This window comes from Arvicanthis niloticus, chromosome 20 (genome assembly GCF_011762505.2).
Source record: "Arvicanthis niloticus isolate mArvNil1 chromosome 20, mArvNil1.pat.X, whole genome shotgun sequence".
Classification (NCBI taxonomy): Eukaryota; Metazoa; Chordata; class Mammalia; order Rodentia; family Muridae; genus Arvicanthis; species Arvicanthis niloticus.
Genome location: NC_047677.1, coordinates 33469693 through 33613871, shown reverse-complemented (window position 1 = coordinate 33613871; position 144179 = coordinate 33469693). Strand labels below are relative to the sequence as shown.

The window sequence follows — 144179 nt, the reverse complement described above, 5'->3', positions numbered from 1 at the left end:
GGTTCTACAATCTCTGCAAATAGAGCCACCAACTGGGGACCAAGTATTCAAGCACACAAGCCTATGAGGGACATTTCTCATCGAAATCATATAATGGGTATTCCAGATCTCTTGAAAAAGTTTGTTTTCTTCAGATAACTATTAGAGAAGCAGTTCTCAACCTGGCTCGTGTCCCCTTTGGCAAACATCAATCTTCAGAAATGTTTACGTTACAATTTATAACAGTAGTAGACGTACAGTTATGAAGTAGCAACAAAAATAATTTTATGGTTGGAGGGGGTCACCACAGCATGAGGAGCATTAAAGGGTCACAGCGTGAGGAAGGTTGAGAAGCACTGCCCTACAGAAGCTACTGGATCATATGATGGCTCTGATGTGTAAATTTCTGAGGAACTTGCACGGCATTTTCATAGTATCTGTTAATAACAGAACAGTATATCTGCAGCAACAGTATGCAAAACTCTTTCCCCTCATATCTTCAATGACATTTCATTTGTCTTCCATCTTTTCTAGTCTGATTTAATCAGGAAGAAATAATATCTCTTGCTGTTTAATTGGATTCAAACTCTAATGGCTAATAGTGAGTATTTGAACCTAGCAATTCTTAATTCCATGCATTTCTCAGAGTTTGGGAATGTTTTTTCATGGGGATTTACCTGTTTAGCCTCCAAACAGGCAACTGACGTCATCTACTTTGGATGATAGTTAACTAAAATCTTGATTTTGTAATTTCACTATAGAATATTCTGAACTGAAGTTAGATCATTTCAATCCCCAGATAAGTTAGCCTGCAAAATAATACAACCAGAAAAAAAAAAAATAAGATTCTGTTCAAATGAATAGAACCAATTTTCCTCCATATGTATCCCACCGTTTGCTTTAGCTCTGATTTTTCTGATCAGTTGCTAGCTGAGCCTGTTATGGTACATTATGGAGACCTTTTAAATCTGTTGCTTCTAACACTGGGCATTTCCCTGACTATAGAAAAATCAGGAAAAGGATGATTTATCATCACTGAACCTTGTTATTGTAGTTTCCATTCACGGTTATTAAACTGACTCAGGAGTTATAGGTCAAATTCAGACATTAAAGAGAAACTGCCCCATGATTGATTACTATAAAAGAATGCAAATTGAATGTGCATGTCACTGTGTCCCCCTGCAGTTGATTTTTCAGATGAAGAGCTAATTCAAAGTCACCAAATTAAGACCCAATTCGATATTTGCAATCACGACAGCACTCCGTCTTCTTTAGATGCCTAGTGATTTGGATGAAAATGTAAAAATGCATTGTCTACACCCTCTGCTCCCTAGAATTCCCCCAGCCCCATCTCCATCACCCCCCCGCCCCCGAAAAGTATTAACGGATGACTATTCTACAAACACTCAAAAGGCACGTAGATCTTCAGAAGGGAAAAGAAATCAGAAGTATTTTAACAGCATTACTCAAAATGACAGAATTTGACAAATTGACCATAGATATCAATAAAACGTTACCACAGAGCAGTAAATAAACACATTAAGTCTGTGAGTGACTGGAAGTCACATGAATAACTTCTAGTCTCTAGAGTCCTTTCTGGTGAGCAGAAAAAAAAAATAGTCTTTCGTCAAATGTATCTCCATCTCTATAGAGTTCTATGTGAGGCTTCAGAGAGCAAGCAACATACTGAGGAAAGTGGGCTAATTGAGCCCTATTTATATTGAGTCATATTCATATAATAAACTTCGTGGAATTTGAAAGTGTTCCAGGGCATATGAGATCTCTAGCAATTTATGAGACTTCTTCCCTAAGTTCACTTTTCTCAATAAGTCATATAATATAGGGATTATTAATAGTAAAAAAAAAATGTATTGACATCACTCACATACGTACAGAACTAACACCAGCATGGTGGCAGCATCTTGCATTACATACACGGGTGTGTGCTCATTATCCATGTTAGATGGCAGCTGCCAGATAATTACCTATGAAGAGCATGATAGAGCCCCCTCAAGACCCGGGGAAGCATTGATGTAATTGGCTTATTTATACTAAGGTAAACTTGGCAACTATGAGAGCCTAGCTACTTGGCATCCACTCTGATGAGAGAGCTAGTTGCCATATATTTTGAAAGAAAAAAAAAGTTAAATACATGTGTCCTTTCTGGGAAAACACTCACTGAATAAAGCACAGACCAGATGGTTTTCTGTGTGTTCTGTGTGCTTACCTGTGCAGCTCTCCCTTAAGAACAGTCACATTTCTTGGTCACATTGTTTCTGTAACCAGATTTGACCGCTGTCCATTGTTCACCTACAATACACTAATCTCGCACCTGCAGCTGTAGCAGCACAGCCTTACTGCTTTGGCTCCAGCCTCCAAACATGGCTCTGATTTTTCAAGCCAGCCTTCCTCCAACCGTAACAATAATCTGCCTTCCACCCTAACCGCCATTGTCTCCGTACTCCCAGAAGCCTGGATGACTTCAGAAGTGCCTCTCCATACACTGCTGAACCTGTTTTACTGGACTCCATAGCAAGTGTTGTGTAGACCCCCTCAGCAGGCCTTCCATGTCAATTCCAGTGATATTTCTCTCTGTGTAGGCATCTCTACAAGCCATTCATAGGCAACTCAGAGATCAAAACCCAAATGAGCTTATGTTGGTAACCTCTGCAGCATGCAAGAGGCAAGCCACCTTTCTTATAACCTTGTGTCATGATTTAGGTACTGGGTGACTTGCATAGAGAAATAATAGCTTCTCTTTTCTAATTGAGTCTCCATTAGCAAGTTGTCCACCCGAGACTGTATAGATCAAGATAATCGTGGTCACTCTATCCTACTACGGCGGTCTCCAAATTACATAAGTACAGTCCACTGGATGACCCTTTTAAGAAGTTTGGCTATGAAAAGAAAACAAACAGAATTGCTTGGTTAGTGAGCTGGATCTAGGAAAAGCTCTACATCTTATGGGCAAGACTTGGAGGGAGTATGAGAGAATTCAGAGACAGAAAGGGGGTGGAGGGTGGTGTGGGGTAGACTCCTTCCTACTGGGTAGAAGCTAGACTGTCAGAACGGGGTGGAGTTAGCCAAAGGAGATTCATGAACTTTTATAAAAGCATTAACATTTTTGACCTTGGGTGCAATCTACATTTTCATGGAAAATAATTTTAAGTGAATGCTCACTTGAGATATAGCACACCATACAAAGATGGTTTACAGGCAAGGGGGTTGGCGAATATTTAAGCACGCACTGAGTGTTCCTCAACTGACAGACACCACATCAAAGTATCCTTACATCCAATGTTGGATTTGACTGCCACCATAGCAAATTTACACTGCGTTTCTAACCATGGGTGTTATATGGATTCAATGTAGCGTGAGAGGCTCGGCGCTCATAGAAACGGGTTGTTGTGTTGCGTTGTTTCAACTTATTTTGCAATAACATCCCCAGTGCCGTTTAGAGGAACTGAAGAGATGTGTTTACATGGTGACTGCCTCCAGAATCGCTCTCTCTGTGGAAGCTCCCACGAGGCTTGGGAGTCGCTGTTCTGAAATCGCACTAAAGCAAATGATTCAGTAAGTTCAGTCCTTCCACTGTGTGATTAACAACGACACAGAACATTACACACAGAGCCTCGCACTGCAGTATGCCCAGAACCAGGCACCAAAGTCTTCCCCCAACCCCAACAATCAGGGGCTAGAAATGCCCTGCTGTTCTGGGGAAGACCAGGGTGGGCAGGATCAGGTGTAATAAACACACGTTCCCATCTTGATGTGTACAAAGCAAAACGGGCCAAGAAATACATGCCTGGAATGAAGTACTGCAGGCTGCAGGTAAGAACAGTGTTACTTCTGAGGTGATGCCTTCTTTGAGATTTCTATCTGGAACTATACACATTCTTATTCAAAAGAGCGTTTTCAGGATGGAAATGTTTCAACAAAAGGTTAGAGTTCAGGCGTCACCCATGGTGTCAGAGCAAATAAATTCAAGAACTTAAAATGGACAACAGAACACAAGAGAGCATGCTCGATGTACACCATAAAGATGGCTGAAAAGAATCCATCTGAGCATGCTCAACTTTCATCCGCGTGCACGTTAGCTGAAATGGAAAGGCCACTTAGAAGGAATGCTAAAACAGGTTTTTGCTTCTAAAGCTGCCCATCACTCTTAACAGCTACAGGGGATTCCAAGTAGCCCTTTGGCGCATTAGTTGAGAACCAAGTTCTGACTGAAGTTTTCATTCCTCAGATAATCTTTCATCCTTTTTTAGAATATATTTGAGGGGATGGCGGGATGGCTCAACCGTTAAGAGGGCTTGCAGTTCTTGCAGCAGACCTGGGTTCGGTTCCCAGCACCCAGGTGGGGTGGCTCACAACAACCTGAACTGCGATTCCAGGGTCTTATGTCCTCTTCTGGCCTCCATAGGTACCTGAATGCATGTGTTACATATTCAGAGAGGCATACATATATGTGTATTTTTTAAACATAATTTTTGAAAAAAAATATGTTTGAAAAATACTCTCCCCTATTAGACCTATACCATGGAACAGAACACATGGCTGACACTGCTCCAGTGGCCAAGCATCTGAAACTAGACAGCCATAGACCAAGGGGAAAACCAAACACTTTAGTTTTAGTAAAGGAACATAATAATAAAATGACTTCGACTGGCATTCTACTATACTCACAGATCAGGGGTTCACACAGCCACCATGAAAGACACTTCCTTCCGTAGTAGGGTCCCAGGCTGACATGGGAATGTGAATAGGTGCTTCCATTCTGAACCAAGATGGTTTCTTCAACTGACCACTCACTATGGAGAAATTAGTTTTCTCCAAGGGAGTCTCATTGGGTGTTCAAACCACATGTAAGAACAGGACCCATTCCCAGAAGAAGATGGCCAACATGGAAGGAATTCAATGGCATTTTGGATGGTTTGTTTGTTTGTTTGTTTGTTTGTTTATAAACTCATATTACTTCCCTTGGGCTTTTTTGTTTTAGACCTTAGTAGTCCTTTATTTGCACATTATGGCTTCCAGTTATGTGTTTTATGGTGTGTGTGTGTGTGTGTGTGTGTGTGTGTGTGTGTGTGTGTCTTATGCTCTTTGTTTTTTTCTTCTTCTTCTAGTTAATTTTTTTTTTGTTTTATCTTATTTCTATTTTTTTAATTTGCCTGTTTTTTCCCCCCTTAGGAGAGAGAAAGAAAGTGTAGAGGTGGTAGACAGGCAGAAGGATCTGGGTGGAGAGAGGATAGTGGAAATTGAGATCAAAATATATTGCATGAAAGAAACTTTTATTTTTAATTTAAGGAGAAAACTATTATGCTCTATGTTAATATTTTCCATGTTAAATGCCTCCAGAGTCTTTATAGGTTGATAGGATTATGTGTGCTTATGGACACAGTGTAAATATGGATCCATATGTGTGTGTGTGTGTGTGTGTGTGTGTGTGTGTGTACCAAAGCACAACTGGAAACGGCATTCCATAGGAACTTAAAAGTGCTAATGATTGTTAAATTTCCAGGAATTTCGTGAGTCAATGTTTTAGAATTTAAAAAAAATAAAGCACATTCATCATTCCTAAGTTTAAGAAAGTACTCTCCCTAACGATCCAGGAATTCATTGTATATCTTTCACTCAGTGATCACAAGTATTCATAATTGCAAAATCAGAGCTCAATGTGATTAGTTAAACATAAGCATGTGCTTACATCTGGGAATGTAGCAAAACAGATTTTGTCTTGGGAAGAAAATCGATGACATGGTCCATATTGTTCAGAGAAGAGTAGAAATTTAAAATGTAAGACAGTCTACAGGCTGCCGGGTAGTGGTGGCCCATGCCTTTAATCCCAGCACTTGGGAGGCAGAGGCAGGTGGATTTCTGAGTTTGAGGCCAGCGTGGTCTACAGAGTGAGTTCCGGAACAGCCAGGGCTACACAGAGAAACCCTGTCTCATAAAAACAAAAAAACAAAAAACAAAAAAACAAAAAACAAAAACAAAACAAAACAAAACAAACAAAACAAAAAAGAAAACAAAACAAAAAAAGACAGTTTAAAGGCAAGGAAACCTTCCTGAAATGCATAGTGTCTCATCAAAATAACTCTCCTTGTATGCAATCTGTCCAATCAAACATCCTAGATTCTCCCCTTGTCATGAACAGCAAATTCTGAATTAAAAAAAGTAGTCACAGTTCAAGCCTCCTCACACAATCTACCCCAGTACTTGGCCCATGGTCTGGACACCTTGAAAGACAAACAAACATTGAGAACATAGGACCAGCCAGAGGACAGAGGTGTTCCCATGGACAATCACTGGAAAGTATTCTAAAATCAGAATACGATGTGTGTGTGTGCATTTTGCTTTGACTCATAGAGATGAAATTACAGCCACATTTTATTATTCTCTTCCGCATACACAGATTATTGAGGTAGTGTATCTACCTCACGACCATAAATAACCATAAATGAAGCAAGACAGATTCATAGCTGACATAAATTCTCTCTGTATTACTGCTTCTCTGGACATTGCTGCCCTAGCTTTTGGTCTTTGTAACCAACACACACACACACAGAGAGAGAGAGAGAGAGAGAGAGAGAGAGAGAGAGAGAGAGAGAGAGAGAGAGCACACACAAGCAATCATAACCATAAACTAAGTGGGTACATACTTGCAATAGACAGATGTTACAATATACGCTAACTGATGAAGACATCACGCTGGTATTATACATTACATCATAAAGAAGGCTCCTGAAGTAATTTATGTCTCTTTTATTCAACATTCAGTACTTATATTAACTCCTTCCTTCTTTCCTTTCTTTCATGCTTTGGAAGGTTCTTCTTAATCTCCATGCTGTGGGATTCATATTTTTTCTTTTTTAGGGCTGATTTTACCCCCTTGGAATTGGACCAAGAGTCCCAATTTTTAACTGTATTTTTAAACACGTGCTCAGCAGCAATGAGGCAGAATGGAAAAAGGATAATGGGAACCACATTACCCAAAGAAAACAAGTAGAGAAGACCGATTCACAGATCTATGCAGGCAGCTATTTGGCCTCATTAAAAATTGAATCATCCTTTACATTAAAATATAATATCGCTCTTAAAGTCCTCTTGTCTGAGCATAGAGAGGAAGAGTATGCAAATGGACACCTTTTATAACTGATTTAAAAAAAAACAAAAAACAAAAACAGGTATGGAAACATCCATCTCCAGGACATCTGCAAGCTTAAGCGATTTTTCGGGTCACGGGAAAGATCCAGGAACCCAGCGCAGAGACTCTGAACTTCCCCTGCAATGTTTGGAAAACTCAGCCAGAGTTAGCAAAACCTGGAAAGAAAACAGGCCTTGATACTCTGCCCAGCTTTTCTTTGGCTCACATTAATGATGATTCACAGCAAGACCACATGGTTTTTCTATGTCTCAGCTCCTTCCTTTTCTAAGAACTCATGTTTCTAGAAGCCTCTACCCCCTCTCTTGGACACTGGGGAATGCAACGAGAAAATAGAAAAATGCAGATTGAGGGCCTTGATGGAAATGTGGGGGAATACTTCTTCTTCGACTCTTTTCAAGTGAAGTTGGAGAAAGTCAATCAATCATAGAGTTGAGTGGTGAATTCTTAAGCTCGTGAAAACTAATTTTTTTTTTTTTTTTTTTTTTTTTTTTTTGCCGAGTTAGCTCACTTGTAGAATAGTTTATGCACAGCGGAATTGTGGATGCCATACATAAACCCTTGCTGAGACGCTGGGCCACAGTGAAGGACGGAGGGGATGGCACTTGTTTGCATTCTCAGAGAGAAATGGGTTTTGAACCAGCATTAATGGGACGTCTTAGAAAAGCAAAGAGGCAATTTTCACTAAGACTTAGCTACTGAAGATGAATTGCCCAGGCGTTACATTCAGATGAAGGACAGAAGCATTAGCGGAAGTCCGGAAGTCCGGTTTTGATGACGTCACAGAGTGACCTCACTGTGGTGTGATTTTCAGCTCAGTAGCACTGTGGCAGGGAGTGACTGGTTGACAGAAGCTTCACAGACTGCTTCTCTGTGAACCTCACGGGATGGAGAGCAAGTAGCTTTGTGTGACTCTTCATGATTCAGCTCAAAGGGCCACCCAGCTGTTAGTATCATTGCCTAAATTACCTGTCCTGCTCAAAATTTACAATGCAACCCCCCCTACCCACAAAGTAGCTACTAATGTCCCCTAGCTCCTAATTACCCTTGACTTGTTGAAAGCAGCCCAAAAAGCTAACAGACATTCTCTCAGGGACTCCAAGGATGAAGAAGTGAAATCCCAGCACTGAGTGCAGAAAAAACGAGGGAGGGAGAAGAAAGAGGAGCAGAAAGAGGAGGAAGAGGAAGGAGGAGAAGGAGAAGGAAGAAGAGGAAGAAGAGAAAGAAGAGGAAGAAGAGGAGAAGGAAGAAGGAGGAAAAAGGAGGAAGAGGAGGAGGAGAAGGAAGAAAACAAGTAAGCTTTCATTACAGCTGTTACCTGGTCAACAAACCATCTCAAAAATCTACAAATGGAATTTCCAGCCCAACCTCCCACCGTTACCGAAATTCCACCATACAAGCCAGCTTGTATCTGAACTGCCCAATCCCACTCCTTTCATGTTAACAGGATGGGGGCGGGGAGGATGACAAACGTGCATAGGTTATGTCAAGCACTTAGATTTTTGTCAGAGTTAAGGCTCATGAAAATTAATTATCCCTGCCAGACCTTTCCAATCCCAGTGAAATCATTTATTTATGTAACTGATAGTGTCGGTCTTCAGCTAAGAGCTCCGGACTGCACTGAAGGAGATTTGCTCCTGGTGACAAATGCCAAGTAGGGTGTGTTTATTCATCTTTTTTTTCCAGGGCTTTGAGAGCATTTGCTTTTTAAAATATTGTAAGAAGACAACAGTATGTTAAGCAAACTCACGGACAGAGACCAGAAAGGCTAGAGCCAGATGTGACCTATGATTTGTTCGTAAACATGATCTTAAGATAACACATTGTATTCTGTACGTTTTATAGGTGAGACTTTCCACAGAGTGAAGAAGCCCTTTCCTAGTTTATCCTTGTGCGTGCGTGCGTGCGTGAGTGTGTGCATGCATTAGATCTCCTCCTCCCTTGCTCTCCGCTTTATTTTTCAGGCCGAGTAGCTCACTGATTACACATGACTAGCTCACCAGAAAACCCCAGGGAACTTCCTGTCTCCATTTTCCACTATAGGGATGTGCCTCAACTTCCAGCCTTTAGTGCTGTGGGGTGGAGTTGGGGGGTGGGGGAGGACCTGAACTCAATTCTTGATGCTCCTATAGCAAGCACTTTATCAACTGAGCCTTTCCTCCACCTCTCGGAGCTTTTCACGGGGTAAACATTTTTCGCATCAAATTTCTACAAAATCATCTTTAAAATACAGTAGCAAACATATTTGCCCGTTTTCTTGCTCCATAAGCACTTTCTATTATTATTTCTATTATTGTCTGCACTGTCTTAATATGTCCGTCCACAGCAATAACTGTCCCTTCTGGTGTGGGTATTCCTACCAACTGAGAAGCACAAGAATACCCCTGACACAGTTCACAGCGGTAACCTCTATGAGCTATTTCTTAGTGTGCGTTATTTAAAAGTTTCCTTATCTTAATTCTATTTTTTTCTGCCCCTACAAAACACTGTTTACTCATTAATTATTTGCTTGATTTATACGAAATGTATTCAGTGGCCAAAACACTTCTGGGTTGTGCATAAAATTTAAACTAAAACCCAGCAGCTAAAAATTCCCCCTTAAACTATAATGGAATTACCAAGTTAATGGAGCGGTGTAATCAAGCCAGAACCAATAAATATAATGTGGCCCAAAATAGGCCATGAGAAGAAATGTCAATAGATATTGACAATTCTCCACATGAAAGAATGGTATTCATTACATTGATGCTCATGATGGTGTGGCTTCATTATTTTTACAGTCCAGTTACAGGGAGTGTCTCAGAGCCACACAGTCTCAAGCCTACTGAAAATAAAAGACATAAACAGCATTCCACCTTCCAAAACCACACTGTCCTGGGTGTTTTAAAAAAAAAAAAAAAATAGCACACATTAAAGTTCTCCAGAGGGGTTAGTCCATCAAAGTGAGCAGACACCCACTAACGCACAGTGTGAAAAGTGAGCCTTTAAAAGCTCAGTAGAAAACACAGGAGTTTGGAAGAAAGAAGCCAAGTTATAAATATACTACAGGGGACACTGTGAATCTCTCTCTCTCTCTCTCTCTCTCTCTCTCTCTCTCTCTCTCTCTCTCTTTTATTCTTCAGAGGGAAAATATTTAAACTCACGGAAGGCTGTTTTTATGGATGTAAGCACACGGTCCTTTGGAGGACATGTAGCTTTTAACTTCTTCTAGAAGCTTCTTAGAATATCCACTTGTATGAAAGGCGCTGGATGCCAGATTCTGGATTTAAGAATGGAGGTGCCTCTGGAGGAGATAGAAGGATGGTCCTTTGTTATAAATGTACCATGCTAGGTTCTCCTCTGATCCCCAAACAGGATGAAGAGAGATAGTAGGTGATAGAGGCTACACACTGGCCACATCATCTTTTGGATGCTACCACCAATCTTCTTGTTGTTCATGGATGAAAAGACCTACAAATATAGATATAAATTAGATATAGACATAGATATTATATGAGAACTCATATTGTTTGATCTATCTTTACTAACAACATTAAAACCATTCTAACTTTCCTCTCCAAATTTTTGGCGATGAAGTCAGTACTTAAAAACAGTATTTGGGCTACCAAGAAACAAGGTTTTTAAGGGAAGATATAAATTAATCACGGTTAGTAAGTTGTTTCAGAAGATGTGAATATGAATGGTTTCTACCTAATTGAACCTCTTTCAATATTTCCCCCCTTCGAAACTATAGCAAAAAAAAAAAATTGTTAAAATGGAAAGACAGACACTCGGGAGTTCATCACACTGTTTTCCGTGCTGTTTTGCAACTTTGAAAAATTCTACTCCAAGGAAAAATAACAGTGCATGTTAATTACAGAAAATTTGCAAAGTGCAAATAAGAAAAAAGAAATAACTGAGAGGTGGTGTTTTAGGCAACATTTCTGTGACTCTCAGATTATAATATACACAAACACATATATAATATCATTTTACATACAGAAACAATGCACTCATCTGCCTTACACTGCACTACTCTCTCAATTTATTGTAAACAATTTTTAAGCATCTTTCTTTGCAACCACGTTTCATTTTATGAATCTAAGTTGATTTTCTATGCCATGCTCTGATTACTGACATTAGCTGTCACTTTCCCTACAACTAATAAGAATTGTACACTAAAATTTATAGGTCATATTTTTAAATAACATAACTATGCCTTCAAGATACATTTGAGGAAATAAAATTTCCAGGTCAAAGACTAGGGAACTTATTTTTTTTTTCTAGGCAGTTTCTCATAGGAAGATGCAGAAATGATATTAATTCTCGTGTCGACTAAAGATGATCACCAATATCTACCACCAGCACCCCCCTTGTGAGGCTACCAGTCTTGCAAGCACATTATGACTTAGATTTCTTTCACCATTAGTAACATTGTTAGTATTTCGAGATGCTTCATGTGAATCGTCAACTTCACAGAATCAAGAATCACCGGAGAGACTGGCCTCAGGGAACACCTTGATTATTTTCATTATAGCAGGAAGTCCCGCCTACTGTGGGTGGAACTATTTCCTGTCTCGAAACCAGAACTGGAAGCACATAGGTGGACAAGGGGACCTGAGTGTCAAGCAGCATCATGCATCGGTCTCTGCTTCTGTATTCTGTGTTCCATGCATCCAGCAGCTTTAAGACCCTGCCTACTTTGACCTACCATCATGAAGGACTGTAACTTGAACTACGAGGAAAACAAAACAAAACCTTCTATCTTTAAGTTGCCAGAGTATTTTTATTTTATCACAGAAATGAGAAAAATCAAAGATACCTTTCATGATCAGTTTGTAAAACATTTCTTCTGGGATGCCCCCACTTCTTTTCTAACTGGGAAGAGACATCTGTTTTTCTAATGACCTTGTATTTATCTCCGTAATTCCATCTGTTAGGTGTTTTAATTTCTTCATTCTGGGATATGATTTTTACAGTCATCCTCATCATACTAACAAACCCTTGCAGGTGTCTGAGCTGTTCTGTTACTGTAAGAGACACCATGGCCTAGGCAATGTACAAAAGGAAATAAAAGGGGCTTGCTTACAGTTTCAGAGGGCCAATGTGAATCCCAAAAATGAGACTAGAAAGACCACCAACCCAAAACATCATGGGCAAATTCATTAAAGCATGCAATAAATCAAAGTTTTTAAATCTATGTACACAGACTGTCTCCCCCTAAGGTGGAGTTTGAGAGGTCTGCATTGGATGGATCAGGAAGACAGATAAAAGCTCAGGGGTACGGGGTTTCCAAGTGGGTAATTTTGAGAGCAAGCAGGCGGTGTTGCAGGAGCAGAACAGAAACATAACAAGTTAGTCCTGTTCAGGCTCCTGAAGCAAAGACGTGGTTGGAAGGTGGACATAGTCAGATGGTCATCGCAGCAGGCTGTCATAACCAGGTAGTCATAGGTGGTCTTACAACCTTTTGAAACCAAGGTAGGTTTATAAATGGTAATAAACAACTTTTTAGGTGCAGGCCATGACTGCCATTCCTAGAAACAGGCAGCACAGAACCATTTATAGTTAAGGTTACAGGTGGGGCATAGTCCGATCCTTGAGAAACAGAGATTTTGACAGCAAATGAACCTAGTTTGTCTTTCCTATAAAATAGCTTCTAGGCCTAAGGTAGAAGCAAGCTGGTTCTTCACTAGTCCATGACCATCATGGCAGGAAGGTTGACTGCAGGCAGGCAGGCATGGTGCTGGAGCACTAGCTGAGAACTCACATCTCATCAGATAGATAGATAGATAGATAGATAGATAGATAGATAGATAGATAGACAGATAGACAGATAGATCATAGATCTGATCAGATAGATAAATAGATAAATAAATAGATAGATAGATAGATAGATAGATAGATAGATAGATAGATAGACAGACAGACAGACAGACAGATAGATAGACAGACAGACAGACATATAGATAGATTGTAGTGGGTTGGTCTGCTGCTGCTATATATTCAAATGCTAAATTCTGTATCGCAAACCTGATTGCTCCGAGACTAGCAGATCCTCACATACACCAGCTTTTGTTGTGTAAGCCTTGCTCTCCACCCCCAAGTTATCCTCCACTGTTTAATAAAGCTCTAGTACCTTAAAGCACTAGAGCTGAGCAGATATCAGTCCTGGATGTTATTTTGTCTACTTCCCTGTCAATTACCCTGAGATATCACTTGCCGTGTCCCACCTGGGCCCCTCCTATTCCATCAGGCTAGCCTTCATGGCCATGTGCTCATGATCCAGCTACTGAATGCTAACTTCCTTCTTCCTCTTCTCCTCCATCTTATTCCCATGGTCCCTGCCTGAGACCCAAAGCCTGGGACTTCCAGCCCCGCCTACCTCTCTTCTGCTCAGCTTTAGACTGTAGGCATCTTTATTATCCAATTAACCAATCAGGGAAAACTTGTGGGAGGGGTAAGGTTTACACAACAAAAGCTAGTATATGTGAGGGTCTGCTCATCTTGGAGTAACCAGGTTTGGGATACAGAATTTAGCATTTGAATATACAGCAGCAGCAGGCCAACCTAGTATGATAGATAGATAGATAGATAGATAGATAGATAGATAGATAGATAGATAGATGATAGACAGATAGACCAAGCTAGCAATACTAGGTCTAGCACTGACACTTGAAACCTCCAAGCATACTTCCAGTGACATACAAGGCCACACCCCCCAATCATTCTTAAACAGTCCATCAACCAGGAAGAAAACCAAATATTCAAATGTATAAGCCTATGGGGCAGGCATGGGAGATCTTTCCATCTTCTAATAACATCTTCAGTCTCTTTCTTCAATGCCTTAAAGTTTTTATCACACAAGTCTTTCACTTGCTTGGCTACCCCAAGATATTTTATATTATTTGAGTTTAGGGTGAAAGGTGTTTCCCTGATTTCTGTCTCAGTCCATATGTCATTTGTGTATGGGAGACGTAGTGACTTTTAATGAGGTATTTTTTACACCCAGCTACTTTGCTGAAAGTGTTTATTAGCTGTAAGAGTTTCCCAATGGAGTATTTACGGTCACGATATTATCATATCGTCTGCAAATAATGACACTTAAACTTCTTCCTTACAAACTGTACTCCTTCATTCTACTTCGGCAGTCTTTCTGCTTTAGTTAACATTTTAAGTACTAATTTGAATAGATATGGAGAGAATGGACAACCTTGTCTTGTTCCCCAGTTTAGTGGGATTGATATATATATATATATATATATATATATATATATATATATATATGTGTGTGTGTGTGTGTGTGTGTGTGTGTGTGTGTGTGCAACAGGACACGTGTGCCCACACACACACATGCCGGCACACACCCTTGCTTGCACTTGGGGTGAATCAGGCCTTAGCTCATAAAACTCCCAGGAGCTCAAAGGTAGAGGGGCTGAATCAGGTGTGCTTCCCTGCAACAACAAGTTCAAGCCACATGCAATCACTGAGAACTCGTTAACAAGAAACCCTATGGCACGTGCATATAGTGTCATATTAAAGTCACTCCAGTGCTGCCTAACTTAGATAACTTAGTGCTACCTAACTTAGTGTTAACTTAGATACTATTATTGTGTGCACACGTAGCTGGTTATCAGAGGCTGATCTTAAAGGGCTTCCTCAGTTATTCTCCAACTTAGCGTTCTTTTAGACAGACTTTCTTACTGAACCTGGAGCTCACTCACCAATTTGGCTCAACTCCGAGGGACTGTCCTGTCCCTGCCGACCCATCATGGGAATTACAGATGTCCACCAGAGCCCTTGGCTGTACACATGGGTGCTGGGATCTGGATTTATGTTATCCCACTTGCGTGGCGAACCCTTATCCACTGTACTGTTTCCCTTGTCTCATGACTGTTTAATCATAAAAAAAATTGAAACATTTGTACATTTTTCAAAGGCACGGAGATTGGATTTAAAAAATTGCATACATACAAAACATCCCTAACACTCAATTTAACAGATGGAGGCCCTCCAGTATGATCATGTGTGGATAATAGTATATTTCAGTACATGCTTTTAATTACACATCGAAAACATGACTAACAATAGGTGCTTTTAAAAAAAACGAATATCAAGTTAAATATTAGTAGAACATCTGAATACTGCTTGCAGACTATTGCTCTGAGACACAATACGGTGTATTGTAACATGGGCTCTTAATTTGATAGTCTTGAGTTTAAATTCCATCACCTCTGCTAAATAGCTCTGTAATGCTGGGTAAATAATTAACTCCTTTAAGCCCCAGTGATCACATCTGTTGTGAGGTTTAAGGAAGATAGCGCACAAAAAGCAGTTAGCCAGAATGTTGGTTATGATAACAAAAATGATAAGCTTTATTTGATTGATAGTCTTTTTCCTCCCAGGCTTACACTATCTGACTGAGAACTGCGGCATGCCTGAATTCCCCCAGCCCCAAACTCCTGATTCCCTGCAGCCCATTCTCGTTTTCTTACAAAAACTGCATTAGTCATCAGACGGTGAATACAGTTTCCCATTTTTAAACGCTGCTCTTCATGAATCTTAACTTCTCAGGTACCCACAAAACGCCTTTCCAAAATAGTAATTAGTGATTGACTTCCATCTTGAGTTTGCAAGAGGCTTACAAACTCACAGAAGAGGAATTTCTGGGAGGACAGAGGTTCTTTTCTTACTTTTCTCTTCTTTCTTTTTTTTGGGGGGGGGGGTGGTGTTGGTTTTTTTTTTGGGGGGGGTGGATATTGCTGATCAAGAATTTTTGACTATGTCACCTAGCCACTAGACCATGTGACTTTTACTAGATATTTGTATAGGCCTGTAATCCTGGCTGCTGAGAAAACTGAGACAGGAAGGTTAAGTGTTCAAAGACTGCCTGGTCAACAAAGCAAGTTCAAGGTCAAGGGTGGCCTGGGAAAATTAAGGAAATACCGTGCTCCACATTGTCACCTACATGGTTTCAGTTGTCTCCAGTTGAGAAGGACATGTCTTTGACTGGTATTTCATTTCTACCACTCTTTATAGCAGCATCACTGAGCACCCATCCATGGGCATTGAGTGAAAATTGAGCTTTAACTATCCCTGAATCTGTTGCCTGCCTGTGGATCCCATTCTCCTAACTGGGCTGCCTTGTCTGGCCTCAGTGGGAGAGGATGAGCCTAGTTCTGCAGTGACTTAATGTGCCAGGGTTGGGGAGGGGATACTCAGTAGTGGCCTCCCTCTTCTCAGAGAAGAAGGGGACAAGAGAGAGGGTGAAGGATTATGTGAGAGGGGGACAAAAGTGACTGTGGTTGGAATGTAAAGTTAATAATATATAAATTAATGGAAAAAACTAGCCTAAATATTGATTTTTCTCAGTTTTTACCACAGTTCAGAAAGATGAAGATCACATGTGGTCTCAGCAATCTTCCAACTAATAATTGGGGTGATTTCAGAACAAAGCAGAACCTACCAGAATATCTTCACCCCACACATCAAGCCCCTACGGCAGAAATGTTGCCAAAGATCAGGATGGTCCCAGGTCAACTTTCTACTGAATTCCAACACCATTCCCTTCTGCCACCCAGCTTTTCTTCATTTATTTTTCTTCCAATCTTCAACTTTTGTTTTTTCTTCGCAGTCTAAATTTATATTTGGTCTAGCATAATGAATTATTTAAAGATTTTTCTAAAAAAAAAAATGCTGCATGAAAATGAAGAATTTTTTTTTCTTACGGTCACTTAACTGGTTAAAAATATCACGTGGTCGAAATTACTAGACTATATTGTATCCAAGCCATTCCTGGATCCTGGTACCCACAGGGAAGCATTGTGGAAGGGCATGATGTGGTCCCCGTCAAGTCGTAAGTTGGAAATGGCTGTCAGTCATCCACTGGCTATAGTCCTGGCTTGGGAAGCATCAGCCCCATCTCATTTATGGATCTGGCCTCTCTGTGCACAGAGACAACCACTGTCATCCTAATTAGAGATTCCCATTGTTGTCAAATAACATGGAAAATGATACCATGAGCCATAAGAGGGTTGAAATCTTCCAAAAGATGCACAAAAACATCTTTACCACCTGCAGTGCTGATGAGCTGGCCGCCTTGAAGGCATTTAAAAAGGCAAATCTCATCAGCAAAGTGTAGGAGGAGCAAGAGGAAAAGGAAGAGGAGGAGCTAGAGAGGGCAAAGATGTAGGAGGATGAAAAGCCACACAGGTATGGAGAGCAGTCCTGGGTAACAACTAATATTTAGGTTAGCTAATTGGGAAACACCTCTGATTGTATGAGCATATTGTTATTGAGCATTACCAAACATAGAAAGCCTTTGATTAATCTTTAAGCATTAGAGTCTCATTTCCCTACCAGGCCCGTGTGGGTGGCGGAATGGTCTGGGCAATGCCCAGCCTTGCGGAGACAGCGTGGAAGATTGGCAGAGCCATCTCCCACACTGGTGTCTCGTGGGTGGCAGGACTGGTGTTTCTGGCTGGCCGTTTCTAGCTGTGTCGCGCACATGGCCTCTGGCCGAGGAACATGGGGACAGAGCTAGGCAGGGACACAGGAGCTTAGATAGTCAAGCTGACTAGCGGCCATTTTAAATATATCCCACTACAGCAAAGGGCCCACACAAGTGTTAAATAAAATTAATATGTGAAGTCTGCTCTCATATTAAGACTGGGAATAAGCCTACCTGCAAGAATAGTTCCTATTGATTAATTATATTTCTCATCTCTACTCTTCAAATATTTATTGGAACATACAGCAGACAGTGGAAGTGATCACAGTTTCAGCCCCAGACTTGAGTATATGGAATAAACTATACACAGTAAGGTCTAAGGAGGCATCAGAAGGGTTTTCATATTTCCACTGTGTAAACCCCAGTTTGGCAATCCTCCATAAGAACTCATACTTTGAGCTAAAAAAGAAATTTCCATCTTCAAAGATCTCCCAGCAAAGACTCACTCCCAGTAGGTGTTGGGCTCTACCATCCCAAACTTTTATTATTACTGTAGACTAGGGTTGCTAACCTTACAATAGAAAGGTGCTAGATGAGTTAGTATTTATTATTTAAAAAAAAAAAAAAAAGTGCCAGAGGAGGTAGAGAAAAGAGGAGAGAGGCCTAGAAGATGTGATGGATGGGTCCAGATAAACAGTCCATGGACCCATCTCTGCGCTGGGATGAGGTGAGGCAGTGGGGAGGCCTCTCTCAGAATCCCGGGAGCTCATTCCCAGTCCATCTGCCTGTCCCATTTGTACCCATGAGACACCAGGTCAGTTTGCCCACGTCCTGGGAGATTCAGCACCCTCGTCTGCTCTGGTGATCCTGGTGAGCAGCTGAGCCGCTAAGGTGACTTTACTTTCCCAGATTCATAAATGTGTGTGCACACCAGAAATGTTCAATAACAGTCACACTGTGCATCTGCTGCAGGGAACAGCTCAGGCAATGGACGTTTGGGGAAATTATATGGTAATAGAATTTTCGGAGATGAAGCTTCCTTAGAGATTATCTGGTGGTTTTCGAAACTTTTTAAAGCTCAAAATCCTTCCTTGCAGAATTTGCATGAAAGCTATTATGTAAAACAGATAAAACAAGAACATATATATATATATATATATATATATATATATATATATATATATATGTTTTTATGAGAGGTCCCATAAAAAGGGGACAATGCCTGTTCAGTCAAGGTACTCACTGGATTCCCAAGGTGACAGCAGCTCAGAAAATGTATTTGAAGAGCAGAAGAGTCTCCTGCTATTAATTAAATGGCACACGGTCACTTTTAGATAGTTTTAGAAACAGGGAAAGTAATGAAAATGGTTTTGCTTTATTTTTATTTTTAACTATGTGTATATATGCCTGTCTGTATGGCTATGTGCAAGCAAGTGCAATGTCTGCAGAGGTCAGAAGAGGACATCTGATCCCTTGGACCAGGAGTTACAAGGATGTTGTGAGGCAGTGGAAGTAGGTTCTAGGTACTGAACTTGGGACCTCTGCAAGAGCAGCAGGTGGTCCTACAGGCTGAGCCATCTCTCCAGCCCCTGGAACAACTGGTCATATGTAGCGTGATAATTTAAAACCATCTTTAACTGTGTCAATATTTATGAAGAAAGTCAAGAAGGGCTGGGCTATCTGCAGGAAGGAGCCAACATTCTTAGGTCTTAACTAGTAAAGGTTGCCCACACTTAGAGCTGTAACTATGGACAGACTGAGGGATGGGCTGTTGTCTTCAGTATCTTTGTTATAAGAACCCTATCATTGCTAACCTGTTGTCCAGCAGGGAGGGACCTGAGAGAATGCTCTGACCTTATTCATGACCCTTCATTAACCAATTGTCTGGACTCTCATTGGCCAATTCCAACCACAAGGCAGAGGAATGGCAGTCCCATATTTTGGGGCCTAGAGAGTTACACCTCTAGTATACAAGCCCATTGGACAAGGCTAGAGTGGGTACAAGAGGCAAGGGGGATATGTCCACACTCCACAAAAGGCAGGACCCAGTGGCAACCCTTGAGGGCACAGCTTCCTGACAGCAAAGGAGGTAGGGACTGCTGGACTTAGGGTGGCTAGGGAGGGGTGACAAATGAAGAACAACCCTTTCAATAAATGGAGCAGAAAAAAAGAGGAACACCTTAAAGAATCAATGTTTTAAATATCCCAGGGGCAGGAAAAGATCATGATTCCTGATTTAGACAAAAAGACTGAATATTTATCTGAGGATCAGAAGAACTCAGGCACAAAGGGAGAATGAAGGTGAGCAGATTAACCCCAACCTGGGAAAGTTGATCATTTTAAAGAGATGAGTTGTCTATGGGACCTCATCACCATATCCACCCTTAGATATAGAAAGTCACCCTGCCCTTAAAATGTATACCACTACAAGGTAACTTTCTGCATTAGTCACCTTATTTTTATGGTGATGTCATATGTACCTGACAGAACAACTTACTAAGGATGGTCTATTTCAGATCACAGTTTCAAGGGGCTCTGTTACCATGGCTCAGAGGGCATAGCTATAAAGAGCTAATCAGATGGTGGCAGACAGGGAGACAGGGAGACAGGGTAAAGGGAACACTGGCCCTTAGCTGGTATTCTTTATCTTTTTCTTTGTTTTATCTAGACCCTCAGCCCAAGGGATGATACCTCTCACATTCAGGTAGGTTTTCCTCACTCAGTTAACCAGAAACACCCTCATACATACCTACACACTAGAAAGTATGCCTCACGGGTCTCCTAAGTGACCTAGACCTAGTCAAGCTGATAACGTAGGTTAACTATCATAGGTCGCCTCTTTCCAGCTTATCACCCAAACACAACACTCAAAGGCATATTTTACTCCGAGCCCCCAAAAGGGTCCTGATGTCTCCTAATAAAAATTGTATATTCAGGGTGAGTCCCAGTAATCTTGAGGGTTCTAATATTGTTCAAAATTACCATTTTGGAGACCCCTTCGAGACTTTAGTCAAGCTGTTGGATTCAAAGCCTTTAAAAAAAAAAGTCAAGTAACAATCGACATGATTCCAATAAGCAAAGGCACAGAGTAGACATTCCATCCAAAAGGAACAGCATAGGAAGGAGGGCCATATCTCGCCATGTGCCCCAAATGCCCATCATGGATAGGAAGCATCAAGTCATGGGGGCTACATCTGGCACACATGACACGTGGCACTGTCATGTAAATTCCAAGTGACTTAGTCTGTTCTCCCTCTGAGATCTAGCTCTATTCATTTCACAGAGATGTCCACAGCACATTGTCTGTGTTCTTGGACTTGACATATCTTAAGGTTTCCATCACACCTTAGACTTCTGCTTGACAGCTTCACACACTGACTCCCCGTGAGGGTCTGATGCTATCATTCACTGCCTGGGATTTGCAGGCATCCTATAAATCTTAATGGATGAACCCATGACTCCAAAAACATGTGTATTATCAGTACCTACAAAATCACCACCATGCATAATGCCAAGGTCTACTACCAGCTCAAACAGTAGCTGGGTTTCCTTGGCCCACAGCCACAGCAGGCTCTGAGTGCCTGGGAAAACAAACCTTGGAAAACACTTCCCTGGGCATCTCTTTAGGAGCAAAGTGCTTGTCACAAGGGAAGGTATTTTAAAGATATTAATATTTCATATTCTGAAGCAAGGGATGGGTGGGGTGTGGCACGTTCCTATTGACCTAGTGCAAAGCACTTTGCTTCTCTGTAATGGTGTTAATCTCTTCTTGGTCCACACCTTTCTTCCTTGCCAAAAATCTGCTTATTTAAATCCTCAGACTTAATTAGGAGCTTTTGGCTCTTAATTTTCAAGAGTAAATATGGCTCCAAGCGACCACCAATGACTATTTCAGAGCCTGAGCTGCTCTGAAACTTTTTCCCACCAAAGTACCTTGCCTTACAACACCAAATCCAGCCTTCCAAAAAAGTCTCAAGACAAAGATACATTGCAGACAAATTATTTTCTGTAACATACCATGAATGGCCTTCAGTCCAGATCGGAGAAGATTGCAGAGGCCAGTTCTAGAAGCCTATGGCAGACAGAGGACATGGTCAGGTTCAGTCCAGGTAACAGTGCTTCTTCTCTGTTGACAGTTCATTAGATCAGTTGTTTTTACTGTTGCTGTGACCCCAATACCTGATTCTAGCAAGTTAAGAAAGGAATTACATACTTTAGCTCATGATTCCAGAGAGGTCAGGCCAGGGGACTTCCTTCTGTGTGCTTGGACTGTATATCACAGCAGAAGGAACATGGGCACCTATGGGGATCACAGATGATCAAGATTGACAGTGCTCATTAGATTTTATTATTTATTGATTGGTCATTTAGTCAGTTGGTTGGTTGGTTGGTTGTCATTGCCCAAGCATGTTTTACCAGACTAAGATCTCAAGTCTCCACCAGGAAGCTGTCTACTTAAGACACTTAGGTGAAATAAGAGGAGCTCTGAGGGTTAGCTAGAGGTAGTGAAAACTTTAAATATGTTTCATAGTTGTTTGACTATTCTCTACTGGTTAGTCTTCACTGCTGACTTATTACAGTTGAGAACTGTCTGGAAAGAATGAACCTCAACTGAAGACTTGCCCAGATCAGACTGACCTGTGTGTGGTCTTGTCTGTGCAGAATTGTCTTGGTGGATGCTTGATATGGGAGAGCCCAGCCCACTGTGGGTGGCACCATCCCCCAGCAGGTGGTTCTGAGATGTATAAGTCAGAAGAAAGCAGACGCCAGAGAGAAGGCCAGCGAGTCCCTCCGTGTTCTTTGCTTCAGTTCCTGCCCTGATTCACCTTGGCGATGAGCTGTAAACTAACAGTGTAAACCAAATGAACACTTCCCTCCCTTACCTTGCTTTGTTCAGAGAGTTTTTTTTTTTATCATAGCAACATAATGCAAACTAGAATGTTTTCTTTCCTAAAAACTAAAAAGATGAGTAAAGGAAATGACTTACCAATTAAATAGCTTTGTATGTATTTTCCTTTTTATATCAAACAGGCTTGCGTTAGTTCAAAGGCTTGCTACAGCGTGATGAAGAAATTCAAGCTCCAGAATTCTGAATCCTCTCACTACCTTTAAAGGATGAATGTGAATGTTTTGGCCCCATCCTATAAAGGATTTCGCTAGTATCAATTGATCAATTGAAAACCTCGGGAATGACAGTGTTTGGATGCCTAAGACACTGTGAGTCTCAATTGTGCCATTATTTCGTCTATTGTTGAAGAACCTGACTTCAACAGGACCCAGGGAGAACAGACTCATAAAGAGTGACGTGGAAATGTTTAGCCTTTATAAAAGGAAACCTTGGGGTCTCAAAATGTTTTTGGTCACTTGTTGATCTGCAAAACCATCAATGTTCATCAAATTACCCTCTTCTTGTGCCCCTGCGTGGTTTTCTGGGGTTTCCAAGCATACCCTTTCTTCAACAGGCAACCTATACTCGAATTAGAAAACTTCTGAAAATACCCCTCACCACAGATATGGAGACTGGAGGGCTTTCATTACAGCAAGAGTCTAACTCAATGATCAACCATCATTGGTTGATCAAAACTATCCCACATTTAATAAACATGCCAAAAGTCAGAGAACCCTACAAAATAATATAAATGACTGTAAACTCCAAGGTCAATATTCTCCTTTCCTGTTTAGTACTAAAACAACATTGTAAAGTCGAGATGCGGCAAGCTGCAGGCTTCACGTAGAGGCCTGTAAGTTCAAGAGAGGCCTGAGCGGGAAGCCTTAGGTGAGCCAGCCTGGTGCAATATCTTCCTCACTGGCCTGTCTCTCTCCACAAAAAGTGGGATGCTAATGTCAGCCTACCCTTCTGCCAGTTAAAGAAACCTTTGGGCTAATGGGTTTTCAACACCATTATATACGGGGGGGGGGGCACATTCTGCCCCATAAAATTAAATGACTGCCTCCAAATTCACTTCTCTATAAATTATAACATTGAATGCGTTAAGGTAACATTTGGAATTTCATGTTTCCTGAGGTACCACGCCCGTCAATAAGTCTATCTTTAGGGCAGTGTTCCATCTACTTCTGGGGTCCAAAGTTAGAAATAAAGCTGTAAAATTGCCAAAAGGGAGGGCAAAAACCAGCTAAGGGGCAGCTAAATCCGTCCCATTGTCGGAGGAAACCACAAACCACTCTTAGGAGAAATAAATGTGTTTGCAGTTTAGCAAGCACTAAATTGCAAGAATGTGAGCCATTCCAACTTCACAGAAGGTGGCTCGCTCATTCCATTTCTTTGGAGTTAAGATCAAAAGGGGGGAAAAAAAGAGAGAAAAAATATTAAACCCTTTAATGAGTTTGGAAGTTGGTGATTCATATTAAGTCTAGCAATAACTATGAATTGATTTTATTTTCACTAATTGGACACATTCTAAAATCCTTTTAAAATGGGGTTAAAAGTCATAGCAATGTTGTTGAGTTCATACTTTGTGCTGAGAAATCAACTGGTCCCTGGAAGAGTAAAAATTCCAAGGAAAAGAGACATTACAACCTGCTTAAAGAGACGGAGCGTATGTGAACTAAAATAGAGAGGATTCTTGAATACAGGTGGGCTATATACCAGGATTGTGGTTGTTTAAACTGTGAAAACACTTGAGGGCGAGACGTGGTTATAAAGCTAAGTAAAGCAACATGTTAAATTTCCTCTGAACAGCAACGGGAAAGAAGCATACTGATTTGGTGAACCGGTAGCTTTGCACAGCGTGAATCCAGCCAGGAAAAGTTTAATGCGAACACCAGCTCTATGAACACTAGGAGGTGCCAAGATTCCCCGAACACTTCTAATGCAATAATCTGTCCAATGTCTTTGAAAAGCTTCGAGGCCATTAATGGTTGTGATTTTACTTTATGCCTGGGGGAAGTGACCCGGGAGTGTCTGGATTTGACAGTAAACATCCTTAGTAGCAGCCTTCAAGCAGGTAAATGTAGGGCAAACCCCACAGCCAAAGGAAGCATTAAGTAACCAAGATGCGAATATGTAGGGTCAGGCTTGTAGCACAGCGGTTATGGGTGTTTGCCCAGCACTCAGACGACCCTAGATTCAATCTGTACATGCATAAAGTGGGTACAGTGCCCTTGGTGTCTTGGGAGGTGGGGGTAGGAGGGTCAGCAGTTCAAGGTCATCTTCAGCCTGGGCTGCAAACCTCGTGTGTATGGAGGCTCTTCATTCTCCCAGTATAGTACCTTGTTTCCAGGCTTTTTATTACGGAAATTTCACTTGCGAGAGGAGACAGTGTAGTAACCCCACCTCTTCCACAATTTTAAGTCACAAGTCCATCCATCCGCTTCCCTCGGTTTTTTGGAGTAAGTTGCGTATTGTCACTTCCATCACTAGGTAAACATGCACCTCTAAAATTAGAGTCAGTTTTTCCTACTAAAGACCACAATGCCATGATCAAGCTTTTAAACCTTACAAACATTGCTTAAGATCAACCATTAAGGGCCAAAGCCCCAAATCGTTTATCGTCTCCCCTTTAGAGTTTGCCTTCTGTGTCAACACCAGAATTGCTACTTAAGTAAAATTCTCAGTTTCCACTGTAATTCGAGCAGCAGGTGGCCTCACGGTCCCGTGAGTGGGCGGGGCCTGAGCTCCGGTTAGGCGTCGCTGCCTCCCACACCCGTTGCCTTGACGATGAGAGCTGCTTCCTCTAAAGAAAACATGGCAGGGTCGTCCACAGTATTGACCTCCTGGGGGATGGCTACCCCCGGGGTGACGCCACCAGGCAGCACGGCTGACTCTGAGGTATGCGCCCCTTTCTGGGCAGTCCTTTCCTGGGTCCTCCGCTTTTACCAAGGTCACTCAAGGTCAAGTTCAGAGTAACTGGGGACTCAACGGGTAATGGCCTGCAAGCTGCTCTTTTGAGCAGGGGTCCCCAGGACCCCTGAAGCTCATCATAAACCCTGTGAGCTTACTCTGGAAAGTTCCATGCTCACACAGCCTTACAAATATGCAAATCTTCAACTGGAAGAAAAAAAAAAGCAATCTCTGATCTTAAAGGGGACCAGTCCCGTTTTTCAAATGCCACTGATTGACTGTGAAGATCAACAACTGATCAAAGGGTGTTAAAGATTGCTGGCTATCTGAGTGAGTCAGGCTTAGTTTCTGTTGTTTCCTGGCCCTGTCCCAGCAGACAAGACCAAACACCCTGAGAGTCTGTTCTCTGCCTCTGCCCTCCTGGCTGTTACTAAATTTGCCCCTGGTACTCCAGGAATCTCTTGGATAGCACAAGGTCACCTTAAGACCCCCTCCTAGTACCAGCTATTAATGGGTGGGGGCCATTAAGTCATTTTGCCCCGAGACTTAATGCTTGAAAGTTTATTATTATTGTACTTTTACTTATTTGCGGTTGGGTGGACTAAAGTCCCTGTACTGGTGATCAGTGTGGAGGTCAGAGGACCACTTGATGTGGGTCCCAGTGATGAAGGTCCGGTGTTCAGCTTCGGCAGAAGGTGCCACACTCCTTGCTAAGATTTTAACCATGAGTGCATCAGCTAAGGCATCTAATTTTGTTTAATGTTTAAATCTCCTCACTGAGTCTACCAAGTACTGTTTGTAGGATGTTATTTTTCTTTCCTTCCTTTTTTAAAGACTCCAAAGAGTGAATAATGAAGTGTTAATTAACATGGCTTTGTTCAGCCTCCATATTAGTCTAAACAACAACAGTCTTTGTGGAGAAGATAAGTGTTCACTGCAGACTCAGCAGTCAGGAAGCACAAAGCCAATAATTTCATGCCTTCCTCTCCAACAAGCGAGCAAGCCAGTCCCACCCCACCCCCTCCAGGTCCCCCAGTACTGCAGGCAGACCGCTAAGCGCTAAGCCTGCGGGCTCTCCCATGAGCCTTTCTAAATAAAATTAGCATACATTAAATGCACATTTTAACATGATAAACTGGATGCTAAGCTCATTCCTCCCTTGTGATCACTAATGTAAGTTAACATAATTTTTAAACCAGCATAGGAAACTTTCCAATTAAATTCCGTATCGTTTAAACATACACAAAATCTTCTATGACTATATGTCTCCTTGTGCTCACACACTAACTTACCAGTGGATGTAATGCCCTTTCTAAGAACATTTAGTGATTTGAGGCTAAATGAATCAGTATTTGAGAGAGAGAGAGAGAGAGAGAGAGAGAGAGAGAGAGAGAGAGAGAGAGAGCCCTTAAAAAAAGACTGAGTTAATATGCATAACATGTACACATACATAAATCTATATTTCAATTTTTATTAGCTCAATCTTTTTATTAGTAAGAAACTGAAGAAATCCAGTTGTTCCCAGGCTTACTTAACCAACAATGGCAGTTAATATTCAAAGGTGCGTTCTCCATTTTCCAGCCCTGTAAAACCGAGTCTTTCTAGAACGCAGCAAGATGGTCCACCATCAGGACCGCCCTTCTGGGCTGTCTAGGGTCTTTGAGGTTGGCAGGAAAACATGACAAAAGACCCTTGTAGGCCAAGTGCCAGGGCCAATGCAGGGAAAAGCCCTTGGGTCAGATTCCTTGCAGAGCTGACCCCCTTAATAGGGATCTACTTTAGGGTTTCTTTTCTGGTAAATTCTGCATTTAAATTGATTCAACCAGATGACCAGCTAGTCACTTGAGGCATGCAAGAATGAACTATTTATTTTCCAGCCAAGTCTATCAGAAATAAAGCACATGCTTTAATCACTGTGCTTCCGCATGTGTTGGTGATGGGCAACATGGAGAATAAAAATGGCTGCCCTATTCACATAGTAGGTCCTCAAGCACATTGCATTAGCACATTGTTATCATAGGCAGTCTGCCGTGTGCCATACAAGGCGGTCACCAGAAACTGGGGTCTACGCTGAGATACCCTGAGCAGAGGGCATAGGGTGCAGAACTAGGAAAGCAGACTGTGTGGGGACATCCCACGAGCTCTGCTTGCTAGTATCTGAACTATGAAGTCCGGTTTCTTCAATAATATTGAACAAAAATACCTAAACTTTCAGCCTTTATTTATGTGAATGTGCAAGGACAAAAGGGAAAAAATAGCAAAAATTGAAACTAAAGGATAGCTATTGTAGACCTATGTGAAAATAGCTTATAAGTAAATATCCAGTTCAAATTCTGCAGCCTCCTGGCCAGTTCATTCATAAATAGTATCCTCAAAAGATGCTAATTCTTAAAAGAGTTGTGGCTTAGCTCACAGGAGAGAACTACAGGGAATGAAAATGTTTCTGACCGGATCACTGCTGCTGAGTATGAATCATAGCATGTCCCCAACAGGGGACGTGAACCTGGTCCCTCTGGTAAATCACCGGAATGCAGACATTATCTTACAGGAAAAGATGCCGAAGTTTGTCTTAGAGATTGTCAGTGTGTCTGGTGGGAACCTGCAGGCAGATTTATCTACAGTCTGATGGTCCTCTAGAACGTTAGAGGTGGTCCTCCCAAACTCCCTGTTGGGCTCCACTTAAATAGCAAACCTTCAAGTTTCTGCGTTTTCAATATCATCCAAGAAACTTCCTCATGACTGAAGTATCATCCTTCCGTGTGGATGAACCGCTGTACGATACAGGTCAATCTGGGCAGACTCTGCGATAGTGTAAAAAACAAAAAAAGGTAACATAAATAGACCTCAAATGTCACCATCTGTATTAGCGTGCGGATGCAGGGACACAGCCTGGCCCGTTTTTTTCCTGTGCTTAGAGCGACAGACCCCTTGAAGCCATCCTGTTCTCCCTCTGCCCTCTTCTCAGGTGAAACCAACTCACTTTCAGTCTTCTGATATTAAGAAATTTAGGCTCTAAGAGCAAGTCTTTAAGAAGTCCAAATTCTTACGTATCGGTGGGGGAGGCTCTTGCATATGCCAAGGGGCACATGCGGAGGTCAGAGGGCAACACTGGGGTGTCTGTACCTTCCTTCCACCGTGAGCACCAAGGATCAAACGCTAGTTATCAAGCTTGTGCTACAAGCAACTGACCCACTGAGCCATCTCACAGACCCAATATATATTCAATAATATATAATAATAATATTATATTACATATATATAATATATGCTATATATAATTATATATGCATGTGTATGTATATGTATATGTATATGTATTGTATATGTATGTATATATATTTTTGTGTATATGTATGTATATATATAATTTGAAATGAGTAATATATATATATATATATATATATATATATATATATATATAATTTGAAACGAGTATTCTTTCTGCTGAGTATAGCAGCCTGTCTCCTATTATCACACACAGAACAGGTAGGGATAATATGAGTGGACTTGCCATTGAAGCAGGATAGCGCTTTTCTATGTATATGCAAAATTACACATCTTAGATTGCTATTCTTTTCCACTGACTAGTCTGTGTGTGTGTGTGTGTGTGTGTGTGTGTGTGTGTGTGTACACATATGTGAAAGCCAAGAGGTCCACATCGTATGTCCTCCTCAAGTCACTTACCCCCTTAATTTGTGAGACAGGGCCTCTTCTTACTGGGATGTGAACCTCACAGATTCCCCAAGACTAGTGGTTCTCAACCTTCCTAAAGCTATGACTCTTTAAGACAGCTCCTCATGTTGCGGTGACCTCCAACCGTAAAGTTACATTCTTTGCTACTTCCTAAGTGCAATTTCGCTACTGTTATGAATCATAATGTAAAGATCCCGGAGACAGAGCACTGGGGCAGGGGTCGCGACCCACAGGTTGAGAAGTGCTGCTTTAGACTCTCTGGCCATGGCGTTCCAGGGACCTGCCTGTCTCAGCCGCTGGAGCACTGGGATTACTAATGCCCACCCTGGCTTTTCATGTGAGTTCCAGGGATCTGAACTCAGGCCCCGGTGATCTCATGGCAGGCAGTGTATCCACTGAGCCATCCTCCCCAGACTGAGGAGTCTACCCATTCTTTATCAGTGTTACACCATTTACATATGGAACTTTTGCATCTAATTTGGGAAGGCCCCGCCCACCATCCCCACTCCTTCCAAGTGTCTGTAGTCCCTCCTAAGAATTTAAAAGTTATCTTGTATAGTTCTGGGAGAATCCCACCGGAGTTCAGAGTTGTCTTTGCTTTACATTTATGATGTGAGAGGAATTTATTCCTTGAGTCTGAAGGAGGTTCTGCTACGTATCCTTTATCAATTCTTATCCCTCAAGTTCTGACCGAGTTTTAGAATTTTGCTACAATTCTTATGCCTTTATTATACTCAGAACAAAGCACAATTCAATAACTCTGGACATTTCCATTTATAATTAGTTTCTCGAATGGAGAAAAGAACCCGGCTTTGTGTATTTATGTAATGTATAACCATCTTACCCCGTTTCCTAGCTGAGCGGTAGTACAATGTCAGCCTTCTTAAGGACACTATGATGTCATCTTCAAATAAAGGGCCTTTTGTTCCTTTGTGTCTAATGCTTAAGCCGAATATTTCATTTTCTTATCTTCTTACCATAATGGAGAAGAATGAGTCTGATGTTGAATTACAGGAAAGTTGCTTGTCTGGATCACATTTCCAGCTCTTGGTTCGACAGCGCTGACGACTGTCCCCGTGTTCCCTATGATGGTGGCTGTTAGTTTTGGCAAATAGTCTCTGGCCTGGCTTTGTTTTCTTTCTCCATTTACTTTTACCAAGTGCTTTGCTGCTGAGTCTAGAAGGTACCTGGTCAGCGTTTATGTAACAGTCGCCAACTCGATGTTGAATTTGACCTAAAGTTGACATTTCCATCATGGGTTCTGTCTGGGAGATGGCCCCTCATCGTGCTTTATCATAGTGAGATCCACGCTTGCAAGATTGATCTTTAACTAGTTCTTTAACTAGACAGTCCTAGTTCGTTAGAGCTTTGGGTTTCTCTATTCTCTTTATTCTTCTTTGGGCTCTTCCATGTAGATGCGCACACCACAAAAACTGAACTCTTAAAAGCCTAAAATTCTTAACCTAGGTTTTGATTGACCTGGGTTTTGACCAAGTGTAATACCAGATGGACATGTTGACTTTACAAAAGGTAGAATCCAGTTTGGGGTCCCGTTTGGTCAGATACATTTTCTCCTCTATCCTCACTAAATATTTTTCCCATTAATTTCTGTATTTGTTCACTTTACATTCCAGTCGCAGCCCCTCCTTCTCCCAAGCCCCCACCATGTCACACAGCCCATCCCCACTCCCTTCGCCTGTGAGAAAGAAAGATTCTCGCCCCGCCCCCCCCCAACCCGGGGTACCAACCCATCCTGACACTTCAAGTCACTGTAGGACTAGGAACATCTTTTCTCACTGAGGCCAGACAAGGCAGCCTAGTTAGGTGAACAAGATCCACAGGCAGGCAACGGAGTCAGGGTCAGCCCCCCACTCCAGTTGTTGGGGGACCCACATAAAGGCCAAGCTGCACATCTGGTACATATATGCACGGGGCCTAGGTCCAACCCATGTCTGTTCTTTGGTTGGTGGTTCAGTCTCTGGGAGACCACAAGCGTCCCCACTAAGTTTTGACAATTTATATTTTTCTAGGAAATCTTCCACCTCCTTATATTTTTTAATGTTTTGCCACCTGCTGTGGCAAACATCGACTTCCTTTATTATTGAATCATACTTGAAGGAAAGTTGCCTTTCTACCTATATTTTTAAATAGCTAACTCTTCATTTTATTTGTCTTTCTTTCCTTTAGTTAGTTAAGTTCTTTTACAAACAACTGGCTCTCTAGCCTTGTGGGAAGGTCATGTTGAGGAGGGTTAGGCCTTACCAAGCTCAGCATCTAAGAGGTACCAGCCAGTACCTTAGGGATGCAGACAGGTGATGCTTCTGTGGACCACGCTGATAGAACCCAAGTGGGTGCAGGATATGCTGGAATGGATCAAATGTTCAAGTAAAAACAGCAACAATATTCCTGACCTTTCTTTGGCCTAAGACTTCCTTATGGTTTAACACAACGCTGCTCCTCAGTTCAAAATCCAACATCTGTAGACAAGCTCTTGTTCCTTCTGACTGGGAAAGCCCTCGTTCCTCATCCAACAGATCTGTTATCTTTCCTTTAATGAGGCTCTTTAGACACTCTCCTATATGAAGCACCATTAACAATGGGTGCAGAGTTGCAAATGCAGGGTGTTTAAGTGACACCGAGGAGAAATCAGACACAAGGTTGTCTGGTAACTAACCGGAGGCTTAACAGGTTGACATTGGAAGGGATGCTCAGCTCCAGCAGGTGGTGGGAAGATGTGAGTTAGCAGTGCGGTGTAGCCGTGGAGCTTCCAAGCTGGAGACACACGAAACAGAGAGCTGGCTATACAGATCGGAATGTATGCACTGAAAGATGGGCGGGCAAGTTCAGCCTGTTTATGAATTGCTGTGCTATCTTCCAGCTGGCTATACAGATCGGAATGTATGCACTGAAAGATCAAAGGTTTTCAATCACCTAATACTCTTTCTAGTGCAAAGCAGCAAATAAATTTTACAATATATATTATATGTGTATGTGTATATATATGTATATATAATAGAACACATATGTACATGTATATATGATTATGTATATAAGAAAAAAGGGGAGGAGGACTCATTTAATGTAGGTCCAGAAATATAAGCATTTGTATAAATGGTGCTGTTACTAACACTAAAACTAATTAGAGGGGCAAACTCTGCTGAAAGATGATATCTTAAACCCACACATTTTAGTAAAAACAGTGGCTCTGGTGTCAGGCATCATTGCTTCAACTCTGACTATCAAAGGGTTGATATGACTAGGTTCACTTTATACCTATATGACTTTATATCTATATAAACCTCATACAGCTCTATGTGACCCAATTTTTTTTCTATTCTGAATTTTTCTAACCAAGTAAATGGATCTGTATGTCTGTCCTTTCATTTTCCGTGTACCTCTCTCTCTTCTCTTTCTCTCTTTCTCCCGCTCACTCACTCTCTCACTCTGTCTTGCTCTCTCTCACTCTCTCTTGCTCTCTCACTCTGACTCATCATGGCCATGATGTCCGATGAGTACCCAAACTTAGCAAATGATTTTTTAAAAAAATCTGAATCTAAATTTAAAATCAAACGAGTTGGCTTGGGTCATAAAATTAATCAACAACCAAACCATCACCTTGACTGCAGTTCTTCTAAATTCCCAGTTCCTCAACTCTCTCCCAGTCAAGAACACCATCGTGGAATGGAGATGAAACTCAACAGTCCCTCTGTAACCCATGCTGACTCAGCAGGGCTTGCAAGATTCCAATCAGAAGGGAAAACAGGAGGAGAGTGTAAAATAATTATCAGTATAAGAACGAGTAGACTTTAGTCCTAATACAGGAAGCCTATGGCCAAAATATATTTAAGCAAACATAACACCATGTGTCTGACTGAAATACTATCCTCCACCCACACCCATCGATTTGATTGAGCTTCGAAGTATCTGAGAGCCCAGCAGGTGCAAAGTATATCATAGCAGGTGTGAAAATATCAGATTCAAGCAATCATATGAACTAGATAGGTTTAACTTATTCATTTTTAATAGCGCAGCCTCGGTGTAACAATCTAATATGAAGCTATGGCAATGGTGTTAGCTTTGGGATTCTCCATAAGGAAGCAGTGGTGCTGATGCTGTAGTCCAGTGGGTAAGGCGCTTGGGTAATGGGTGGGAAAGCCTGGATTTATCTCCAGCACCACATGAGCTGGCTATGGTGGTGCTTTCTTGGAATCCCAGCATCATCGGGAGATAGAAACCAGAGGACCAGAGGTTCAAAGTGATCCTCTGCCTTACAGCAAGCTCCAGGATATCTTGAGAGACCTGTGGGGGAGTTGGGGGTGGGTGGGGGAAGGGACATATGATAATTGCAGAGTAGCCTGGTTATTAGCTACAGTGAGCATCTCCTCGTTCTTACTTATCGGATGCCATCATGTAAACAGATCAATCCCCGTTTGGTGAATGACATTCACCTGCGGTCCTCAAAATCCCCATAAGCTTCGATCTGTGTGCAACTGCCATCGTCTCCTGGCTGTATCTCGGCCTCCTCTTCCGTCTTGATTCACAACCCTTCTCTTCCTACTGTGAACTGGGACAGCCTTGTCCGTTAACCGACATCTTTAAACTTGACTTTTCTGACCCCTGCCATCTCTAATTAGTTTCTAAATATTTATACCTTGCTCTGCACAACCCACCGCCATCTCTTCTGCAAAAGGCCTGGAACCACCTGCTTTGGAAACTCCAGCTCTGCATCAAAACTGTGTTTTAAGACTTTTGTTTCCTTTACTCCCCTCCCCCACTTCCTGTCATCACCCATTTCCTCTGCGTCTGCCACAGGTTCCAATCATGTCTAACCATTTTCCTCCTCAGAAATCCCTTGCATCCCCATCTTCTGTATTGGTGAGAGAAAACCCAAGAGCTCACCATTCCGCCACTGGCACGGGTCTGAAATGTCCACGATCCCACATATAGTTGTTCTAGTTTGTAAGCATGTGTAAAGTATATATTGTCTCCTTAAACTCGGGCCCTCCCACAATAGCCTGCAGTGTGCTTGGCCCACCTGACATCATCCCATCCCTGGCACCTGTCCTGCACACCGCTGGGAATCTTTAGCGCAGTGTCCTGGTTTTGCAGGTCCTGAAGGGTCCGTTCACCGACCCCCCTTTTCTGTGAAGTTCAGCCATGTTCCTGTCCTCTTTGCTTAGAGGCTGAACGTCCCACTTAGGACAGCTTATGTTCATTTTTTTTCTTTGAAATATTCCTTCCAGCTGTCTGAGAATTGAAGCCACACTGGCAATGTGTTCTGATGAACTCCACCCCGACCCCTGTCCCCACCATGCTTGGCTCATGTTTTGCTTGTCTGTGGTTCCTTTTCCTGACTCGACATTGAACTCCTTGGAGTGAGCAAGCCTCTCCTCACTTCCCCTCTCTTGAGCCTTCAGTTCAACCAGGAATATGTAGAATTTATATAAGTAACGTGTAGTGAAAGGGTTAAAAATTTTCAAAAACTCCTAGCAGACTGAACAGAACCAAGAATGCAGGTCAGCTTGGTCATGAGCTCTGTGTTTCAGGAACTTGGCTGACCACAAGATAAATGGTTGATTACGAATAGGCTCTTAGAGAATAGCCTATACAAAATGTTTCCCATGACTGTTCCTTGGACCCTGTCACAAACTGAATAATGGGCTGGGACTTTCCGACAGGTACTCTCCAATAACCCCCCTTCACTCCCCCTGGGTTGTGGTTTCCCCCCTTGGGTTATGGGTTTTGCCTTTAAATTCTCTCTGTCTCCAAAGCCTCCGGGTCAAACCCCACTGCCCCTGCGTGGGTCATGGGTCTTGACCTCAACATGTTGATCGAAATATACCTCTTGCTGATTGCATCAAGTTCGGTGTCTTGTGAGTTACTGGGTGGCTGTGAATGCCTGAGGTTTGGGTGAGGTCCTCCCTTCGTGGGGGCCTTACAGTAGGAATAGACAGTCAGTGTTTGCTGAATTGTAAAGCAGCCTCAGATCTGCATATACCTTTGGATAGGCTGTCTAGCCATATAACCATGTGACTTTCCAGGGGTGAGCCACTAACACATAAGAAGAGGAAAGAAAAAAAAAAAAGACAAAGGTTTTTATATCCTTGGGGTCAGTACGCAAAACATGTGGTTCAGATAACTCGTTCTTCTTTGATTTGCTTTAATAGAAAAATATTGAATTCCAGGAGAATGAAAGGATTCTGTCTCTGGAGATACTCTCCGCTGACCAGATCGTTGACCTGCTGGGAGAAGAGGACGTAAATGGAATTCAAGAGTAAGTTACTCCAGAGCCTCAGTCAGGCTCTAGTCCTTCATTGCTAAGTGACCACAGTGCATTACTTATACATATTAAGCTTTTAATTCAAACTGTGTGCCATTACAGTATGTACTAAAATATGTCAAGTCTTGGGAACACACACACACACACACACACACACACACAAATGCAAGAGTAATTGACTCTGTACAGCTCAGGAACCTTTGCTGGTGATTAACATGCACTGGAAACCTATCTGTTAATATTGGCCAAGAGCCACCTGTATCTACCCAGTGCCCGCGTCTCTTGTATGCACGAAACTGTCAATATGTCAAATAATCTAAAGGGCCTCCTTCCCTAACATGAACTATATTAGTATAAGATGGTAAATATGTCACTAGCACTGTTAAGTAGGTTATTGTCTTCATTTGAGTTACTGTTGCTTGCTGTGATCAAATATCGTGACCAAAGCAATTTGGGAGGACGAGGTTTATTCAGCTTATACCTACTGTTCATCACTCAAGTAAGTCAGGACAGAAACTCAAACAGGGCAGGAACCCGGAGGTGAGAGCTGATTCAGCAGCCTTGGGGAGGTGCTGCTGACTGGCTTGCACCTCACGACTTGCTCAGCTTGCTTTCTTATAAAGCCCAGGGCCATCAGCCCCCAGGCTGGCCCCACCCACAATAAGCTTGGCCCTCCCCATTGATCATTAATTAAGACTATTCCCTATTGGCTTGACTGCAGCCTGATCTTACGGAGGCGATTTCTACATCGAAGTTCCCTCCTCTCAGATGACTCTAGCTTGTGTCAAGTTGACATAAAACTAGCCAGCACAGTTATGATTTTGAAAATTCTGCAAACTAGCCATTTACCAATAATATTTATCAAAAAAAATATGCTATTCTCTAGACACTTACAGCGTGTGTTGTTTTAAATGTAGGTAAGATGGAATTTGTCACAGTAATTCTATTGTTGCTCTCTCTTGGGTATGCGGTACTAGGGCATGTCATTTACGTAGAATATTAGCCAGATAGGTCCATCAACATGATTTCCTTAACAATGTCTCTTAGCTGCTAGAAAGGTGTCTCGGTGGCTGAGAGCATGTAATGGTCTTGTAGAGGGGCCATGTTCTATTCCCTGTACCCACGTTGGGAAGTTTGCCTATAACTCTAGCTCCAGAGAACACAAAACTCTTTCCGGCCCTGTGGGCACCCAACCCATTTGCACACAACCTTCCAGACACACACACACACACACACCATTTAAAGAAGATGTTTTAGTCATCTTCCATTTTTAAAGTCATCCCACCTTAAAGTGGAAACCCACTTGGCTGTGGAGAGTAACCCTGGGTTGGTGCGATTCGAGAACCTGGGCCAGAATTCTGGTCTTTGAAAGCCAATATGCAGGACATAGCAAGGTGTCACAGACCATAACGAACACATAGAAAATGACTCAGTGATGGCCACAGACAGACTTTACAAGTGCTGTGGCACTGAAGTTATCTCCTCCTGAGAAAGAGCTGTGGCATCCCTCCCTGATGGCAGGGGAATCTGAGAAGAGAAAGCTCATCAAGAGAAGCAAGTAACACTGACAGAGTTTTCCCAAGATGCACTTCTCCTCCAACGCTTGCAGACTCTTCTGGGAAAAGATAGCAGTGACTGGGCACAACTGTCTGCTGTCTGCAGCTTCCTGAGAGTTGGTCAGAGAACTAAAATTCTCACCAGTTTTAAATGATGCCTTGTAACACTTTCAACACTTTTACAAAATAAATATTTACTGGGAATTCTGATTCTTAGGTTAGGGATTATTAAACACACACACACACACACACACACACACACACACACACACACAAAACCCGTACACACACAGGTAACAAATAAATACAAAACAATTTTAAAAGTTGATTTCAAGTAACTACTCACGATATTAATAATACACGTTGCAATTTTACGTGCAATGTATCTCCCTCTTGAAGGCCACGATATTAAAGTGGTCTTTGTCATGCACAGCAATACTCAATACTGAGTGAGAATAAATCAAGGCAAGTGACAGATATTTAATCCAGCGTCCAATTTACTTGTAATGAATAGTAAGTAAAATGTCAACATTAAAAAATGCCAAGCATCTATTATTTAATAGTAATAATATTAAAATAAAATGTTAGATCTTTTTTTTTTAGAACCGTGTGTTTTTACCACATTGTAACTTATGCTGTGGTTATGGATCCTATCTTACAAAAAAACAAAAACTAAAAAGCCATCTTTTTTCAGTTATTGACTGTGTTTTGTTGTGACATATCCAAATTCAGAAATACTTTTGAGCATCGAGGGTACATGTGGAACAAGGCACATGGCACAGCCAGTGTCACAGCAGTTGATAGAGGACAGGACAAAGCAGCTCGTTCAGTGACAGAAGCATAGGCTCACCAGTTCACAGTCAGTCTGGCTTTCAAAACACTCCAGAACAGCCAGCGCCACCTGGCCAGATACCACCCTAAAGACACAAAACACAACAAAACACAACATAAAACTTAGCCATGTACGAAATATGTGCAACAGTTGTGTTAAAAGCAGGTGGATATGGCCAGTGATCCGAATTTAGAGATCACACAAAGGGATGTCAAATTTTAGGACTGTGCTACTTGGGAGTCATTTTTTTTAAATTTTTTCATGTTTTTAAATAAAATTTCTGTAACAATAATCTACATGTGTTTGCAATCATTTTCAATTTAAAACAGAATTATTGTAAGTGATAGCTATATATTTTTCAAAAAGACAGTAGTATAATTTAATTATCCTCTCCCGGGTGACCAAAATAGTCCAAGATTATGCAGTTTGAAAAGCTATAAACCTCCTTAAATAAATTACAACAAAATCACCATATTTCCCTATACTTCACAATTATGAGTTTTTTTTCTCTATACCAACAGGCAACCCAAGAGACTTGAGGGATTATTCAAAATACATTTTGAAATAGACTTCACATGGCTGGTGTTCTTCTCATGATTTCTAACTGCTATCAATATTTTATTTATATGTAACTCAGCAATACTCTTGAAATAGATTTCACATGTCTGGTGTTCTTATCATGACTTCTAACTGCTATCAATATTTTATTTATATGTAACTCAGCAATACTTACAAATCCATTCCAAAGTTTCATTAAAAAAAAAAAAAAAAAAAAAAAAAAACCCACGGGCTGGAGAGATGGCTCAGCTGTTAAGAGCACTGCCTGCTCTTCCAAAGGTCCTGAGTTCAATTCCCAGCACCCACATGGTAACTCACAACCATCTCTAATGGGAAGAAGACAGACAGTGTACTCACATAAAATAAATAAATAAATCCTTTTTAAAAACCACACAAAAAAACAAAAACCAGAGGCGTTTGCAAAAATATCTCAGCAGCTAAGAACACCAGCTACTCTTTCAGAGGCCCCAGGTTCGATTCCCAGCCACCACATGGTGGGTAACAACCATCTGTAAGTCCAGTTCCCGGGGATGGGAATCAAATGTCATCCTCTGGTCTCCTTGGGTACCACACATACAGGTGGCACCCAGACAAACATGCAAGCCAAACACTCACATGCATAGAATAAAAATTAAAAAGAATTTTAAAAATCTTTTTAAATGAGAGAGGCTAGATAAAATTAACTTTATAAACAGAAAGTAACACTGAGCCTTGGTTTTGTTTTTGGACTGTTTTTGGAAACCAAGTCTTACTCCGTCACCCAGGCTGGCCTCAAGTTCAAGGGAACATCCCTGCCTCTGCTTCTCAAGTGCCACACTTTGGGTTATGCACCACCACACCAGGTCTACCAAGATGCCCTCAAGGTTACAGCAGCCAGACTGCTCTGAGCTGCAAAACGGGTCTGCAGATCGAGCTCCTGTGATGTTGCACTTCAGAAGAGAAAGGTGTTCAAAGTTCCAAAGCTTGAAGGAATGAATGACAAAGTAGTTTTGCTGACACTCCTGTTGCGCCAAAGCAGATGGTTACACTGCCTCTGGCCACCTCAGTTCCACTGAGCTCCTTTCCCTTCCTGTGCATCAGCCTACACTGCCGGTAACTCTCTCTCCCTCCTGTCTCTCTGACTCCATCCTCCCTCATGACCAAACCGGCCAGCTGAACCCAGAGGACCCGAGTTCCAGCTGCAGCCGTAGCTGGCTCTGCATCACTCTCTGTATCTCCTCCTTTGGAGTGAAATGACTTTGCAAGAATATAACAGTCAACACTAAACCCTGAGGATCAACCAAGGGCAGGAATTCAGGTACTAGGAAATGGGAAGGAAGGAGGGAGGGAAGGAGGAAGGGAGGGAGGGAGGGACAGACAAACGGACAAACGACAGATGGAGGGTGGGGGGGATAAGGGACACTATGGGTCAAAGCTGGAATGGTGGGAGGTCAGAGAGTAGTCACTTAAATAAACTCAGAAACATCACCTTTGAGTTCATTCAAACGTACGCACTAAAAAATAAAAAATAAAATAAAACCAGAAAGCAAGGAACACGACCAGGTATTTGGGTCAGATATTTACTTAAGAACACACAGATTGCAGACGGCAGATGAAGAGAAGATAGTCAGGAGGGAAAATCGACAGAAGCAAGAAGAAACGTTAACCAAAAGTCATGATTAAAGACTGAATCGATTCCACAAGGCAGGAGATTAAAGAGCTGGTAAGATATGTACATAAAGGAACTGTTGGAGCTTAAAGAAGACGCTAGGCACAAAGAAGGAAGCTAATGTGGAATCTGCTTCGCCAAAAATGAAGTCAGTGGCAAGATAAATGCAGGGAAATTCGCAGCAACGAATACGTCTTAATGCAAGGGGAGGATATTGGATTACACAAGCAACACAAGGAACAAGAAGAGAATTATGCTTCATGTAATACATCCTCAGGTCTTCCCGTTTCTGCAGGATGAAGCTTCAGACAGCTCTTTATGTCCAGGATAAAGTGACGCAGGAAGGACAGTGAACAGGCAGGTCTTGTGCATTTCCCTGTCCGGGCGGGACAGCAGCTGTCTGGGGGAACAGACAAGTCATCAGAACCTGGTTTGTTGAAAGAGAAGGATTTCAGAACCAGATTCTAGCAGAGATTGCTCAGGACATTTTTATATAAAGAACTCAAAAGCTAGGGTGTGTCCTGCAGTTTAATTGAAAAAAAAAAATCGACCGATTGCCTCAGGCAAGATTAATCAATTCATTATGCATCTAACATAACAAAATCAGGCAAGATTAATCGATTCATTGACGACGCATCTCACATAACAATAAGAAAACCGCCAAAGAGGAATTGTGATCTAAAATAAAATAAATCCCTGTCAGTAAGCACAAGACTCATTTGAAATTAAAATTAAAGGCAAACGGGATAATTATAAACTAGAACAACTATTCTAGAACATTCTGGTAAAAATAAGTATGTGCATGGGGGGGGGAATAACCCAATTTCTTTTTGTCACGAAAATAAAACTGAATTTCAGAATGCTCTGTAAACACTGTACCCAAAATATGAAAGGTCAATAGTCCTTGTTACACACACACACACACACACACACACACACACACACACACACACGTTCTTAGAAAATCATTTGTCAAAGCAACCGGTAGGAATAGAGAAGATGCCTATTGTACCCAGGGCTTACCCTACACTGGGATGAGGAGCACCATGTTAAAGTCATGGCGACTCCCTGTGACTCCAGCACTTGGAGGCAGACAGCAGATCCCAGGGCAAGCTGGCAAGTTGTCCTCTGGCCTCCACACACATGCATATAAATATACACGCTAAACATTCTTAAATGGATGTGAATACATAATTACTGCATGTAAGTATACACATAAATATGCATAAATATAGGCCTATATTATATATAATGTCCCCATCACACTCAATTTTGAAGTCAAACTGCCTTCTAATTTTCCTGATGTGGGAGATTTTAGATAAGGACCACAAGATAATGGCCAGTAACAATCAAAGCTACTCGTGAATTCTTTTTTGATTGTCGTACAAAGGATGACAAGCTACCTCATCCTCGTGAATTAATAAAATTGTCGGATACCTACAGCAAAGCCCTCCTCTTAGGCCAGTTTTGTAGGCTGAATGCATCATGTAGCATGGTGGGAAGGGGAGGGAGACGAAATCTTTGCTTAAAATCATCAGACTTCATGTAGGGTTTGTGGTTTCCCAGATGGGGCTGCACCTGTGTGTAATGTGTGTAATGTGTGACTAATCAGAAACGCTTCTACAAGAGCACCCAGGGTTCAGTCCACTGAGGCTGTTCCTCCTTCCCTGCTCCTTCAAGGCTTCATTGCATCCTCCGGTGTCTCTCTTTCTTCGATCGACCCTACGTAACTCAGATTACCAGCACTTGATAAAAACATTGATTTGTTACACACGTTTAAAAAAACTATATTAACTTCAAAACTTGTTTCAGTTTTCATGCTTTGAATACTGTGAAGGACAAAGGCTTCCCCTTTTGAAAAATGGTGGGGTCAGTTTGCCCCAGGTTCCATCACCCAGCTTATTCCAAGAAACCACAAGCAAGCAACAAGGAAAACCAACTAAGCTGAAGGCCCTAGCCTTGAGCTTTGGAGATGATCCCCCATGAGTAGCACAGATCATCTGGACATGACAGAAATGGTTTGAGGGAGATGCACACAGCTACAGGTCTTAGAAGGAAGGGAAGACAAGGGAAACTTCTTAGAGGGAGAAAAAAAAGCCCTACATGCATGACAGAAAGCCCCAGTGGCAGTGTAGGACAGGGATGTGCAGAATTGGAGCATTCATATTTGTTTATGCTACAATAAAGTGAGTTTATATTTTTTTTCTTCTTTCACCTCACTAACCAAAACAGCAATAAGTGTTCAAAGACTTGACAGAAAGTAACTCCATACAGGAAATGCCCATAAGTTTGTTATCAGAACACAGGAAGTACCAAGTAGTCTGTATCACGGACACAGGAAGCAGCTAATAGTTTGCGCCATAGCCAGGTCTCCACATCCATTTCATTCCCCACAACAGTTGTCCACAGACATCAACTAAGTTCACTCAAAGATGACTAAGCCGTGAGGAGTACACATGCCGAGACGGCACATCCGTAACATACAGACAGAGAAGGGATAGGACAAAGCCCCCACCAGAAAGACATGACCAGGAACACACAGAAAATACAGGCAAATGTTGTGCCCACGGGTTTTTAAAACCGCAACAAGAGCACAAAACAGACTTACAAAAGTGAAAGGAAGAGATCATGAAGAAGAAAAATTTGTAAATGTCAAAAAAAAAAAAATGTATACAAAGAAAGATCTTACAACAGCTCAGGAAAGGACCATGTGTTGAACACATCCAGAGAGAGAAGAAGTAATGAGAAATAATCTCAAAGAAAGTATGTTAGAAAAAAAAAAGTAAGTGCAGCTAACATAAAACAATCAAGATCGTGGGGCTCTGTGGAGGGAGAACAGAAATGGGGGCTGGGAGCATCTCTAGGACACACCAGAGACTGGGATAGGGGGAGGCCCCAGGGGGTCGACTCTACCTGAGACTCCTAGCAGTGGGAGCTATGGAACCTGAACTGGCCACCTCCTGCAGCCAGTTAGGACTCCCAGAGGAGGGAAAAAGGACACCAACCCACCCACAAAACATTTCAACCCAAAATGGATCCAGCCTACAAGATGTCCAGGGACAAAGATGGAGCAGAGACAGAAGAAAAGGCCGACCAAATTGATTTGACTGCCTCAAATTGAGGCCCATCCCATGGGCAAGCACCAATCCCTGACACTGTTAGTGATATTCTGTCCTGCAGTGACTTGGTGTTTAGGAGGTTGGGTAGTGTGTTGGGGGGTGACACTCAGAGGATAAGGGGAGAGAGGAAAGGGGAGGATCTGTGTGAGGGGGTACTGGAAGTAGAGGAGATGATATTGGGATATAAAGTGGATAAATAAATTAATTAAAATATAAAACTTAGTTCACAGAAGATAGATAGATAGATAGATAGATAGATAGATAGATAGATGATAGATAGGTAGATAGATAGATAGATAAGCAGATAGACAGACAGACACACCTTGTTTTCTTTACAGAAAGAAAAGGACAGAATACTTAACAGTCTGTTTTCAGAAATGGAATGAATTTAATCAGTAGATTGATTTATAGAGAGATTTTGGCTAGAGATAAGGCTGGGTTGGTAAGGAAAGTATCTGTTGTCGGTGGGGGGGGGTGGCGGGGGGAGGGAGGCTCCTCTGAGCCCCACCTGTCTCTAATCCCAGCCATAACAACTGGACTGAGCCTGGGGCAGCAGGAGCTCAAGATCAACTGCTTGACAGCCTGTATGAGATGCTGAATTCCAGGCAGAAAAAAATGCTAGGTGTTAAAGGTATGAGAAGTGGAGACAGAGAAAAAGGAGAAAGGGTGGGGGCGGGAGAGAGAGAGAGAGAAAGAGAGAGAGAGAGAGAGAGAGAGAGAGAGAGAGAGAGAGAGATCCATCCCATTCTTTTCCTTTCTCTCCTCTCTCCCTCTCATCTTTGAGGCTCTGATATGACCGAGTACTTTAAGACGAGAAGCACTCTAGAGCTTTCATTAAAATACTTGCTTTTCAAACTTCTGGAAACTGTCCACTATTCAGTCTCGTTTAATAGCTGCATTTTTTTTTCCTTTTTTGTTACAGAAAAATGGCAGTGTTTCTGAATTTTAAAAATCTCCAGACTTCCCTGCGCGACGCCATTCTCTTGGATTACTATGTGTCTGGGTTCTGCTGGGCCAAGGACATGAACTTTTCCATCGACCAGTACTCAAAATTTATGACGTTGCTGGACATGTTGCTTCATAATCTTCAAAGTAAGTGTGATCCCTCGATGTCATTTTAAGGGGAGGAAATGTATTGTGTGTCAGTTAATATTCAAAAGCCAAGATGCTTGTTTGATTGTAATTCCTTTAATAAGGACTGAGGGTTGGTTTCCTACACTCAGCAGGGGCCGCTCATTTCTCATTGAATGGTAAATCCTCAAAGAATTTTTAGTGACACTAAGGTTCTCTTTGTTGATTCGCCAAAGATATTCTAATTAACACCCCCCACCCCCCACCGCACCACAGATATCTGAGGATGCTCTGATATTTTGGACAAGTTCTGGATATCTGGGACTACTTTGAAATCCGAATAAATCAATCTCTCTTTAAAGCGGAATACTATGTAGTTAGAAAAAGGGAAAATAAGTTTCTACATGCTGTGTGCTTATTACTGGAGTAAAAGAACAGGAAGCACTAGGCACTTTTTGTTTATAAAAAAAAAAATAAAAACCTGAATGCATTTTTATTTATATGCATTCAGGAAGGCAGAAAAAATACAGAAAAGAAAATCAGAATTATCTCTGGAGCCAGACACACTTGGGAGCAGAGAGAGAACATGAAAGTCTAAGACAAACCTAACACGCAGCAAGAATAGGTTTGAGAAATAAAATTAAAAAAAAAAAAAAATCTCCTGAGGAGGATGTGGAAAAGGCAGTGTGAGCATCAGGGGCTGGAGGAAGCCTTTTTCAGGCCAGATCTGCATATAAAACAAACCTTGACTACGTCACCCATATGAGAACTAAAGCGTCAAAGGACGTTTGATGTGGTCGACTCAAGCTTTGCAACTTCTGGGCAGAGTATTCATAGTCTGAAGAGAGCAGAAGAAGGTAAACATTTTTCCCCAAGAGCTTCACAATCCAAATTTGAGTGAATATTTCCGTTTTACACCTTCCCACACGTCCCCTTGGCCTCCAGATGGCCCTCAGTTGAGCTTCACACGGTCGGTATCAGTTCCAACCTGGACTTCTGACTCTCTAAGAGGCTTTGACAAGCTAAGGCACGAGAGGGCAAAAATATAAATGCCAAATGAGGGAAAAGCAAACATTCATTTTATTTTTTTTTCCTCTGGTAAGAAAACATCTTCTTTGATATAATTAGACTGTGAACGAAGAGTAGATAGAGCTTCAGTCAGTTTCAAGGAGGTGGCGTGTGTTCACAGTTAAACCAGGGGACCATGGGGTCCTGACCACAAAGTTATCATGGCTCCAGCCGAGGAGCATGGCCCTCCTTCATGGTTGTAAAGTGGCCCAGCCCACCTAAAACCCACTTTGGAACAGCTGGAGTTCTGACCTAATCCTTGTCCGATGTCTGTGTTACATGTGTATAAGCCAATCTGCAGAAAACCCACCTCAAATCTAAACAGATCATCTCAAAGATATAAAGGCCAGTTCTAAGACTTATTTTATTTTATTTTATTTTGGTTTTTTGAGACAGGGTTTCTCTGTATAGCCCTGGCTGTCCTGGAACTTACTCTGTAGACCACCAGGCTGGCCTCGAACTCAGAAATCCACCTGCCTCTGCCTCCCAAGTGCTGGGATTAAAGGCATGTGCCACCACTGCCTGGCTGATACTTATCTTAAGACCATGTTTTTGTGGATTGTACTCACTGAAGGCAGAAAATATTCCTGGGGGGGGGGAGGGGGGGAAGAGACCATGTCTGTTCACCAGGCTCAGACTTCATCCTTGTCAGCATTTCTTGAACAATAGATGACAGCAAATAATTTATATGTTATTATTCAGAGAGATGTGAGTCAGGGTGAGAGACAGGGAGTTAATTCCTGAAGGTGACCTGAGGTCCTCTTCAGCAAACCAGAGTCTCTCCCTTTGATGCCACATCAGACATAGCAGGTAGGAGTCAGAAAGCTAGAGCAAGCAGCCAAGGTAATAAGCTAGAACCTGGCCTGCAGGAAATGCTAAACAAGGGAACATGTGATGGACGAGAAATGATGCAGGCCAGGAAGAGCACATATGTAGTGGAGCAGAAATGGGTACACAAAATCAAAAGTTCCTATGTAAAGGGCTAGACGTGGCTACGCACAGCACAGGGCACATAGGTAAAGGGCCAGCCATGGGTACGTGCTAAGAAGGACACGTATGAGGAAAGCCAGAAAGCACCACACACCATGAACCGCACGTGTGAAACAAGCATGAAGCTGGTTCTCAGTAGAAATGCTACATGCCCAACAGATGGAAAAGCGGAACACCTTGGAAACGGCACGTTCAGAGGAAGATACAAACTGGTACACGCTGAAGTGGTACAGGAAGCATCCCCTCGAAAGAGCCCCCGAGTAGACCAGCTGTCCAAGGCTTTCCAGTGCACTTGCTATTTTTTCTGCCACGATAGCACAGTTATCTTCATCTTGGATGAAGAAGTTTAAAAATAAAATCTAAAGCTAGCAAGTGCCCCTTTACCTGATCACGCCCCACGTTGTCTGGAGTATCCTTCCTTACCCAGGTTTCCCAGAATGCATTTGGCTTAGTCCCTCTCAGTCTGGTCACTTCCTTGTGGGACCTCAGCCTGATCCGTGAAAGGATAACACCTGTAATTTTCAAAGCAATCACCTCAAGAAGGCAAGAGGAGCCATGAAACAGTTCTAGAGGGTCAGCCAATGGCTGACCCAAACAACCGCCTTACAACTAGATGCATTCCAGGTTTGATAACGACAGTTGCATCCAGCACCCAGATCAATCATCTAAATTCCCTCTTCCTCGGCATGTTGAACTAATGAGTTTGATATTTTACTTATGATGGCTTGTTCTCATCCCATCTCAACCGTATCCAATTTTCCTTCCTAAATCCCCTCCAACCTTGGGGTGTTTAGGGTTTATCGTGAGTAGAGAAATATACAGTTGAACTTTGTATTACCTGAGATAGTAAACAAACAAACAAACAAACAAAAAAAAAAAAAAAAAAAAAAAAAAACCCATGCCCTGCAGTTCTGTGTGGCTCACATGCCAATCATGAGCTGTAAGAGGGTCTGACTGCAGAAGGATTACCTCTCATCATTTATGGGTCGCTTTGTTTCCAGGGCCCACCCCGCCCCCCAGCACCAGGTCCATTTACTGCAGTGCTCAGTGGGGTTCAATTGCTTTACACTTTTTTCTAACTTCTATAGATAGACGAAAAGTTGAACTAAATAAATCGTAAGCTAGTGTTTGCCTGTCATGTCTTTCTAAAAAGTGTATCAGTGTTTTTTTTGAGAGCCGGCACTTGTTGAATGTACATTCCAGAGAAAGGGGAGGGGGCAGGGGAGGTGTCTGACTCAGCTACTCTAGACGTGGCTGAAGCAACCCAGTACATAGTCTCACAATTCATCTCTATCTCCAACCTTGTCCTCCAACATTCCATTCTAGTGCAGGAAGAAGGGTGTTTATCGATAGTTTCCTAAGAGATCTTCAACCCTGGGCTGCAACTTTCACAAATAATCTCCTCAGGCACCTCAGCCTGGCACCGCCCGCTGAGAGTGATCTCTCTTGACATTCAGCCCGTACACATTTTCCCAAGACCTTTCAACCCTGCCTCTGGCCACCACTGTTTCATGTGTGCTGGGGTCCAGGAATTGCCTCACATACTAAACAAACACCGATCTCTGTCAAGACAATCATAGTTTATTGAGCATACGCCTCAGGACTGGTGAACCATGGTCCAGATTTGAGGACTGAACCATGACCCCGAGTTAAGATCCTACAGTGTTTTTAAGCCCAAAATCCACAAACATCTGTGCCAAGTTATTTCACCAATCGGGATTTAGGGATAGGGGATTTCCTTAGGAACATGTCTTTGTTGTACAGTTACCCTGTTCCCATTGGTTGGGGTGATCAACTGTGGCAGGGGACTTGCCTTGTCTAGTATTCATGTCTTCACTTGTCTGCCAGGATGGGATTTGTCTAACATTCATGACTTAACTTGCCAACCAGAATGCCAGTTTCCCACGTACATGTCTCTTTCTGTCAAATAGGATGACAGTTCCCAGGGAGGTCTTGGGAACTTAAACTTTACTAGGCCATTACTTAAAATGGAAATTTTATTTTAAATAGTTTCTTATATTGGTACAGGTCTCTCTCATGTTAGGGTCTGTTACAGGGGCAGCATATACCATAAAAACTTATACGCAGATGCAGGGAGTGCTGTTGGGTGGTTGATTCGGGTCCAAGCTTATTGTGGGTCACTATACAAAACAGTTCTACTGACTTCTATCATGGCTGGTTTTCAGGTCCACAGAACATAACAGCTATGTAATCAATCTTGGAATTTGAAAGTTTTCTAGTAACAACAGAAACATGAGAAAGTTTCCTTATAATGGCAGTAGCTAGCCAGGCAACAGTTACCTAGGCCCTAACATTCCATCTAGGCCTAATTTTTAACCTAGGCCTTAACAGTGTGCATGCCTACCAACCCATGACAGAAAAGACACTCTGGATGTTCCAGTTGCCAGCATCCATTCTCCAAGGTGGGAAGCAAGAAGGGATACAGATTACAGATGATATTCTACCTGCCACAAGGACAAAAACCAAACACACCCCACCAATCCAAACAAATTGTACACATTGATATTTTCACCAAAGGCACCATAGAGTTAAGTCTGAGGTTATTAATATTTATGTCTGTTTCCAGCTGAAAAAGTGTCATGGAGAAGAGCCTGTGCAGTCCTGTTGTTTGGCTGTGTGCACATGTGTCTGGCTGTTGTGTATTTGTACTTTTCTGAGAATCTTCTGAGACCACCAAGCTGCTCATTGCGGGTCATGGTGAGGAAGTTGTATCATTTCCCTCCAGGCCTGACAGTCTCACCAATGCCTGTTTTACAAACAGGTTCCGGGGCTTTGAAGTCTGTAATGGTGGCGATATTTTTATACAAAAATTTCTATTCTCAATATAAATATTTAAAGAGTTTGCCAGATGGCTCAACAGGCATCTGCCATCAAGGCTGTGACCCAAGTGCAGTCCTTGGAAACCCACAGGTAGAAGGAGAGAACCAATTCAATGAAATTTTACTTTATCCTGTGCCCAGTGTTCACACACACACACACACACACACACACACACACACACACACCACAAAATAAATAAAATGCAAAAATAATTATATAGAGTTTGAAAACATCCATATGTTTTCTTCCTATCAAAAATCTTCAGGCCAAGTTTTCACATGATAACATCCAGTTATAGCCCAGAAAAAAAAGGGGGTTCCTCTTATTGACCTTCTCTCCTGAGTTCAGCACGGACTTCCACAGGGTCTGAACCCATGATCTGGGTCCCCTAGCCACCTATGACAGCCAGCTTTTCTCTAAGTCTTTTATAGCCTTCTCTGTCCCTTAAAAATTTGTTTTAAAATGTTCCTTTCCATGTAGAAGTGGTATTTGGATAGCTATTCATGGTTTCTCTTTTTAAAATGGAAATGAACTGTCCAGACAACCATATGTATATACAGTCACAGTGACAAGTCCAACCACTGATGACTCATTCAAAAAAAGAAAGAAAAACAATGATTAATTTGTTGTAAAGAAACAAGAGGTTTACCTTTTCTCTCCACAAAGGCTGGACAAGGTTAAACTGGGGAGCACTTAGGTCCTCGTGGACTACTGTACCCCGACAAGAGCTACTGGGATAATGGGAAGTCTCCCTTCTGGTTTTTCACTCAGCACTGCACATGTCCTTAGAGGACAGCATTAAGTGGCTCGGGGAAGTGATGGCAGAAATCGGACCAAACCATTCTCGGAGGAATGAGAATTTCCATGTCTTCGACGTCAAGGAAGCCAATGCCATCATCGATTACTTAAAAATCAGGTAGGACTTGGATTCATCCCATGAATCTACCGGCCTGTGTCTACTAGACGACCTCCATAAAAGACAACTTAGATGGTAGTAATCCAGACGGCTATAGAATCTCTGCAGTTACGACTCAATAAGCAAAGGACACACAGGGTCGGGAGATGGCACATCGAGTAAAGGTGCTTGCCACCAAGCCCTGATGACCAGAGTCCCATCCCTGGGAACTGCATAGTCGAGGGAGAGAATCAACGAACCCCTCCAAGCTGTTCCTTGACATGTATAAAGGCACAGAAGCATCCACACACTTACATGAACACAAAGTTGATGTTTAGAAAGGAGAGAATACTCAACTTCTCTATCTAGCAAATGAAAGTGGGGACCTGAACATTTCTCTCCCTCTGCCTTCTTAAAGACGATTCCTGGATGACACCATGGTCACATCTGGCCTGTAATCACCACTGGATGGTCAGGGTCTACAGATCCCTGAGTCTGTACCTGACAGCATTTTATTAACAGAATTGAATATAGTTATAATGGATCTATATTTTAGGTGGCTGGTTTTTATCCAATGAGACACATTTACATTTTAAAGAGTAACATTCATTTCCACTTAAAAGTTGATTTTACATGATTCATCTTTGCAACCCAAGAGTTACCGCAGAGGCCCGTAATCCCAGCTAGGGGAGGCTAAGGTATTATGATATCAGTTCAATAAGCAAATTAGTGAGACCTCATCTCAACAGTATTTGCAAAGAGGGTTCGGGATGTAGCTCCTTCGGTTCACAGGGTATTTGACCCTACCAAGCCTAAGGCTGTATGCTCAATTCCCAGTATGGAAAAAAGGAAAAGAAGAGATTCTCATATTTCATCAAATTTGTTAAACACCCTAAGATATTTTGAAATAATGGCCAGTTTAACTCATTAAAAAGTCATACTTTCTACTTAGAATATGATGGTTTATGGCATGGCAGGATTTTTAGATCACCACTACTGAAGCAAAACATCCGTCCCATTTTTTTGCCTGTTGGTTGTAGTATGCATGTGTGTTTGCTTACACAGGAGCACATGTGTGCGAGGGTGCACATGTGTGCAGATGTGTCTGGAGGCTCAGGTTGGGCTCAGAAATCTTCCCCAATTGTTCCCCTCTTCATTTACGGAGACTGGTTTTCTCCCTTGGATCCAGAGCTCTCTGATTCCCGGTATTCAACTAGCCAGCGTGGCCCCAGGGAAACCCTGTCTCCACCTCCTGAGCAGTGGGCTATGTGTCCGTCCACCATGTCCATCCAGCATTTATATGGGTCCTGGGGAACAGTATGTCACTCCTCATGCATGTGGACCAAGTACTGAGCCATCTCCCAGCCTGAAATCTGTCTGTATAGAGCTTATCCCAAAGCGTGTGTGTGTGTGTGTGTGTGTGTGTGTGTGTGTGTGTGTGTGTGTGATGCCTCTCTCCAAAGAGACTTCGAAAATACCAGAGTAGATGAAAAGTCACCTCCGACTAACTACATCTCTCTGCACAGTCTTCCTGTTCTCTCTCTCTCTCTCTCTCTCTCTCTCTCTCTCTCTCTCTCTCTCTGTCTCTCTCTCTCTCTCTCTCTCTCTCCCTTTCTCTTCAACTGGGTCTCTATTTCCCAATATTACCTTTAGCATCCTTCAACACAGAGGCCCAACCAACATCCTACAGAGCTTCAAGATTAGTGTGGCAAAGATCTGAGTGTCACCTGGAAACTTTATAAACGTTATCGTGTTTAATATAATAACGCTTATATACTTATTTCCAGTGAAGCTTAGCAATGGCCTATAACACAGTACTTTCCATAAGGCAGCATTTAATATAGTGTGATTTTATTTTATTTTTTTTAGTACAAAGCATGTCTCCTTAATGTGCTAGTCTCACTGAAAGGCATAGAAATTTCCACATCTTTTAGAACAAGACAAGTTCCTCCGATAGGGAGAGAGAGGAAGAAATTGATAGGAAGCTGCCCTCAGGGCTGGGTATAGATGACGGCTTTGTGGTAAAAGGCTTGCTGCAGAAGCCTGAGGACCTGAGTTCTAATCCTTAAATGCACAAAAAAGTCAGGTGTGCCTAGAAGACTAGGCCAGACACATAGGGAGATAGCAGGTGGTGATGGGAGAATCTCTAGAAGCTTCTGGGCAGCCAGGCTAGCCTATGCAGCATTGAACAAGAAAGAACATGTCCCAAACAAGATGAAAAGCAAAAGTGAAGACCAACACCTAAAGAACAACCACACTGGCAGTCCTCTCACCTCTAACACTCACCATGGATTGCACGCACCTGAATTTGCTCTCACACACACATACACACACACACACATACACAGACATATGCACACACATTCACACATGAACACACATGTATACATATATGTACACGTGAATGCACACACATGTGCACATTGATACACACACTCACACACATGTACACTCACACATGCACAAAGGCATGTATACGCATGTACAGACACAGTGTTATATACACATGTACACACATGCACACACATGCACAGGCACACTCACACATACACATATGTAAACAGACACACACATACAATGTATACACACACAAACATGAACACACATATGCACGCACACTCACACATGCACACACATGTATACAAACTTGCGCACTCACACGCACACATATGCTATGTACATACTTGTAAGAATCTGTGCACTGAAGCCCTTCTGCCACTTAGGGTTTGAGATTCCCTGGACAGGGTAAGTTGACCATGCATATTTACACAGGCTTCCTTCTTCATCTGCACATGCTGTCTGTCTGGCAGGGTACATTTTTACAGCTGAACCCTAAGCTCAGCATCAAAGCTCCCACAAATGCCATGATGACCCTTTCCTGACAGTGTGGGACAAGCTGCCTTCCTCGTCTCAACTCATCACCCCCCCCACCACCACCAGGCAACGTTCCTCAGCGCACATCTACACAGCTCCACGTGCCCAATCTTAGATCTCGTAATGAAAAGACTATTTAACGGGATTAGTCAAATACAGAAAATCCAAATGTAATACTGCTAAATCTCCACATTGTGATCTATGCATTTAAATATAGTTATTACACAAAAGATAAAGCATCAGCTATTAGGGTATCTGGAATCGATAATGGAGTTGCATGAACCAGCGTGAGTCTTTCCAGAGCTGTTAAGAATCCCTCATGGGTCCACAAATAGAAATTTAGTAGGAGTGAAATTACACAACATGTTCAATTCAACGATTATTAAGTTTTATAAATATGCTGATGACTAAACTGTCAAAAGTATGTGTGCTTCAGTTCAGTCTGATTCTCCGTTCATCAAACCACTGAAGGCCATACTCAACTTAAGGGGAGGAGTTGTTTCCACCACGGCCGGTGACATGTGCATCACATGACCGCTCTCCTGGAGCGATGTGAACAAATGCCTGTTCACCCCAGAGAACATAGAGACAAAAGAAATAGTTCTGCCCAAGTCTAGCTTAGTGAAATAATGCGTTTATTAGAATTTCGTACAGAAGCAGGAATGACTCAAAGGTAGCTGAGTCACCCCCACTCCCACCACCATCATGGGTGACAACTGTGAAAGCCACATCCTCGGAGATCCCTGCACACAGTGACAGTGTTACCAGCGACTCTCTTCAGCGGCTGCTTACCGCTTATCCAGCCTTGGAGTGGAACCTCAGAATATTGTTATTTTCCGGACTTCTTGAGCCCTGGTTTCAGGATCTCCTTGGCCTTGAATGACTTATTGTCAACTCAAGTCCTATAAAACCCTCCTTCTAGGAGGGAATGCTGCATATAGGAAGAAACAGCCACACAATGGTGTGAAACTTACCCTGTCAGTAATTCACATTTCTTCAGATACTCTCCCTTTAGTCTAAATGATACATGTTTAACCTGTGCTCTGAAAATACTGCTCCCAAAATCTCTTCTCTCTTCTCCACATGACTGTGGGTACTACTTCTATCTGCTTAGACAATCTAAACAAGATCTCTCTCTCTCTCTCTCTCTCTCTCTCTCTCTCTCTCTCTCTCTCTCTCACACACACACACACACACACACACACACTGCTATCTGCTTATGCAATCTAATTAACTATGTGTAATATATTATACGTGCAATTAGAAATGCAAATGTTTACCCTTTATTCATTGAGTGTTCTTCCCCCCTACCCCCCTGAGAACCACATCTATCCCACTGTAAGAAAACCAGACCCCATTCCCACTTTGTGCCCAACAATGAATGACACTGGCCAGACAGCTCAGACAGCAATATCTAGAAGCCTGAGTCAGACAGAAGCCCAATGGAAGAGATAGAAAATATGTTCCCACGGCTGAACTGTCCCTTAGTCCTCAGGCAAGACCCCTGTTTGCTCCCTGGAAAAGCTGAAGGGTGAAGAGAGGTAGGGAGAGGATGGTTATTCAGAAAGTGTCCCCTTAAATATCTTCCCCTGGGTCCACATCCTGGCCCTGGTCCAGCCCCTGCCTCCTTGCTGCATCATTGACCATTATCTCCAAGTCATGGATGCCGTTTCCATGGCATCCTCTCAGCAGACATGGGGCAAACCCATCCCTATATACAACAAAAACACAGAGGCTGGAAGATTATGGCATTTCAGAGTGGAAATGCCTTTCTTACCCTATGATCCCTGTCTAGCACAAGGTGATCAAGATGGGGGAAATGGGATTTTTTTTTCTAGTTTATTTAGAGTATTGGTTCTCAAGCTATGGGTCAGGACCCCTTTGGCAAACCCTCTGTCTCCAAAACCATTTACATGACAATTTATAGCAGTAGCAAAGTTACAGTTATGAAGTAGCAATGAAAATAAGTCTATGGGTGTCACCACAACATGAGGAACTGTACGTAAGGGTCACAGCATTAGGAAGGCTGAGAACCACTGATCTAGAGAGTAGCAAGCTAGCCCCCCAATACAGTATTTAGTCATTTTCACCCCAACATCAGTTGTTGCCCCTGTGATGCTTCTGATGCTACACACCTCTCTAGGTCACCAATATAAAGGATGAGGCATTTGAATTTATTTTGCGTCAGTGGATTATCAGAGCTCGCCAAACTCCGTGTTTCTTTGTAGCCAACAGATCAAGGCAATGTCAAATGCTAAGTTAGTCTTGTGAGTGTTGATGAATGTATCAAGTATTCAAGGTCTGTAGAGAAGAGAGGAAATTTGACTGGGCCCACACAGCCACGACTCTTTAATGGACCGGGCTCCTAGGAAGCCCCACGGCTAATGTAACTCGGAGGGACCCAGCTGCCTGAGGATTTTTCCATTGACTTCAAATGAATTGAAACTTTGATCCATTACAGCAGCCAGAAGAAGCCATTATTACACGTGCTCTGTAGCTACATTTTCACAAATGTTAATTTCTCAGTTATATTAAAATCAATTTTCCTAAATAGCAGAAAGGCACCAGAGTGAAGGAGAAAAACCACTAAGACAATTTTTTTTGTTGTTGTCGTTGTTCTTGGGTATTTTGCTGTATTATGAGTCTATTAATTTTCCCAACCAGCAGGAAGGGAATTAGAAAAATTCAAATATTATCACAAACAGGATATTAGAAGTCAGCTCTTTGGTAACATTTTTAACTCTCAATGGTACATCACCAAGCTCTTAGCTTACCAGAAGTATTTATTTGCCAACGTGTGGACTTTGAGCTCTTCATAGTCCGTTGTCACTGACCCCCTAGCTTTCCGGTGAGAAGAAAAGGAAATGACTCATCTTACCATATGCCAGCCTTCGATGCTCTACCACACAGCCCACAGGAAGGTCAGATATCTCAGAAACAAATTTCAGACCTTGGCGGGCCATTTTCCCCTTGGTGTTCTTACAGACTGATTTAATATTGAAACGTTTTGTCGGTGTGAGGTGTTTTGTGTATAAAACCACAGCCCAGTGAATACTAGGACTGAGTCCAGTCTCGAACAAAGGATAGCCAGTGCTGTGAAGTTGGCCGCTGCCAAGGAGGGTGCTAGGTTTCAAACTAGGAAACACACTGGATCAGTGGTCCTCAACCTTCCTGATGCTGCGACCCTCGAATGCACTCCCTCATGTTGTGGTGACCTCTAAGCATAAGATTATTTCATTGCTACTTCATACTGTGATTTTGCTACTGTTTGTAATGTAATATCTGATATTTGAGATATCTGATATGTGAACACACACACACAGGGGATGGCAACCCACGGGTTGAGAATGGCTCCATGGATGCTTCTGTACCCTAGAGACACATCCCTGGTCCCCCTCCCCCATGTCACAGGTGGATCTGTTGATGCTTTCTAAAGCCTGTGTTGTCCTGTAGGTGTCTTACAAAGCAAAACTCGAGTCTCCCAGCATTCCCAAGCAGCTTCCTTTTGGAAGGAAGGAAAGATTTCTGTACCACAGTTGACTCTCTCTAGCTTAGTCGAAACCCTTTTCCTTTGCCTCAGATATTCTCTCCTCTCCTGCTGTCAGTGTATGATAGCTGCATGTGTGTTTTGTGTTTCAGCTTATTCCAGCACTACAGGCTCTACGAGTTTCTGTTCTACTCCGCCAGGGAAGAAATTGTCATTGGGACCGAGGTAAGTGACGCTGGGGAGACTCTGCTGGGCTGTTTAGCAGTATCTGAATCCAGAACTGCTCAAAGCAACCCCGGGTCATGCTGGTTGAAGCATTAATACAATCAGGCAGTAACGAAAGAAGAATACTCATATCAGGTGAGATTCCGAGTTAGAAAATAAACCACCTTTGAGAGTTGGGGAACTGTTAGGTGCATGTTTAACTATCTAAAGATTGTTGACACACCTCTGTTCAATAGGACAATAGGGTTCTCATGTCTTTGCCCAACTAAAGTCAGGGCACTCTAAGGTGGACCAGCCTAGCTTGCTTCTCTCTCTCTCTCTCTCTCTCTCTCTCTCTCTCTCTCTCTCTCCCTTCTCCCCTCCTTCCCTCATCCATTTCTCTCTCTCTCTCTCTCTCTCTCTCTCTCTCTCTCTCTCTCTCTCCCTTCTCCCCTCCTTCCCTCATCCATTTCTCTCTCTCTCTCTCTCTCTCTCTCTCTCTCTCTCTCTCTCTCTCTCTCTCTCTCTCCTGGTTTTGTGTTGTTTCGTCTGCTCCTTTTTAAGACCTGCTTCAAACCTCACTTCCTCCCTGACACAAGCCTGATTCGTGGCATTGTGTTTCTAACAAAGGAGTTGGGCTCATTCATTACACACAGCCTCTGAGGGTTTTGTCTTCTTTTTTCTTTTCTTTCCCCCCCCAACCCCCGCCCTTAATTTCAACTGACCTTCTCTTGCTAAATTTTGGCTCCCACTCCACAAGCATCCATCATCCTGTGAATTTCTCTGGTGTCTCCTGTGGGTTCATACAGTCATGCCACTCAACAGGAATGTTCCCCCCAAGGAGAAGGTCACATGCTACTTTTCTCTAATGTGTGACAGCCTGTAGTATCATACAGGACAGAGTCCTCCTGAAACTCACCCCAAATAATCTTTCGGGTGACGAACGGAAGAAGGGGGGTTTTACAGTAAGGTCTATGGCACTAGGGAAGCATTCTCAGGTAAGTCATACATGTGCAAGTACTGGGAAAGAACCCTGAGTGGGGAATCCATCTTAATGAGACGAGGGTGGTGTGGAAGGTGCTCCTGACAGTCCTCCATCTCCTTAAGCAGCTCCACTGCCTCCCAGAAGGATACGTGACAAGCACAACCATTGTCGTTGATGGTGGAGGGTGGAGAAGAAACCCCACCATCTACCCACCTTTCCTCAGATTAAGCACCAGACAGAATGAACCTTACCCTGTACCATCGACTTAGGGACCCTTGGGTTGTTGACATTGCTTCCACATCACAGAAGCAGATGTTTAGATACATGAAGACCATGTCACAGAGTTTGTCTCTCCTGTGTGCCCCTTCCCTGCAAGGCCAAGGTCTGTCTGATGATATCTGTGAACATGGAAAAGTCACAGGGACGAAGTGGACAGAGACCAGCTTGTTTGTTGTCTGTTGTGTTTGCTCCAAGCTGGTCAGAGTGACAGAGTGTGCTTAACAGAAGGACGTTGGGTCTTCCAGAGCTGAACAGTCATAGAACTGTAAAGGACCAGCAAAAGCAGCTATCATGTATTTATTTATTTATTTATTTATTTATTTATTTATTTATTTATTGGTATCATCGTGGAAATCTCTGATGACTTCTGGTACAAATACCTGGTTGTTGATTAACGGAGAAGGTAGGAGTCTGAGCCACTACTATGTGACTTCTTGTGCTGGTCTTGAAGCTCTGGGCTCAAATGAGAGACCCTGACAATCAGGGGCATATTTCAGATTCAATAGGCTAAACCACTATGATAAACCTGATTTTCTTTCTTAACTGTTGATAGAGGATTCGAGTGCAATACGCGTGCCTCTGTTCATTGACATATCCAGACCACGTATTAACATTTTTAAATGACATACAATGCTCCCATTTCCCATCTGCTAGTTAAGTAGCAGACCCAAGCAATGCTGACCAGCGGCTGCCAAACAAAAACAGAGTAACTAAGTATTGCTCGCTCCATAATAAAGTCGTGGAAATCTATCTGCCAGTTCTTCCCGCTGGATCTTTGAACTGGTCCAAAGTTTTGACTGTTTCCCCACTAACCATTCATTTGCTGGGAATTCGGGAGGTTCAGACAAGCGTCGGGGGGTGTCATGGGAATGCAGGGAGCAGTCCCGGCAATGTGAGGTTGTGTTGGATCTATGACATGGCATCTTAAAACACTTACAATACAGGTAAATAAACCCGTGGAAAGGAGGGACCTACGGATAGAAATGACTGGCCTCCAAGTGCACTCCAGACATTTTGTTCGGAGCACATGGGGTATGAATGTGGTTTAAGTGTGACCGTCAAAGATCCGTGTTGGTTCCTGATCCCCAGTGTGACACTGTAGAGCTGAGGGGACCCTGAACAGGGCAGCGCCTGGCAAGAGAATATGTCATTAGAGGAGCATCCTCAGAAGCGATTGACAACTTGATGGAAGCCGAGAGCTCTTCCTCTCACACGCCCTTGCCATGATATCGCTGTCTCCCATTAGAATCTCATCTTAGCCACGCCCAAGCCACGCCCAAGCCACGCCCAAGCCACGCCAAGCCACGCCCAAGAGAGCAACCTGAAATTAAATCTCTAGAATTATGAAACAAACTAACTACTCTTCTTCATAAAGTTAGTCTGCCCTGAGTATTCTGTTCTAGTAATGGAAACAAAACAAAACAAAACAAAACAAAAACAAAACAAAAAACAGACCAGACCAGTTTGAACTCCTTCAAACAACCAGGGAAACAGCCCAAGCATAAGCTAGGCTTAGCTGAGCGAACATCAGGTATTTGAACACCTGCTAGCTAGCTGTACATTGGTAATGACTGTGTGCTAATCCGTGTACCTCGTAAAAACCGTTATCGGTGTTTAAAGGTTTGCAAATTTGACTAAGTGGGGGAATTTGAAAGGGGGCAGAAGTATTCTGGGTTGTTCAGGTGGGCTCAGAAATGATCATTAATTACCTCAGAAAAACAAGAGGGAGGCAAGAGATTGAGGGGAGAGATTGAAATAACGCACGTGTGGTTTTGAAAGAAGAGGCCCAAGCTTGGTCAACTGTCCTGGCGTCTGTTATGGGAAGGCTGTACGATTTCTCAACATTGATTAAGTATTATTGTTTGTTACCATCATTATGAAAACTTAGAAACTTAATGGATGTATAAAATCTAGCACATGACACATGAGTATTTAGAAAAACAGCATTTAGTATCAACTGGGGTAACTGTCCATATGCTAGATTTCCAGCTTATACAAAATTCTACACGAAGTTCAACTTACTAAAGGCCTCTTCGCCCACGGCAGACACATACAGTATCAGCAGACTGTAAATCACCTTGCCCTAACCTTTCCTCTGAGAACTAGGAAAACAGGGCAAGACAAAAAAAAAACAAAACAAAACAAAACAAAAAAAAAACTTAAGTATTTTGAGATCTCAGCTATTAGTGCAAAAGCATTATGAATCTGAGGCTGGAGAGATGGCTCAGCAGGTAAGAACACATTGCTTCTGCAGAGGATGTTAGTTTGGTCCACAGCACCCACATCAGGCGGCTCATAAGGCTTCCGCTCCAAGGGACTCTGGCGCCCTCTTCTGGTCACCCGAGTCACCTGCACTCATCTCACAGGCGCACGCTCACACGCATGCATAATTAACAATAAGAAATAAATCTTCTTACAAAACGTATGAATCGCAGAGGTAAAAAAGTTGGCGATGCTTTCGACCTAACCATCTGTCTGTTCGTTTTTAAAGGAGGCGAAGACACTGAGAAAATAAGAACCAGGTCTCTAATGAACAGGAAAACAGAGTGAGAGAAGAGAGTATAGGTGACACCAAGAAATTTGTGCCACACCCCAAAGGATCACCTTTGGAAAAGTCGGTCCTCATATGGACTGAATCAAGTTTAAGATTCTCTCTGGAGGGTTTTAATCTACAATATATAATTCTAACCTCCTCTAAACCAAAATTGGACCGCACCACCAGCAACCATTCTCCGGCAATCAGAACCCAGCACACGTTAAAGGCACCCATCACAGAAAATACAAACAGACTGCAGGAATTAGCTCTCGCCGATTAGGCGAGGCTGGGTGACCAGCAAGCCCTGGCGTCCTGCATATCCACCTCCAGCACTGGAAGTATGTGTCATCATCACACCCAGCTTTTGATGTGCTCCTTCTGAGGCTCAAACACAGGTCCTCAGGCTTGGGTGACAAGCCTCCTGGGAGCAGGGTGTAAGTAGAAGCAGGCTGGGAAGTGGAAAGGGGATATTTTACCCTACCTGTTCCAGATTGATGTTGGCACTTAACAACAACATAAATGCCTTCGTGTACCACTTATACAAGAAGACAAGAACCCCAGCAGATTTCTCAAAAGGAAAGTTTTATAAATCAAGGGCAGGTGTATGCTTACACTCATCCCCCACCACCCCCAACATCCTGACAGATAGACAGCCGGTCTGAGAGACATCACCTGGAGTTTTACAAGGGAAAGGCTAAACAGGAAAACGATTGGTGAGTTCTCAAGCCCATGAATTTAAATGCTTTACCACTGTTCTGCTGTATTTAGCTTGTAACTACAACACTGGATCTATCGAAACAGTCACATATAGAGCAAGGGGCTGGCATAGTCTACTGTCGCAGACCAAATTCCCCACCACAACCCCCCACAGATGAAGATAAAATCGTCTTCATGAACCGTGAGCTGTGTATCAAGTCTTAAAATAGTTATTCTGTTTAAGTTCATCAGTGTGACGACACAGCAGACCTTGAATCACACACACACACACACACACACAAAGGTCATGTGTGTGCACTCACACGTATGTGCATACACACGTAAGCACGTTTAAACATGCCCGTAATGCATTTATTTGAGAGATGAAAATTTTCATGAGACCTGGTCCATTTCAATACCTCTCCCAACTTCTGAACTGAGACAGAAAGGGCAGTGTGAGCCCCGGGAGCCAGCAGGGTTACTACTCTGCAGGGGACACTCTGCCACAGGATGCTTCCCCAGGCCCCTGGTGCAGCCCCATGAAAGCACTTCGCACTGTAGCATGTCTGATCACCATTCAGGCCATAACATACACCACGCAGCCATTGGCAGAAACACAGCCCGTATAAGCAGTGCTGTGCCCGAATGTGGCTATTATACATGTGAAAGATGTACGGAGATATTTAAAGAGAATCACAAGTACACCTAAGTGCCTACCTTGCCTGAACCTATACTTCGGTAGACTTTCAAATCCCAAAATAATACCACTTCAGGTCAAAAAATACAGGGATTCAGAGCTCTTCCGGCTCAGTGGATGTCAATGGGATATAATTTCATGTTCCGAGTCCATGCTCTTAAGCAAACTCAAAATAAAGGAAACCTTTTCCCCCTCTGATTTCCAAAGCTACCCAGATTATGGGTGTTAATGACATTGTATCTGGGGGTGGGGGTGGGGGGACAAAAATACCAAGACAGAAACGTAAAGTTTCTTTTATTCACTTGACGTATGAAGTCAGATAAACAAAACAGGAAGCTGCTGTAACATCTGCTGCAGCCGCTGTCTTATGGATAAGAGAGCAGCGCAAACAGCATTCAAGTCTGGATAGATTTGGAAAAGGAAGAGGTAATTGAAGGGAGCTACCAATATCTTCACCCTCCCCTCTATCCTTAAAACGTACCTATTAAAAATGCCTTGTAACTTCAACGCCAGGGGAATCCAACGCCCCCTTGTGGCCGCGTCCAGAACCTACACTCACATATACCCACACAGAGACACATAAATATATACATAATTAAAAATAAATCTTTAAAAATACTGCCAAAACTTACACAGATAATTTTTTTATCTTGAAAGAGGTTTTTGCCTTTAATTAGCCCATTAGCAAGTTTCTGAAAAGGAAGATAACACAGCGTGTAATTTGCTGTTTGACCTAGTGGAATGGGAGGTAGGTGTACTGAGAAAAATCCATCAGAAACTGTTGTGTTGAAATAACTTTATCTGCCCTGTCTGGCACACATGACAAAGTGACTGGAGAATCTGTCACTTAAAGAAAGTGGTCGATGTTTCAGCCTCCAATTCATCAAACCTCACTCTCGGCCTTTTCCCTCCGAGCTCTGAAAAACAATCACCCTCCTTTAAGTATCAATCTTCCCCGAGAAATTTGGGCGAATTTGTCTCCAGCCAAACAATTGATAAATGGCAGGTGCATAATTTAAAGATGGTTTCCATAGCAGCTCACCTGGCACCTCAGCTCCTTGAGCTGCCACTCAAGTGATTCTGCCCTCCCGGATGACTGCAGCATCAGTCTCAGAGGCCCTGCAGCCGGGTCTCTGGGATTTCGGCAATCACACGCCTCGCCCTCTCCTCCGCTTCAGTTGCTGAGCCGCATTTCTTGGCCAATCCAAAGCGATTATTCCTTCACTGTGCAGCTTTAGAGACATTGCTACTGAAGGAAGGAGGAAGGGAGGGAGGGAAGGACGGACGGATGGAGGAAAGTCAGCGAGAGAATCGTTAACACTGCTAGGTTCCTGCCCTGAGGGCTGACATCCTTGATGGCGATCGGCAACCCGTGTTCTGCCTCAGAAGCTAACTTCTAAAACTCTAGATCTCCATCATGGAGCTTATTATAGACCGGCCATTATCACTTCTCTTGGTCTGCTCCATGTGGGCCTACCTACATTCAACCGGTGCTCCAAATTTTTCCAAGTGGGGAAAAACAATGACAGCAGAATTTCATCTCCTGGTTTGAAAACGCCACATTTCGAAATACGATGTTGCTTGTCCAGCGAGAAACCTGCGCCAGTGTTTAAATTATAAATGTTCATTCCCCCAAATCCTTTACCAAGGACTCAGAAGCTGCCCTTAAAAGAAAATGTGTTTCTGCTATTCATGTTTAATCAGGAAATTTTTCTCTTATATGGAACACCTTTTGAAATGCCAAGCTCCCAGATGTCTTTGCCTACGTCAGAATTTTAACTTGTATCTGGGGGTAGGAGGTTCTAGAAAAGTATAAAAACCAAACTTCTAAAGCAAAATCTGTGATATAAATAAATGACAGAAAGGAAGTAACTCTGTTGCTATTGTCTGGAATTCCGTGCTGCAAATACAAAAGGCTTGCCGGGAGGAAATATCAAAAGCATGTTATGGGGCTGCAGAGGTGACTCTGCACTTAAGAGCCTGCACTGTTGTTTCAGATGACCTGAGCTCTGTTCATGGCATCCAGATCAAGCAGTTCAGGTACCTGTTAACTTCAGCTCCAGGGAGGTCCTCCAGCCTCTGCAGGCACCTGCATGTGTATTCACAAACTCTTAACACAGACACAGGCACAAACATATATTTTAAAAAGATAACTTTAAAAAAAAGCATATATGTACAAGAAGACACTTAAATAGCCAATAAACTCATGGAAAGATTTGAAACAGTTTCAGTTCTCAAGAACGTCCAAATGAAAAGCCCAGCATGGTGGGTGTGGTGTTACGAGCATGCAGGACCGTCACAATTTGAAGACCAGCCTGGATACACAGTGAGTTCATGGTGAGCCAGATTGATAGAGAGACCCTATCTATCTCAAATCTCCCACCCAGAAAAGAAAGCAATGCCAATCAAAATATCTACATTCTGGAAAGTTTAATCTGCGGCACCCTCTCTTGTGAGAGAGTGATAAAAAGCACCCCCATGCTGGACCAACACAAACAGAAATGGGTTAGCAGTCTACTGACAGCTGGTCAGTTTTAAAACACGGTCAATTTCATCCAGGTCTATACTTCCCCGAGTTTATCTCAAGTGTGTAGTAAGACAAGGGGCAAAAATATGAGAGCATACCTGTGCGTTTGCCTGCAATATTGGAAAAAGTAACATAGATTGTGACATACTTAAACATCCTTTATCAGAAGAACTTCGATTGTGTGTGTGTGTGTGTGTGTGTGTGTGTGTGTGTGTCTGTACACTCAGAGCCTTGGAGGTGTCTGTGTATGGGTATGTGCGCCTGTGTTCGGGGGCCAATGGAGGCCAGAACAGGGTGTTGGGTGTCCTGGATCTGGAGTTTTAGGCAGCCAGGAGCTGTCAGTCATGGATGCTAAAAAAACAATCAAACATGAATCTTCTAAAAGGGCAGCAATTGTTCTGTAATACTGAGCCACCTCTCCAGCACCTGGAATAAAAGGAAGGAAGGAAGAAAGGAAGGAAGGGAGGGAGGGAGGGAGGGAGGGAGGGAAAGAGGGAGGGAGGGAGGGAGGGAGGGAGGGAGGGAAAGAGGGAGGGAGGGAGAGAGGGAGGGAGGGAGGTGGAGAGGGAGGAAGAAAAACATTTTTATTTATTTAATTTATGTGCATATAGACAAGGATATATGCAACTGCATGATCATAGAGGTCAGAGGACAAATTGCCAGAGCCGAAAAGTCTCAGGATTATAACTCAAGGATGGCAGCAGGCACCTCGCTTTCTGAACCTTCTCACTGGCCACATGCTATGATTTTAATATCCAAAGCAGGGCCTTATGCATCCTAGGCTGACCTGGAAGTCACTCTGTAGCTGTGGATTACCTTGGACTCCTGTTTTTCCTGTCTCTACCTCCTCAATGGTACCCACAAAGAGCTCTGTGGTGATTAAGAAGTGTCCAGGGAATGAGGTCATTACCTGGAACAATATTCATGTCATGTTAGACATCTAATAAGACAACCAGTGAGACATGTCTATCGGAATTGCAGTTCCTGGTTCACCTCATGCCTCTGCGTGTCACTGTAATTACCTGTGGTGGGACAAGACTCTCCTGCCTTCAGGAAGCCAGTTGGCACCATATTTGCCTACCAATTCTTTCTCTAGGAATTCTGACTTGGCACAAATCTTGGCCACCTTTGTCTTTGCCTAGGCCAGACAGCCCTCTCTCTCTCTCTCTCTCTCTCTCTCTCTCTCTGCTTTACCATTTTCTCCCCTCTTCTACAGTGCTCTCTTACCTTGCAGGCCTTCTTCACCGGAGCCTAAGTCATTAAAGTCTGACAAAGATTTTCCTACTTAGAAAGACCCGCCTCAACATCCCTGCTGGTCAGGCTTTCCTTTAACCCCTCTGTAAACAGTTCTCTCTGGCCCAGTGACATAGGGTTCAAACACAACTTCTCTTATGCTACTCTTACATTATCAGCTCCTTCCATAGCATCTCCTCTATGGTCCTCCAGCCCCTTCTACTTGTGAGACCCTCAGACGAGGATAACCACATATCCCTAACGGCCCTGATAAGCTGGTCCTTCAGGGGCTGACTTCACTCACACTGTCTCAGGCTATACTGCCTTTACCTTTGCCTCCACAATGTTCCGGCTGATCCCACCTCTTCCCATGTGCTATGTCCTCACAAGCCAGGCTGCGGCAGACTTCCTCATTGCTTGCTTAAAATGGCTCGCCCTAATGTCATAAGCTCAAGCACTGAGCATATCCTGATCACCCTGGGTTCTTGTACAAGGGCATTGTTAAGGCTGCCATCTTTATGTTGGGTCATGAAATTTTTTTTTTCTTTTCCTCTTAAAGGTCAGACCCTCAGGGTAACATCTACTGAGTTTTACTATGTTTTCCTTACTATCTGAATCTTTTCATGGGTTCCAAGTATTTGGATCCCTGGAAGGGTTTTTGAGCACAGATCTAACTTGTAGTCTCTTTCCTTTCCAGACCCCAAGTGTCAAGCCATCACCTCCATCTGCATGTATCTAATTTACTTACCACACCACAGGCTTGCATGGAGGATGCTAGCCGAGTCTTCCTTTCTGGGTCCAGTTACTCCTTCACGTAAACAGGTCCCTGCTCTACACAAATGAAACCCCCTCAGCCACCATCTTACCTCAGATGCATCACTCAGTATGCAAAACCAAGTATGCAGTATGCAGACAACCTCCACAGCTGCTTGCCAACAACCTCGACCCTTGCACACTAATCTCCAAGACTGAAATTTTTTCTTAACCTTTAACAGTTTTCAGGGCATCTCTATTCAGGTGGTGGATGCCACTCATCCAGCAGGCACCCCCACAGCATATAGATGAAGACCGACATCTTGGGATTCTTTCCACAGACACTCCTCCACAGACACTCCTCATCCTCAGCCTCAGGTGCATGTCTCACCACTCATAGCAAGAACTGTGCAGCCACTGTCTTAGCACAAAGACACACTAACAAGCCTAGGTTGGATGTTTCACTACCCATAGTTGGGACTATGTACTCACTTCTCCCCAAGGCATCTATGGTCATGCCCTTGTTTGGGCACCAATTATGTTGTGTGACAAAACTGTTTCTGAGGAAATGTAACACACATCTATTCAACCACAGATAGGAAACTCACAACAGACCCAAAGTATGGATATGAGCAAAGTCCAACTCAGTCAAACAGTGAGTTGTACTGGGACTGCTTATAAAAGTATGCATGAGGGGTTACTTACAGGAGAAGAAATGACTCAAAGGCAGCTGCATCTCCAAAGCCTACACCTCACAGCCCGAGGGGCAGCTCAACAGGTTGGAGAGTGTCCTTTCTCCTATCTAAACCTCAGCCAGGCATCTTAGCTTGTTTCTGTTTCTTCAAGACAGCTGGTTGGGACTCAGACTCTTCTTTGCAGCTTGGCTTGTTTCTTGCCTGAGGTAGACTCTTTCCTTTATTGTTTAGTCTGGCAAGGTGGGGCCTAGTGATCTTGTCAGTTTCAGGGACTTCCTGTAGCCATTTTGAGTTGTTTACCTTCCTGCTTAAGGAGCTTCCCTGCGAGATGGAATGTTCCAATATCAGAGAAAACTGTTGTTACAGCAGACCTGGAAGACATATATCAAACTGGTGGCAGCACTCACCCTATGTTGGCAGTGTATCAGATAAGCTTGGCTTCTCTGTGACTCTTGCCTCTGTATACTGAAATGGTTTTCACTAGTCAACGTGAGGCTGTTTGATTTTAAGAGTAGAGGCCTCAATATCAAAGTTTTCCTTCATCCTCTTTCTTTTCACTATTCGGCATCATGTCTCTCTTGCTTTTTATTTCTTCAGAGGCTCACTCACTATGAGAGCACCCGTGTTCTTTCTGAAGGGCTACATTTCATGATCACATGATTAGGCATCGTGCTTTTCCCTAAAGCCAAAGTTCTGTTGCAGATGAAGATTCCACAGCATCTGAGTAGGAGAAGCATCTTAGTAGTTTCAAGTTGTATAAATTACACAACACAAAGAGTATCCAGGGCAATAAAAGTAAGATCTGGATGACAAGGGCTCTGACCACAGCATTTTGCTATTTAAAATGTTATCTGGCCAATAGATGGCAGGCTGTAGAAGACCGAAAGCCATTTGGAAAAAAAAAAGAGTGGACATGTTTCTGTTCTGTGATCACATGCCCACAGAAACCATTAATAATCCCAGATTTAGTTTCCAGATAAAGCAGCCTCTTCTGTGTTGTCTGAGGTGTCCAGACAGACCTCTGGCTGAGCAGACCAAGTGCTAAAAAGGAACATTTTCAAATGTTCAAGAGAAAGCAACATGGATTTTCTCTGACCCAGAAGCCTCTGAAAAATAGGAGGTTCCACAAGTCAAGGCAGTCACTGCCTTCAACTCTGAAGGAAGAGCAACATACAAAGTGGAACAGTCTGGCCTGCAGAACTCCCAAGGACATTCCAAAAACCGGTGGATCATCTTGCAGGAAGGGTTTGGGCTAAATAAATCCTATCTCTTTTTAAATAATAAAATTATCGAAAAATGGAGGGAACAAGAAGGGGAGGACTTGAACTCCAGCACAGAAGGCCTTGGCAGGTGAGAATCAATCACCTCTTGACCAGATCTGAAGCTTCACAATGTAATTCTTGCTGAAATATTTTGTAAAGTTGTTCAAGGACCTGGCTGTAAACTGAGCACGTTGATTTATCTGCAAGCATGGCATCATCTCTCTCAGATTTTCCTCAACAGTTTAAGCTGGGCTATCCTCTTCTCCCCATGAGTCAGTCTCCAAGCGTTCTGCTTGTTAGTAAGGTTCAGAGTGTGCACTGATCCTGTCCTAGTTAGGGTAACGTAACGGATAGGATGCTCTGGAGATGATCTGGGCTCAGGAGCTGAGGGGCAGAGAGGGATGTCCGTTTACATGGATATCAAACAGCTAGCTCTAAACCCCGGTCCATATTCACAAATGTAGCAAATTCGAGATCCCATGATCTGGGGAAAAAAATGCATGTTTTGATTGTTTTCTTCACAAAGGGCCACACCTCTCTGCTAGGTTTCCAGGTGTCCACATTTGAAGGCCATCACAATAAGGTTTGGTGGATATTTTACAAGTGACTGAGAACAGGCGCTCAAGACTGAGGTGCAGAAGGTGCAAAGGAATAACCAGTGGGCACGGGACAACAAACATGTAGGAAGAGGCTGGCAGCCTTCCTGTAGCACCTGCTTTGAGCCTTTCAGCAACTTTCCAATAGCTGCTGTGCTCAGTGGGGAACTAATGCAAGGGCGGGGAGACGGGCAGATGCTTGAGTCTTGGACCTGACACCCATCTTTCTTTCGGTTGAAACTCTAATGATTGCGGCAGGAGAAGCAAGCTCGGTGACAGGTGTGGAGGGTCAGAGTTCTCACACGCGCCAGCTTTGGCATCATCATGCCTCAGGAGGCAGAAGCAGCCTCATGCCCATATTTCAAGATGTTCATTCTTGGGAGACACAAAAGGAGTTTCATTTATATATTTTCTCTCTCTCTTCTCTCTCTCTCCTCCCCTCTCCCTCTCCCCCTTCCTCCCTTCCTTCCTTTCCCCCTCCCTCCCTCTCCCCCTCCCTCCCTTCTTCTCCTTCTCCCTCCCTCTGTCCCTGTCTGTTTGTCTGTCTGTCTGTGTCTATCTATCTATCTATCTATCTCTCATCTTAAGCCATCTATGACTTAAGTAGCTTCTTTAGCCCCTAGTAAGTGCTGATAATAAAGGACTTACTTAAATAATCAAGGACTTTCAATTGACGAGCTGGAGAATTCTGATGGAAAATTTATTCATGCCGATGTTTTAAGGGTTGGAAATATAGAGCAGAATGGTGGTCTGTTTCTAAGTAAAAACCAAAGTGCCTTAAGTAAGCATTGTACACTAATATTTAGTCTGGCAAGTCATATGTCTCCTCTGCCTTCTCAACTCCTATAACCGTCACTGAGGCCACAGGGCCCCTACAGGCCACTGCTGTTACGTAACCAGGATGTTGTCCCTTAAAGTGTTAGCTTATGTATAATCTGACCAGAGCTTAGCTCTGCTACACACACACACACACACACACACTCATGAACATGCATACACACACAGAGACACACAGGCACACATGCATGCACACACTCATGCACTCACACATCTGTGCCTCAGTGAAGTGTGTTTATGCTTTAGAATCATATCCTGGAAATTTTTAAAAATATAGGAGACAATGAATTGTCCAGAGAGGACGGGGCGGTGGGGGAGAGATGTTCTTTGAGGAAAGCAGTTGTCCTTTACCAGATGTATCTTTTACACTATTTTTAAGTGTACATTAAAAAGGGGGTCTCCCTCAGGGCCTAGCTTTGACCCACGTTTCCTATGCTGGATTTAAAAGTTCTATGCACTCCTGCCTTTGAGAGGCAGAGTTCATCTTCCTGCCTTGAAGGAGCGCTGGACACGGTGTCTGGCCTCTAGCGTTGACTGGAAGGGATGGGATGCTCCTTCCAAAGTTAGTCTATACAGAAACCGTGATGACTCTTGGATGTTCTCCCTTTGTCCCCCTCTCGTTCACTAGTGTGTATTAATCATTTATGCATAAAATATCATGATAAAAAAATTTAACTTTCACAATTGTCACGCGACAAGACATTTCCGGGTGTCAGGGTTGCAATACAGACAGACAGAAAGAAAACCAGGACAGACCTGAGTATGGATACCACCAAAGTCCAACTTAGTGAGTTGGTGAGCTTTCTTGAGACCAATTACTGAAATTTGGCTGAGCAGTTACCTATTGGAACAGAAAAGACTCAAAGACAACTGCAAAAAAAAAAAAAAAAGAAAAAAGAAAAAGAAAAAGAAAAGAAAAGCCCATCCCAGCATGAGTGACAGCTCACAAAGCTGGGATCCTGGAACACACTGCCAGCCTGCAGGCAGCTCAACAGGTTATGGAGTGTTACTTCAGGTGGCTCAGTTGATCTACACCGTTTCCAGGCAAATGGTTTCTGCTTCTTCCTGGTCTGGTCTCAGAATCTTCTTTGCAGCTTGTCTTGCCTGAGAGTGACCCTCAGCCATCTTTATTGGTTACTCTGGGAAGGAGAGGCCTCGTGAATCAGGTCAGTTTTAGAGACTTCCTGTAGCTACTTTGAGTTGTCTACTCTGTCGTAAGGAGCTTGCTCGAGCTGAAAAGTCTTAGAGGAAGCTACTACACAGTAGGCGTACGTGGTGGCTTTCTTAACATGTGTGCATTGTTGCCTGTTCTGTGACATGGGGACACTCGGGAACTTCTGCAGAGGTCCCATGGCATCCCCCAGTGTCATGTGCTTGGGCTTAGAAGGGATCCCTCCTGGCTGAGCCTAGTGAAAGCTGTAGGTCTTGTTGATAACTTAATCACAACCTTAAGAGTCCTTGAGGCAAGGCCCTGGTAGACCCGTCCTGTGGTGCCTGTTACACATCACTCGGTGTCTCCAAACATCTATTGAAGTGGTCAGGTTTGGGTAATTGTTACAAAGCCCCAGATAACATATACCTGCCCCCCTTCATGTGTGAAGCACCCCAACTGTAAATGCTCAGTCTCATCTCTCTTGTCCCTACTTGTCTACTCCTGTCCAGACTGCCTTGGATGCTCTCCTGCCCATCACTTTTAAAACAACTGCCATGATTCTAGTTCAGATATCTGGTTCAACGCCATTGCACATAATAGATGCTCGGCAAAACATCTATCCACAACTTGATTGCCAATCTCTTTTGGCTTATGTGAAGAAACCACCATCTCTTGATTGATTAACAGATTGATTGATATCTTGGTTCACACTGAAGATCAGAGAGACAAAGCTAAGTGTCCAGAGTTAATCTTTCTTATATTTTTGGTTGTGAGCCTAGCCTTTAACGGCTGATCCATCTCTCCAACTCCAGAGTTAATCTTTCTATAAACAAAGCTTTGACCTGACAGCCTACGCACTTTCCCTCACATCTGAACCTGTTAGCTACCAGGCTGAGCTGTACAGTCCTTTGCTTCTGCCTTGGGAGATGGCATGCACTTCTGTTTCTACACAGGTAGGGCTATGGTGCAATGAGAACCTAGCAATGGTGTTGACATGCGAAACAGTTCCCAGCTGACAAGTATTTCCAAGTCTGGGTGTTGCATACAGTCCTATGCTATGTGGTTGTCGCATTTACTGAGCAAATGTGTGTGCCTACCATCCTTACACATGCTTTGGGGTTTGGGATCTGTGGTCCATAACTTCCCGTAAAGATACTTTTTACTACAATTCTCTGATGTCAGCTTGTACTACGGCCCTGTTTGTTTGCTGTAGTACAGAAACAGACATCCATTTGCTAAATCCATGAGAATGTAATTCACGAACAAAGGAAAGATTCGGGTTAGTAGAACAAACTGGATCAGAAGGCTTTCTGGTCTAGGATCAGTGGACAGAGGGAATCCACTTGAACCCAGTGTTACTGGGCAGAGATCGCAGTATAAAGTGCAAAACTGGGCACAAATGCCAGGCAAGGCAGGTTAGCAGAGCACTTGCCGTCTGCCTGGTACATCCAAATACGTTAACTCTCAAGCCACGCATATGTCCAAGCAGCCAGAGGAGGTAGGCACCATTTTAAATACCTCGGAACCCAGGAAGATGGCTGTACCATTAACCACTGCCCCAGATGCTTGTTGGTTAGGTGATCAAGTCACTCTGGAATGAAGTGTTTTGGTGCCCACTTGTAGAGTCAAACCATAAGTGATGTGTTGATAACCCTCAGAAGTTAAAACACAAAATGTCACTTTGGAATGAAAGACCGTGGCTCCCACTTGTAGAGTGGAGCCATTAAGTGACGTGTTGATAACCCTCAGAAGTTTCAATGGTTAAAACACAAAATAGTCCCTAGTTTGCCTTTATTGCCTTCCAAACATACACTCCTTAAAAAATTAAGTACAGCATAAATAACGTTGTAACAAAGTTATTTTAAATATTCATCACTTTTACAACCCTTTCAACTTCTTTGCTTTCCATGCAAGAGCCTCCCGATGGTCTCGTTCACACAGTAAATAATGCTAATCTATTACGTGTGTCTCCCCGAACATACAGTGTGTGAAAATGGACACGCTACATGTATTAAATTACAGCCAAAGCTGAGGAGAGAAAGGGGAATGTGGTTCATTAGCCCCTGATAAATAATGAATGTATTTGAAATAAAATGATCATTAAGCACAAATTAACATAACTGCTAGAAATGCAATTTTTTTTCAAAAGTTAAACATTTCCTTCAGATAAACTCTTTGGCTAAAGTTCCAAATATTTAATTGTCCTGTTTTTATTAAACAAAGGCAGACAAGCTATTCAACACAGTGAGCTGTATACATTTTTTTAAAAAAAAAAATACATGTAACAGAACATAGCTTGGGCATCTTCTGTTTATTTTTCTAGATTCATCTCTATGCCTCTCCTACCCTGCCATGTTCCTCAGTTCCACACTGCATGAGAACCCTGATAAGATAGGCTTCCTCTCCCTCCTCTCCCTCCTACTCTTTCTCCTTTCCTCTTCCTCTTCTCCTCTCCCTCTTCTTCCTCTTCCTCTTTTTCCTCCTCTTTCTTCTTCCTCTTTTTCTTCCTCCTCTCCCTACTCCTCCTCCTCCTCTCCCTCCTCATCTCCCTCCTCCTCCTCCTCCTCCTCCTCCTCCTCCTCCTCCTCCTCCTCTTCCTTCTCTTTCTCCTCTTCCTCTTCCTCTTCCTCCTTCTTGGGCCTCTATCGGGTCACTAGGGACATAAACCAGGACAGTGGGAAAGAAGTGGTTTCACTCTCAGCTGTCTCACTGCTGAAGTTGTCGTTTTAGACTCCTCCATGGCAACCACAATACCTATTCTGACCTCTTCTCTCTGGATAAAGGAATCTGGTCCATCCATCCCTGACCCTGACAATCCCAGGAATCAGCAGAGGTGCATAATATCATTATTTTTCCCCAAGCCAGTCTTAATGGCCCCTCTACTCAACCCACCTCAATTACTGTTGTTCACTGTGTTAGGTTGTTTTTTTTTTCTTAGAAGTTTGAGAGAGAGAGAGAGAGAGAGAGAGAGAGAGAGAGAGAGAGAGAGAAACAGAGACCGAGAGTTTGTATGTGTGAGTGTGTACATATATGTGCACGTGTGCTGTGCATGTGGTCCAGATAACACTGGGCCGAAGTGGAGGAAAGGCTGGCATGGAGTCAGGATCTATAAGGGAAGAGAGCTGACTGGAAGGTTAGGCAGGGTGCCAGTGTTGGTGTGTTCATGCAGAACCTGAGAATGTGTCTATATGACCCAGGAAGGGAATCAGCCATAGTCTGCTCAACTGGTTGACTGACAGATTAACTCTTTACTGTCCAACAATCAGGTTGATGAGTCCTAAGGTTGAAGGAATGATCCTGACAGCTCAAGATGTTAAATGCATATATATACATACATATATGTGTATACATACATACATACATACACACACACACACACACACACACATATATATATATATATATATATAGTGGTGATGGTCAAGAAAAAGTTTATATATATATATATATATATGGTCAAGAAAAAGTTATATATATATAAATATATAAAAGATATATATATATATATATATATATATATATATATATATATATCCATCACCACTAACAATGCCCTCATCAAGATATGAAAGATGCCTGGGAGAGGGTCTCCACCATCACTGGTCACCAGGGTACTGACTATATACCTTAAGGCAACTCCTGAATATGGGATGGTTGGAACCATGTCTGCAACGTAGATTCATGCATTGACATATCTGTATTTTCCTAATCCCTGGATGAAATTCTATGCTATTAATGAGAAAGAGGTACTGGGATGGAAAACTTTTGTGTGTGTGAGTGTCCATTTGTGGGCAGGTACATATACACACTTGAAAGCAACATCCAATGTCATTCCCCAGGTTCAGTCCACAGAGCCTCTACTGAGAGATTGGCTCTCCCTGGGTTGGATCTTGATTAGGCCCTAGACCAGAATGCCCCAGACATCCACCTATCTCTACCTCCCTGTGCCAGGATTACAATTGCCTAGACTTTTATGTAGATTTAGGGGACCGAACTCAGATCCTTATGTTTGCATGGCAAAACCTTTATCACTTGATCACCTGCTCACAGTTAAATATTTTTAACTATTCCAGTAAAAATATTTCCAGTAAAAATGGACACCCATCATCAATGCCCATATCCTGTGCACGGGGTGTGAAAATCAAGGCCTAGTCCCTAAATCAGGTACGAGGCACACATAATAGCTGATGAGAAGGCTTGGGTCAAAGGTCAGCACTCCTCACACATCCTCAGGGATAATTTCCCTAACTTCCCAACTCCTTTATCTCCTCTACAAAGAAAGAGGGATTTTATCCATCTCCCAGCCTCCTGTCTTCACAAGCATAAACAAGATGGCGCCTGACAGGGGAGGGTGGCTCAGTTAACCCAGCAAGTTAACTTCTTCCCGCAGCACCTGAAACCCAGAACCCTCATCTGGGGTGAGGCGAGTTGTCTCTTACCTCGTTTTATCCCCTGGTTCCTGGGACCCAGAGCAGCACAATGCAGACGCGCCTCCTCCTCACCACGTGATTGATGAATAAGTGACTGCGTTTGAGGAGGCTACAGTAGGGATGAATGCTTGATCTTCTTCTCCTTTCCTCCGCCCGAACCTCATCCCACCTCACCATGGATCACCTCCTCCTTGGGACCTGCGCTCTGTCTCAGTCCATGCACATGGCTGAGACAAAAGTGGCGACCATTGGGTGGCTTAGAAACAACACAAATATTTCCCAAAATCACGGAGGCTCAGAAGTCCACGGTCAAAGGAATAGCTAACTTAGTATCTCCAGAGGGCTCGCTTTCTCCTCCTCGGTAGGTGACACCTCCTTCCTGTGTCTTCACTAGGAAGTAAAGCTCCTTCCTGCTTCCATTGATGAGGCACTAATCTATCTGGACAGGGGTTCTGCCCTCAGGACCTGTTCACCTGGAAAGACCTCACCCCCCAGTACTGCACTCTTGAGTTAGATTTCAATATATGTGTATTAAGACCACAGCAAAACTCTACTCTGGAAAGAGTATTACAAGGCAGAAATTCCACCGTGATTGAAATATGTAGAAATACAGAATACTCCATAAATCTGTTTCTCTTCCCCTCGTGCCTTTAGTGTTTCAGATGCTGAACGCATTACAGGCTCTGAAATAAACATTCGTGACATGCTGTTGGACGAGGCTCTCCTTCTGAGAGGCCACACGCTAGCCGTTCCTTTTATGAAACTCCTAAATATCAGATTACTGCCCATGGGGTTGCAAAATATTTCTATGCCTTTTATGGTTAAAATGCTCCAAGAATTTGGACTCCGTCCCACTTGTGAAAGTTATTGCAATAAATCCAAAATGAACAGACACGGAAAATAGTTAACATTTAGCCGTTCAAACTTTGAAGAGGCGAGGAGGTGCACAGTTAATTCTATGCCTTGTGTTTCTGCAAATTGTAAGAGACAGTTTAAAGTGTTTACCCCAAAGAGGCTCACCTAATCATATCTAATGGGAGACGTCAACTCATGTCACCCAAGGATTATTCTTTAAAAATGCACACATTGTCTGACTTTACTTGGAATAAACAAAAAGCTTAAATTAGATTATTGCTTAGACATGGAGCCATTAAAATTAAAATAAAGCCAGACATTTGGAATTAAGTCCATTTGAGAGAGTCACCTTGTATTAAATCATGACCACAATATTTGCATTGTTTTTTAACCTTTATGCCTCAACCATAAAAACTGAGTTAAAAAAAAAAAGCTTCATAATAGACACACACAGTAGGTGTACAGTACTTTGACCCAAATTCTTAAAACCAGACAGAGCCTTCAAAGGCGTCTATTTTATATCCAACAGTCAATGCATACACCCACTGAACCATTAAAGACAAAAACTCCATGGTTCTAAAGGTCATTAATGTCTCCAATGTCCTCACTTCTCCTTTCAAATTAAAACAAATGAACAGTGCACATCCCCCAAGAGCAGTTTTGTGACATCCCCATCCTCTCCTTTCCCCTGGAACTCCAATACTACACGAGGGCCTGACATACAGCAAACCCAAGTCGATGTGGTAATGGGGGGGGGGGGGACAGATTTTATTTATAGATGTATGTGTGTTCAGAGGCTTTGCAAAATCCCACATTTTTTTTTTCAGACGAAAGGAAATATTTGTGGGGGAGGGATGAAATGCTCTCCTCGTCCTTCCAAAATGAGGAAGCAAGTTAGGCAGCGGTGGGCATTCCTCAAAGCCCGTGGGACTTGATGAGCACCCCGCAGTTTAGAAAGTCGGGCTTCTGCACCCGAACACAGGCAAGGCAGTTTAAATACGAAGTGCACGTATTTGCCGAAAATGAGAAGAGATTTGCTTGGTCACTGTTTTTCCACTGAGCTCTTTGTGTGTGGTTGGTGCAAATTTTGTTCTGTGTTCTAATCCTAATACATGTTGTGACTGAAGCGGCGAGATGCTGAATCTGGGTTCGTGTGTGTGTGTGTGTGTGTGTGTGTGTGTGTGCCTGTTCACACGTGTGCCGGAGTCTGTGTGTGTTCCTGTGTGTATATCCCATCCATATGTGTGCATATATATGTACATATATGTGTCTGTCTCTGTGTGCTTGTGTCTGTCTCTGTGTATGCCTGTGTGTCTGTGTGTAGATGTGTGGTCAAGTCTGTTTTCATGTATATGTCTTTGGGTGCATGTTTGTGTGTGTGTGTGTGTGTGTGTGTGTATGGATGCCCGCGTGTCTGTGTGTATCTGTATACAGTGTGTAGATGTGTGATCATGTCTGTTTGTGTCTACATGTCTTTGGTTGTATCTGTGTGCCTGTGTCTCTGTGTCTGCTTATATCTATGCCTGTGTGTCTGTGTAAATTATTTGTGCCTGTGTGTCTCTGGAGATACTGATAGTGATGACCAGCTTGTGATGGTAGGCTCCCTCAGAGTCTCAGAGGTGCAGAGAGAGCTGGAGGTCTACCTATGTGTGTATTTATGTCTGTGTGCTATAGGCCTAATGTATGTGTCTATTTTGTGTGTGTGTGTGTGTGTGTGTATGTGTGTGTGCACACACGCTGTCTGCCTATGTGTGTGTGTGTGTCTGTGTATGTGTGTGCTGTGTATGTATATACTATCTACATCAAGCATGCTGTATGTGTGCAGGCTGCCCAGGTATATGTCTATGTCTGCATGCTCTCTGCCTATGACGCATGTCTATGATTGTGTGTCATCTGTGTCTGTATTCTGTCTGCCTCTGTGTATGTGCTCTCTGCCTGTGTGTCCATGTGTATGCCTTCTGCTTATGTGTGTGTTTGTATGTGCATGCTGTCTGACTATGTGCAGGTCTGTGTGCATCCATCACCCTGAGGCAGTGATGGACACCTTGTGCTTGCTTCGTTGAGAAGCCCTCAGAGCTCACTGGAGAGACTGTACACTTTTACTTGCACAGTCTGAACCTCGTGTACTTAAGACGCCATTTATCCTCACTGAATATGCAATCGATGCAAAAATGTCCTCACTCCCCCAAACAGTAGGAATATGTTAACAACAGAGCATAAAAGTTTACAAATAATCCCATATTTTTCTAGTGTTAAAAAAAAAAATACTTCCATGAAAACCCAATCATGTTGGCTTGTGTGTGTCTTTTTATTCTCATGTTGTAGCTAGCCCAGAATACTCTCTAATCCGGGAAAGTAGAAAGGGGTGATTCCCAAGGTCCATCTCAAGGTCGTGGATCTTTCAGGACATTCAGGATGCTGTCATTCTCCAGTTCTGTGAGTCTCTGGTAGCTGAGGTCCCAGGTCTCATCCACTACCAAGACAGCATCAATGCCAGAGGCAGGGGCAGGGGCTATGGCAAGGGGAAGCTGGCAGACAACAACAGGGGCAGGTCTAAGGTCCAGCAATGAATGCTTCAGGAGAGAAAACTCTTCCCCAAAGTGTGACAGCTCAGTAAAGCAGCCAGTCTCAAACAATTCTCTGTGAGATAACTTATGTACTTTATCCAGCATGTACAGGGACTTTGTAAACATTGAGAAGCAGGGTAGGATCCAGGAGCAGATGCTTCCCATTGGATCAATTTGGGATGCTAGTGATGGATGCTCTCTTAACATGGGAAAGGCCTTTAGGTGTTTTCCTATGTGACTGATCGTCATGGTCCTCTCAGTGGGGTGTCATGGTTACACGTTCCAGAGCAGGTAGACTTGGGCAAGGAGTTGGCTCCATGCCTACCGTACTCAATTTTGAGTTTCATGGGGTTTGGGCTCACTCGGCCTTACCAACCAGTTCTTCTGTCTAGTAGCAGGGTTCACTTGCCCCACAAAATGCTATCTTAGCTTGGGCTTCTATTGTGATGATGAACTACAATGACTAAAAAAAATCAAGTCGTAGAGGCAAAAAGGCTTATTGAGCTTACACTTCCACCTCATGGTTCATCATCCAAAGAAGTCAGGACAGGAACTCACACAGGGCAGGGACCTGGAGGCAGGAGCTGATGCAGAGGCCATGAAGGGATGCTGCTTATTGGCTTGCTCCACATTGCCTGCTAAGCCTACTTCCTTATAGCATCCAAAACCACCAGCCCAGAGATAACACCACCCACCATGGGCTGGACCCTCCCCCATCATTCACTAATTAAGAAAATGTCCTACAGGCTCCCTGATCTCATGAAGGCATTTTCTCATTTGCGGTTCCCTGCTCTCAAATGGCTTGAACGTGTGTCAAGTGTCCATAAAACTATTCAGTACAGACTCTAAAATTCTCAGAGAGAAGCAGAGATTTCTGAGTGACTTTGTCTCTCAGTTGCTAGACCCCCTGTGCACTTACAGGGGGTCTAGCCAGGAGCTAGAAAAGCAGGACACGATCGTTACAAAGCAGAGAGGCAAATAGAACATTCGACAAACAGCATTCCTGAGACAGGAAAGGTAGAGTGTGGGCTTAACCAAACCAGGCAGGATCGAGGTGACAGGGAGGCAGGAAAAGGCTGCTTGGGCAGGAGTGAGGTCACATGGGATCAGGGCTCAGTTCCAGGCACTGGCAGATCCTGGGCTGTGACCAGAAACTTGTTCATTGTGAAAAGAACATCTTATACAGCAGTGCGGTAAGCTTAGTTAAAGTTCAGAAACCAAAGGAAAGCAGGCCAGTGGCTACGAGCCTGGAGCACTACCTTGAGAGTCAAGGGTCAGTAATCAACACCTCACCTCAGCAAGTTTGAAACACACAACCCAAGACAACTCAACCCATGGTCAGATAGAAGTGATCTGCCCCTGTTCCTGCCTGTCTGAGAGAGATAACAAGTCATAGAGCCACAGACAACTTCAACTGGAGAGATGTTTATGGCTGGACTCAAGCAAGAGAAAAAGAGGAGGGAGAGAAAAGAAACGGTATTAGAAGAGATTTGTATCCGAGTTCATAAGAACCATTAATTCACAAATCCAAGAAGCCCAACAAACTCCAAGCACAAAAACCATCAACAAAGAGAAACGTTAAAAACACCCAGAAAACACAGAGATGGGTAAGAGAACAGAGCTATGCTGAAGACACTGGACCACAGAAGGGAAACCAACTGCCAGTCTGGAACTCTGTGTGCCACAAAGGTTTTTGTGAGATGCAGGTAAAATACTTCCCCAATGTACAAAAGCGTAAGTGTTCATCATGAGCAGATTCACGTTACAGGAAATGTCCGGCAGGTCCCTCAGGCAGGGGACAGTGGAACATGATAAATGTCTACAACTACATGAAGAAATGGAAGCAGCACAAACAAGGCCCCAGTGTGTGGATCAATTTTTAACTAATAAAATAAGGCGCTGTTGAAAGAAAAAAATGAAAGCAGTATATTGTTGGATTTATGTCCTACAGAAACTAAAATGGAAGAGAGCGTTGGTACAGGCACCAACAGAAAAGAGGTAAGAAAAAACGCTGTCACAAATGACTTTGCACACACAGGCAGACTACGATTTAAAGTAGACTGGATCATGTTGAGGGCATAAAATAATAATTATTTTATGTCCCCACATAAAATTATTACCCAAAACCTAGAGCCAAGAAGCAAACAGAAAAGGGGAGATGAAATATAATTATTTTCCATCCTAAAGAAGGCAGGAAAACAGATCAGAAAGAGACAGAAGCGGTGACATAGTGGATTCAAACCCAGCTTAATCAGTTGTCACATTAAATGCACCAACCTAACAGCGCTAAGCAGGTGATCCAGCTACACCAAGCATTCATGACATGCACTTCAAATACAAGGTCACAAGCACTCTAGAAGTCAAACACTTGTAAGGACATGCCAGACTGACTCTTTTCTAGTCACTGTGATAAGACACTCTGTCAAAAGCAACTTTACTAAAGGAGCAAATGTTTATTCTGACTCAGAATTCAAGGGTACAGTCCTTCACGGTGAGGAGCCCAAGAAAGCAGAAGCTCTAAGCAGCCATTTCCATCAGGAAGAGGACAGCAGTGAACATTCCCTAGTCTCCATCTGTGTAATTCAAGATTCCAGCCAGGGAATGGTGCCGCCCACAGTGGGCGTGTCTTCCCAGCTCAATTAACATAATCAAGACTTTTCTCTCACAGTCCCAGAGTCCAACTTTAATCTAGATAATTCCTCTTAGATTTGCCAGGAAGCCAGGTTCCAGGTATTCTAGATTTTGGCAAACTGACAATTAATGCTAACTTTAACAACCAGGTAACAGTAATAAAAAGAAAAGCAGCAATGATTTTGTAATCATCGGTTGCTGTCATGGCTAGGAAACTGTCAGTGAGAAAGTTACTCCATAATGACAGGAGCCAATTTAACAAGAATATACAACAATCCTGTACACTCAAGTACATTATAATGGTCAAATTGCATGAAGTAAAAGCTCAACAGAACAGCGAGAAGTGGATAAATCCACAATCAGAACAGATTTCAACACCTCCTCTCAATAATTGATAGACTAGGGAGATAAAATTAGCCAGGATGTAAACAATTTGACTAAACGCTAGCAAACGATCCGACGTAATTGACACTCACAGAATAACAACACAGTCTACACATTCAACTAAGCAAACAAAGGATACCGAGAAAGCAGCCCACATCCTGGACTCTGATCCAGGCCCTGAATTAATCCCAAATTCCTAACATATACAAAGAGTGGTTTGCAATCACAACCGCATCAAGTTAAAAGTCAGTAATAGAAGTTAAAAGTCAGTAATAGAAACCAAACATGTACCAACAACAGCTCCCAATAACATAATGATACAGGAAATAAAAATAGGAAGCGTGGAAGGTATGAAAACAAGAGCAAAGAAAAACTTACCTCCGTAAGTAAATGGAGGAGTCAGGTCAGTTTTTGTTATGGGCGTGGCCACTAGTAAATTGACCACGCCCTACTGGCTGCCCCACCCCCATGTGCTTTTAGACAGCAAGATTAGACTTGATGAGTTACGGAAAGAAGAAACAAAAAGAAAGGAAGAGAAGGACGGAGAAAGGAAGGGAGGGAAGGAAGGAGAGAGGGAAGGAGGAAGGAAGGAAAGGAGGGAAGGAGGGAGGAAAAAAGGAAAGGCGGGAGGCAGGGGACAGAAAGCTGGGAGGAGAATCCTGGGTTCTAGGAAGAGTTGAAAAGTGAATGTGATTGCAATACATTGCATACGTGTGTGAAATTCTGAATAAAAGTATTATATATTTTTTTAAATCGTAACTCTATGGCCTCACCTTTTAACTTGGAATTCTAGCAAACAAGAGAAATTAAATACTGATAAGCAGAAGAAATAATAAAGGACAGAGATCAATTTTCAAATAATAAGGGGCTTTTTAAATACTCATTAGAAGTGGTACTGCCATTAATTTAATGTCTGAGCAGGAAACAGATGGCAGCAGAAGAAGGAAGCCACCAATATCGGAAATAAGAGATGTGGCAACAGCTCAACCTCTGCAGGTGTAAAGCGTCTCTATCTGGGGCTGGAAGGGTCACGGCCAGGTCTGAGACTTCTACCTCCTTTCTGACCTGATGTGTCACTGGTTCATAGACATTGCCAAACAAAACAACAAAAACAAGATTCCTGACACAAAGTTTTAGAATTAAAACTGGGAAATATGAGAAGCTGGAGCAATGGCCCCGCCATTACCAACTCAGGCTGCACTTGCAGAGGACCAAGGCTGGCTCCTACAGAGCGGCTCATGACCCTCTGTCCCTTCAGCTCAGGGTGTCCTGTGGCCTCCTCAAGCCCCTACATATGTATGGTGCACATGCATACACATTGTGTAAAACATGCTTATATACGAAATACTCATATACATAAAGATAAATATAGTTTTAAAAAGCCGAAAAATATCAGATTGAACTTGAAGGAGGGGATACGAAAGGAAATGGAAGACATAAGAGTGGAAGTTAATTAAATAAAAGCCATACAATAATAGGTAGTAAGTGATGGGATCATTCTGCAGAAAAACCAATGAAACCAGCAAGCTCCTAATAAAGTGTTTAAAATATAAAGATGTCAAGGACTACAAGATCAGCATCAGAGCCAAGTCTCTACGGACAGCAGACATGCAAATAGAAACATTACCATTGATTTTCACACTATGTAAATGTGATAAAATTTGGAAAGTTTTAATGGCTGTATACCAAAGAAACTAAACTAAAATTTCGCTCACAAAGAAACCTCCCAAGTTCATATTACTTAATAATTAGGAAAGAAATGAAATCCATATTGGAAGTTCCTGCAGGGTGCATAAGAAGAGTTCAGCATGACTCTACTGGCTAAACCTGACCAGAACAGTAAAAGAAAAAAAAAAATACTCTCTAAGCTCTGTCCTTTATGAGAATGCATGAGAGAAAAAAAAAACAGAAATGAAATATTAAGAGATCAAACCCAAGAATGTACAGTAACCGTGGTGTCTTTCCAGAACGCCAGGGGGATCAGTCAAAGCAGCTGCACATGCTAATAATGAGGGATTCTGTCATTTTTCTCAGGAGCTGCAGACCAGTTGTCCCATGAACCCAACACCCAGTCATTATAAAGTGTATTATCAAACCCAGAGGGAGAGAGAGATGCTTGGTTGGATGAGTGGGTTTTAAAGGTGGCCCACATCCACCATGATCATCAATGGTCCAGCGCTGACCTAAGCCTGGTCCAAGCCTCCTAAGAGTTAGAGGGAAGCTGTCTGCCAAGGCTCCTTCTATTTCCTATACACTGGCAGCTCCACCCAGGCTAGCGGGAATTTCTGGGATCTAAAATGAAAGACTGGGACAATGCTTGTCACCCATGACACTACTGTATATGTAGGACAGAAAGAAATGTGCAGAAAAATTATGAAACCCATGAAAGAATCTGTCAACTAGTTGAGTGCATGGCAGATATACAAAAGAACTTTTCAATACGTCAGGGAGAAGCAGCTAGAAAAATAAAACCATAAGGTGGCATTACGATAACATAAGAAAGCATAAAATGTCGAATTGCCAATGTCTGAGGCATACATGCACGCAGATGACAAAGTGTTGAGAGCAACACTGGATCGTTACCTTGGCATTGGGACATCTAAGTGTATGACAAGGTGGGGGGAAGTCTTTAGAAGTTGTCAGTAATTGAGATTAAGTACTGCTTCAGCAGAAGACTCTAGTTCAGTTCCCAGCACCCACCCACCTTTGACCCATAATTCCCGTTCCAGGGAACTCCAGCACCCTCTTCTGACCTCCATGGGCAACTGGACTTATGTGTGCATACCCCCAGCCAAACACGTACATAATTAAAAATAAAAACAAATCTTTTAAAGTAAGTTAGTAAAAATAATTTAAAGAAGGGCAAAGAATAGATTTAAAACAAACAACAATGCTGAAGATTCAGGGACTTTATTTTAGAGACCCAAGAGTTATAAATTGATAGCAATTTCAGAACACTGATGAATTCATAATGACACAGATGTAGGCGGATAAGCAAAAAGAAATAAGAAAGAAAAATGAACCCACGCTTACATAGTTATTTGCTATTTGCCCTTAGATTGTAGAGAGAAAGAAGTGATACTTTCAGTAAACTACTAAGGGTCTAAGAAATATTTCTCCAGGAAAAGAATGAATTCATGAATTTGAACCTTTAACTCCTAAGGAAATATCCTTTTCACGTTTATTATAAATCTCAACATGAAGCTAAACTACTGAAGCTTCTAGAAGATGGCATTTATAGTCTTCAACAACCACAGACACACAGACACATAGGCACACACACAAACACACTCACACCGTAGCACTAACTGTGGGTGAAAAGCTGATGTACTTGGACTGGGAAAAGATTCCGTGGCTAAGAACTCACACTGCTCTTGTGGAAGACATAACTTCTAGCTCCAGGGGATCCAACATCCTCTTCTGGCCTCCTGAACTCACATACACATACAACAAGCACACGTGTGTACACGTTAACAAGTTGTTAAACTGAACTTAATATGAAGGAATTCTTGCCAACAAGAGTCCACGAGGAGGACAGACCGTGAATTAACTCAAAGATACAATGTGTGTGACAAAAGACTTAGTTATATAAATAAATAAGGACCGACCAGTAAAACCACACCTAGAACTGGGCAAGACCTTCATAAATGAAAATATCCAAATGAAAGATTTTAGTCGGATGTATTAGAAATTACGAAAACACAAATGAACCCAGCTGGCTATTCCCTCGCACTGTGGTCTCAAGAGTCTCTCCATGCCCATAGCTGAAACTCACTGGGCAATAATATTAGAATACTCAAAGTGAGGATTCCTGAGAGGACGCAGAAGCTTGTAGATTAGGCCCAGATCTGCACTGGCTACATTGCTGTGGTCAGAGAGGTCTCGTGGCTAGTTAGAACCCCATGGAAACAGAAGCAGAGTCTGGGGAGATTTCAGAGAACCCGGTCCATCCCCAGTCCATCCACCAACCTCAGTGTATGCTTGTCCAATGCAAGCTGTACCACCAGGGTTCACTCCAGATCCTCTCTTCCCTGGACTATTATTAATCTCGTCAACTGAAAAGACCACCCCCACCACCCCTTACATCCTTCCCATCCACACTGTCACTAGGAACTTTCCATTTGTCTCTACCTTCTCTGGGCCCTCATAAATTTGAAACTCCTCTCCTCTGTTTTAAACAGCCTTAACTTCAGGTTAGCAAACTGAGACGCTCCGCTCAGAGGAGTTAGTTTAGGAACTGCATATGTGTCGCTTACTAAAACCCAAACTCTCTAATAAGTCGAAATATGTTTCCTCTCAAGGTTTTTTGGCTCACGGTTTCTCCTTTATATTCAATCATATTTCTTAGCCATGGATACACAAAATAATGCTAAGTATTTTCCAGGCACAAATTGGAGGGGGAAAAAAAAAGCCATACTTAATAAGGAAAATAGCCCAGTCTCAGCCACTTAACTGAGCTCTTAGGTACGGCTGGGCTCTATTAGAGCACTTACCTGCCTGCAAGGTTTGGAAGGAAAAGAACCAAAGACAACAAAAGTACCAGGAAGAAAAAAATTATCCTGTAGGCTCTGAACAGCTCTAAAGACAGGACATTCTGATGCACACTGGCTCAGTGTGGAGGAAATGCAGGCTTCAGAAAACACACACAAGTGGGGCTTCAGAAGACAGGGGCAGATGCCCTCTGAATTACAATTCACCCTGTCTACATTAACTACCCCCACAGAACCATGTAGTCCACGGATTCTGTTTTTGAAAACAACGACAAAAACATACGTCAGCTTTTAGCCTGTTAGAACTTGGCAGGATTCATTTTACTTTCATTCTCATGATGTTAAAAAATCTTGAGAACAACCCATTCGGGGGAGGAAAGCCTAATGGAAACTTTGCTTGAAAAAAAAAATGTATTCTCCATGGAGCCAATTGTACACTGCTATTATTACGGAAAAGGAAGTAAATTTACACCGCTTTTATTGAGCAAGCAAATCTATTTGATGTTCTGTACAATACCTGATGATGTTGAAATGGGAAAGCCGGGAGAGGGAGTGGCAGGATGTGGAACTTGGCACAGGAGAACTCGGTGATGTGTTTGGAAAAAAAAAATATAATCAAATATTTAGGTGCTTAACAGCCTCACTCAGGGTCATAAAACAGAATCCACATGCAACTGCAAAATTAAAAAAAAAAATCAGGTTAGGAAAGCTGAGAGCGGAAGTGACAGAATTTAGACAGGTTACCCCAGATCTTTCCAGATTCTGCTTGGAGAAGGTGGAGATGGGTGACATCATAAGCCACAACTTAGAAGCCGGAAGTGGGCCGTGACCTTTCAGTCGGACAACAGGGATGAGACTGAGCATGCTCGTCATGCCTGGTTTTGGAGAAACTGGAGACTTCAGTCTAAGGGTAGAAGCTAGCTCATGCTTGCAGCATAATCTAGCTTACGCTCGTCAGGATGGCTCAGGTTTAGCACAGTACACAGACTGAAGCCTTTGGCTATGATGGTAAGGGGAGCTTTACTGAGGTTTATTTGTTTTTGATATTTTGAACGATCTCATTTGTCGTTATTCTTTATTTTTGAGATTGTCTTTCAAGTACATGGCTCCCTGTCTTCTCCTCCCTCCGAGGCTTCCCACATACACCGCCCCCGCCCCCCAACTCTTCTTCAAACACATGGCCTTTTTTGAACTGACTTTTAACACTGAAACCATTTTTCTTGAAGTGTGCCTGAAATGAAAGCTCCCTGCTTGTTTTCCATGAAATCAGCATGATTTTCCACAAAGGGAGTATTTATTATTTTTTGACACGAAGCAAAGGTTAGAATCCGGGCGTGTGTCTGCGTCCACAACAAGACGATGTGCCCACGTGTTTTAATTTCCAAGGTCCGGGTCAAAGGGCAGGTTATAGCAAATATACACTCCAAGTACAGAAATTTTAAAAACGGGCAGTTCACTGGGAAAATGTTTGCTCAACTACACTTAAAAACGAGTTATGAGTTAGTTATTTGTAAAAATTAAACAGTTTTCCATGAAGAAATTATTCCTTAAGCAAAATCAAAGGTCAGGGTCTGGATAGATGGCTTGGAAGTTAAGAGCCTTTACTGCTCCTGGAGAGGACCAGAATTCAATTCTCAGCATCCCGATCTGTCAGCTCACAACCACCTGCAACACAGCTCTAGAGAATCTGATGCCTCCGTCAGGCAACTGAACTCAAGAGCACATAGCCCCATATGCACACATACCCACATCCATAATTAAACCTAAATCTGTTTAAAAAAATAATAATAAACAGAGGTCTGGCTGTGTGTGTGTGTGTGTGTGTGTGTGTGTGTGTGTGTGTGTTTGCGTTACTTTTATACTTTCATAAATTGGGGACAGAAGGCAGATTATGACCACAGGGTCAAGATAACCCATCAAACTGCTACCCCTGACCTCCAAGAAGGAAAATCACTAGAAAAAATGTCAAGCAACTAAGTTTAAGAGTAAATATTTACCAATTAATTGTGAAAAGTCACAACGCCTCTTCCAAAGGTCTTTCTCCACATTTAACAACTGGAAACCTTGTCACACACAACTAAGCTTGACTAAATGTCTGGGACTATATCTCACAAACATGTTCATTTCTGCCTTTGTCTCTTGGTCCTTAGAAGTTGATTTATAAATAATAATAATAATAATAATAATAATAATAATAATAGCAGCTCAGCAAAACAGGCAGATGAAAGGCTCGGGGATGAATTTTTGTTTCATTAAAATTCTTCAGAAACAGTTTTAGAGAAAACCACTAGGTTAAAGAAGCCCGGCTTTGGAACACTCACTGGTGGTGGTGAGTTATTCCAGGACGTAGTTTACGGAAGCATGTCTATGACTGTGATTTCCTGAGTCATAAACCAAACACCAAATTTCATCATTGCTCTCCTGTGTCTCAGAAAGCTGACCTAGAACAGTCACGGTGGTCCGTCCTGGGATAGTAATGACATAAGGGTGTGTTTATGAAATGACTTTGATTTTTCAACTTAAGAGGGAGGTAATGCTATTTAAATGATGTTGAGGGAGAGAACAGAGAACGAATACACCATGGGATGGCAAGGGGCACAGCAGAAAATCCAGGGAAAACTTGGCTTGGATGAAGCGCAGAAAGGTCTCTGTTCTTCCCCTCCTAAGGACAAAGCTGGCAGATAGTTAGGAGAACTTTCTTTAAACAGTGCCTGCTGTTTCTGACATGGCCTTGCCACTGAGAACAGCTTCAGATCAACACCACAGTAACTTAGGTGAGAGGGCCTTCCTTCTGCCTTCTTCTCAAAGTCTTTCAAAACTCCAAAAGATGGAGGCTGCTTCTCTCTGCAGGGATGTATTCTATTTCCTGGCACAGCCCTGAGTTTCTTCGTGTAGAATTCAGGGTGACCAGAAAGCACTAATTGGGAGTCTCCTCATTAAAAATAAGTAGTATTTAAAAAAAAAAAAAGATGTACTCCAGGTTGCAAACTTGGATTCCCATAATCAGATGTCACAATGGAGATCAAAACCAATCACTGTGAAGGGAAGGGGGAGGGGCAATGTGGGGGTGTTGGACTGGGCAGAGAAAGATGCGGACCCACAAGGTAGACAACAAGCTACAGATTCAAACATGTCCACGGAATATCTCTGGAGCAAGAGTTAGCCATCAGAGTGACAAACATGGGTCCAAATGGTCACTCATGTCCCCATGACACAGCCCCAAGAAAGCCGATGGAGACGGCTCACAGTTGTCAAGTGGTTGGGCAGTTTCTTCCACTTGCTGTGCTTCGGCAGTAAATGGTCTCTGATGGCCTTTATCACGGTGACACACACACACACACACACACACGCACGCACGCACGCACGCACACACGCACGCACACGCACATAAACAACCTTTGTGTTTAATCTCCTGGCAGACAGAAAAGACATCATTTTCAATAGTTACAGGAGTTGCTTAAATGCTGTATTTTTAGCTCATAAGAGAATCCTCGATGAATTCTGACATTATATCTAATACATAAAATACCATCTGAAAACAATGCTTACAATTAGGAGTGAAAAGTATGCATGCAGAATCAACACCATAGAAGCAGCTTGGAAGGATCTGAATTCTCCGGGGCCAGTCTGAAGTCGGAGAGTGGGTCTGAACCAACACCGCTGGGGGAGGCGGGGGTGGGGGGGGGATGATCTATGCGCAGAGGGCGGCACTTACATAAATAACAGAATCTGATCTTTGACTCACTGCCTTCAATTAGATGATAAGCTTCCTAAAGGTAGGGCTATTTATTATTTATTTGACACTTCTACAGATCTAAACATAGGAAAACACTCATTAAACATTTATTGAGTCAAACAAATTGCCTTCGCAAAACCGATAAAACACACACACACACACACACACACACACATCGTTTTAATATCTACGTGAGTGCCCCCTGGAATTTATAAACACTTTCCATTTTCAAAGCTCTTCAGTTGCGATGAAGAAGATCCATAAATTTTCTGCTACATAAATCTCGAGGATAATTTTAACAATGGTGAGAGTTCTCCGCGATGTTCTCAGAATACTGAAGAAAGCTATTTAAATTGCTTCAGGTTAATTACCACATAGCTCCGAAAGTTCTAGAGCTCAGAAAAGAAAGAACATCCAAGCCCTTATACACAGCATCCCTGCAGTCAGAACAATCATAATCATAATAATTAGATATGTATGTCTCATCCGTAACTCTCTTCAAACAGCAGCGGTTGTTTTAAAAATGATGTTCTTGTCTATGCATCTCAAATGCAAGCAAAATGGGAATATTTTCCTGGTTATTCTCTTGGTTTCACCATCTCCCGCAATGGGCCTCTTTGTTAGACAAGAACATTTTGATTTTTCACATGATCAGAATGACTCGATTTAAAAAAATAATAATAATAATCTAACATAATTTTTAGTGCCTAACCACTGATAATGTAAAATATCCTCGGGGAGGAAATAAGTCGACGACTGAACCCCAAATGCTGATACGGGAACACTTCTCCTTGCTCCACATTCATTTCTCCATATTTAAGTTGCAGTGTACTGATAGAAAACATTAATAGCAGGCCGGCAAAGTGTTTCATCAATGCCTGCACGCATCATTTACATTGGTATCTGTTCCAGACTCATATCTAGATTTTATTGCTAGAGCCTTGACATCAAGGTGTCCCCCCAACATCAGTGTTATTTTTTTTTTAGGTCCCGTGGTACTAAGACTAAACAGTTCTGAAGCTCCCTTTGTTCCAAGACCATTTTAGGTGTCTCTAAAAATATGAGTTGACTTTCTGATTCTTTAAAAGTCTTCCTTGATGGTGTCCTTCCACCCTTTCTACACTGGAAGCCTTTTAGTGTGTTATTGTCTTTTCTGCTTTGCTTGTTTGCTGTTGTTTGAAATACACAATGTTAGTTCTGACCTGTGTTTACGTGCATGTCCTTAATAACTGGCATGTCAATTTTCAGATGTTTGACCGCAAAATTTTCTTTCCTGGACATACGGATAGTACCAGAACCAGCCTGTCCGAATTACAAAGCAGTGTCATGTGTCACCAGGCAATGACAGATCTCCAGGGAAAGTTATAGCAACAGAGCCTAGCCTCATAAGTAAGACCATTTGCAAACCCTTGTCAACTCATGAAAGGCATTCCTATCACATCTTTAAAGAAAAACCACAACAGGTTTTGAGCCCTGGGGATTATGAGGGGGGGGAGAATTTGGACAATGTCAGGCTCTTTTTGTGTTTACACGGTTAACCTGAAGACATCTTCTTCAGAAAGTGGATTTTCAGGAGACTTAGCTAAGTTTTATCTGCACATATGTCAGGGGCCTGGATCGATGCTGCTTTCTCCGTCCCTGCCAGCCCTCAGACGTTACAGCATCCAGCAGCAGTCCTGGGACACTCGAGGCCAGAGTCAGGGATGCTGAGTCCATTTCCCTCTCTCTTTTCTTCCTTCCTTCCTCCTCCTTGGAGACTGGACCAGGTGGAGAGAGAAAATGAATGGGTGCGTGTATCTTGGGTCAAGCTTTTGGCTGGCAACAGCTTTGAACTGCAGTTTCATATGGGCAAAAGTGAACAAACAAATAAACTCATAAGGAATAGTGGGAGGCTTTGTCTATATAGAGAAAGGAGTCCTAAACGTGGGTGAAGAGATGAGAGGAAGCCCTGGAGTGTTGGTGGCATTGGTGTAAACTAGAAAGTGTCGAGATGATAAGTTCATAGATATGCATGTTGGTAGATATTAGATTGATGATAGATATACAACAGTTGGTAGATAGATGATAAATAGGTAGATAGGTAGGTAACAGATGTGTGGGTAGGTCAATGATAGTAGCATATGGGGAGAACAGATGATAAATAGATGATGAGAGATATATAGGTATGTTGGCAGATAGATATATGTAGGTGGGTAGAGAGATGGCTCTATGATACATGATAGATAGATAGATCTATGATTAATAAATAAATGACAGATTAGATAGATGATGGATAGATATATAATAGATAAGTGATAGATGGATAGATAGATAGATAGATAGATAGATAGATAGATACATAGATACATAGATACATAGATACATTGATACATAGATACATAGATAGCTGGGTGGATAGATGAATAGATAGATAGATAGATAGATAGATAGATAGATAGATAGAACAAATAGATGATGGATAGATCTATGATTACTAGATAACAGATTATAGATAGATAGATACATAGATAGATACATAGATAGATACATAGATAGATACATAGATAGATACATAGATAGATACATAGATACATAGATACATAGATACATAGATACATAGATACATAGATACATAGATAGCTGGGTGGATAGATGAATAGATAGATAGATAGATAGATAGATAGATAGATAGATAGATAGATAGATAGAACAAATAGATGATGGATAGATCTATGATTACTAGATAACAGATTATAGATAGATAGATACATAGATAGATACATAGATAGATACATAGATACATAGATACATAGATACATAGATAGCTGGGTGGATAGATGAATAGATAGATAGATAGATAGATAGATAGATAGATAGATAGATAGATAGATAAAACAAATAGATGATGGATAGATCTATGATTACTAGATAACAGATGATAGATAGATAGATAGATAGATAGATAGATAGATAGATAGATAGATAGATAGATAGATAGATAGATAGAAGAATATACTAGGACATCTCTCCATGTTTGTCTTCTGAGAAAGTACAGAAGAATAACACTTCTGTGCAACAGCATTCTTATGTGTCAAGCTTTACCTGAAAGTCCTGATGGCTATGAATCAGCACAGCCCAGCACAGCCCAGCACAGCCCAGCACAGCCCAGCACAGCCCAGCACAGCCCAGCACAGCCCAGCACAGCCCAGCACAGCCCAGCACAGCCCAGCACAGCACAGCCCAGCACAGCCCAGCACAGCCCAGCACAGCCCAGCACAGCACAGCCCAGCACAGCCCAGCACAGCCCAGCACAGCCCAGCACAGCCCAGCACAGCCTACTGAACTGATTACTATAACTGTTGCTGTCTTTCTTGAAATCTGGTTCCAGACACTTCTCCAAAAAAAAAAAAAAGAAAATGCTGACTCTCACCAATAATGATCAAAACACAAAGTGGAACCACAATGAGACGTCACTGCACACATGCTAGCACATTGCTGGCAAAAATGGAGGATGGTCCCAGCTGCTACAGAAAGCAATGTGGAGGTTCCTGACAGTGTAAAAAGTAGAACTACCAGATGACCCAGAATCCTACTTTTGATATTTATCCAAAATAACAGAATCCAAATCTCAAAGGCGTCTTATGAACCTTTTCCTGCTTGTACCAGCTACAACATACATTAGCTAAGATAAGAAGACAACTAATCATCCACCAATAAATGGATGGGTAAAGAAAACATGGCAGGCATACACAATCTATTTGCTCTTTAAAAAGAAAAACGCTCTACACCATAGATGAACCTTAAAGACATTATGCCAAGTAAAGTAAACCCATCACGGCAAAACAAACACTCTCCTCCTTAAGTTGCTTTTATCAGGTTTTTTTTTTAATCACAAGAAGAAAGTAACTAAGACATTGCCACAATAAAATAAGCACATTTCACACCTAGCTCTTGACTTGGGAATGTCAGACAAAACGCAACCAATGTCACCTTTTCCAACTAACAAAAATAAATGATACAAATAACAGTGTCCTTTAAGACTTGCACTCTGAGACACAGCAGGGAGGCAGACACTAGCCTGCAGCTTGTCCTCCTTGTTGGTTGTTCAGAACATTAGGTATTATTTTGACACGTTAAAGTTACCAAAAAAGAAAAAAAAAAAAAGCAAATTAAAAATGTTGACCAAAATACAATATGAGATTTTTAAATGCCAAGTTCAGCATCTTGGGTTTGTGGGAGAGTTCATGTCAGTCATTGAGAGGATGGAATCCTAGGTACAGAGACATGGTGGTACCATTTCATTGCCCTGAAGAGGAAGCCAAGGTACAATCCATGACTATGGCCTTCTGGATGTGTTTGTTTTTCTCCAATGTTAAAAGAAAAACAATAATTGCCCCTCAAAATTCTGATCGTTTGAAATAAGTCAAACTTAGAAATTAAATGTATTTTCACAGAGATGGTGCTTAAGAAATGGGGCATGCTGCTTGCACTACAATTTAATTTAATTTAATTTAATTTTATTTTATTTTATTTTATTTTATTTTGGCATTTTTTTTCTGGAAAAAAAAAAAGGAGGAAGGAAACTCCAGAGGACCGTGTGTCCACATGTCACAAATACCTGCACAGGGCTGTTCAGTCCAACTCTGATCATAGTTGCTAAGGCATGGAACTGACCCAGACACTCAGCAGTAGGGGAGATGAAGAAACTGAGCTGTGTATACACAATGGAATTTCATTCACCCAAAAGGAAAGGGGAATTACGTCATTTGCAGAAAAATGGATGAACTGGAGATGGACTTAGCATCATGGTACTAAGAGTTAAGCCAGAATCAGTAAGACAAATACGCTTTCCCTCTATAGGTCCTAGATTTTACATTCATACATAAATCATATATGTATACGTGACATAAAAGGAGATGTGTCACTGTCTAGGGGAATGAAAAAGACCAGGGGTATGATCAAAATGCATTATGTGCTTTCATTAAATGTCCTTATGATGTGCAATACTAAGGATAATGAATATATGCCATTTTTAACAAAAAATAAGAAAATATAGAAGAGGGAAGTTATTGATGGTGTTGCCGGCAGCCAACTCTGATGCTACAATCCTGACCTGCCAAGCAAGATGTGCACACTTGTGCAGTAGCGGTGTGGAGGTGAGCAGGTAACCAACCACTGTGGGCTTGCTTGACAAGAAGGAAGTCATACCTTGTCATGTAAACTTGATCTAAACCCACGGTTTAGAAGGTCACAGGCCCAGGGAGGAGGGGGATGCTATTTCAGCTTGTGTGTCAAATGGACACGTCGTCAAAGTGCCTTCTACGTATTTATGATTATAGTCGTAGATTAGTGTAGCTCTCAGACTTAGTGGCACTCCAAACACACAGGCACGCACACACGCACGCATGCACGCACCCACACACGCACACAATTAATAACAATGATAAAAGTTTTTTTAAAGAAAAAAAAAGGAAAAGGCAAAAGAACGTAAAATGTCATCAAGAAAACAGTTTTTGTGTGCAGGAAATATTTTGATATCACACAATAATATGGAATCCAGTGGAAGCTGACTCAGAGGTCGAGTTACTTTAAACTTCCTGATGTCAAGACATTTCATAACAATGAATTGCTTAAGATTTTAAAGAAAGACCTTGTCTCACAAAGTTCTGATGAACTAGATTCTGGGTAAAGGGGAAGAAGGCATAAGTCAGTGATTGAACACTTCACAACACCCAGATTGCACAATAATAAAGTATTATAAGACATAAAATAGAATAAGCCTATAGAATAAAAATACAAAGAAAACTGGTTAAATGTGGTTGAATTATTAAAGTATCTGACTACATAAAAGTTGCCAAATCTACAGAACAGTGTTTTAAATAATATGATGTGTAAGCACATACCCAAGTCTTTTTGTATTTTTAAATCTACCTTCTGAATTATTTATTGACATAAAGGTCTGTCAGTGGGAGCTAAAAAGAAAAGATATTTAAATTTAGACAGCGTGTCTCAATTCCCTGGGAAAGCAGTGAACTAGCATTTTAATTACTAGCAAATCTAATTTTTCAAACCAGGTGTGAGCCATCAAAAGTCAACCGGCATCTCTACTTAAGCAAGTGTTTTCATGCATATGGTATTTTTAATTTTTTTTAAAAAATGATTTATTATATGTGTGATGTCTGTATGTGCGAGATATGAGTGAGTGTGTGTGTGTGAGAGAGAGCATGTCTGTATTGTTTGAGTGTGTGTATGTACACCTTGTGTGTGAGTGCATTTTTGTATGTGTGTGTGTGTGTATATGCGTGTGTATGTGTGTATGTGTGTGTATGTTGTGTGTGTGCACCTTGTGCATATATGTGAGTGTATTTTTGTATGTGTGCATGCATGTGAGTGCGTGTGTATGTGTGTGGGGGCATGTCTACATATGTTTGAGTGTGTGTGAGAGTGTATTTTTGTATGTGCATGTGTATATGTGCGTGTGTGTATGTGTATGTTGTATGTGTGTGTACACCTTGTGCATATATGTGAGTGTATTTTGTATGTGTGTTCATGTGTGTGTGCCTGTGTATATGTGCATGTGTGTGTGTGTGTGTGTGCATGCGTGTGTGTGCATGTGTGTGCATGTGTGTGTGTGTATGTGTGTGTGTATGTGTGTGTTTCGGTCAGAGGACAATTTTCTGGAGTCAGTTCCATTTACCACGTGTTCTGGGGTTGAATTCAGGGTTACGCATGGAAAGTGTTTTTACCCACTGAGACATTTCTGCGGGCTCATTCCTATGAAACCTTGATAGCATCAGTTTCTAATAAAGAATTCAGACCCAGAAAGCTGTCCGATTTGTACTGCACTTAGGTTATTTTGTTTCAAGTACAAATTCCTAGACTATCAAAGCTACCAACATTTGACTGTAAGGCAGTTACATCCTACCACAGAGCTTCTCAAAATACCCAAGGCCCCTCCTCCACTTCCCCTCCACTGTTAGGGTTAGCCCACATGACATTTTTTGAGCAAAAACTATAATGAGATGAATAGTTCTCTTACTGGAAATGTGTATGTTATATAAACAGTTATTGGAACCATATAATCTATATCGATATTCGCCAGGCCTGTTCCTTCTCAGATTTAATGAAGCTGTCCATTCAGTGAGGTTGTCTTGGACTTACAAGGCTCTGTTTGTCCTCAGAATAATAAGGCCAGGCTCACAAAGACACATGGCAACCGCCAAGATCATAATTACTTTTATATTGATTTAAATCTAGTAAAATATTAACATTTCTTATCTCTTAGAGGACGGTTTGAAAATATACTACTAAAATTGTGAGTTAGGAAAAGGGACTTTTTTTTTTAGTCTGTATTTTGGGCCAAATATCTACCACAAACATTGTAGTGGATGTTTCCAGAATCCTTATGACATTAGAGAGAGCCACTCTGGGACTTATACTTTGATTCTGCTTCTATATTTGGGACGATTGATTTACCTATCTACCATCTAGTTAGTTAAACATGTCATTGTAAGTAATATACATCATTTGAAAATAATGCGATCTGTGCAAACAACTTATAAACACATCCTAATTATAAGTAATAAGTGCACTTTTGTGATGTCTTCAGTTTTGATTAATTAGCTTGTTCTAACACATACCAGGCATTTTAAAGCGTGCTGTATCTTTGACCTGTTTAGCTTTTGCTTCATTTAAAACAAGCGTCTCACCCATTTTACTGTGTTTTAAGATAGAATGTACAATGACCACATGCCTCCCAGAGAAAGATTAAATTACTTCCAGTCGTTTTAAACCGATAGAGAAAAAGCAAACTCACATGAAACCTATCATCCTGAGTTTTGACAACATAGAATTTTCCAGTTCAGGGAATGCACACTCTATCGGAGACACTTCATCCAAACGGGGACAAGGGCAGGAAGGGCCTCGGCGGCAGCAGCTTGCAGCAGAGTCACACTATGGCGCCCTCCTGTGGATGCTTGCTTAAAGCTTCATCTGCCTTCCCTTAGGGAAGATTCCTCTTCCCCTCCCACCTACCCCCATCAGCAAAAAATCAAGGCATTCAGAATTATGGAAATTCTATCTGGTTGAGTCATTCCTTCCATTTGTAACCGGACGTTGAGCTGCTTTTCAAATCCGAAAAGCATTTCCGGTTCTTGGGATTTGCAGATCAACACACAGGAAAGGGAGACGAGGTTTTCATCTTTATGTCTTAATTATTTCATTGAAGTAGGTTTCCCCTTGATTTTAACTTAAATAATTGAACGCTAAAGGGGGCAACCAGAAGACTCAGACCCTGGACTGGAAGATAAATTCTTCAGTAAAGACTTTTTTTTTTTTTTTTTTTTTTTTTTTTTTTTTTTACCAGATTTGTTCAGTGAAAACCGGTTTCTTGTTAGAAGCATAAAGACTATAGATTTGTAATCACAACAGAGAAAGAGCAGTGAAGTTTAATTAGATTATGTATTTATTTATATTTGTTACATGTATGCAAAAGGTGACCATTATATTTTCAAACCATTACATTTTTAGCTCCAGGAGGAAAGTTGCCTTTTTCACCCAGAATAAATCAATGTCATTTATTAGATGTTTGTCTCAAAATAACTGGGTCATTTATATTTCCTCACCCAAACTGATCCTCCTCTTGCTCTCAATGTTCTGGGTATGGAAATGTGACCTGTGGCACAATGAGACAGATTCACACATGTGTACACTCACATGTACCGCAATATCTCTGAGCTCTTCTTGATACAAATTTCTGAATAGATTTCAATCTATGCAGAATTCCCCAGTCGATGAACTCTGCCTATATTTCCTGTTGCATCTTCTCTTTGCCTGTTCCCCAGTGCAGCCTTTTCAAACTTATTAATGCCAAAGACCCCCTACTAACTACTCAAAACTCAAAACTTACCTCCTCCTCCATAGGTGTTAAGAGCCACTAGGAAATGGTTGGGTCCCTCCAGACCATAAAGTTATTTTCATTGATACTTCATAACTGTAGTTTTGCGTCTATGAATTGTAATGTAAACATCTGCTATGCAGATTGTCTTAGGCAACCGCCTGTGGAAGGGGTCAATCGATCCCCGAGGGGTCCCGACCCAGAGGTTGAGAAGCACCGTGGATCTCTTCACAAGGAGAGGGGTTGACTGAAAATAGCTCAAAGAAAAACAAGAAAGTTATCATCCATCCGCAGCATTTGACTTTAAAATACAATGGACTGTTTTGTCTCTTCATGTAAATCTCTTTAAATCTGTCTCTTGCAAATGGAAATGGGAAAACAGGAGATTTTCAAAGTCTAAAATGTCTGTAATTACAGACCATTAGGTAACGGCCGAGCTCATAACCTGAGAGGTAAGTTCAGCTCTGTCTGCAGCCGGAGCCATGATCAAGAGCTCCATGCTAGAAGCGTACGACAAAAATCTTTAAAACAAAAATAGCGTGAGAAAATGTGTGGCGGAGTAGGGGACACTGTCAGCTTTCTTCAGTAAAATAAAATAAAATAAAAATTTTTGAGGGGTTGGGGATTTAGCTCAGTGGTAGAGCGCTTGCCTAGCAAGCGCAAGGCCCTGGGTTCGGTCCTCAGCTCTGAAAAAAAAAATAAATAAGTAAGTAAATAAAATAAAATAACTTTTTAAAAAGCTTAATTAGGAGGAGATTAGAAGCATAATTGAGAAATTCAACCTACACAAAGAGTCACCAAATTAAAAACAAAGATCTCAGAAAAAGGTTAGGGTGGGGGAGGGGCAGAGAGGACATGTTCAATGTATAATACACACTTGTATGAAGATACCGTTATATAACCCAGTGCTGTATATATTGAATATATACGATGAAACAAAATAAATAAATATTAGGCTAAATCATTTTAGTGCTGGGCATCTTTTGCTTTCTGGACTTAAAAATAAAAAATTTTAGGGGCTGGAAAGATGGCGCGGCAGTTAAAAGCACTGACCACTCTTCCAGAGGTCCTGAGTTCAATTCCCAGCACCCATCTGTAATGGAATCTGATGTTCTCTTCTAGTGGGCCTGAAGACAGCTACACTTGTACTCATATAAATAAAATAAATGATTCTTTTAATAAATAAATAATTCTAGAAAAAAATTAGATGTGCCATCAAGAAACAAGGCTGATATCCTGAGTAATTATCAGACCAGACTTAAATCAGACAAAATTGGGTCACAGACGATGTTCCTCAAATAGATCCAAGATGAATGTCATGGCATCCCATATTTCAGGGCGTGCCCTCTCCAGAAAGCTAAGTAGCATCAGAGAGATGGTAACCTTCCTAGACCCCAGGACAGTAATGCAATATCTGTCAGTTTGGACATCGTCACACAAGTGAAATCATCAAGATTGAGTGACTGCGATCCTTATTAAATACAAAGTCTACATTTGCCACCAAGGGACTCCAGGCAAGACAGTCTCAGCAAGCTGCAGGCTCTGATTCTAATCGCCCTTGTCTCCACACCCCACTTCCTGGGCATCCCACTGTCCCAGAGGGGTCCCCTCCAAAAAGCGAAGGCCTTCCTTCCACAGCACGAGATTCAGCTGGGAGTTTTAATGTTGTTTTAGCACTGAAGTCCCTTTGGCGAAAACTTGTTTATTCCCAAATTGTTCTTCTTCTCTCTGCGTTTCCTGTCACGTGAGCTAGAACAGCGTCTGAATGAGCGAGCAAAGGAAAGCAGAAGAGAGAAAAAGAAGGTGTCAGAAGGAAGGCAGAGCTTAGACTTGAGTTGGAACGCAATTTCCCTGAATGTGTGGGAAGTTTGGGGGTTTGAAGCGCAGGGAGGTCCCTGTGCTGGCTGCAAAATCTGGTCATTGGAATGAGTCACGTGGAGCACGATGAAAAAGAAGGTATTGGCACTCTAAACGACACTTCCTGTAGGCAGCTGCTTAACACCCTTAGCTTCTGACTAAAAAATAGTCAGTTAACTACATTTAAGTTGTAATTTGCTGTAACCAGATGTGATTGGCTAAAATAAGTCCTCCTAACATTCCCTCCTCTGGTGATATAGGAATATAAGGCGCTATGGTTTATTATTTTGAAGCTGGGGACGCAGAGGACAGACACTATCTGGTGGTGGAGGCTAGGTATTGTCTCTCAGCATCCTTTGTCTTGCTCTCTTAGCCACAAAAGACTGGTGATAGCCTGGACAGTAAGTGAAACCGAGGTCATGTGACCTAACGGTTTATTTAGTCAACTTTAGGGTGATTTGTTATTGCTGTTTGTGGGGAAGACATGGGACACAGTCTCTAGCAAACCCCAATAATTCCTGTCTCAATCCCCGCCCTGTGTGCGTTACAGACAGATGAGGCTTTTTCCTGGCTTTTAAGTGATTGCTAGAATCTGAACTCAGGCCTGCATGTTTACACAGAAAGCACCCTGACCTTTTGAGCCACAACCCACGTCTCCATAGCTTTTGATATTATTTTACACTTTTTATCAGAGTGTCAGAGTCAAAGCATCAACTGTGTGTTCTCCTCCTTCAAAATACCTTTTTTTTCTGACATACTGGGTTTAACTCAATGGTATTCATTAAACTCTGGCTATGATCTCCTGTGTCCCCCTACCACCATCAAAAAAGGAGAAGTTTTTGTATTACCCTATCGAAAGAATTATTCTAACTTAGGCTATATTACATCTTCACCACTACACTGGAAAATAAATCATGTAGTACTTTAAACCTTCTTACAAATTATATACAGTATTACACTATTAATTTAAATCCAAATCATTTTCAATTTTGGCAATCAGTCTAACTGCAGAGATAATGAACTCTGATCTATAAAACAATAAAGACACAATTTTGATACTTTTACTTACAGCAGTTTATTTTTAGGAGTATGGCAAAACAAATTGTATCATATGTAGCACACAAACAGAGAGAGAGAGAGAGAGAGAGAGAGAGAGAGAGAGAGAGAGAGAGAGAGATGCCCCAGGACCTGTGTTCTCTGGTTGCACTTTCTTATGTTTTTACTTTCTTAATAAGGTGGAATTTGAATTTGGCAACATTTGCTGTCTATATGCAAATGGACATTACTAATTATAAATGGTTTTTGTTTCTCTTCTGCCTTCTAAGTCATTAAGGTAGCCACAGAATATTATGTGTAACACTTTACTAGTAATTAGTTACTCTAGCAATCCTTTCTTTCTTTCTTTCTTTCTTTCTTTCTTTCTTTCTTTCTTTCTTTTGGTTTTTTTTTGTTTTGTTTTGTTTTGTTTTTTGTTTTTCGAGATAGGATTTCTCTGTATAGCCTTGGCTGTCCTGGAACTCACTCTGTAGACCAGGCTGGCCTTGAACTCAGAAATCTGACTGCCTCTGCCTCCCAAGTGCTGGGATTGGCATGCGCCACCACCGCCCAGCCTCTAGCAATCTTTTCTAACAGAGATTCCATGAGAAACAGGGTCCTACAGAAAATCGATAACAATTTTGAATTCTTTGAAGGGTAGTATGTATAAATAGATGGAAATGCATGGGATAGAAGTTAATTCATGACAAGCAGTGGATATTTTGGTTTTGCAAAATCTTGCTTGAGGCTGATATTCATCCCCCTTGAAAATGTACACTGTCTGTTTAGAAAACATCCTACGATCCAGACTATCATCAAATTACAACTGGCTTTCCAGACCAACTCACCTAAATAAATCTATTTGGTAAGTCTAAAAGTAGCCTTAGTTCTTAGGAAAATGACTTCATTTTAAAATTCTGTCTATCATAAGAACACACTGGTCTACATGTAACTGACGGCAATTTAGTTTGTAGATTTTGAGCGTGAGACTGTTATAAAAGGAGTATTTTGAGGAACGTAACTTGGCTCTGGTGCACACAGCATTTTGAAGTGAAAGCCATTAGGGACAGAGAGACTAATTAGGAAGATAAAAAGAGAGGAATTACCAAACACGGCTAGGATGTGGCAATAACTGAAAAGGAAGCGACAACTATTATAACCTAAAGAAAATTTGTTGCCCGAGTTAACAACCACTTGGATGTGGAACTCTATGACAGTGGTTCTCAACTTGAGGTTCATGACCCCACTGGTGTCAAATGATCCTTTCACGGGAATAACCTAAGACAATCAAAAATGCCCAATGTTTACATTATGATTCATACATAACAGTAGCAAAATTACTAGTTATGAAGCGGCAGCAAAATAACTTTATGGTTGGGGTCACCACAACGTAAGGAGCTGTATTAATGGGTCGCAACATCAGGAAGGTTGAGAACCGACGCTCTAGAGCATCAAGACGAATCAAAGTCAGTGCGGTTCTGAGGAAGAGTCCAGAAGAGAAATTACGTAACAACTGTCAACATAATCAGTAAGACTGCATTCTTCATAACACTGAGAAAAGTGGTGATGATGAGTTTAGCGTTAACTGCATCTAAACCTACACATGGAGGTTGCAGCACTTGAACATGATGTCCTGCCTACGATGAGAGCTAGCGGGCTGGAGAAGCACCCGGAAAGGCTATTGATCCCCCCACTGGGTGGCCGAACACTTGCACCAAAACTTCTCATAGCCATCTTTGGGCAGGTTCCTCTTATCGCCCGCTGTGACATCATCACAAAAAGGTGCCAGGTCCACGGTCATACCACAGTGTGACCATATCCTTTGTGACCAGGCTCTGGCCACGCATGAGCAGAGTGAGAGAAAGCAACTCAAAAAAAAAAAAAAAGAAAGAAAGAAAGAAAAAAAAGAAAAGAAATGCATGAAACTAGAAAGAAGACTTGTAGAAAATTCTTCCAAGCATCAGCTGCGTGAAAAGCTAGTCAAGTCTTGCCGTGAGCTAAATGACATTTTAAGAACTCTAAAATATATTTTTGAAGACTTGGGATGAAAAAAAAAAACCGAAGTGCAAATGAAATGCAAACATTTGATTCAATACGTTTTGAATATACCATCTCGACTGTAATTTGGACAGACTCTTGGAATGTTTTAGTTCAACAAGTGAGAAACGATTGTCTTCTGACTTGGATCTCCGTGCAAGACATATTTTGTCATCTGAAAATTGGATTATTAAAAAAAATTTTAGAAATGGAGAAAAAATCAACATATAATAAAAGAGGAAGCAAGAGTAGTATAAATCATCAGAAGTTGTCCTGACAACAAGAACTGAAGTGTGATTTTCCCCAAAACTCCTATGATGGGAAAAGCAGTAAAGCAGTAACGGATGCTCAGAAGAAGACCAGTGTGTAGCCTCCTCCATCCATTTAAAGTCATTAGCAGAGAAGAGTAGCTCACGCGGCAGTACTGAAGAAGCCATTTAAACTTCCTTATGTTTTAGTGAAAAGAATCCTACTATCTACGAGGATCACTTGACATACGTGGTGTGCCCGCACAATGGGGGCATCAGCTCAGAATTGGATAATGGCTGTCATTGACTCAAGAATACGGAACATCTCAAATTGTCCCTCACAAAAAAGAAACCGAACCGAACCTTCACTCTATGGCCCGAATCTGAAGGCAACTCCCTAGTGTCTGCCGATATTTTGCGTCAGTCCCAGAATGCACTGGTAATTACCAATGAGAAGTTCTGAGGCTGAGATGTCCCTGAGTCGCCAGTGATTTAAAACGTCCCTATTAGCCAAGATAGAGGCAAGATGGAATATTTTGTCTATGGAAAATATTTCAATACTGCTGGGTATGATCATGATCTGAAGCTAAAAGCCTGCAGAAATGTAGTATTAGATGCAGACAGGGTCACTGATGTGTTTAATGTAATTCACAGTTTGGTATTTCTAAGATTTATTAGCTTTATAATAATGTAAGTCATCACTGGACCACCAACCAAAGAACACACACCTAGGCCTCCCCACACATATGTAGCAGATGTGCAGCTTGGTCTTCATGTGGGTTCCGAACAACTGGAACAGGGGCTGTCCCAAAAGCTGTTGCCTATAAGTGAGTTATGTTCTTCTAGCTGGGCTGCCTTGTCTGGTCTCAGTGGGAGCAGAAGCACCTAGCCTTGCAGAGACTTGATGTGCCAGGGTGGGGGGGATACCCAGGGGACCCCTACCCACTCAAAGGAGAAGGGGAGGGGTTGGGAGGAAAATTGTGGGAGAGGGTGACCGGGAGAGAGGCAGTGAGTGAAATGTAAAGTGAAAAAGTAAAATAATAATAATAATAATGGACTTTAAGTCCTGAAAAAAACAACAACAATGTAACACATCAATTCTTTCATTGCTCTGTTTACTCAGATTTGTAAATGTTACATACTATGGCTTGAATAAGGGTCTCCCAAGGGTCTAAATGCCAACGTTTTTGTCCCTGGAATGCTATCACTGGGATTTGGTGAGTCCTTCAGGAAGAGAGGTCTGTGGAAGATTCTTCAGCAGGAGGGGAGCTTATGGGAGATTATTAAGTCAGCAACGCCATACCCTTGGTTGGACTTGAGGAATCCCGGTTCCTTTGTCTTTCTACCTTTGCATCCTGGCAAGGGGTGAATAACTCTCCTCTCCCGTGATGAGCCAGCTCACTTTATTACAGGCCTGAAGCAGTGGTGCCACTGGTCAATCATGGACCAGAACCTTCACACCATTGAGCTAAAATAAACAAGCACACACATGCACATGCATGTGCACACATACATGCACACACACACATATACACACACACATGCACACACGCACAAAGGCACACAAACACAACACACACATATGCACACACATATACACATACAACATACACACATAAGCTCACACACATGTATATGTACACATGTGCACACACATTTGCACGCACTCACACATAAACACACATGCACACATACATGCATGTGCACACTCACACAAACACATATATACATTTATAAACACACACGCCACTCACTATGGTGTATAGTTCAATGACAATCTTGTGGTCCTAGCATAGTCTGCTCTGGGTGTTCTTGTCCATGGGTGAGGGAACTCAGAAGAGCAAATGTCACCTTCATGACAGCTGTGATTTGGGTGTCTTGGAAGAGAGGAAAGGCATAAAAGATTGAAAATAAGGGTTTTTGTTTTGTTTTGTTTTTTTGATACAGTCCAAAGCAGCTCTAGAAGGACTTGCTGATCAACTGGTGCAAAAAAGAAGAAAAGGGAGGGATCAAAGAGGCTTCCCGGGGATCAGTTTGACAATTGGATGGATATCAACACTATGATCTGGAGCAATGAGAAGGGCATGCTTAATGGAAGCAAAGCGGGTTGCTTTGTTTTGTATTTTACTCTGCCTTGCCACACCTCCTACAGTGCTTACCCAGAATACACCAGAGTCCACACTGCATTAGACCATAAACACAAGGAGGGCAAGAATGGTCGGCGCCGCACTTATTAAGCACAAGATTTATTTACAGTTGAAATTAAACCCATGTATGGTACCAACTACATACAAGATGCTGTACTAAAACCAAATCGAATCCTGTTAATAAATAAATTCTAATGGGTAAGAACCCAAGTTGAGGATAAAGACACCAGAACTAGAGCTTTTTTTAGTTTTTAGTTTTTTAGTTTTTTAGTTTTTTAGTTTTTTAGTTTTTTAGTTTTTTAGTTTTTTAGTTTTTTAGTTTTTTAGTTTTTTAGTTTTTTAGTTTTTTAGTTTTGTGTCTCTCATTATCCGGGAGCCTTGGAACAACAGTGTAGCCTCTCAGAGCCTCTCATTCGACATTTGAGAATGAGAACGGATACACACCTAAGATTCTCAGAAGGTAATAAATAAATAAATAAATAAATAAAGCAACAAAAATGCATTTGAAATTTTTATCAAGATGTCCAGCATGCCCTGGCACTTAATAAACTCCGGGATGCAGTCGTATTTGGTACCCTGTCTAGTATAAACTCCGGGATGCACTCGTATTTGGTACCCTGTCTAGGACTTCTAATCCCTTCAGCACGGATACCACAAAATCGGTGTAGTGGAAAGTGTGAGGTGAGAGAAGACATATTTTGAGCATAAGGACATGTCTTAAATAATTTCAGGACAAGATAATAGGTTTCTTCACTCTTGCAGCCCTAAGGTGGGGGGGTGTTGGGGGGGGGAGGACCGAAAGGCACTGTGGCAAAAATAGAATGAATTTACCCAATTCTTTACTGCACTGTTTAACCTCTGCTTCTTAATCATATGCACAGCAGGGGAAGAGATGAGCTAAGACAATTCGTGTGTCATGAACAAAGCAGCCGCAGATTTTAGCTCAAAAATCACACTAGGAAAACCACCAGTTGGAAGCAAAGTAATAAGGCCAAATTTATTTTCTTAATTGAGTCTTGAGTTACAAGCAACCCTTTAATTACATTAATCAAGCGGCTTCCTCTCGGCAAATAATGAAGGAACTACATTGTTCGAACTTTTGCTAAATTCATTCCTAAAAATTGCTGGATATTATTCAAACCTATGGAAAATAAGCCCCTTGGTTTATTTTTCTTCTTCTTCTTCATTTTTTTGTGCCTTTATCTTTTCATCGTAGTCATAACAAAAGACAAGCACTCTCTCGCTTCTAGAAACGACTGTAAGTCCCATTTGAAGCATTTAAAACATTTACATTTATGTGTTTTTAAATGTTAGCACTCCTTGACTGGACTAAATTACATTGTTGTTCAAACCTAGCAGTGCACTTTTTCATTAATTTTTCATTGTTCTAATTTTGAAACTTTTGGTGTATTTCCAAGAAAATTAGTTCCACTGACTACATGACTGTCAACCAGGAGGCTGCTTACCTGTGTAAGAGGTGAAAAACCTAAGGCTTTGGGGAGATCAAATGAGTTTTCCCAAAGGTCATGTGACTATCAGATGTCAAAGCTGGGCCTGGACACAGGCCTGCTGGCTTCATCTCTTTGCAAACTCCATGTAAATCTTTTGTTCTGGAATGTTCTATTCTTTCATGTGGTGTTACTTCCCAGGTTGTCCATCTTCCCCCTACCCCCCATCCAACCCGGTTGGCACTCTCTTAACTCACCCTGACTCATGGTGTGTATCACCTGCTAACTAAGTTACCCAGAATCCTTGGCTCTCTTCCCTCCTCTGCCAATGAACAGCTGTGTTTCTAAGATACTCTACACACACTTGGAATAATTATTTCTCTTGTCTTTCTTACCTCGCTGCAAACCCACACACAACGAACTGTGACCTCTTTGCGAGTAAGAACTGTGCTGTTCACTGCTGTGTCCCAGACCTGTGTCACACGGCTGGGAAATGACAGAGTGAATGAGAAACCTTGAGTGAGAGAGGACCTTGCTAGGTAGCCCAAACTAGCCTCAGACTTGCAACCCTCCAGTCTCAAATTCTTCATTGATTGTATTATGGATATATGCATATATCCATTATATATATATATATATATATATATATATATATATATATATGTGTGTGTGTGTGTGTGTGTGTGTGTGTGTGTATACATACATACATTTCAATATATATAGTCATAAATAAATTTGAAAAATACAGAGGTCCTTTTTTTTTTTTTTGAAAAATGAGACAATGTATAGGAACACCTTAAGCAAATGCTTAGAGTTATGCTTAACTTTTGAAGGCACATGGAGCCTGCAGTGATGGGCAAGGGGGATGTTAAAAATTTAAAACCAGTTATTTTAAATAAACCCTGAATTAAAATGTTCACATTTTAACACCATTACAGGAAACGTAAAAATAATCATATTTTATATTTCTGTTATTGACAGTCACACTTTGAAAATGTAATAAAAAATAATATTTTACCGTAAGGACCTTAAGCATATATGTTAAACATTTTCTATTTTCCAGTCTTTAAAAATTATTGTTGCCATATTCTTTACATAGCATACAACCAAGCCTGAGAAATAGAGTGTTGCCTTAGCAACATCACAAGCAGCTCAGAAAACAATTTCTTTGATCAAATGTTTTATAAACAAAACTGGTTCCCAGAGACAGGTGTTGTTTCCCAGATCCTTAGTTCAAAATGAAATAGAATTAGTCTTCTGTAGATGGTAGGCTATGCCTGCAAATCAGCCTTTTGCACAGTAGGAGGCGCCAAAGAGCCAGAGCCACTGTCTTATAAAGAAGGCGCCATCACTTGGCTTTACCACACCTCCACGGCAACCCTTGATCTCCTGGGAGCTCATGTGAAAAAAAAAAACCAAAAACTTACACACACAGCATGAGTCTAAAGGAAGACAACAGAGTTAGATAAGATCAATATATCAAAAATTTAAAAAAACAATAGGAACTTACAATTAATTTACAATTAAGTAAATTGTCTATTTGGAGATTTCCCGTCCCCCTCCCCCCGGATTAATATCTAGTCTTCTGAAAGTGTAGCAACCTTCCAGTGCTATTCCTGTGTATATATAGTCAGTAATTTATTGTCAAAGGCTGCTGGGTGGTGGTAGTGGGGGAAGAGTAACCATATACATGTCAGTAGTTACCAGTATTCAGATTTTTTTTGAATATTTAGTTATCAAGTGGTTTTTTTTATATACTCTATCACCATTCCTGATAAGTATATACATATTAAGTAAAAATAGTCATTGGCCAACGCAGTATTTCTTCTGTTCTCTATAATCAAAGAAATATGTATCAGAAATGAACAGTTCTATACAAACTTCTCAAGAGCAAATCTATCCTGACATTTTTATTTTTTAATTTTCTAAGTTGTTTACTGCCATTCATTTCTTTGGCTTTGGGTCAGATGATGATAAAAAGCTATTTGACAAAGGTCTCCCCCCAGACCCATCCACACCCTCCTTGTTCTCCTCTGTGGCTGTCCGTAACTGGCACATTGCTCCCTGGTCCCTTGCACAAAGAGGGAATGACCCGGAAGCTCTCAACTGCAGCTCTTTCGCACAACATCGTAACTGACCATCCTCATGTTTGTTTCTCCAGCCTTCTAACATCTCTAGCCCTCTGCATTACACCCCACCCTGTGAGGACAGAGATCTTGCTTCTATCCTACCTAATACACGGCAGATGCCCAGATCATATCTAAATACTACACAAGAGGCAAAACTGTGGATAGTACAGTGTAGAACTTACTAGCAGAGTCCCAAAGGACCTAGCAACAGCTGGATTTGACATCAACCTGTATGTGCGAACTGGCTTACACACACACACACACACACACACACACTGAAAGAAAAATAAAAGCAAAAGTGGGAAAAAGTTTGAAGGGGTACAACAGGGCCAGTGAGATGTCTCCATGGTTTAGAGGCAATCATGGGGACTGGAATTTGGATCTTAGAAGCCGCAATGCACAACTCATAAATTCCTCTAACTCCACCTCCAACGGTTCTGATCCCTTCTTCTGGCCTCTTTGGGCTTTGCACTCACACGTGCTTATACACACAGGGAGACGCACACATGCAAACCCAGATAAAAGAAATCTTCAAAATAAAAATGCGGGAGCGGTGGGCCCTGTCCGTTACTGGATGCGCTAAAAACCGCTCCAACACCTCTCAAGTGCGCATGCGTAAGACCTACTGGGCGAAGTCTACAGAATCCAGGCCCACACTCCATGCCTCATGCCAACAATGTTAACCCTTCACTTCTATCAGCCCTACCTTTCACATTTAATAATCATAGCAGAAAATATGATAGTAAATTAAAGCCTCGCTTATCAAAGAGATTCGTCTTGATAGTGCTCTAAGGCCATTGGAGCTTTATAGGGCTCGATGTGCACTCTCTCTTTGGTGATCAAAAGGCGATAACTACATGTGTGGCTCACTGCCATCTAGTTCTGGGTTTTGCTAAAATAACTCATGAGTTTTCCGTTTCTCAGAGAAGCAACTTGGTTCAAGCCTTCCCACCCGCCGCTTCTAACTGGGGTCACGTGGACTACAGTTCGCAGACTATCCGTGAAAAGGGGCGTGCCTTCTGTGCGGGAAGCAATTGTAATCTATCATGGCTGGTACTGGGCCTATGGATTAGCTGTTTACGGTGTCAGACAGTGAATTAAAGCTTTGTTGTAGACCACCTTGCAACACAATTACTTCCCGTTCGCGTCCTATAAATCAGGCTTGGTCTCCGGCAACCTGAAACTTCTACGCAGCACGCCAAAGCATCTAGGTTTTGTATTAATTGTACTGTGTGGTGCAGTACCTGGAACAGTATGCCGTTACTATTGCCCATAGCTTGGAAAATAAATTTCTCTGTCACTAGAACCTATTTAAGGGATAGTCTGTGTTCTCACCCACCCCGCTCCCCCGGTGGAGCTATTTGGTATTTGTGTTGAAATAATAGAAAATGGATCTACATAGAAACACTTCTCATATCTTGTCTCTCTACCAACAACAAACAAGAAAACCATAATTTACAATAAATTATCACTGCAGTTGTTGGTGTAACCAGGTTTGCTTTGTGATCTCACACCTAGGCTTGAGAGATGGCACTTCAGAGAAGGTAATCCGTATAAGGTACCTGTGGAAGTGATGAAATCTGACAGATGCTGGGGGAATGGTGGAGTTCAGAGGCATATCAGCAGACACCTTAGAAAATTCTTGTTAAAATAATAAAGCGTCTTACATAGTGAGAGGAAAAAATGTCCCTGCTAAAAGAACAGATTGGTTACAATGTTATACTCTTATGTCTGAGAGACCAGAGGGAAATTATTCACCAATAAGCAAATAGATGAACCAGTTGCTGCATAGACTGTACAGAAGAGTGGTGATTTAGGAATGGAGAGTATTTTCTTCCCAATGTCCTTATTTATACATCACCATCAAACCCAATGAGGATAAAGGCCTGCCACACAGAGACGCTAAAAAAATGGAGATGTCTTTTCATAATGTTTTGATAGCCCCCCCCCTGCTCCCCAAAATACACCTTCAGCACCAGAACCTCTAAAGCCTTTCCCTTTCCTCCCCAGGCAGAGATGGTGATCAGGTGGCTGGTGTTTACAGCAAGACTCACAATCACAGATATGTTAAGGCTTAATTGCAGACTGTATAATTAGATTAACCCAATTAATGAGATAGCTCGGTTTCACAATGCACCTTTATTATTTGAATCGTTTCTCGTCCTGGTTTCTTATTTCTGGCAGGGGAATCTTGAAACTGTCGCTCTGTCCCCGGTCGGTTTTGAATACCAAGGCAATGTTAGCTTTTTCCAGATGCATGGAAGTGGCATAGCGTATGACAGGCTCTCCTCTGGTGTTCTTGCAAAATTGTGGGTGCCTGGTGCACAGCATTGGTTTATAAATATTAGCAATTTCCTTGAATAGAATAAACTGACCTGGACCATATCCCATTGCCATGCTTGCCAGCCTTCACACCGCTACCATGTTCATAAGAGTGAGAACCAGAAAGACCCTTCAAGGATCTTCCAGACTTCTAACTCCCTCACTGGAGAGCGAGCTCCACCATCCTGAAGTCTCTGCTCCTGCCAGAGTATCTTCATTTTATGTATCTCCACAGAGCACAAGATAACCCTCAGAGGAACCTAATCATGAGAAGAATTTTTTAAAAATAAATGATTATCACTGGATATTCAAATAAGGAGCAGCCCGAGTTCAGAGTGTGGATACCATACAGGGGGAGAACCTTAAAACCCTAATCTAATGTCTGTCAGGGATGTCAGGCAATGGAGACTTATCTATCAGCCATATAAGCTCACCCAGTGCGTTCTTAAATTTAGTTATTGTATAGATACCATTACTGTGTCACTACTAGCCACTTGTGTGCACACATGGTACACGAATACATGCATCCTTTTACATTTCCCTACACACCAGACATGGTGCGGCTACTTTTCACACACTGACCTAAATCTCACTTAAAACCCATGGGTTCTGGGCAGTCAGTGCATCTCCATCTTATAGGATTCCCCGGACGTGGAATCAGCCAACGAGCAGGCACTCTCCCGGCTGTCATCTGCCTCTCACTTGTGACTGTGATGACACACAGCGGATGACACACAGTCCACGGTGCCGGATCGTTAGATACAGTCTAGAGTGTTACAAACTTTTCTCCACTGTTCCCTGCTTGGGGAAGAAAAAAAAAGGAATGATTTGAAAAGTGAAAATGGGAAACTGAAACCCACAGGACAAAATCAGTACCACGGTCCCCAGGGGACAGCTGATACAATGCCAGGACAATGCCAGAAGCCTCAGCCAGGAGGGCAGCTTGGTACCACCCTGGGACTCCTTGCCTAAGAGGCACGAATCAGACCTGGAGTTAGGGGTCAAGTGGACAAGGAAACTTACCCACAACAGAATTAATATCTTATTCACCCAGCTTTGACTTAAAAATCCTATCCAGCCATCATATATATATATATATATATATATATATATATATATATGTGTGTGTGTGTGTGTGTGTGTGTGTGTGTGTGTGTGTGTACATATATACACATATACATATATATACATACATATACATATATACATACATACACACATATATACATATACATCTATATACATATATATATATATATATTCATTCTCACTGTCTTCAATCCTGAGTCACCAGGTGATATTTAATTTTAATCACTAATATGTAAAAATTATTTTTAAAAAAATCCACCAAAATAATCCTTAGTCAATTTTCTAATAAAGTAAAATTGCCCCCCCACCACCACCATTTGGAATTTAAATGACCTCTAAGAAGTTTGTTTTTGAACCTAAGTGTTCATTTAAAATATCAAAATAGCTTTTAAGCGTGTTAGAGGGCAAGATGGGAGAGGTAGGCTCACACACTAGGTTACTGACTGGTTTTCCATATTCCTCTTCCCAGAGAAAACTGATCCTGGTACAAAACAACAACAACAAAACAAAGTAAAATAAAACAAACAAAAAGCCAACAGTAATAAAACAAACAAAGAAAGACTGCAAAGACAAGGACTCAGACAAAAGGCTAGGGGATCACAGCAGGCCTTCAGATCACCACTGGTGCCCCTCCCCTATTACACTGCGATTAGTCCTGTTCTCAGACTTCAGATTAACCTCAGTAATTTTTATACGGTGCCGTGTTTAATAGAAAATTCAATCCCCTGTGCCTTAGGCTCAGGGCTTAATCTGAATATAAGTTCTCTTTCTGAATATACCTGAGAACTGTCTTTTTTAGATTCTCAGTATGTAGTATGGTGTGGTACGTGTGTGTGTGTGTGTGTGTGTGTGTGTGTGTGTGTGTGTGTGTGTGTGTGAGTGTGTGTCCTTTTATTCTTCTCAGCTTCCATTTCCTCACCCCTAAACTACAGACAAATATCTTAGCCAATGCAAAACCAGTGTAGTGTTGGAATTATAACCAAGAATCAGATAATACTGGGTTTACTGTCAAACACATGTGGATTTAAGTTCTCATGAGAATTCACCATTTTCTACCTGTGTAACCATTGCTCAATCATCTAACATCTCTGGGTTTGTGTGTGTGTGTGGGGGGGGGGTTTCAAAAAAAAAATGATGTCACCAAAACCTCTCGTCACAATGAAGCATAATTCCAGGGCATGTTTGTAACGTGCTTTGTAAAGCAGGCCTGGCCCTGTTCTCATAAACAAGTGCTTTGACTCCTCAACGTTTCTTTGCTGAGTGGTGGGTTGCACTTAGTGGGTGATACCCACTGCCTACCTTTCATGGGGTACCAGGCAGGGGGTGAGAAATGGAAAAGCAATATAAAATCTGTGAGTCGTGGTCCAGGAAGATGGCGTCTCCACTGCCCTACAGAGGTCTCTGAAGTTACTGGGGCCTTGATGAAGGCGTGATGGCTGTTCAAAATTTGAGACTACACTGTCTTTAGAATAACTACCATCGGGGCCTTCGGGAGATAGCTCAGTGGGTAAAGCACTTGTCACGCAAACATAAGGACCAGAATTCAACTATCTAGCAGCCTGGTAGGTATGGTGGCCCATCTCTAATTCGGGTGCTTGGAGGATGGAGATAAGAGAATCCCAGAAATGGGCCGGCTATCTGGGCTAGCAGATTCTGTGAGCTCTGGGTTCAAATGTGAGACCCTGCATCAGGTAGAAAGTGTGATCAAGGAAAATACCCAATGTCAACCTCAGGCCCCACCATGCATGTTCACAAATGCATGCGCGCATGCGCACGTGCGCACACACACACACACACACACACACACACACACATACCTGTGTGTCCACTCACATGCAAAATACACATGCACGATGTGCATGCGTATACACCTCACACATATACAGGCAACAAGCAGTAACACCATCACTGGTCACTGGTCAGCTCACATGAAAGCATAGTTGTCAGTTACAGCTACCAAGAGCAGAAAAGTCAGCGAGAATCTGGTTGTCTGTATTGTGCTGCTCAGAAGAGTACTACATGCGTTGCTAGGACCCAGCCAGCTTCCAAATGGGACCACCTCCCATCATAGCTTTATCAAAGCGAACCGTAGCCGATCGAACAAAATAGATCACCGTGTAACAAAAGTTAGCCCACCCTGAAGTGTTTTAAAGGAACGCACACCCTCATGGCATACCCCTGACCCTAGAGGTCTCTGACAGAAGCAAGGCAGGCTCTCCTGCCTTTGGGTTACCTCAGCAGACCAAGACAACATGACTCACACACAGCTACAATTCAAGGTCCTTGTGACAGCTACCACTCGAGAGAAAGAAAAGTTCAGTGTAGTGAATGAATGGGTCCAGAAGACTGGATGGAATCTGTGAAGGTAGGATGCAGGGGAGAGGCATTCCTCAGAAGGGCACAGTCTGGGATAGAGGGGGAAAACACCATATCCCTTCATCTTTTTTCTTTCCTTCCTTCTTATTCTTTTCATTTTTTTTTCTTTCCTTAATCTTTTGTTGGTCATTGGAGCGATGGGAGATATGTGCGTGCATGCTTGCATACACGCGAGCATGCGTGCCTGCGTGGGTGCGGGCGGGGTGGGGGAGAGATCCTCCTACCATGTGACGTTCACGGAGGCCAGAGCACAGCTCTGGAGCTAGTTCTCTCTGCTCCCACCATTAATGGCATCTGGGGCCCTCAAACTGGGGCTGCCAGCTTTTCATGACAAACGCCATTATCTGCTAAGCCATCTCAAGGCCCCTCCATCCTTGTTTAACAGGTTTCTCTCTAATAAATACTTTAGGAGCACCCACTGTGTTTTTAGTCACTTTGCACATTGTAAAACAAGTTAGAAAAAGCTGGCAACTCTACAGCTGGAGACCAAGGGCTGTGAAGGCAAGAACTGGGCCTTCAAAGATGCAAATGAGCAGAGTTAAGAAAGTCAAAGGGCCAAAGTATTGCAGACATAGCGAAAACACCCGGGAGCTGTCCCCAAAGAGCTTCCTGGCTGACTGGGTGTTAGACAGGGCAGAAGGAAGAACCGCTCTACTTCGAGTCCAGTAGATGTGAAGCTACTGATTATCAGTAAGGTAGAGAATCAGGAAAGAGGAGGAGGAGGCATGAGAAGACAATTAAAAAAAAAAAAAAAAAGGGTAAGTGGGCAAGCCCAGGCCTGCCCAGGAAAACTCCAGTATGCACAGAACGTACAGCTGAGATATGCTACATCATTACAGGAAAACACTGGGTCTGGGCAACTTCTATCTTGTGTAAACAGAGCAAAGGCCGTTTGAAATTCAGCAACATGGAATGTGCCTTCTGTAACTGGAACAGAGATGACCTAAAGCAGCTCAGAAGGACTTCACAAAGAAATGGCTCTCTGTCCCAACAGAAGCAGAAGGAGCCATTCTCTGATTTCAATATACATTAGACTGGGATGGAGTGCGGTGAAGGGGAGCCCAGATTTCTAGAACATTCCAGACTAGAATCTAGATAGCACTAAACTACTTCAGAGCTGTATTTAAAACTAAACCGGCAGAATCTTCTAAATATAGGCAAAAGGTCTTCTTAGAGAACTTTGTGTATATAAACAACATTGCCCACAATGCTTGGCTTCGATTTCATTTCTGAGATCTCTAGTTTGATGGAAAACTCCAGAACCTTAGAGTTTCTCCTAGCCTGTTCTTTTCAAGGAAGTTCTTGATTTACCCCGGATGCTTGCCAAGCAGACATACCCTCTATATAGAATAAAGAGCTGACTGTGAAAGAGGAAGGACCCAGGCTTCCCTAAAGCCAGTCTGCCTTTACAGTAACAAGCCCGAGAAAGTGACCTGCAGCGATCTCTGACACAGAAAGCCTAAAGATTGCAACTAATACAATTCAAGAATCAACTAGCAGAGATTAAAAGGGGGAACAGGGGGAACAGGGGGACCAAGGAGAGCTAACCAGAGAAAAAAAATATTTATAGCTATGACAACATGTTTCCTAGTAATAATTTGTGAGCCTACTGTAGAAGAGAGAAGCACACAAACTATGAATAAGAAAAATAAAAAAGAAAGAAAGAAATCCGAAATGTAAACATTATGCCTTTGGCAAACTTTCTTTAGTTAAAAAAAAAAACGAAGCTGAGGTTGACTAAAGCGAATGGCTACATTTCCGTGGTCTCTTGCTTCCTCAGTGCTAAGGGTTACGGGCTGATTTACAACTTCCTGTGTTGTTTTTCAAATCTATATTTGTCAGCACAATTTTTAATGTCAGATTACTTAAAATAGATACGTCGGGGCTTCAAAGTCAGGGACAATCACTGCCTCGGCTTTTCTCAAAGTTTCTTAGCACTTTATAAACATCCTAAATGTTTAGCCTCCCAAGTGCTAGAGTTCTAAATGAAACTCACCTCACTACGGTTTTAAGAAGGCTTCCCCCCACCCCTTCCCAATTTTCCTGATGACTCTAGGACTGATGTGGAGTTAAATCAGAAGAACTCTTTGAAGTTAAGATGAGTGCTTCATCCAAATAAACTCTGCCTCTGCCTCATCTCACACAGGGACTTTACACTGTCAAAATATAACAGACAGTATCCCTGGCCACCCCTTTGCTCTCTCCCCCCCCCCCCCCGAAAAGAATAGAACCAAAACGATTTAGTATTTTCCATTGTAGTCCTGCTTCTATCCATCACGGTATGTTGCCTCGAGTAATGTCTGCAAACCACAGGTAGGTATTTGCTCAGAAAAACAGAGAATATTCTCCAATCTGAGAACCGAGAGGTAGCTTCATCTGTATGCAAGCCCTCCACAAGGCCAACAGAAATGCAAAAGGAGAAAGGGGGTAAAATCTACATTTCAAGTTTATATCTGACGATTCAAAAGAGGCTTTCTGCTACGATAATAGCTTGCCTCATCTTTCTGACTCGATGACTGACAGCACTGTTTAAGTTCAAGCCCTTAAAAATAGAGATAATCTAACATAGTTCAATTTATTTATTTATTTATTTATTTATTTATTTATTTATTTTCATGTATGTGAGTACACTTTCGCTATCTTCAGACACACCAGAAGAGGGCATTGGATCCCATTACAGATGGTTGTGAGCCACGATGTGGTTGCTAGGAATCAAACTCAGGACCACTGAAAGAGCAGTCAGTGCTCTTAACCTCTGAGCCATCTCTCCAGCCCACTTACTTCAATTTTTAATACTAAAACCCTCAGAAATAACACAACATCCCAAATGAAAGCCAACAAAGATGCGTAGATGACAGTGGCTTTCTTTTTAACACTTCATATTGTTCGAGAGTCCCTATGGTCAAATATAACATGGTTGGGTAAACAAGTCATACTGCAGGTGGTTCCCCCCCCCCAAATAAAAATATTCTGAAGAATCATTTGGTGTTTCTCAGCTATTTATAGCCCTGTTTTTGACTCTCACCCTGAGGAAGTTGCCAGATAGCCACTGTAAGAATCAGAAGTACAAATCCAAATTTAGGACTTTCAAAACCACTGATCCTCCATGCTCACCAGAAAGCCCGCCTTGTAATGCTTTTGATTTAAAAAAAAAAAAAAAAAAAGTGTTAAAGGGAGCAAGAGGTCGAGTGAGAGCTGGGCCATCACAGGCCACATCTGACACAAAGAAACAAAAGACAGACTGATAAATTAGCCAAGGGAGAGAGTAAATATCCCCTCCTCTGTGAAGCAGATGAGTTGCTTACCGTCTGATAAGGCGACACAGTTGCAAAATACGCAAACGATAGCAAAGAGAATGTTCTTGGGTCCAGGGAACTCATCCAGTGAGGTGGCACCGGGTGTGTTTGACATTTGAGAGACTGTCACTGAATAGAAGGCACTATGACAGCACACCCTACTGAGTGTATCAGTCGGCCCATGCGACATTACCAAACACAGATACCACAGACCCATGTTGACAAATGTGGCTGCTGTAGTCTGTCTTCCAATGACCCCATCAGCAAGATGATCCTTTGAATAATAACAGTAATTATAAATAATAATAAGGTTTAATAATACCTCTCCCTTTGAAGAACGCCCAGCATTTTTATCTGCATTATCTAATTTGTGTTTGAAACAATTCGATGTAGCAGCCAGGTAGCAATTACCATTACCCTTGTTTTATAGATAAATAATCTGAGGCCAGGGGATTTTCTTCTCATCGCACAATTAGGAACAGAGCCAAGCCCAGAGCCTATAATTCAGCTCTTCGTCTTCCAGATTGTTGCATCCTCAGAAAATATCTGGGCATCTTAAGAACAGTTCTACCCCTCAGGAAATGTTTGTACCTGAGCCAGACCAAAACATCTTTTGCTTCTAAATTGGATTGACACCTAGAGAAGAGGTAGTACTCTTTAGCAGGGGTCTGGGGACCTGTGGTCCTGATGACAGGCACACCCCGGTTCTGTCAAATAGTGTCACCAGCCCCACCCCCCAACAGAAGAACCCTTGCAAATCCCAAAGGTCTCTAAAAGATTCTAGAATCAGTTTGTGTAATTATCCATCTTAAAAAAAAAAAAGAAAGAAAGAAAGAAAAAGATATTTCAAGCCTAAAATTAACATGACTAAGTCAAGATACATTCGTTTAAAAAAAAAAAAATTGGGCCCAAGGTGTTAACTGGTGTACCCTAAAACCAGATTGCAAATTGGTTTTCTGGAGCTTGCCAATTTAAATTCTTCCCCGCAGCCTCAGCCTGAGTGGGGTGTCTTCATTTCCTGTCCCGACTTGTGCTGCAGTAACCTAGACCCTCGATTAGGTGATTAGCACGTGTGTGGATCTGCTGGCCTTGAAGCTCTGTTAAGTTATAAATGTTCAAACTACCAGTGTGCCATGGGTAAAAATAGCACTGGTTATTAGATGTCAATTCATAGCCTGCAGGAGCCTGGCAACGTTTTGAACCTTTTCAAAATGTAAATACTGCATATTAAGCTTAGGAGAGAAAAATTAATCTGCCGCTTGTGCATTTCCAAGTCAAAAAACTTAGGGGAGGAGGAAGAGGAGGAGGAGGAGGAGGAGGAGGAGGAGGAGGAGGAGGAGGAGGAGGAGGAGGAGGAGGAAGGAGAGAGGGAGAGAGGGAGGGAGGGGAAAAGGAGGGGACGGTATCTGCAGCAATGGGTAGAGTAATGTTTGTAATGGGTGGAGCACAAAGGGAAAACTAATCCAGAAATGGATTGAGTAGTTTCTCCGGTCATCTCTGCTTTTAAATTTCCTCTTTTCATTTTCCCTTTATGGCCTCCTTGCGATCTTGCAGGTGCCATTCAGATGCTACTACTTTAGATGCAGTGTACTGTGGGCAACAGGGCACCATTCCTTGTGGTTGTTGCTGCCGCTGTTGTTGTTGTGGTTGTTAGAAGTTTTCCATAAGCACACAGCACGTCTTCATTAGACTTGTAAACGAGGCGTGCCTCTCCTTTGGGGCTGGAGGGGAGTGGGGGTGGGAAAGTGGGGGCGGGGAGGAGGCAGGGCTGAGGAGGGATGGGGGAAGGGAGTGGGGTAAAACAGTTAAAACACTACAGGAATTTTTCTGTCTGTCTTTTCCCTTCCATTAATAGTGGGGAAAGTTGGCAATCAAGTTTGCTTTCTGAAACTTTTGACATATTTTAGTAAGTTCTGATTTACATATGAAGTCATCCTCCAACAATTCCAAACAAATGTCTTTTCAAAGCAAGCCCACTTTTTTTTTTTTTTTTTTTTTTTTTTTTTTTTTTTTTTTTTTTTTTTTTTTTTTTTTTTTGGTCTCTGGCTCACAACAGAACTGAGTAGATTTTTTTTCTCTCTTTTGCTCTTGCTTTTTTTCCTACCAGTCAAAATAATAGAAAGTTGTCATCTCCTTAGATTCTTTAATATCACAGACGATCTAATAACAGACCTGCAAATCTACCACCTTAAGGATGTGTTCATGGTAAAACATAACCCATGAGCCTTTTGTGGTTCTCCCATTCTCCGAAGAGGCTCTGTGGCTGGGAGTCAATGCTGTTGGTAATGTTAGTTCACAAAGTCTAAGAGGAAGAATGGAGTATCACAACATGTACCATGTGACATCTTCACAGGGCCATTCAGGCACCGGAAGATCTGGAAAGAGCCTGATTCAGAGCCCAACTGACCCTCCAGAAGAGGTCGAAATTCCTAGCATTTATTCCCATGGTAGATATCCAATTCATATTGAAAACACAACATTTCAAAAGATTTCTAGTGATTTCATTTGGCTTGTAAGTAAAGGGCTTACATAAAAAAAAAAGAAAGAAAGAAAGAAAGAAAGGAAGGAAGGAAGAAAGAAAGACACAATATTTGATGGTGGAGTTTTGTACTGATGAGTATTGAATTATCCCAGAATGCCATTCATCTGATATTCCTTAAATACCATAGCACAAGTCGAGTTAAGCACAGATTACAAGCCATCTTAAATAACGCAAATGTAATGAGCACACAAAGAACAATACAGCCAGCTTCAGGTAATTCCCCGTGTAACAGATAACATCTGGGGGAAAAGCAGAAAGTAAGTTATGCAAAACTAATTTGCAAGTGACCACATCTGTGGATGTTATTTATTGCATGTTCACTTAACAGTCCATTATTCTGTTTCAAAATTTCTTCTTCTCTTTATTAGAGCTTTTAATGTACTCACCTTGGTTCAAATGGCCTGCTCATAATCAGAAAAAAAAAAAAAAAATATATATATATATATATATATATATATATATATATATATATATGGAGTTCACATGAAGCTAAGTGGTTGTTTTTATTGTATCTGTTTGTGTGCAAGCATCCAGAAACGGCAAGAGAAACACATTGATTGCTTTACATCTAAAGTTATATTTAGGGGATATTTGAAAGTCAAGCAAAACCAGTCATTTGGCCAAATGGATATGTGTTTATATCAGAGTCCTACCTTTTAAGCTCAGCATTATGCCCGAGGCAAGTCAGTCAGTCCAAGCATTTCCCTTTGGTTCTTGGTCTGAATGTCATGGGTGCTAGCCTTCTGTGGAAAGGCAGTGGGCTTATGAGATAGACAGATTCAGACCAAATAGGTTAGGATTCATTTTTGTTTTGTTTTATTTAAATAAGACACTTTTCCTTCTTCTGGTTTTATTTTTCCATATTTAAAAGGTAACATATTAGATTTTTTGGGGGGGGGGGAATATGAGAAAATTGCCATCCTACAGGAATGTATAAAAATAGTTATAAAACTGGCTTTATTTAATTTGCTTCAACTATTCATAGACTTGAGGAAATTATAATGTTCTCCTAGAAAAAAAAAATCTAACTCAATAAAGCTGACCATGTCTCTCTGTTTTAAATAGATTTTATTACAGAGCCAGCAAATGTTGTAAAACATGAGGTTTTGTTAAAAAAAAAAAAATACAAAGGCCTAATTGTGTTTTTTAAAGAAAGTATTGCATCAGACGGTTTCAGTTAAGCGTGTTTGCTGGCTCCGTGCGCTCACCACAATTATTGATTCTAATTTCCCTTGGACTTGTTTTTTAAGGAAGGCAACCACTTTCCATAAGAAAAAAAAAAAAAAAAAAAAAACTCACTGTGGTACTTGGGAGCCTTTTGTTTATCTCAAACTCTGTATTTAAAACTGCACCTTCGTCTACTGCCTAACACAGCTAAATTTAATTCTTCGTGAAAGAGAAGCAGCTGTGGTTTGGTTCATTAACAGTATGCGGAGCATGCGAAGAAAAGAAATTCTCACCCCCCCCCCCCAACTCCTGTGCATGAATTGAATCAATTTAATAGTTATATGAACTACACACATTTTAAAAATCAAGAGGAAGAAAAACCTCAACTGTCAGCCATAATTCCAGCTTCTGGGAATAAAAGCGAGCCTCGATCTATCAAAGAAAGGAAGTGTGAAACCAGAGAGACTCAAGTCTCCACACGCGTGCTAGGGCACACACACGCACATTAACACACACGTTCACACACATACGTTCATACACACACAAATGAAATACATTCACAACCACTGACTCATATACATATACACTTATACACATATGCACATCATGTATACATGCCCACAGATGTACACATATACATACATACGTACATACATACATTTTCATATATCTACATACACATCGATACGCATACAATTACACAACACAACATACACATTTACTACACATTTACGCATGTTCACAGACACATACATATGTACACACACATACACAGACATGCACTCACACATATGGACACAGATACACACTCACATACATACATAATACACACATAGACACAGAAAGAGAGAGAGACAGAGACAGAGTGAAAACAAAAAGAAAGAAGGGAGAGCAGTATGGCTCAGTGGTTAAGGTTCTAGAGGATCTGGGTTCAGTTCCAAACACCCATGTTAGGTGCCTCAAAATTCCCTGTAACTACAGCTCTATAGGGATCTGATGTCCTCTGCCATCCAAGACACTCCAGTGCACGCGCGCAAACACACACACACACACACACACACACCTTTTATAAAGAAGCCAATTGATCAATCCAGACCACAGAGGTGTGGTGAAGAAAATATAAGACTTGAACACAATCATCTGTTTGCCATTAACTGTAGAATCTGAGGAGGATCAGGGCAGCAGAGGGCGGATCGGGGACTCTGCTTCACCAAATGGAGAGGCTCTCTGTAAAAAATGTCAGTAGATGAGGGCCAGCAAGCAGAAGATGCCAGCCTGTGTGCCTGGAGCACAGCAGGAACGTGGTGACAGGAAACAAGGTAGCATTCTATCCAGGTGAAACGCAAACCGTTTTTAACCCACCCATCAGCGCATGCTCAGTAACAGCAGCCAAGGCTGGTACATGCTGGTACACCCACTGAAGAAATCCTTCTCCATTACTTTCCAAAACCTGTAAATAAAAAACATAATTTCAATGTTGGAGTGTAACACAGAGAAGTTAGAAATGACTATACAATTCTCTCACTATCCAGCCTCCCCTAAAGTATCTTAAGATGGTAATGGGGTAGAGAATGCTTTTTCTTAGTTCTTCAAACTCCTCGTGTGCCCAGGCCCAACTCTTGTGAGCCCAGCAGAGTGACTTCATCTCAGAACTTCACTAACAAGCTCATGAGAGTTTGCTACGTAAATTGGAACAAGTTATTGATTCATACTGAGGTATGTAGAAGATATAAAAACCAGAACACTCAAGTGGCCATGTCTTTACAGATCAACTGGGAGGGGAAATTAAATTACAGTTAAAAACATTGCCTGTTAAACACAGAGTTAGAACAAGAGGAAGTAATTAAAAGATTCAGAGGTTTGATGGCTTTAGTAACCTCAACTCCTCTTCTTCCCCTCTCCTCGGTGTTCGGACCCTGCCAAAGTTAGCATCCAAGGTTCTCCGTATCTTTCAGTGCTGTTTCTGACAGTCTTCCTCTACCGCATCTGCACCCTGTTGGCAAAGTAGCATCATCTGCCCACAGGGACGTCTCACTCTGCCAGGAGTTTGCTGTGGGTCCCTCTGATGATTCTGTGTTCTGGTCTTATATACACATTGAGCTTCAGAAGTCTAGAGTGTCCACCGCTGGGATCTCTCTCTCTCTCTCTCTCTCTCTCTCTCTCTCTCTCTCTCTCTCTCTTTCTACCTTCCCGCCCTCCCTCTCTCTCTCTCTATATATATATAGATAGATAGATGTATATATGTATATATATACACACACACACATATGTATATCCTAGCTGTGTGTGTGCGATGTATGTGCGTGCACACATACACACCACACACACGTATAGCCACATGCATGTGGAAGCCAAAGGTTAACTTTCCATGTGGCACTGTCTTGTCTCTTCTCTCTCCTCCTCCCCTCTCCTTCCCCCCTCCCCTCTCCTCTCTTATTTTCTGACATTGGAGCTTCCCAATGTGATCCTCAGGGACCTTCCTGCCTCTCTGCTTCCTCAGCACTGGGATTACAACCACATACCACCATGCTCGGCTTTGCTTTTTGTTGTTATTGTTCTTGTTGGTGGTGGCTTGGTTTGGTTTGATTTTTTGTGGTTGTTGTTTTTGGGTTTCTTTTGCTTGTTTGGATTTTTGGTGGTGGTGGTGGTGGTGGTGATGGTTTTTTCTCATGGGTTCTGGGGTTTCAGGTCCTCAGCAAAAGCAGGCCCTATTGCCGAGGGCTGGTGCTAGCCACTTCCCTGATACCCACAAGAGCATCGCCATCCTGCTAAATTGTGTCAATCAGCCATTACTGGGTGGAGTAAGGGCCAAACCTTCGGCTGTGATGCAAATGGGGAAGACAGATAGACAGGGGGTCTGAGGTTTGCCTCTCTCCATACAAAGAGCTAGTAGACAGGAGTAAGAGGCAAATGAATGAACCCTCAACTACAGAGCCCAGAAACAATGAGAAGACGATGGTATCTGTGAGTGAGAGACAGTGCATGGAAAACGCCAGGCAACATGGAGGGCCATGGTATCAACGGCTTTGACGCAAATGGTACTTAAGTGAGATTTGATTCGGCAGTCCGGTGAGGGAACTGGCTGAGACAGAGCCCCTCACCAAAAGCTCTTGTTTTCCAGCAAACCATAGAGGTTGTCAAGCCTGCAGATTACCCTGTACCAGCCCCGCTGGAAGAAGGTATCTCATTGGACACGTATTCAGCCTTCATAGAGCCGTTGCCAACGCTGGACATGGAACAGAAGGTAGGCTTGAGAATGCCTTTCCTCGTCCTGCTAAAAGCATTCTCATGGCACAAGTTGGAAAGAGCTCATGGCCTCTCTCCCCAATTCCTCTTAGACTTTTGATTCACACACAGGCCAGATAATGGTGGTCCAAAGGGTTTTGCTTTTCTTTTTCTCACCATATCCTACTCAGGCTTCACCACTGAGATCCACTCCCCCCCCCCCCCCCCCCCCCCCCCCCCCCCCCCCCCCAGTCTCTTGTAATCCCTAAGACACGTGGTAACATAAAATCAGAGCCTCCTTCTAGTTCAATACTGTTCCTGGTAGGGCCACACAGAGTAGAAGTTTGAGGTTGCCCATAAACCCCTGAGCACTCAAGTGCTCGCCTGAATGTTCCTTACTTTCAATACCTGAATGTGTTTATTTCCTCTGTCTTAGATGCTGGATCAAGAGCAAGGGCCTCAGGAACCCCTGCTGGAGAGTGAGCCGGGAGAGGAGGATCCCTTAGGTGGCTTCACCATTGATGACGTAAAATCAGCCCTGGCGAGAGTGACAGATGAGGTTTTGATGAACATGCAGGTACTGACTGAGAAAGGACAGTGACGTCGCCCCCCCTCCCCCCATCATGTCTGGCAAATTAGGCAGCGTCAGCCTCAATATCTGTAAACACTGCTCTGCTCTGGCCAAGCAAGAGCGAGGTTTTACGGTTTGCACACTCTACCTCACAAGGCTAACATAATCCTCCTCTGAGCCTTCTGGATTCAGCAAGGTCACAAAAACAGACCCGCCAGCAGCACCTTGTGTGGCCTGCAAAAACTTTCACCACTGAAACCCCAGAAAAAAGAACCCTGTGAAGACTCTGAGCCACACCACCCTGTAAACAGGCCTTACACGAATTAACTGGCCCAGGCTCCTGAAAAGTGATGGCTGCCAATCAACCACGGTGCTTTAGTAACTAAGTCACTTCATGCAGCGTCAGGTTTGCAATTCTTCTCAGGTACTTCCGGTATCCATACATCACTAATTGCCAAGTCGTTTGCTCCAAGGGTGCCCTGCCAATTGGGGAGTAGGGACCGCCTCTGGGCAGCTGCCTGTCATCTCTCAGAGAGTTATTTTGTGTTTAATACTTGGCCACTCTGTCCAAGAAACAAATACCCACTACTACCTTCACGTAACGACTTACAGGAATCCGCAACATTTCCTAAGCCAGATGCTTAAACAAAGTGAATCGCCTATATTGAGAAATGACTGTACATTACAACTACACGCATGCATCTAAGGGGAAGATTTTTTTTTATCTGCACTAGGGATCATATATACAAAGCACACTGTATTAATAACTAATTTGGGAAGAGAACAAAAAAACTTAGGTTGTCCTAGGCATACCTTGTTACTCGCTGAATCGTCAAACGTTATTGCAATATTTACACGAGCATTTAAGGACCTGGTGCCAACAGAATCAGCCAAAGTCGCCAGATTAATAAGGGGTGTTTAGTGTTTACCAGAAATAGTGGAAGAACACGTTTCCCACAAAGGCCTATTGTTAACGGCCCTGTGAACGTAATAACTAGTTACTGTGTGGAAGGGCAGAGTGCAGATGAATTAAGCTGAGTTCAGAACATACCTCCTTTTTAGATTTGATAACATTTCCTCTAAATATAGTTTACGTATAATCATGGCCCCGGGGGCTCCTTTGCAATCCCACAGCTCTGAAATTATCGCCGAGGAACTACCAGACAAGCAAGAGAATTGTTTGCAGGACCCACAATTGAAACCATCTTTACCAAAGCCATGCTCCACGAAGGGAGCTATGTGTTTTTAACTCTCCTCTGATGATTTTCTTCTAAAGTGTTAGAGGTGCTGCAGCATCAGTACCTCTCTTCATTGACGGAATGGACAGGATTAGCCTACGTGCTCGTTTTCTTCCCATTAGCATGAAGCCACCCTGGACATTCAACAACTTCTACACCTAAGTGCAGTTACACACACAGGGAGAACGTGGACCAGAAGGGAGGCCCGCAGACCCTGTAGGTACTGAGAGCATCTCCATACTGGGTGGATCTGATCAGTGTGGGCCAAATTACTGCTGTTTTGCTTTTTCCAACACGATAGCAAAAGGATAATGGATTTCTACAGTGTCTCAAGATAGCAAACCACCACGCGTACTCTCTCTCTCTCTCTGCAAACCTGCCAAACTCCACGCAAGCAAAGAGGGCACTTCCAACGACAAATCAAACAAACAGAACTCAGACAGATTGCCATTTATCTGTAGTTCCCAGGCTCAGCAGACTTGGCGGGTGCTATGAGCCTGATCCCAGCACCATCCAAGGAAGCCACATATCTCACACGGGGCCCAGGCTGCTCCATTAACAATACCTGTGGCTTCGTGCTTTCCCCTCACCTACCTACCTCTTGGACAAATTCCAAGTTGGACAATAGCCCTGAGGCTCGCTTCAGGTTTGTCCTGTGTCACGTGGGCTGTCACGTGATCTGAGCTCCTTAAGCGATCCTAGTTCTAAAACCTGTCACGCCCCTTTTTGAAACCGCGTGTCAGTGGACACTGGATGCACGCATCCGCCGTACACACTCAGTGAATGTGGTTTTTCCGCTCTCAGCGTTTGTGAGCAATCCGTGGTTTTTTTTTCTTCTTCTTCTTCTTCTTCTTCTTTACTTAAAAGCCAACAGTGTTATTGCAGTTTCTGCAGAAAGGTCAATAGAGAATTCATGCTTCAGTACATTATCTCAGAGCTAGTTCTCTATTGTGATCCCAAGCCAATATCCACTGCCCTAATAGAGAACCTCCAAAAATGGAGGGTAAGCCCTTAATTTTTTTTTATGCTCAACCACTTATTTTTCCCATAATTCACTTCATAGTGTTAGAGATTTATTAAGAATGAAGTTCTCTTGGCCCTCAGAGGTCAATTAAAATTACACGGAATAGACCAAACATTTTAAGCCAATATAGTCTAGATATTTTCATTTTAAAGATACATTCAAAATGAAATTAGTTTGGCCCCAAACTGCATAATAAAAAATAAGACCCAATGGAAGCAACTTTGACATATTTAAAGAATCATATTTTAGAAAATTGGGAATGAGAATGCTGGACTCTTTCATTAAAGGTTGGCTGTTGGCCCTGACACAGCAAAGGAAAAAAAATAATGTGGGAAAATAGTATGACCATAACTTGCCACCCTGAGGTTTATGATGTCTTACATTACATTACATTATGTTATATTATGTTACCTTATGTTACGTTACAAACGTTACATATGTGACGGTTATATTATGTTACCTTATGTTACGCTACAAACGTTACATATGTTACGTTACGACAGATTTGGGTTGTACGCATTAGAAAAGTCATCCGAGGTTGTGGTCAGTGAAAGCCACTGAACACAGGGCAGAGGGGTTCAGAACACTTCCTAAAGGAGATGGAATAAGACCCAGCCCCAAGTTGAAGGTAACATGTATATTCATCAGCATTTTGAAGAAGAACAAAAAGACAGCAAACCAACGGATCCAATGGGTAGTCGTGGATTTCTTTTCATCCTGGCTCTGGTAGTTGTAGCTAAACAAAGACACGAATCACCAAGGTCTGGAGATCTGTAAGTTTTCTCCTCCTATTAGGCACATGTGACCTTCAGGAACCTTCTCTCCAAGGCCCACATACAGCATGATAAACTATCTCAGGGAAACGCAAGAAGAGTTTTCAGATCCTTGTGAAAACCTTAGTGAGGTGCCAGAGAGGGAGCTGGTAAGTGGAAGCCTAGCCACGCTTCTCTGAAAAACACGAGGTGATGGGTGAGCACAGAAGTGCCTCCGTGAAAGGAGAAGCCCACCTCCTGGCTAGAACATCCCAATCCTTTAGAACTGTGTCAAAATGATTTCCTCAGACTGCTTCAACACCTACATGATGCAATATTCCATAAATTTATGCCAATTCCTAAGGTGTGATAATTTTTCATATTTCATGATAATACCTTAGTGAACTATGATGTTAGTGAAATGTATTGTGAAATCGGGAGTTAGGATTCTGAAGGCAAAGCTGAAGCCCAGAGTTAACTATCTACTTCTTCATGTTTTATAGAGAGATTAAAAGGTTAAAAGTGGCTTGTCCAAAGTGACCTAGCCAAACTAGACCACAGACTAACTGATAGTACATAAACCACGATGCTTTTAGCTCTGCCAAAGTACTGCATGGGGGGTATCCATGTAAAAGGATAACTAGGGGACCATTTTATCCCTTCCCCTGCCTCATCCACTCAACCACTAGCAAAGAAAAAAAATGAAGAAACCAAAAGTCAAAAGTTAATTGAAGAAGAAGAAAGAAGAGGAAGGGGAAGAGGAAGAGGAGAAGGAGGAAGAGGAGAAGGAAGAGGAGGAGGAGGAGGAGGAGGAGGAAGAAGAGGAGGAGGAGGAGGAGGAGGAAGAGGAAGAGGAAGAAGAAGAAGAAGAAGAAGAAGAAGAAGAAGAAGAAGAAGAAGAAGAAGAAGAAGAAGAACAACAACAACAACAACAACAACAACAACAACAACCATAACAACAGCAACAATCTTAAAAGCCCTGCCCCATTCTATACTCACATAAATCAAGAATCTACAATTGTGGGTCCCCATGTGACCTGTCAGAAATATCAACTCTTCCCATGACATGAAAACTAAATCTCATGAAAATGGTAATCAGGGAAAACATTTCAAAAATGCCTAGTACATTTACTTTCTTAAAAATTGCATAAACACCTAAAAATATTTTTAATCATATCTGCTCATGAAACGGTCCCCCCCTCATTTTAAACACAGTTAGTATGAAGATTTCAATGTCACATATTTAAAAGTTCTAGCCTTTGACTCGTTAACACATAGGAATATAAAGTGTTGTCCATATACTTGTCCTATGCTTGAGTCACTCAGGCAGTAACTAGCTTCCCAATTGTCACTGTCCCTATATGCAACTGTATTATTCATCCTTGATAAAAGGAAAGCACTTCCTGAGCCCCTAGCATTGAGATAACCTGCAAATGCAATGAGGTACATTTCTGGAATTACCGAGGTGGCTATGTTAGTGTGCACAGTATCACTGCCAGAGGCTGCCATGTTCCCTAAAACCTGTCACCAATTGCTCATGAGAGAGTTTTTTTTGTTTTGTTTTGTTCTTTTTGTTTAACATATCAACTATAGCCAAGCAGTGGTGGCGCACGCCTTTAATCTCAGCACTTGGGAGGCAGAGGCAGGCGGATTTCTGAGTTCGAGGCCAGCCTGGTCTACAGAGTGAGTTCCAGGACAGCCAGGGCTACACAGAGAAACCCTGTCTTGAAAAACAGAACAAAACAAACAAACAAAAAGTATTAACTATATATTACACAGTGACTCGCATGCAAGAATTGTATGATGAATAGTCTTAATTATGAGAGCTATCCCAATTGTGAGATTCTTTGTGTTATTATTTCACAAACCAAGGATTCCAGGAATCCCATTTAGGCTACATTAAAGGGCAGGGTGGAGGGGCCCACAACCCCCGCAGTGACTGAGCCCATAGGCGGTTTGTCTGATTCAACCCTCACTGGCAAACGTGTCTGGAAATGCAGATCAGTTATCCTATCTTCCAACACGAGGCTGTGTGAAAAATGGCTGTCCAAATACCACTTCCTGTCCACGGTGGACATGCTAAACACTGGGAATGTGCAGAGAAATATGATAAAGTGTTATCGAATCACCACAGGCTGGAACACAGCTCTGTCTGCAAAACAGGAAGGTGTGTGCGAGGGATAATGTCTGTCTTTAGGCACTATAGTATGTCAAAACCACAAAGACAATGTGTAGCCAAAGATAGCTCTGTCATAACCACTTTATATATATATATATATATGATTGTCTCCACAGAACGAGATAAACGAAAAACTGCAAGTACAGGAAGAGGCCTTTAATGCGCGAATAGAGAAACTGAAAAAATCCTGAGGACGCAGTATGCGCAAAGCGATGCTGAACTTCAGAGAAACAAGCAAAACCGTCCAGAATAATAGTGTCTCTAGAGCGCTGTGTCAAACCCCCCCCCCCAGCAGTGGATGGAAAACCCACTTCCGGTTATCCTGACTGATTGGCAGCGCGTTGTCCCGCCCCTCCCGTTCCACACCCACCTCTGAGTTTACAGTGCCAAGTGCAAGAGCATTGCTTTGTGTGTGTGATTTTGGAGAGTTATATATGAAAATACAATTACTGTTAGGATGGCGTTTTGACTATTCATCTTCCACAGGAGTGAAACCAGCCTTTTAAAATAACAAACAAAAAAAAATGTAGGAAATAATAGTTTTACCCATTAGTGGCCAGATGGGTCAAGTTGCTGCAGCAGCATCCTGAGGAGAAGCCAGATATCCTCACTCTAAGGTCAAACTTGCTAAACAATGGCCATCCTGCTATGTACCGAGGGGGTGGGGTTTTGGATTCTTTTCTTCTTATTTAACTGATTTGGTTTTCTTATTTAAATGTTTCAGTGTGAAACCAATTTTCTGAAATTATATAATGCAGTTTGAAGCGTTTTAATTTATTCTGCACTGTATTTGCTGTTTCTAATCTTGTTACCCTCCCAGGAGAACACATGACCTATATAAAAAGAAGCAATGTATAAATGATTATTAAAGGCCAACCTATATATAGATTGTAAAATATCTTAAATACAAATCAAACTCAGAGTTCCTAAAATTAACCATTATACTGCACGGGGATGATGAGGCACTCACGAAAGAAAAAAACCCTCAAGCCTTTAAATACCCTTATGAAAATACAATTTCAAGATGAAAATAGCTATGCGCCAATGGTTTGCCTATAATTAGGAAGATTAATTAAATCACTACCTAGGCTCTTTCCTATGTTCATATTCTAGAAAGAGGATGCAAAAGCACTGGAGGGAGAGGGGTCCCTCAAGAATTTCTGAGGTTCACATACCTCATTCTGGGTGACACTTGGTCGGCTATGGATGATGGCCTTCCTCTCAGTCAGGATGCAAGGAGCCACCCAGAACGTGTTCTTCTGGGACAGAGATGAAGCCGGAGGCACTGTTAAATGCCCATCCAGAAACATAAGGAATTCTTAAGTTAAAGGTATGCTTGCTTCTCATGCTAGAGACCTGGGACTGCCTCCGTCCCCCAGCTTCTCTTCCTATAGAAAACAGGAGAGGCTAAAGGAGGGTGGTTTGTATTCCCTTAGCTGTCGTTCACCAGAGACAGCAGTGGCCCTGAAGAAACCAGTTAATAAAGAAGCTTCTAGAAAGGACTAAGTAAAGTTTCAACAGCAATCGGATATAGGGTGGACCTAAAAAAAAAAAAAAATGTGTACTTGAGAAAGGATTACAGCTATGTAAACCCAATCAAAAATAGTGTGAGATTAGATAGATAGACAGACAGATGATGGATGGATAGGTGATCAATAGATAGATAGATCAATAGAAAAATGGATGGATGGATAAATGGATGGATGAATGGATGGATAGATAGATAGAAGATAGATAGATAGATAGATAGATAGATAGATACATTTAATATTCTTTGTAGCCATGAGAGGCCTTTGTGAGCTTTATTTTATAGTGCTGGTTGGAGCCAAAAGTCACGGACATAATTTAAACCAAACATAATTAAGAGTTAATGGGTCAGGGGCTGGAGAGCTGGCCCAGAGGGTGAGAGAACTTGATACCCCTGCAGAAGAGGCAGATTTTGGTTCTCAGCACAGATATGTTAGCTCACACCAGCCCATAAGTTCATTCCCAGGAATCCAGTACCCTCTCCTGGCCTCTGCAGAGGTACCAGGCACACAGGCAGTTTGCACACACAGTTGCAGGCAAAACACTGCATACATAAATACATAAATACGTATAAAATAAATATTTAAAAAACAATTAGGGAGACCACAGCTTCAAATCCAATGGTACATAATTTGCAGGGGACAAAGGTGGAACGCAGAAGATTTTAGAGAAATTTCCCATTACTGCACATCTGGCAAATGGTAAAACAGGGTTTGGAACCTGGACTCTCATAACCATAAAGCTGATGTAGTCAATCTTTGTCTTCATCTAGTTCGTGGTGAAGATTAATTAATGTAAAAGCTTACCCCTCCCCCCCTTTTTTAAAGTTGTGATACTAGAACACCTACTTACATGACCAGAACATCCAACATTTAGGAAATTCGTGAGAGGACTGTATGTTTAACCCATATGATTCTTCTGAATCTCCCAGAGTCTCGGGAGGATATCTCCAACTTGACATAAAAGTCAAGGGTTTTTCCTTAATGTTTTAAATAACTAAGTTAAATCTTTATGGCAGGCAAATCACCTATTAATTAAAGTTTCCTAAGAAAAGTCAGTCTAAATCAGAACGAGCTCATCTTGTTGGGACTTACAAGGGCCCAAACAGAGATCAGATGCTAATAACACAATTTGCCTTCAGAACTCTTCCCTCTCCATGGAAGTGCAGCCTTTGCTAAGAGAGGCTCCTCTCATTAGCTCAGAGTTGTGAAAGGGCTTTTGCATTTATATTAATTTGTAGCTTCAGAGAACATTCCATGGAATTGTCCTCAGTGGTCAGCCTAAGGTCTGCATCTTCTTCAGAATCTAATTCATTTGGGGCAGTTTCTTGGTATATTAGGATGAATGAGACAAAAAAAAAAGTCCTTGGCTGCATGCAGCTAATAATGGGCATCACCCAATGGCAGATGATAAACACGTGGACAAGCAGGGCGATTTGATACACGAACAGCGATATAAATGAAGGACAGAGATGCACGAGGCAGAACTGGTAAAGGAATGGTCTACCTAGCCAAGGATAGGATACTCTGATGATGACAGCTTGAAAGAGGTGATCCTAGAGCAAAGAGGAAGGGGCGGAGTCAAAGCCCACTCAGGAGGGAGGCAAGCAGAGCGATCTTTCTACTGTTCTGCCACTGCCGATTAGAACCTCTTGGTACACAAGCATCTTTGAGGGACAGTAGTATATGGCAGACCACGCCCCTGATAAAATGACTGTGCTGGCTTCCCATCTCAAACACGTGCGCTTTCTAGTGCTTCTACCCTGCATAGTGATTTGACTCTTGCCTCAAAATGGTCAGCACTTGGAACCCATGAAATGTAATCGGCCCCTCTACTTACAATCGTCAATGAAGTTTCTCATGCAGAAGAATCACACATGCCGGGCAGTGGTGGCGCACGCCTGTAATCTCAGCACTTGGGAGGCAGAGGCAGGCGGATTTCTGAGTTCGAGGCCAACCTGGTCTACAGAGTGAGTGAATCACACATAAATTATGGTAGGTACGCTGCTCCAACAATGGAACCATATTTGTCTCACCTGGGTAAGGAGGGGCCAAGTGAGTTGCTTCCAAGATAATTAAGGGAGAGAGGTGGAAATAAACCCTCAGAGTGGACACCCATGATCAACACTGTTTCGGATGGGTGGTCAGTTCTGTAACAGTCATCACAACTCACGTTGGTAACAACTGAAAACAGTGTTCTGTTTCCATCACCTTCCTCCCCAAGTAACGGGAAATACCATGAGAAAAATACCAAGAAAATTCCACTGGGGAGAGCTACTATACCTCAGTGATACTTCCCATTGCTCTCACAGGTCATCAGAAATAAGGGCAGGATGAGAAAATATCACCTCCAGAAGGAGTTTCGGAGATAGGATGAACTCCTGTGCTTTGGTCACTGGATGTGAGGATGGAACACAGAAGAAGTACAGGACCTATGGGCAAATACTGGGTTTGTGCAAGAAAACCCTTCATTGCCAGTTAATTAATTGACCCAATGTAGTGTGAAATGTTTAAAAAGCAACCACGCTACCACTGGCAAAGCACTGGTGGACAGGCCAGCCTGGCCTGTTCTCAGCCCTGCAGATTCTCTGGCCCAGAGCTCCAAAGTCTCTCCACCTGGTTCAATAAGTACCCATGGCAGGTTGCTGCCACACCAGCCCCCATGCTTCCAAATTCCCACAGCTAGTTGGGGCGCACCTCTCACAAACCCACGCTTTGCCACAGTGCCTTTCTCTCTGGAACGCAATTAAGCCTCCACGTAAAGGAAATCACCACACAAACTCAGTTTAGAATCAACAGGTAACACAATCGCTGGACGCAGCAACTAGCATCCTAATTTGTAAGCTATTCTAAGTTATAAATGTTATAAATCCTCCAGTAGTAGATCCCAATGTAGATCCACCTGAACTGGGGGCCTCCGCTACCTACAGTATGGTTTCCATGCTCACCTCTCCCTTCCAAAAGGAAGCATCCTTCTCCTGCTTCCCCCCTTCCTCTCTCTAATCAGGAAGTCCTGACTACTGGCCCAGTGATTGGTTCCTTGACATCTTTATTTATTACGGGAAGGTTCCCATGAAGTCACCTGAGTACATGATTCACTCTTCATCCCAGGCAGCACCTCTTTGGGAAGCAGAATTCACATCAAAATACAAACACAGCACCAGGGCTATCCACAACAACCCAAATGCATCATCCTATTGTGAGGTTAGTGACAATGTTAACAATTAGTAGTAACTGGAAGAGAGAGATGGGGAGACTACGTGAGTCTTGGACACCTGTCCAATTTGTCTCCAGATCTAAAACAGTTCTACAAAAAATAAGATCTATTAATTAATTAAAAGTGAGAATATTGAACAGAATAAAACAAGGTAATTAGGAAGAAAAATGATCCTGGCCACATTTTGTCATTAATAAAATGACCCTGCCTTATAAATGGCTCAAAATAAATTAAATATACTCATCTCGCAAACTAAAGAGTAAGGGGTCATGAAGAAGACAGTGATGAGAGTACCTACCCTTTTCAGGGAGGGGTAGATGTCTCACATTCCAGGATCTCCCAATGCCCCTTTCAATTCTGTGGAAGAGACTTCCAAAACTTTCTGAAAATATACTCACTTTAAAAATAGAGAGTATTATTGAGTTATTTCAGAACTAAAACTTCAGTGCTGAAGAAATGGCTCAGCAGTTAAATCCATTCAATGCTCTTACAGAGGATCCACATTTGTTTTCTAGCACCTATAAATGCAAATGTCCTTTTTTTATTTCCTCAGATGAAGTGATGAGATGAGAGCCATACCTTATCTTTAAGAATGCATAGCTTGGACTGAGCCCAGAGTGTTTCCTCCTCTCTTCTAACTATCCTTAGACCTAGGTCTGGAACCTTCTAGCCTCAGTACAATCTAATCATCTGGAAGACAGGAATTTGAAGGGTTTAGCTTCCAGCCTCCATCAGCTGACCTAGGCCTAAGATGTTTCAGCCTCTGAGACTGCTAAATAAACTCACCTTTCTAGCTCTTTTGGAACTCTGGCTGGCTGGTTTAACTCAGCTGTTCTGGCCCAAACTCCTCTCTTAGCTGACTGATTCAAATTGCCTTCTCTTGGCTTCTGACTGAATTGCTCTGCTTGGAAAGTTTGCTCCTAACCTCCATGAGTTGAATCACTCCAAACTAAAGTGAATTGGATTGTGATTGAATTAAATGAAATTGAATTCTCTATCCCTCACTCCTCTTTAAATAGCCTCTTTTTCCTATCTGTTCTTATGTAAGTTGAATATATTCTGTCTCCAACTCATTCTGTTAAATCTTTCTCTGATCTGTCACTTTGTCTGCCCCTCAATTAGACTCCATGTTTGGGATCAAAGGTATGTACTAAGGGCTAGTTTATGTTCCAGACAGAGATTAAAGGTGTGCACTCCAGACAGAGGAATCAAAGATGTGTGGCCTGTCCGCACGCATTCCAGCTAGATCATATCTTTGGATATGTCCTTACCAGAGCAACCATGTTACTGGATTAAAATTCCTCGACAAGCACCCATACCAGGCAGCTCATAACCTACCTATGATTCTAGTTCTAGGAAATCTGATGCCCTCTACTGGTCTCTGCAGGCTCCTGTACACCCTTGGTGCACATAAACACATGCAGACACATATGATACACATAAGTAAAAGTAATGAGTATTAAAATGAACTAAAATTTCTACAGATAGCACTATAATACACTCAGTCAATTAGCTGGTCTTGAATGAAGAGGTTACCCTTCTATCAAGTGGTCCCAGTCTCCCAAGCTGCTCCTAGTACCAGAAATGATTTCCTTTCCTGGTATTTTCTGGTGTTATAATTTGGGCTGTTATTTTTCATTAACTCTTTAGTGTCCTTTGTAGCTGTAATTAGACCTTGGGGATAGGATAAAGCAAATCAGTCACAGTAAATTTATAGTAGTCAAGATTCCCCAAAAGAAAGTCCTCACTCTACTCTGCCAGACGCATAACTGCTTCTATCTGCTAAGGAAGCAGAGCTGGCTGTAACCAACCCATGGATGTGTCACACAGGACTCAGTTTCAAGAAGGCCATGAGTTTACCGAGCAATAAGTCCTCAGGGTGGCTGATCTTGATCCCTGACTATCAACTTGACAGAATCTGATATTCACGAAGACCTAGCTCTAGGTGAGTCTACAAGCGTTGTCTGAGAGGAAAGACCCTCCCCACAGTTGGTAGCATCCTCCAATGGACAACTTAGATATAAAGAGGTCCAAAGATAAAAATGATGTGGTTCTTACCTATCTGCCTTTGTTCCTTGCTATTGAATGTACCATACCCTACTCCTCCTCCTCTTCTTCTTCCTCCGTCTACTCCTCTTTCCCTTCCTCCTTCTGCTGCTACTGATGATGATGATGATGGTGATGATAATGATGATGACGACGACAACGATGATGGCAATAATGCAATCTGTCAGTGACACCAGTATCTAGTCTCTTGACCTTTCAGTATAATAGGGACTGAAGACCTGAGACTCTCCAATAATCCTCCAAGCATCGAGCACCAGGTTGGAACTGCTAAGGCATCCAGCTTTGTACCCAGAGCAGCTGGATGAGGTTCTCAGCCTATCTATTGCACAGACTATTGGACCGCCCAGCCCAACACAGTCTTAAATGTCACCCTGCCACGATAAAAAAAACAAAAACTAAAACAAAAACAAAAAAACAAGGTCTGGAAAAGCAAAAGTGCTCTACACACAAGGGGCTGGGAGGTGGCCCCTAGAGATACCCATCTTTGCACCATTGTTGCCTCTGCCTAATTGGACTGTATTGGCTCAGTGTACAATCTCTGTGTGAACTTGCACAGCACGTCTGTGAGATGTGATACCCGACCAATTCATTAGATAAAAAACCTTTGTGTTTTCGTAGCGTGTGAGGTAACTGCCTCTTCATGTTAGCCTGAGCTTCTCTCCCAAGCTGGCCATCTATGGTATAGTTGGCCCAGTCCCACAAGTAGTGTGAGTTCTATATCTAGGAATTTTCTGACAGGAGCTCACCTTCTGTCATACAGCATACTGCTTCTCTGCCTTGGGTGTCCAGAGTTGCCTGAACATCCCCCACCCCCAGAGAAAACAGAAAAGGTCTGAATAAAGAGTCCACAGCCCATGTATCCGTTCTGGCCAGAACACTCCTTTAGGTAAATGCTTCCCCCAGGGTCCATCTTTAATGAAGCAGCTCTCTGAGATGATCTTTGCTTATTCATATCATTTTATAGGGGTGGATGTAAATTCATACACTTTATCTGGGGTGAATCGGGGATTATATATGTCTTGGGGGAAGGGTGTGAGGCTATCCAGGAAGGGAAGGTCATTGGTTGAAGGCTAATGCTATTCTAGATACCTCATTAGCTGAATAACTATATAACTATATAGGAATATACATACATACATACATACACACACACACACACACACACACACACACACACATATATATATATATATATATATATATATATATATATATATATATATATGTATATATTTCCAGGTGCTATACTTTGTGACTGAGTGCCTGTGGTCCTCTCAGTTGGGTGTTGTGCTTATGTGTTCCAGAGCAAGGACAGAGACAGAAGGAAGCAGCTCTACTCCTGCTGTTCTCAATAGTCTGAGCTTCCCAGGGTTTGAGTTCACTCAACCTCACCATGCCTGTCCGTTGCCACAACCTACTTGCCCTAAAACCTTTCCCCTATTCTCCTATAAGCAAGACTAGTAAGTTTATAAATGTTACAGTTGAGTTAGAATTTTCTCTAGTATAACCTATATTACGCATTCGCTGACATTCTTTACCCTCTGCTAAGGTCATTTCTTTAGTTGATGAGCTAAAAACTACATACTAGAGACACTCTGGGTCTCTGTGCAAGGCCTTTACTAAACCAAGCATTGATATGTTGGCTGCCATAGATAGTAAGTATATGCTGCTCAGAAGACTGACATGTACGTCTGAAACATCATTCTGCTTTGTGAGTTGGCAGCTGTCGCTTAACGGGAAGGGCAGCATACTCAGAGTTGAAAATAGAAAAAAAAAAATGATTTTTCCCCTCCCTCAAACACACCCAATAACCAGTTGTCAACCTGTTGACAACTGTGTGATCATGGAACTCACACAGAACACTTCTGGCAGAGAGACCTAATCTCAAAATGGCTTAAACATTGATCAATATACGCCATATTGGACATATTGGATAACCAGAAGAAAGAAACTTGAATGCAGGGAGCTTCAGGGGCATCCTTGGGAACCCAGATTGCCTCTTGCTATGGTGCACACAGATCAGCTTCCTGGTTTTCATCCTCAGGGCTGTCCCCTTATTATCCAGGGGTGACAATAACATCCTCATAGACTCAAATAAAAAGAGATTTCTCTTTGTTGGCCTCTCTCTCTCTTTTTCATTTAAATTCCTTATTTTGAAATAATTATAATCATATGTAATTATAAAAACAGTATACAGGAATCGCCTAATTACATCTTATGAGACAATAGTACAAAGTTAAAAACCACAATATTAACATAGAATGCATTTTATACATGTAGGAAAATGCCAAGGAACAAATTTAATTAATATCAACCATGGAAATGAAAACATTGCCCGAAGTGTGTCTTTCTCTTTTTTGAACACATTTTATTTGTGTATGTGTGCATGCGAATGTGTCTCTCAGAGTCTGGGAGTGCTGAGGAGCCAGAAGAGGACTCTGGAACCCCTCTACTAGAGTTACAGGTAGTTGTGACCTGATCTAGGTGCTGGGAATTAGACTCTGGTCCTCTGGAAGAACAGTACATATTATTAAGCCCTGAACCATCTCCCTAGCCACTCGTGTGTCTTTTTAAGAACAAAAATAACTTTTCCCATAGCCTCCTGTACCCCTTTCTTTGGCCACCACGTCCCATGAGCAAAGACAGACAAAGGGAAGAAAGTTATCAGTTAAGTTTGGTGAGGCAGGATTCATCAGCTGGGGCTCAAGTTGGTTTCTTAACACTTACTTGGTCAAGCCAGTCCTTGAACCAAGCAGTGGTTCTGTTAGAAGGGTAGGCAGTGATGGTGTCCACTGTTCCATATAATCTTCTGCAGCACTGATGGCAGGAATGTCTTAGCACTCTGGGTATTCTTAGATGCAAACTTAGATGTGGAAGGAAAATCCATAGGTGCTGCCCATAGATGAGGGCTTAGCTACAGCCTGCCTTGTTTTCAGATATTATGTTTCTCCTGGTGATCATTACCAATGTGTGTGGATGTGGTTTAAAAAAGAAAAAAAAAAGTTTGTCTCAGAGGAAGAAGCAACTGTCCCAACATATCTATGAAAGATAGAAACGAGAGTAAGTGATATTCCTTGGTATGTAGGGCACTGGTTTCATCCTGACTGGTGGCCAAGTACCTTCCCTTGGGTGACAGGGCCATCACCAATTTTATCCAGTATTCTGGATTCAGATTCAGCTACTTTATTTAAGGCATCCTCAAAAAGCCCCTGTATTCCTTAGAATTTCCACAAAAGGATAGCCAAATGGGTTACTAGAGACATTACAAAGCCACCCGTTTTGCACAGGACCAAAAATTGCGGAGACAGACAAAACCATGCAGTGGGTTTCAGACATTTGGGACATTTCTTGACCTAAAATGACAAAAGGCAGAAGCTCCTACATCCCATATTACTTCACTGTCTTGGGGTGGAATTAGGCAAATCCAAGCAAGATGGCGGTGGGTGCTTGATCCTGACCTTGCAGGGGATCTTCTTTTGATCTGCCTGTTCTCCATACATGTAGTGTGGGATGGCTTACCTTCACTGCCAACTCAGCCACACTGTGAGGGTGTGTCTGGAAGACTGTCATCTAGGATGGCAGTCGAGAAGATGTGAATGACTCTGAAGGTAGCTGGTGCCGTCTTGTAGGCTGGGAGCCCAAAAGGCTGGGGTAGGCATTCCTGGCCTTCAGGATCTGAAGTGTTCAGCTCTCCTATACTGTGCACTGCAATGCACCACACCCAGCCCAGGAACAACGGAGACAGGTGATATGATCTGAGACCTCTCAAACCGGAAGCCAGCGCAAGCGTTATGTGCTTTAATTTGTTGTCTCCCATATTTCCGACAGCGATGAAAGCCTTACACGCTAACTTTTTTTCCTGTGACAAGTACTTGTGAGGCTGCCTGGTGATCTGCTCCCGCCAAACCACATAGATGACAAAAAAAAAAAAAAAAAAAAAAAAATTAATAGAACACACATGTAATCTGAGGAATCTGAGACAGGAAGATCCCAAAACAAGTGAGAGACCCTGTCTTAAAAACATCAAACAATCAACAACAACAAAAAACAGTATACAGAACCCAAGGATGGCTCCTGAGGTTGACCTCTGACTTTCACCTTTCACATACATATGCACTTGCATGCATGCACATTCATGTGCACACACACCTACATATCCATACATAACTATGTTCACACACACACATACACACACACACACTCACAAACATAAAAATACTCTATTAAAGAATTAAAGAATATCTCAAGGTAGCTTAAAATTTGAACAGAAGGAGTATTCTAGTAGAAACTGAGATAAACGCTATGGCAACGCTAACCATACTCTCTTCTTTACTGCCTGCTTCCAGTACAACCTATGCTCTAGAGCAGTGGTTCTCAGCCTTCCGATTTCGGCAACCCTTTACTTTTAATATAATACTCATGTTGTGGCGAACCCCCAACCTTAACATGATTTCATTGCTACTTTGTAACTGTAGCGAAACTACAGTTGCGAACTGTGTTGTAAAGATCAGATTCACCACTGCCCCCCCCCGCCTCCTGTGGTGGGTCGCGACCCACAGGTTGAGAACACATGTTCCAAGAGGAGCCGCGCTGTTCTCATCTTGCTCAATGCAGTCACTCCAGGGTAAGCACAGTGCCAGGCTCGGAGCTGGTACTTCATGAATATTTTGTGGAGGAAGCAGCAGATGGCAGACAGACTCGCTGGCTGGTTGACTACTCCCAGCTCCACTATTTTGCTTTTCTTACGACTGCAATAAGACAACATGTAGAGATTAGAACTGTAATTAACCCGCAGCTGAAATCATTATTATGTGTAAATAATAAGATTACTTAACGGAAAAACCCGTGAGGAAAGCGACTCTAAAGACATCATAAGATGTGGGATGACACTTAAATCATTTAAATTTCATATAAATTAATAATAATTAGGAAAAGAGGAGGGCAGGAAAAAATGCCTTACGATATTCTGAGATGACAGTAAATAAATAAATAAATAAATAAATAAATAAATAAATAGCCTGTTTGAAGAAAATAATAATATTCTTCCAAAAGACATTCTCTGAGGCACAGTGATTAAGTATAGCAGAAAGACGGGTTTAAATGCAATGGCTGGAAATGTCTCAGGCAGTATTTCTGTATCTGCTGGTGTTGGTCTGAGGTTGGTGTGAATAATGAGGCAGTTGGGGGAGAGAAGACATGAGAAGGCTCACCAGCAACCAGGGGCAGCAGCATTTTCCCAGAGGTGAGCACATTATAAAAACTCAAATTCTTAGAAGGCCATCACACAGAAATAGAAAGCAAGTTCTCACATCACGCTGGCGGGCTTCGAAATTGGCAAGGATTATGGATGTATCTTATGATAGCATTTCTTGGGGGAAGAAAAGTCTGTAATTTTTGGAGCTATTCCACGAAGATTTGACCTAATGTCTCAGCCTATTATCAAAAGGACAACTTAATCCACCTAATGATAGCTAACAATGAACCAGTCAGTGGGAGCGTAGCCCATAAGGAATGATGTTAGAACAATTAATTATAGGGGGAAAATGTTAACATTTGAGTGTTTATGTGTGGAATTTTACAGAACATATAAAACTACAAAATAGCCATAAGGAAATCCGAGTGCTTCATTTTCTCACAAGAAAGGGTGAACCATGACAAAACTAGGGCAGCATTATCTTGAAGGACAAGGAAAAAAAAGACCATTTCTTAAGGTTTATTTTATTTTCTTGGATGTATGTGCATATGTGTATATGTGTACCTTTTATGGGTTCCCAAGGAGGAAAGAGGCAGGCTATTGTGAACTCCCTGCCTTGGATGCCAGGAACCATCAAACTCCACCCCTTTTCTCTTAACTTCTGAGCCATGCATGCTGGGAACAGAACCCAGGTCCTCTGCAAGAGAAAAGAAGCTCTCTTCACTTCTGAGCTGTCTCTCCAGCCACCCTGGCTCGGGATGTGAGAGCACAGATGTCTAGAGTTTGATG

At 42.2% G+C, this 144179-nt stretch overlaps 1 protein-coding gene across 9 annotated transcripts; it reads left to right on the top strand.

The window, feature by feature from the left end:
* Positions 1-25187: 25187 nt before the first annotated feature.
* On the top strand, positions 25188-132417 carry Cabcoco1 (ciliary associated calcium binding coiled-coil 1). 9 transcript variants are annotated; one of them, XM_034524433.2, is made up of 8 exons: positions 25188-25359; positions 35250-35338; positions 43980-44149; positions 49799-49943; positions 56436-56508; positions 125519-125641; positions 126059-126199; positions 131503-132417. In XM_034524433.2, the coding sequence occupies exons 1-8, from the start codon at positions 25249-25251 to the stop codon at positions 131575-131577; spliced, it is 927 nt and encodes a 308-aa protein (XP_034380324.1). In that variant the 5' UTR covers positions 25188-25248; the 3' UTR covers positions 131578-132417. The 9 variants fall into 9 exon arrangements, with proteins under 9 accessions (XP_034380324.1, XP_076773186.1, XP_076773184.1 ...); XM_076917066.1 differs by having other exon boundaries at positions 25208-25359; positions 35232-35338; XM_076917070.1 differs by lacking the exon at positions 25188-25359 and adding an exon at positions 39443-39587.
* Positions 132418-144179: the final 11762 nt, after the last annotated feature.

What these genes read in the sequence shown, in the direction of transcription:
- Cabcoco1 (XM_076917066.1), top strand. Translation starts at nt 25,249, where the DNA reads ATGAGAGCTGCTTCCTCTAAAGAAAACATGGCAGGGTCGTCCACAGTA. An exon ending in GACGTAAATGGAATTCAAGA is followed by an intron (nt 35,339 to 43,979) that starts GTAAGTTACTCC and finishes TTTTTGTTACAG; the next exon opens with AAAAATGGCAGTGTTTCTGA. An exon ending in AAATTGTCATTGGGACCGAG is followed by an intron (nt 56,509 to 125,518) that starts GTAAGTGACGCT and finishes CTTGTTTTCCAG; the next exon opens with CAAACCATAGAGGTTGTCAA.